Here is a 144179-nt window from a genome sequence, read left to right as displayed (position 1 = left end):
GGTCAGGAGCTGCTCCTGGTAGTGAAACTTCTCGGGACGTGGGCGGGAGAGGAGGGAACGAAAGGTGCAAAGGCAGCTGGTCGCTGTGGCGCTGCGCGCATGTGTGGGTTCGCGTCCTGTTGCTATAGAAGTAGCTCCGCCTCTCGCGTATTGAGGTAAGCTCGCCCCAGGTCCCCGCGGACCTGCAGTGCGGACAATGAAACACAGGGGGGCAGCAGTGAGCGCTGTGTGCGCATGCGTTGTGCAGCTGTGCGCGGCTATGCCGTAGCCGAGGCCGTAGGATTTCTGCAGTCATGGTCCTGCACTTTCTTGCTTGCCAAAGTGATTTTGGAGTGGTTTAGCTGTTTCTGGATAAAAACATGCCATATAAGGTTACGACAGGAGAAAATTTCTCATTCTGTGGTTGGTGGCTATTTTTAAAGAACATAACACTGTTCGAAAACTGTTAGAAAACCTCCTGCTTGCTATGAAGCTGTGATTGTAAAATGCCTGGGTTGGAGGGCAGAAGGGCTCTGCAGCGGGACCTTGGCCGCCTGCACAGATGGGCAGAGTCCAAGGGGATGGGGTTCAGTAGCTCCAAGTGCAGGGTGCTGCACTTTGGCTACAACAACCCCATGCAGAGATGCAGGCTGGGGTCAGAGTGGCTGGAGAGCAGCCAGACAGAGAGGGATCTGGGGGTGCTGATTGATACCCGCCTGAACATGAGCCAGCAGTGTGCCCAGGTGGCCAAGAGAGCCAGTGGCATCCTGGCCTGCATCAGGAATGGTGTGGTCAGCAGGAGCAGGGAGGTCATTCTGCCCCTGTACTCTGCACTGGTTAGACCACACCTTGAGTCCTGTGTTCAGTTCTGGGACCCCAGTTTAGGAGGGACATTGAGATGCTTGAGCGTGTCTAGAGAAGGGCGACGAGGCTGGTGAGAGGCCTTGAGCACAGCCCTACGAGGAGAGGCTGAGGGAGCTGGGATTGTTTAGCCTGGAGAAGAGGAGGCTCAGGGGTGACCTTATTGCTGTCTACAACTACCTGAAGGGTGGTTGTGGCCAGGGGGAGGTTGCTCTCTTCTCTCAGGTGGCCAGCACCAGAACGAGAGGACACAGCCTCAGGCTGCGCCAGGGGAAATTTAGGCTGGAGGTGAGGAGAAAGTTCTTCACTGAGAGAGTCATTGGACACTGGAATGGGCTGCCCGGGGAGGTGGTGGAGTCGCCGTCCCTGGGGCTGTTCAAGGCAAGATTGGACGTGGCACTTGGTGCCATGGTCTAGCCTTGAGCTCTGTGGTAAAGGGTTGGACTTGATGATCTGTGAGGTCTCTTCCAACCCTGATGATACTGTGATACTGTGATCTTCCTCTGATTGTGTGGATCTTCTAGTACAAATAACCTTCTGGACTTTATTTGCCTTACTAACAGTTAATACTAAATGTCACTTGAGAAACTTTTAAAAGTCATGGGGATCAACTTACTGACCTGTAAAAACACTGCAGTCTTTAAAACGATCCTGTGTATCTGAAATTCACATGCAGAGCTCCACTGACAACTTGATCACAGCCATTCATGCTTCTTTTCTGCAGTGTGCATATTAACTTCTTGAGACAAACCTTTGCTTGTTTTGAAGCTGCTTCTGTTCCCAAGTAAATATTTATACTGGCAGCCATCCCATTTGTTTACCAGCCATTAACAGATTGGCCTGCATCTGAAAAATGGATTGCCTTTGTTCTTTGACAGCATTGCCTCTCTAAATAGCATTTCTAAAACCACTTCCAGATGGAGAGATCAAAAATATTTCTTTATTCCCCCAACAGCTTTAAAAATAGCTACCTCCACATGTGCACCTCTGAGCTGACCTAAGCTATAAACACTTTATAAATAAAGTGTGCTGAAGCAGGAGTGTCCTCCTCAATTTCCATTCTGATGATTTTGGGTTTGCTTTTGGTTTTAGTTTTGCTTTTGTTTTGTTTTGCTTTTCTTTTTTGTTTTGTTTTGTTTTGCTTTTGCTTTTGGTTGGTTGGTTGGTTGGTTTTGGTTTTAAATTCGATGAGTTTCACTAGTGTGGGGCTTGGTTTTTAAGTTTACAATGACGTTGTAATCACTGACATTAATGAATCAATGCTCCATTGACACGCAGATGATGTACCTGGAGATTTGTCTTTGTGATTTAAGATAAAACAGAAGCTTTAAAAATAGCTACCTCCACATGTGCACCTCTGAGCTGACCTAAGCTATAAACACTTTATAAATATAAAGTGTGCTGAAACAGGAGTGTCCTCCTCAATGTCCATTCTGATGTTTTTGGGTTTGCTTTTGGTTTTTGTTTTGTTTTGCTTTTGTTTTTTGTTTTGCTTTTGGTTTTGGTTTTGGTTGGTTGGTTGGTTTTGGTTTTAAATTCGATGAGTTTCACTAGTGTGGGGCTTGGTTTTTAAGTTTACAATGACGTTGTAATCACTGACATTAATGAATCAATGCTCCATTGACATGCAGATGATGCACGTGGAGATTTGTCTTTGTGATTTAAGATAAAACATCCTCTAAGATACAGAAGCATGATTTATTCAAACCTGAAGGATATGGTACATATAAATGAAAATTTTCTCATGGCATGGAATAACAGAAATGCTCTAACCATTAGTGTAGCCCACAGGCAACAAGAGATAAGTTCTGTTTCTCTCCTATGCCCTCTGTACTACTAGATACAAACTAGAAGTCAGCCCTATATATCTTATCTTGTAGCTGGATTGGTTGAACTAATTTTGACACATTTTCTGTCTAGATTTTAAACACACTGGAAACTTTCTAGCTTTCTCAAGCAAAATGGCCATCTGTTATAACAGCATCCATTGATAATGATTTCCATAAACTCCCTGTTAAAAATAAGGTGATCGAAGAGTCAGTTTTGGCATCTATGCTCACAGCTTCTGTCTACAGGGAATTCTTTTTAATAGATATCCTATTCCTGTCAAGGTAACACTAGTAACCCTGGGCTTTTTGTTCTTGAAATGCTAGATAACCTTTAGTGATTTTCCTCCATATTTACTCAACAGAAATGACTGTTATGTTTCAAAGATTTGAATGCCTCTTAAATATCATAGTACTGTTCTAGAGAGCTTTCAATGGACAGTGTCATAAAATGTGGAATCTTTTCTCAGTGTAAGATAACTCTTCAAATTAAAGTATTGCCCAATAAGGCTGTAAGTTGTTGGCAGTGTTCAACTTCTCTGCTGGAATAAAGGTAATCTGAAAGGACATCTATTGTAACATGATTTCCCATTGGAATGGGCTGCCCAGGGAGGTGGTGGAGGCACTGTCCCTGGAGGTGTTCAAGAAAAGCCTGGCTGAGGCACTTAGTGCCATGGTCTAGTTGACTGGATAGGGCTGGGCGCTAGGTTGGACTGAATGATCTTGGAGGTCTCTTCCAACTTGGTTGATTCTATGATTCTATGATTCTATGAACCAAACTTCTCTGTAGCAGCCATCTAGTTAAGAGAGGTAGCATGGGAGCTACTTTATGTCAAGGGGATATGCCTTTCTGATTTAGGTTTTGAACTGGTAATATTCTGAAGTGTTGTCACGATCTGGTGGGATTAAATTACAGATATTATTTTGGTAAATTATTTTTTCTCATGTCAATAAGCAATAGTAAGCAATACAGGAAAAGTAAAGACAGAGGCAAAAGTATATATTTTTTTGTTTAAATACTAGATACACACTTCATATTTTCTCTGGCATGAGAGTTAAAACTGCTTAGGAAGTCCTGTCTGTGAACAGCCTGGTTATGTTTTCAATATTTCATTTATTAAGTGTTGATTGGTGAACCCACTTTATTGTTCATATTCAATATCAGGAAACTGTCTTAAATATTTCAGTACACAGTAGTATTTACATACAGTAATATACTTATTAGTTTTCAATAATAATTGTATACTTTTATGGCATATGTTCACTAAATTCAGATCTTTCACCCTTCTTTGTAATGAATATGAGGATAATACTGTGTGTTGTTGGGATTTAATTCTGTTAGGCTTCCAGCAAATGAAACATTTCACACAATGAAATAGTTCCCAAGGGAATAAACTTGTATGTTATGTTTTGCATTCAAACAAACAAGCAAACAAATCTAAGCACCAGCAAAAAGAAATAAAAATGTTCTGGATTTGAAAACTATTTCATTTTGTCAGCATTGGTAGGATTTTCACTGGGACAATGAAAAGCTTCCCATGAGACCATACAATAATCCTAGAAAACTCCTTTTCAGGAAAGAGACTCTGCCATTCCAGTACCAACTCTGTATCTTCCTTCAAGTCTTTACTGGCTACCCTCAGATAAAATGATATTAAAGACTGCAGGCTGTCCTCAAAAAAGACTTTTTAAAAGTGATATACCAGAATATAAAGACAGCTTGAAACCATCGTTCCTTCCCCTATTACTGTCATCACAGGCCAATCAGTCACTCAACTATCCCCACTATATGCCCTGTGTGCCAGGGAAAGCTTTGGAAACCTACAATCTAATTGCTCACTGTTTGTTTCTTCCATTGAAAATGAACCCGTGTCTGGATACCAATTACAACCCAGTCCAGTGGACAAAAGGCTTGTATTAGTAGTTCAAAGTCTTTGGGAAATATATGACAGAGTACATAGGAAGTTGCTATTTTCTAGACTAACTAAATAAATTTGCATTATGCTCTTGTTCTGTGAACTTTTCCAAGTAACAGAGCCAGTTTTGTAGGTAATAAAAACTCTTTAATCTGAAAGGTCTGAAAGTTACTCTTATATTTCTTCAAAGTAAAATTATTCAGATACATTGAGAAAATCTCTGAGGATGACCTGTATTGATTCAAACTAACTTCAAGTGGGTGAAGCTCAGAATTGTTCCCAGCCATGTTTTTATTCTCTCTGCTTCTCTCACTCTCTATATATGTACATATATACATTAGACAGTAGTAATTTTGTAAACTTTTGTATACCTGTAAAGCCAGATTTCTTTCTTTTATTGCTTTACTAAGCTAGATCGCTGATGCAAACCCTGGAGAAGGGAGGAGCTTTCCATGGTTACCTTTTTGTGAACCCTTAGGAGCCTGCAACTGTTAAGAGATTCCCATTGACAGGAATTCTTTATGAAGGATAAAGCTTGCCTTCATTTAGGGGTGAATAAGCTGAAATGACAGTATACGTCAGACCCTGTTGAGCTCTAATAGGTAACAGCTTGGCATGTTAGTCAGATGCTGTTAAAATTTGAGTTTGCAGAAAAAATGTACTTGCAAATGAGTAAAGTAAGAACAAAAGAAGAGTCCTAAACATCCTACATTTTTCATTTCACACTCTCTCCACTCCCAGACCCCCAGTTAATCTTTCTTTTTTTACCCAAAGAACCTAGTGCTAGAATCAGGAGAGTTTGACTGTTTACTAAAAAGCCCAGCACTACATGAGGTTTTCCAAGATCTCTAGCTGGAGCTTTAAACTTCAGTTATTTCATTGTCATGGGGTGGGGGGGGGGGAAATCTGATTAATCAGAACCTTTTCTGTTGCTCTGAACAGTTGCAAAGGAATTTTACTAGAAAGCTAGAATCAATGATAAGACCTGCTGCAGTGCAAAAGCCCAAACTTTACTAGCAAGCCTACAGTGGGAGAACCTCTAAAACTAACAGATGACAAACTGATAGTTCTGATCCTGTGTTCATTTTCAGGCAAAGTTAGACATTAAAATTAAGATTATTTTTCAGAGTAGAAGATCTTCAGGATGCTACCTGGCATTTTAACAATTGCAAGTCTACACTGTATGTACATTTCAGGTTTGTTTGGTTTTAAATGCTTATCAGGCAAAATGAACATGTTTATATGTAGCATTTGGATTGAAATTAAATTTGGAATACTTCAGAATATAGGATTTTACACTGGCTCATCATTAATTTTATGGTTACCAAAGTACATTTCAGATCTTCAGAGGCTGGTGAGGGAGAAAGAAGAAAATCAGTGCTAAGGATTATTAAAAGCAAAGGGTTGTAATATTAGAACAGTTCCTGCTCAGTATCTTTCTCAATGATCTGCATGTGGGGATTGTGTCCATCATCAGTAAGTCTGCAGATGACACCAAGCTTGGAACAGGTCAATCTGTTGGAGGGTAGGAGAGCCCTACAGAGGGACCTCGACAGGCTGGATGGGTAGACAAAGGCCAATGGGATGAGAGCTAACAAGGCCAAGTGCAGGGTTCTACACTTTAGCCACAACAACCGCAAGCAGCGCTGCAGGCTGGGGACTGAGTGGCTGGAGAGCAGCCAGGCAGAGAGGGACCTGGGGATACTGGTGGATAGTAGGCTGAAGATGAGCCAGCAGTGTGCCCAGGTGGTCAAGAGAGCCAATGGCATCCTGGCCTGTATCAGGATCAGTGTGGCCAGTAAGACAAAGGAGGTTATTCTGCCCCTGTCCTCAGTACTGGTCAGGCCACACCTTGAGTCCTGTGTCCAGTTCTGGGCTCCTCAGTTCAAGAGAGATGTTGAGATACTGGAATGTGTCCAAAGAAGGGTGACAAAGCTGGTGAGGGGCCTGGAACACATGACCTATGAGGAGAGGCTGAGGGAGCTGGGATTGTTTATCCTGGAGAAGAGGAGGCTGCAAAAGGGGAGGAGGACTCCTTTTTCCACTGAAAAAAGCAGAAAATCAATATAATTGGGAAGGTACTTTAGAAATAGCTTTCTTAGTTTACTTTTTTCCCCCTGTCCAATATCCGCACTCTGGCACTAGTTAATACTTTGGGTGTAAAAAAAGTGTAGTTCATTGCAATCTATTTCTGTAAGTTATCTAAGGTTGTTTAACTGTAGGAGAAAAGATGGACTTGCTATGGTGTTACTTCTCCTGATCAGTCCCTTGCCAAGCTTAAACAGTCCAGCTGAGTTTAAATTACAAGATTGCTGCCTGGGTTCTGGTCTGAAACACTTAATGCAAATAACCATTACCATAGAGACAAAGTGGTTCTGCAATGTACACTGGATGGAATCCAGCTGGATCAATCAAGGTTGTATTTTAAGTCATGTGGGTTGCAATGAGAAAGGCTTTTAGTAGAGTATGGCTGCTGAAAGGAGGGAGGAAGGAATGAAGTAATCCTTTAGAGTAAACAGCACTAGTTAAATAATAGCATGAAACTACCACTTCTCAACAATGGTCAGAGATTGAGCTGTGTTTGTATATACAGGGTTGAAGGTTAACCAGCAACTAAAGTCTCCTCTGATTGCCACAGGTTTACATTTTCTCTGTCATTGATGTTTGCCAAGTGAGATTTTGTGAGATTAGAAAGAATACAGCTGGGAAAATAGGTATATTTTAGGGCTTACCCAAACAGAGTGAGAGGGGAGGACCACTTTGATACCATACACATGGTGAGTTCAAACCATCTGACGGATTTTGCAACAAGTGAGGGCTGAATGCAGAGAATTTAAAGAGAGCTCTCTAGTTGAAAGACCACACTTCCTTTCAAAGAAGTGACAGGAATACCTAAGAGTACTGCAACTGAAAGAAGACACAATTTTTTTCCCTTTCTTCCCCTCTCCCCCATTTTCTGCAGTGCATTCTGTGTCATTTCACAGTTCTTTTCAGAAACTCTTTAGCTCTTTAGTAATCACATCATTTGCTGAAAAGATCCCAGCAGTCAAAGAGCAGCATAGGTAACTTCTCTTGGTAAACAGTAGTAATTGCAAGAGTAATAATCATCACATGACATGTATTTGCAGTGGTTTTGTCTAGTAATTTTCAAAGAACTAATAGCAGAGTGAGAGATTATTTCCCTTATGGAACTTAATTCCTTTGGCACTTTATTCTTTCCCTTTCTTTTACACAAGTTATCTCCATTCCTTATGCTTCTGTTATTCCTGCAAGCTGTGATGAGTGCTTAACAAATATTTATTGATAAGCTATGTGATCTTGTTGCCATCTCATCTTGCTGTTGAACTTCTTTGCTCATTGTTGTATACAAGAAGAATTACCTACATTAATCTAAATAGGTAGAAATTATTTTTGATACTAAGTGGTTTTGCAACAAGCACAAAAAGAGGCTTTTGAGATGTACGAGCTAGTTTCCTGTTCCAGTGTGTCTGTGTATTCGGCATCCACTACAGGGGAACTTCAGTCAACCATTGTGCTACAAGGATGCTCTTGTACTATGGTTAATAAGTAATAGAATCATAGAATCATAGAGTAAACCAGGTTGGAAGAGACCTCTGAGATCATCCAGTCCAAGCTAGCACCCAGCCCTAGCCAGTCAACCAGACCATGGCACTAAGTGCCTCATCCAGGCTTTTCTTCAACACCTCCAGGGACGGTGACTCCACCACCTCCCTGGGCAGCCCATTCCAATGGCAAATCACTCTCTCTGGCAAGAACTTCCTCCTAACATCCAGCCTATACTTCCCCAAGCACAACTTGAGACTGTGTCCCTTTGTTCTATTGCTGGTTGCCTGGCAGAAGAGACCAACCCCCACCTGGCTACAACCTCCCTTCAGGTATAATAGTAATGATTCATGTAAAGAGGTGAGCATTTGTAATCATTCCTTGCTCAGAAACTTTATGCTCAGCAGGCATCAAAAGTAAATGCTATTTCTCATGACTAGTAGCAGGAGTTACTGAAGGTTGCTTCAGTGTGCTTAGGATGTGGCAGAATAGGCTTAAAGACAGACTTCTGCTAAGAGGGTTTACTTTATACGGATAATACTCTTCTCAAGATTATTGTGTGTAAATACTGACCCTCCTAATATAGCAACAGAAGGTGTCCCTAGATCTATTATATACATCACTGGAATATATTATATTTACTTTTTAAAACATACAACTGAGTAAATGAAGTCTTCTAAGCATGTCTGCGTCGTAAATATATTAAAGGAAGGTAAATAAAGCAGAAGGCAACAACAGAACTTCAAAACCTAAACTGAATTCCAGAACAATGATTATTTCTTTCAGAAGTTGTATAACATTTCTAAGAATCAAACAGCTCCATCTATACGCTTGATGAACAGCATTTGGGACTTTCTAACACTAAGGCTTGATGGGAGTAGCAGGCACTACCTTTCAAAAGCACCTTTAACTTTATTAGAATTATTTTTGGAGATTGATTTGTGCAATCCCAAGAATCCACTAAGTTGACACCATTAGGAAGTTGATTTCTCAAATTTTGCACTTCTTAACTGCTGTGAAAAATAAAAGCTTGAATGAAGCTGTTTGGTCAGTACAGTAAAGGACCATAATTGAGCCTGGATCTGGTACAATGAGCTTCAGTTCTGTAGTGTTAACTGAACTGTATAACAATATCACATACTGATTTTCATGCACCCTGTGCATGACTAATTTCTATATTAAAGGCTCCATTTCTTCATCATGGCTCCAAATATGAGAGTTTTTACTTTTGCATTTCACCTGGGTCTGACTCTCAAGAGTTCTGATGGTTTTCCTTAAATTAAAAGTGCTTCATTTTACTCTCAAACATCTGTATTTCTATTCTCAGTGTCATGTTGAAGCGTGTCCATATGGGCATTTAAATCTCTCTTCCCCTTTATGCTTCTGGAGAAATGCAGTGCAGTCAGGACCTTGCAAGACTGAAATGGAAATTTTTGTTAGTTTTAGGTTTTGTATGCTACTTTGAAAAGGCAAAAGACTTCATATAGTAAAGTCTTTAAGAAGCTGGAACTATACTGTAAGTTTTCACTTAATTCTACTTGGTAATGAACCAGGGAAAAGTTCAAGAGCTCAGAACTATGAGTTCAAAGTCTACCTAATGTAACATTTTATTTACTGACCTTCTCACAATAAGAGGTAAGTAAATGTTTAAGACTTTCTTAATATATTTAAAACACTAATTACATCTTTTATACTAGCAGTCTAATATGTAGCCAGACTGATAAAGTATTCAGTAAGTAAATATTTGTGCATGAAGGACTGAAGAGAGTTAATATTCAGGCTTAGTTACCATTAGCTGTTGCTTACTGCTGAAATTTTATGGTCTGGATTAAAAAATAGCTTTCAGAACACTCTAAAAGTACTTTCAGCATTGTCAAGAAGCAAACAGTGTTTCTTTAGATACTCTTGCCTTAGTAGGAAAAGAGTATTAAGTTTTTGATGCTAACACACTTGGTACCTTCCTTGGGTAAAATTTTATATGAAACAATTACATGGTTGACACCTTGAAACCACTGAGAAGATGTCAGATTTTTCTGTAGTCCAGGTTCCTAAATACTTGAGCAAGTATAGATGCAATTCTTTTCACAGTATCACCAAGGTTGGAAGAGACCTCACAGATCATCAAGTCCAACCCTTTACCACAGAGCTCAAGGCTAGACCATGGCACCAAGTGCCACGTCCAATCCTGCCTTGAACAGCCCCAGGGACGGCGACTCCACCACCTCCCCGGGCAGCCCATTCCAGTGTCCAATGACTCTCTCAGTGAAGAACTTTCTCCTCACCTCCAGCCTAAATTTCCCCTGGCACAGCCTGAGGCTGTGTCCTCTCGTTCTGGTGCTGGCCACCTGAGAGAAGAGAGCAACCTCCTCCTGGCCACAACCACCCCTCAGGTAGTTGTAGACAGCAATAAGGTCACCCCTGAGCCTCCTCTTCTCCAGGCTAACCAATCCCAGCTCCCTCAGCCTCTCCTCGTATTATATATTAATATACATAAATATATAATAGACTAGAAAGAACTTAAAACTATAATACCCCATGAAATCCAGATGTCAAGGGATAGCTATCCATTGCAGTATTTACATTTCTTCCATGAATCATACAATCATAGAATCATAGAAACAAGCAAACACACTAGCAGCCGCGGGTCATCCTTTTTGGGAGCCTGACACTAAATTCCTTGACAAGAAGGTGGCGCTGACACCCTGAGACTGGAATTTCTTGCAGCGAGTGACTAGCATCCCCCGCGCCACCTCTTAACACATTCTATAGACTACACCAGTCAGGAAAAACAAGTTCTCTACAGCTGTCTTGTGTTATTTGGGGCTTTTTTTTCCCCCAATGCTTGTCACTTAGAAATAAATCCTGAGTAGGCTCAGGGGGGACCTCATTGTTGCCTGAAACAGAACAAGGGGACACAGTCTCAAGTTGTACCAGGGAAAGTATAGGCTGGATTTAGGAGGAAGTTGTTGGCAGAGAGAGTGATTGGCATTGGAATGGGCTGCCCAGGGAGGTGGTGGAGTCACCGTCCCTGGAGGTGTTCAAGAAAAGCCTGGATGAGGCACTTAGTGCCATGGTCTGGTTGACTGGCTAGGGCTGGGTGCTAGGTTGGACTGAATGATCTTGGAGATCTCTTCCAACCTGGTTGATTCTATGATTCTATGATTCTATGATTCTACTTCCCAGCAAGTGGGGTCCTCGTTTGTGAAACTGCAATCTCTGCTAGTTGACATCTTACACCACCTTCATTGTATCCCAGCACTAACCAGCTTTGGGAAGTTCCTGGTTACAGTGGGCTTCTTTGTAAGGAGGTTGTGTTGCTTTAGGGGTAACCTCTGTGAGCACTGGCTCACTTTTGTAGAGTGGAGAACACAGTGCTTGAACAGAGACTGTCATCATGATATCAGCAAAGGAGTTCTGAAGACTTAAAATGCTTAGAGTGTAACCTCAAACTCCACTCTCCCGCCAAAGACTTTTTTCTCTCTTCCTTTATCTTGTGCCTGCCTACTTCATGTTTGAGTCTAACTCCATCTGTTAGGTATAACTCCATCAAAGTTTCATTTTTTCACTAGGCTGACTGGGAATGATGGGTGTGAATGAAAATCAATTGTAGTCACTTTAATCTTGAACTTCACAGCATACAATTTCGTTGTCTTTTCCCAACACCTTAATTCTAATGTTTGACTGATCATTTTGGTGAGTACCAGCCACATACATTACAAGGCAAACGATAGATGCCTTTTTTAGGTGTTTCTGTGTACATAATATACATGCTCTCACTTTCAAAACACTCTTAGTGTGCCAGTTATTTCTCCTTCTAAGACTTGTTGCATACTTTGCTACATATAATGACTGCAGTTTTCATGCACCATAAAAAAAAAAGAAGTGTAGGATATGAAAGGATTAAAGTTTCTGTTGTCACTGGCTGTGTAAAGGGCCTGTGTGTACATAGCTGTTTGGGTTTTTTAGGCACATTTGAAGTACTTTAACAATGACACAAAATGTCAAGCTTTAGCATTTATTTTGTTTTGATTGCAGTTTATTGTGGTGGGTTGTTTTTTGTTTGTCTTTTATTTAAATTATTATTAATGGAGGAAGTAATTTAATAATAAAGTACTGTACTGGTCACAAAATTATCTATATTAATTCCTCTTTTTAGTCAGTGGGGGAAGAATGGGAGAGCTGGGGAGAAGGTAGTCCATGTTTACTCACAGATGCATTTGGCAATTCATCTCTACCAGCACAATGCTTACCCCAGTATGCAATTTGTGCAGAACTGGTAGACAATTTTCTTAATAGATGTTAAGTACAAAGAATACTCCACGATGGCATCTAATTGCTTAATCCCTAAGGAGTTCTTCAGGCATTTATTCAACACTAATTGCATGTGAAAGTTGCAATGAATGTGCACAACAGAGGATGTCAAAGTGACGTTTCGTGGAAAGATGCAGTTAAGGCAGTGTTAAGTTACTTCTAAATAGGATTAATCATTTATTAGCACAGGAACTGCTGTTACTGACCTGTTATTGCACAAAAGTAACTTGTGGAGGGGAGTTGTGTTTCTAAAATTTCTATGATATAACTCAGTACACTGCAGTAAATGATGAAATTAAAAAGCTAAGTGGGGTGAGCAATTCAGTGCAAGTCAAAGAACTTGCCTTGGCAGCCATTGCACAAAGCATGCCTGGGCTATTAATTAATGCCTGCTTTGTAATAGAGCTGTGGACGTTGTACATAGTGGTAGCTGAGTGTGTAGGGGGGTGTGAAGCAAGTCTCTGTCCTAGACCTCATATTGTTTGAGCATGAGATATAGGAACAAATCAGTTTTGCAGGGTTTTCAGACAGGCAAGTGGCATTTTTATGAAAGGAACTTGCAGCCCTGATGTCCTGTGCCCTGTCAGCTGTTTCCCACTAGTGGGGCTAAGGCTCTGATCCTCCCTGTGATCTTGAATATCACCACAGATACACTGAACAGTAATAACAGTTGGCACCTGACCTGTCAGGGAAAAAATTCTCAGGTCCTGGGTTCTGTCTGTTTGTACTGGATTTCACAGGGCAAAGTAGCTCAGAAACTCATACAATAAAGAAAATTGCACTTTTGTGACATAATTATCATCTGCTGTAGAAACATACTAGCCTGTGATGCCTACTTTATGATGCATACTACTCAAGCATATGGCAGTAGGTTTGAAGAAGGAAAAAAAAACTTTATGCTTTAACATAAGTAGAGTTCATGAAGCCCATGTTCAGTCACCCTGCTCACCCATCTCAAATGCAATCCTACAGTCATGTATTTTACTCTGTGTGATTTGTATCAGCTGCAGGACATTTTTGGTGCATCAGTGGACGCTGATACTTCCACATGCATCCTAGTTCTTTTGGAAAGGCAGTAATTCCCACAGAGAAGTAGAGTGTGATAATTCATGTGGGAAAGCAAGCCAAAAGGAGTGGGACAGATGAAGGTTTGGATATGAATTTTCTTGTCCACTCATGAGATGCCTTGAGCTTTTGTTAGCGTCAGAAGTAATACTGATTGAACGCTGCCTGTTTTGAGACTGATGACTTACATATTAATTCTCTTTATTCTGGAAATTGGATACATTCACGTGCTTTTTGAATGTGTCCAAATCTCACATAGTTTCATGCCTTCAAGTTCAGTTCTGATTATCCTTAATCCCATCTCTTCTCCATCTATGCAGGGCTCTGAAGGCTTTACTTTCAGGCACAGAAGAAAAAAAGTGTTATTTACCACAGACTTCCACCATAAAGACCAGAGCTGCAAAAAGGGCTAAGCATCCTGTCACATTGTCTCCAGGTGTTTCCTGCATAGTAGAATCCATAACATAAAACTCAGTGTCTTTAGTATAGACAGAGTAATATATGTTGGAATAAGATTGTCAGATATTGACATAAGGGGGAAAGAGTATGGTTACAAACAGGCTGTGCTGAAGAGAATCATGTGTTTCAACTTTAGCTCCACTTCTGTACTTGGAACCAAACTTTAAAGTGGTTTTTTTTTTTCTAGCAATGTTAGGTGAGAAGAGCATGTAAAAATGGGTAGAAGAAGAGTTAATATCTGAAGGCCCAAACCAGAAATTCATGTACATTTAAATCTGGGTCCAGGATTCAAGCCAGGTCTTTTATTAGGCTAAATGGCCTCATCATCTCTATGTGAAACTGATGAAGAGAGCTGAAGGAAGTTTATCCATGATGAGGAAAACCTAGATTCTTTTGCATCCATCCTGGGCTCTTTCTGATTAATGGATTAGATTAATTCAAGCATATGCATTTGGTCTCTAGGGGAAAAAGTGGTTATGATTAAAACCCACCTTCTACTCATACGGTTTAATTTCCTCTGTTTTCTTCAGATGAGACAAAAAAAAAATGAAAGGGGTATGGATGGCCTGAAGAGTTTAGTTTAAAACAAAACAGATGAGCTGCGCTGGGAAGCCTTGGCACTGTGAAGGTTTGGTTTGTCTCCTTCCCTGCTGCTTGCTTTTTGGCAGGGGTGACAGGTCTCCAGCTTCCTGAGTAAGGAGGCCACAGAGGGAGAAGCCCATGTCTTGCAGAGTGAGAGCTACAGTCTGTGAGGAAGCCCGATAGGTGTGAAAAGTCAGACAAGGACACAAGTGCACACTTCCATTTCAGGCAGGATCTGAAAGGGGGAGGATGACACAGCAAAGTTGTAGGACTGTCTCCCTGCGGGAGAACACAGTGGATCTCTGCAGGAGAAGTCTCCTGCTGCGGGAGAAAACTGAGGAACGAGGAGCAGACAGCTCTCAGAGTAGATGGGAAGACTTACTGGAGACTGGACACTGCTGCTACTCACTGGGCTATGTCTATTCTGAGGTCCCACCTGCGTGGACATGGATGTTGAAGGAAAAGCCATATGCAAAATCCTTCCTCTTCTGTCTTGTCTGATCTATTTAATCAGAAGGAGTTGTGCTTAGAATGTCAACTTCCTAGATTTTAAAAAAATAATTGCTATTATTATTATTTTTTTAGTTCCAAAGCTTTGTAGTCACTTTTGGTGAGCAAGCTAGAAGAGAAAGCCTAGATACAGCTAGCTTGGAACAGGCTGACCCTACGTCAGACCACAAAATACTCTAAGAGTGAATGCAATATGCCTCTTTATACGCTCTTTAAAAGCCCCTTATTCTCCCAGGTGTGTTTGTGCAAAAGCAGATCTTTTGAAACCAGAAACCTATAAAAATGAATCCTACAATTAAAATCAAAATTGCCAGTGTAAAAGTAAGACACCCTTAGTAAGGACAAACCCATACCTCCTCTGGAGTGTTTGTAACCTGAAGGTAATGGAGAACTGGAAAGAAATCTGCCGTTAGCAACATAAACAAACTGTCTCTCACATAATTTGAGTACCTTATTAAGGACGACTTATTCACTGGACTGGGGTTATGCCTGAGGTAAAAAAACATTGTTTAAGATAAGAAGGAATATCCAAATTCATGCCATTGATGGTTTCTAAGATTTCATCATTACCATGAGGATGCTTATAATTACTCCTTTGACATTCTTTAAATACATCTGGTAAAATGTGATGTAAGCTTTTAAGGTTTCCCAAATGAACATCTAAATGGATCTATAGTACAAATCTTTTAAATTAGTTGGTTTAAGAGAACTCTTCATTTAGCATTGATTTTTACTGTTGGCAGGCAATATTTGGAAGTGGACTTTTTGCTGAGACAATTGCTGTACATTCTCATAGAATTTTGGTAAGCTAACATTTAATCAACTGGTTCATTTGAAATAACTTGGTAACATATAGGTGCATAGCTTTAAACCCAGAGAGGAGGGACACAGAGAAGGGCAATTACAGGATTTCTTTTCTCCCCTTCTTTCTCCTTTCTCTTGCCAATCCTGCTTGCTCAGGATGAAAAAACATCACATTTCAGATCCTAGGAAGTCACACTTGCCCCGTTTGTTCTCTGATAGAGGCCTGTAAACAGGGACATGCAGTCTGTAAATAAGTCAAGCTTACAAAATGACTGAGAGATAACAGCTCCCCCATCTAACACTGGGAGAGGAGGGGGTGAGCAGGGAGAGGGATGGTAGGCTGCAATAAAAACAGGAAAGTCTCTGTTAGACCTCTTGAAGTTAATGGTTAAAAACATCAAAGCGTGACGTGTGGGTTTTTTTTAACCAGACTGCTGTGTCACTTTATAATTCTTCATAAAGCCACCACCCAGCCGCTAACATACCCCAACTGTTAGTGTGAGCTGTGCTCTCATTCAGAGGAACTGTAGCCAGCTCCAGGCATGTTAAGCTGCTTAAGAAATCTCTGCTTTTAGTTGGCAGGCTAAATGCCATCGAAGAAACCTTCACTTTTCAGAGCTGGTAGTTGCAAGCTGTTCAGGGCTTTTTTTCCCCTTTCATTATAAAAACAACTCCTAAACATGCCTCTTCCCTCTCGCTCCCAAAAGGTAAATAATTTTCCCAGACTCTGAAGTGTTCAGAATCTCCTACATAGAAATTTTAAGTGAAAAAAAAAAGGCAATAGAAAAGAAGGAAAAACACATAGTATATTGTGCTAGTTTGAAGCTAGCTAGAGTGTTTTGGTGAGAAGAACTAGATCATAGGCTGTGAAAGGAAAACAAGGCTGATGTCTACTCCCCTCAGAGTCTTGCTGAAGAAGAAACAAAAACATTAGATAACATTCTTGCCATTTTGTCTCACTTTCTGGCTGGGCTTCTGACTGAGCTGCATCTCCCTAACCTCACCTTTGCTTCTTAACCTCTTGGCTGAACCTCTATTCTTCTTTAAGACTGGGGTAAGGTTGAGAGAGGCAGGGGGAAGGTGCAGGGGTGGTTGAGAGCCCCTCCTGGGGACTCAGGTTTCTGGGAGGGGAGTTGTGCTTCTGTATCACCTTTTACCTTTTATATTTCTGTCTATAACTGTATATACTGTAAATATCTGCTTGTATATTGTGCTAGCTGTAAATAAATAGCTTCATTTATATTCCCAGAGCCGGCTGAGACTAGTCTGGGTATCTCTAAAGTGTGTGGGGGGGCAGGGAACACCCAAACCATCACAGAATCTCCTTCTTAAGCTGCTTAAGAAATCTCTGCATTTAGTTGGCAGGCTAAATGCCATCGAAGAAACCTTAACTTTTCAGAGCTGCTAGTTGCAAGCTGTTCAGGGCTTTTTTCCCCCCTTTCATTATAAAAACAACTCCTAAACATGCCTCTTCCCTCTCGCTCCCCAAATGTAAATAATTTTCCCAGACTCTGAAGTGTTCAGAATCTCCTACATTGAAATTTTAAGTGGAAAAAAAAAATAAAGGCAACAGAAAAGAAGGAAAAACCATAGTATATATATAAAAGCAAAATTGCACATACACTTGGCTCAGTTCTAAGGAATACAAATTATTCAACAACTGCTTCAGCAGAAAGATATTTTTAACATTTGAGTCCAGCAGAGTGTATTGCTTCTCTTAGATAGGATAAAATATTTTGTTCTCAGAGTCAGAGACTTGCATGGAGCTCTTGTCTACCCTTGGAAATACAGCCAAATAAAGTTAGGTGGGAAGAGAATCAAAGAAGGGCAGGAACTTTTAAAGTAGGACGAGGAACAGCATTGTTCTGTGAGGAGCACAGTGAACTCTCACGTAAACAGTGTCAAAAGTTTCTCTCCAGTGTGCTGCACAGGTAAACAACTCTATTGTCGCTCAAAAAGCTGACTTACACTGAACAGTATTTGGTTTTACCTTTAACATAGAAAGAAGAGAGCAGTAACAATTCTGTAGATGCAGAGAATCAGCCAGACCAGAGCTAGTCATTGGCCTGTGTTAGGGCAGCCTGGTTTGAGGTTGGAGACTAGATTTCTATCAATTTTCTTGCAAGAGTATAGCTGCTACAAGGTTTCCCACTCCTGTAGGGGTTACTTGTGCAGGGGTAGTTGCTGCAGTTGGGAGAAGTGCAGGCAGATGTTCCAGGTGGGGGAGATGATTGGTGGTGATGTGCTCTGTTACCATGTACAATAAGTGAAATTTCATGTCTGGGTGATGATTTAAATTTCCTCCAACTGTGAAGCAGGATTTTAGCCTTGATTCTTCACTAATGATCAAAGCTAGCAAGCATTGATCACAGTGCCGAAAGCATAGCAGAGATTTTAAATGGAAGTCAGCAGTGCAGAGCTCACTTAGGGGACATATCTTTTATGGGCTTCTGTGTACAGGCAGAATTTGAACAGGCCACTATCTGCATCCACAAACTGAAACACCTGCATGCTTCTTTCCTCAGGCATATCTTAATGATACACTACTCAAGTACCTAGATGGATAACTAGTGCAAGTTCTGAAAGCTATTTCTAAAGGCTTGTGTTTTTTCTTAATCATGAGCACATCTTTGCTTATACTTCCACTGAAGTGAAAGTTTCTTCCTCCTTGGAATTTCTAGAAACTGAAAGCAACTTAGAGATTGTTTCAGATGAACCTGTGTTTTTGTAGAGTGCTGATTCCAAAATGTATGTTCATTTTTTTTATTGTCAGTTGTTTGCATATGATGTAAAAATGTCTGCTCCATACAATAGCACCAATAGTAATTATCTCTAATAATGTGAATTCCAGATTGGAATAATATCTTAGCAAGGGCAAAATAGTAATGGCAGTGTTACTTCAGAAGGGTTTCTTAGTGGGCATGGAGGAGAACGGAGAGATCTCTGTGGTTTGATTTCAGCTCACTGGAAGCCTGAAGAACTGTGAATTTTATATGTCCAGAGCTTTGTCTTGATAAGTCAAAAAGACTAGATCATGCCTTGTAGCTGGTCCTGGAAACCTGACCCTTGTCATAAGATGACTACATCAATTTGCAGCAGATTGATGATGTATAGACTCTGAGTACCCCAGGGGAGGCCCAAGAAAGGCCTGAAAAACATTGTATTGTTAATCCATACCCCTCATTAGCTTCTGCTGTGCTGGATTTCAGCTAGCTGGCAGGGTTAGAGGAATTCAAAGGAAAGCGTGGTGTTGTTTGACATTGTTATCGTTAAGTTTCCTTTTGAATGAAAGGATGTCTTAAAATACCTTTTCTACAAAGTTTAACTCATCAAAACTGGCAGATTTCTTCATCTTCCTCTCTACCTCTCTTGTCAAGTGCCTGGTATTCCTGTTTTTCTTTGTTTATTGATTCAGTGCACTCCCCTCAACAGACTGAGCTTTATCTCTTCCTGGTAACGATCTCTCTATCCTTTTCGAAGTAGTGGCAGGTATATAATGTATGCTGTAATCAAGTTATGTTTCACTGTCATTCACCAGCTCTTGTGCTGCTGATGGAGGCTGTAGCCCTGCTTTCACTGTTTCTTTACGTACTTGGAGATGTTGCTTAACTGTCTCTTCTCAGTGCAATGCAAGGTTTTGATTTAAAGCAGGCTGTAGTTTTAAACATGGTTTCCAGCAAACAGTAACATCTTTGTCAAACTTCAACAGACTTAACCTTAACTGCCAAGGAAGTTTTGACTGCCATCATGAAATTGTTTGATTAGTGTTAATAATTTATTAAACTGGTTCATCCTGACACTGCCAGCATATTGGAAATCTTTCAACCATTAAAACATTAACAGACACTGTAATACAATGCTTCTTCTGTTCCATGTTTTATTTCAGGACCATATTTAAGACCATTTTGAGACCATTGGAACCAGTGTTCCAATATGCTCTTACTAGGACTGCATTATAAGATGAAATATGGCAAATAATAAGAAGTGTGGGAATATGGACTAGAGCATGGTGGGTGTAGTTTTGTGGGAAACCCTGCTGATATTAAATTTTGCAAAGTAAATCTGGTTTTGCAATATGGGGAAATAAAATTACTGGGCAGGTAGTTAACAGAAGCAGGCCCAATGTGTTTGATCATGTATTTTAGGAAATTGGGTAAAGCACAGATAGAATTTCTACTGAGATGTGAAAGATGGTATTGGGCCTGCTTATGCTGAAGCATGCCATTCAATTATATGAGAAAAAAATCCTATTTGGGAAAAGTATTAACACCTTGAGAATAGATTGATCAACTTCTTATTTGATCATTCACATCTGCTCCTGTGCTCTAACAGAAACATCTGGTTTGGCTCACACAGACTCAGGAACGGTGTGGGGCATATTCCTTATAAAAGGCCATTTCAACATTAAGAAAAGCTTGGTTTATTTATCAGCTACATGGAAGATAGTTGAAATGAAAGCTCAGTTTATCATTTGTGATGTGATGTTTAGCACTCATGTCGGAGCTCAAATGCTGTCTCAAATATGTAGACTGCAGCTGCAGGTTGCATCAGTGGAGCACAAGGCTGTTGACAGGAATACTTTAATTTTCCCACTCAGTAGTGAATATATATTGAGAATTATTTCAGTATCTCTCTTTTGAATTTAGTCCAAAGCCTTTGGTCTTTGAGAGTGAACTATTCCATGATTATTCAGACCAGATGAACCAGTCTACTCGCAACTCTTCTCTTTTTGATACCCATAAAAATGATGGGTACGTTAATGAAAGTTGCAATTTATTCTACCAGAGTTAGTAACCTAAGGTAGTTATACCTGTATGTGTGAAACTCCATGTGTTTTCAAATGATGAGCAAATTCTTTAGTCAAATTTTGTTTAGTTTCCATATTTTATCCTTCCCAGGTACTCACCTGTCTGAAATAGCTCACCTACAGTCAGACTGATTGACAGTGAGGTCAGTGAGAGTACAACTTGGCCCTTCTTCCACTTAGTCTCCACTAATTCCTTCTTTCTGTTATGTGCAAGACAATTTCATGGAAATTATTACCATAGACCAGCCTTTTTGCAGTTCTCTAAACTTGAAGCCATTCTTAAGTTAAGAGCATTGCATATGCTAATTTGCTTTAGTATATATTGTGTTTTGGAAGGTGTTGGCAAAACAATGTAACAAAAGTACATTAATAGATAGAATATATTTATTTCCACATCACAAAGTAATAATCCATCAGCTTGATAAATTCCTAGGAGATATGTCAAATGCATGAGTGTTCAGGGAGCAGACTGCTTGTAAACATTAAAATCAAGGCTCTGAACTGCCAAGAATAGTTATTCTTGCTTTTTTATGCTGTTTACCTTTGCAATTGTTTCCTAATTACTTAGTGTGTTAATTAGGAAAGTTGTTGAGTATTCTGAAGCCTCAAAATAGTTCTACATTTATTAATTACAGTGTCAAGATAAGCAGAGCAAGTGGCTGCTCTGTGCTCTGAGATATTGGAATATGAAGCTTCAAATGTTTTCATTTTTTTCCCCTCCTTTCAGATTGTGTTCTAGGTCAGGATCCTACTACATGCTGTTATTAGGAGCGTTAGATATTTTGTGTCTTCAGATGTTTACCTCAGTTCTTGGCTGGAGTGGGATAAACTAGGACAACTGCTCTTAGAAAGTACCAAGAAATTGCCATCTTAAGAGCATCCTCAGTTCTTTCTGACAGTGTAGTCTACATTGAGGATCTAAGTCTTTCCAAACTGTAAGTCATAGATTATATATTACCTGCATAGAAAAGGCAACATGAGGAATTGTATAGTAATGGTTAATGCATTCCTGTACATTTTGTTTTTTAACATTGAGGAAGGTTGGAATGTTTTGAATTAAGTCCATAAACTTTTTTTTTTTTTTTCAGTTCCAAAGTTGTTTCTTTTCCAATGAAACTCATGTGAGATGGGTGGAACCTGGTGGCTATCTTCATTCATCCCAACACCAATCCTAATTTTTAGCAAAAATGACTCCAGGGGGGTGAGACTTATCACTCCCATGGGAAAACTGAAAAACAAACCCATGTTATTAGTGCCCTGGCAGGAGTCAAATGGAGATTGATTTTTTTACTGCTACTAATGTTGGCAGTCTTGCATCTTGCATCCTTTCTGGAGCAGAGAGCACTTACAGAGTTGATTCCGTTACAAGTACTGGGGTGGGGGTATGATTTGCCTTGCTCTTCCTATTACAGTGTTGCATTATGTAAAGGAAAGGAAAACAATAGGAAAACAAAAGGGAAAGAAAAGGAAGGGAAGGGAAGGGAAGGGAAGGGAAGGGAAGGGAAGGGAAGGGAAGGGAAGGGAAGGGAAGGGAAGGGAAGGGAAGGGAAGGGAAGGGAAGGGAAGGGAAGGGAAGGGAAGGGAAGGGAAGGGAAGGGAAGGGAAGGGAAGGGAAGGGAAGGGAAGGGAAGGGAAGGGAAGGGGAAGGGGAAGGAGAGGGGAAAGGGAAAGGAAAAGGGAAAAGAGGGAAAGAACATAATATTGAGACTGCAGGTACATCATCTTTCTCAGTGGAGAGTGAACACAAGGGCAAAAGCGGGTCTGAGGGTTGAGCAGAGTGACCCATGACAGGAGGTTTCTGCAACTCCTGGTGTGCCTGTCTGCAGGACTCTGGTGGCTGCAATCAAGCTGTAAAGACTCTTCCATGATTGGAATGTGGAAACAATGTTCTCCTACAAAGACACTCCCACCGTTTAATGGAAAGGCCAGCATACTGCAGACTTTGGAAGACTATAGACACCTTAATCTATACCAATAATGTGTTTGAATTGATCCATCCTTGTGCTTCAGAGCACCTCATAAAGAATATGAAATGTATTTTGTCTTGGTTTGATGCCTTGAGTTGAAAAAGAGATGAGATGCAGAATTAATTATATGGCAAGTGGGAGAAACAGGAATGAAGCCTTAGTCTCCTGAACTTTGTGGTGCTTCCAGTAATATCCCAGCCCAATATAAAGTATGTAACTTAATATTTGCTTTACTTGACTTGCTTAAAATTAAGTGCAGAAAGTACTTAAAAATGCATTTTTGTATTTAGAGGTCCCTTCGGCCATGCCATTATAATTCAATTATTAATAGCAATTTCACCTAAGCCATTACAATGAATTCTATTATGTAACATGTAGCTTCAGATTTTCATTACACTGCCAAATGGCTCCTCAGAGAAATTTTCAAACTTGAAAAATACATCTTGACTGTTTCAGAAGGCCTGTTATCACACACTATCCTGTAACACAGGACTATAGTAGTGGGGTGAAATTTAGTCCTCAGTCAGGATTTTTAAGGAGCTATGTTGGGTGCCAATGTCCATCTGTAGACATGTCATTCAATCCTAGATTTTAGTTACTCATCTGTAGACATGTCATTCAATCCTAGATTTTAGTTACTTAGGATCCAAAGTTGATTGGTATACAAGATCTGAGTGAAAAAAAGTTTCCATCCTTATCATGACATTGTGAAAATGCTAGTGCTTGGAACGAGAGGAAAACTGGTACAAATTGATAGCTGACATTAATGCCGTTAGAAAATAGGTCTTGTGACAGCCTTTGCTGGCAGTTCTAAGCACATTTTCCCAATCCAGTAAGCATCTGATTTGTCTGGGCCAGAACTAAGGTACATTCAGCACCATGAGTCTTAATGGAATCTCCCAGAAGTGGCAAAGGTGCTGTTACATGAACAAGGATGAGAATTGTGATGGTTTGGGTGTTCCCTGCCTCCCACACTTTAGAAATCAACCAGACTAGGCTCAGTCGGCTCTGGGAATATAAATGAAGCTATTTATTTAGAGCTAGCACAATACACAAGCAGATATTTACAGTATATATACTTATATACAGAAATAGACAAGGTAAAAAGGAATACAGAAGCACAACAGCCCTCCCAGAAACCTGAGTGCCCAGGAGGGGCTCTCAACCACCCCTGCACCTTCCCCCTACCCCTCTCAACCTTACCCCAGTCCTAAAGAAGAATAGAGGTTCAGCCAAGAGGTTAAGAAGCAAAGGTGAGTGGCAGGTGAGGTTAGGGAGATGCAGCTCAGTCAGAAGCCCAGCCAGAAAGTGAGACAAAATGGTGACAGTGTTATCTAATGTTTTTGTTTCTTCTTCAGCAAGACTCTGAGGGGAGTAGACATCAGCCTTGTTTTCCTTTCACAGCCTATGATCTAGTTCTTCTCACCAAAACACTCTAGCTAGCTTCAAACTAGCACGAGAATTTAGTTGAAAGGTCTCCAGAAATAACCAATAATCAAATATTTTCAAAAGAACCATTCAACAAAACCTTGAATAAAGTGACAGATTACTTACAACGTTGGTTTAAAGTATTCATTCTGATAATTAAGAACAAAGTGTGTCAAATAAAGGAGAGCAAACATATAGCCAGTCATTACAAGAAAGGAATTTTCCTAATCCTCTTACAAAGATGCTGTTTTGAATCTAAGTCCTTTCCTACACAGAGTGGTGACACCACATTTTTTAAGTCGATGAAGAGCTGAGAGCTGTGACTCAGACCCTCAAAACTACTTTAAACAGACAGTTCCCACTGAGAGGCAGACATTTAACTTAATCTGGGAACTTGGGCCCATGATATGAATGAAGAGAGTTTAGTTCAAGCTGTATTGTGCAGTAAATAATTATGTAGCCAAATTAATTTGATGTACCAGAAGTTTACAAATGTTTTATTGTCTGGGGCTTTCCATATTCTGGAGCACACATGTTTTGTCTCAGAGTTAAGAAATTCTAAGCAGTGCTTTTTATTAAACTGACAGATTTTATTTAATACCAAGCCACATTTATAGACAACTTCTGGCCTTTACTCTCTTTTTTTTTTGTTCACCAGTGACTGTTTGTTCCCTGTTTGCTATCTGTATCACAAGTAACTTTGAATCTCTGAAATAAAGTAAAATTTATGGGTTTATTTCTTAGGTACCTTATGGTCTACTTGTGCTATTCTGATCATTAGTAAGTACTCTTAATTTCAGCTGTCTCCTTTTAAGTCCTTTTGACCCCTTGTAGGATCTGTAGGTCACTACGGTCTAGTAGAGGGTCCTTCAATACTAATAGCAAATCTTACTCAATTAAGCATCCCTGGGAGACATTGCTTAATGAGTTGGAAGGACCTAAAATTCTACTTCTAGGCTATGAAATGCAATAACAACATGCTAAGCTGCATAATTAACCTTTCTCTTGGCAAATTCTTCTACACTTGCCTTCACGTTGCCTTGTTTGAAGTCTCTGTCCGAAATGTCTTTATCACTCTGTTTATTGCTCAAGTCTAAAGAGAGTCTCTTCTCTAAGGCTTCTAAAGCTGGCTCTACCAGCCATTACAGTGCAGTTACTGAGTAGATGGCACTGTACTTTTTTCCCCATTATCTCCTGTTCTTCCTGTTGGCAGTGCAGCATGTATGAACAGCAAGATGCAAGGACTGTAAGTTGTGTACAGCACACACTGTGGTGGTGTGGTCTGCTGTCCTGAGAAATGCTCCTGATAAGAGTCCTAAGCTGTGTGAGAGTACACTGGCCAGTAGTGCTTTTCCTTCTTGTGTACAGACAGTGAGGCAAACATTTCAGAGACAGACCTCAGAAATCTGGACAGGGTAAGACTGCTGTCTTACTACAACAGTGTTTTGGTACAGCCTTAGCCCTTATTATTCAGAAGAAATGTGATGCTTGCTTTAAATAAACTACACTACAAGAACAACTAAAGTATCCTCAGCCAACTAAAGAAAAGATGGGGGCAGGTGTAAGTTATATTTCGTTTGTATAGGATTTTCCTCTTTCACTCCACTCAGTAACATAGAGTGCATATAAACAAGCCAGTGACAAGCCTTGCTGGATTGTCATCAAAGGAAATGCAATTGAGCCCATGAAAACTGAAAGCGGCTAAATTTACTGCAGTTAAGGCAATTAGAAGGTGAAAGTACCCTCACATCATGCAACATTTAGGTGGTAAAAGGCTGATGGGTATATTTTTTTCAGGGTTTTTACCTCCCTAAAATAAATACCTTGTGGTGAACTAAGGAGTAAACAGGAGGCTGACTCTTTTAGTGTGAGGAATAGGAGATAGAGGAGTGAATTGATGCTTTCTGATTTAATATACCAAAACTCTTCATGGATCTTATGAGCTAATCCTGTCCTGTGCCATATCACATCTCCAGGAAAGGAGAAGGGAGTTTCTGATCTGAATAGAGAGAGTTTGTTCCCCACAACAGCACTGTAGAAGGTTGTGGCTTTAAAAGCTAAATTGCTGTGACACAACAGACTATATATAGGTGCACAGTTTTGATTTGTATCTGGCTGTCTTTTGACTCTGAGTTCCACAATAATGTATTGAAACCCCTGCACTCTTTCTGTAATTCCTAGATATTTTTTGTATCAAAATAGGAGCTATTCCTAGTTATTTTGCTTACCTTCTCCTCTGCCTCCACTTTTATTCAGATACTAGTTCATGCAGTAATGACTCAGGTGGTAACTCAAAACTAAGCTAGTGGTGCTGTTTCCCACTCCACTTCTGTCTCTAGCCTCTGTAGACCAAGTTACAGTACATCAACAGTTTCACAGCATAGAGGGATAGCTGATTTCAGTCTGCAAGTAACAACATATTCCAAAGTCTCTTGAACCTTCTGTAATTACCTCTAGTAACAGATGACTTGGTGCTTAATGAGCAAGTCTTTTGGAATCACCACATACAGTAAATTATATTTCATACAAGATATTCTTCTGAGAGTCCCTTAGAAAATTGTTTTTCTTCCTTTTGGAAAAAAAAAAAAAAAGTGGCCATATTTAATTGAATATTTCTTGGGCTTTAGTTCTGAGGAAGCCTTGGACATCATTGTAGTAAGCAAAGTACCACAGATTTTGAAAAACCAACATGTATTTTTTCGTGAAGTCATAACTTTGATGTCATAATTATTATCAGCTAACTAGCCATGGGCAACACAGAGAAGCCAGGCTCCAGCTGTGCCTTCAAGATGGTACCAGGTGCACAGGAATGAAGTTTTACAAGCACTTTCTGTTACAGTTTCACAGATCTTGCTCCCGGGTCCTTCAGGTTCCTCAGTAAGATGCAAGTATTATTAACACAGTAAAGGTTCAAACTAATTGCCCAGAGCCTTTAAAACCATTGCTGAATCCAGCAGTGTTTAACAAATTCTCAGCATCTGTTGGCATCTTCAATTTCTTTTCTCATGAGTTTTACCCTTAGAGGTGTGAAGTTCAGTTCTATTTTTTTTTAATCCTTCGAGATGCTAATGAATTATAAATATAATTATTTTATATATAAAATATAAATCTGAGTGATTTATCTTAAAATGTCCCTAACTCCCACGTTCTGTTCGAGATGGGGGAAGAAAATCCACTCTCTGAACTGCATGCAGTAAGCCACTTAACACTTGGTAATGCTGCTCTGTGAAAGTGTCTGGAGTCTCAGGGGATTACTGAAGCAGTTTGAGATTCATCAGGAATGTCTCCCTGGCTCAAACATAGTTTATATTGCACTGGTCTTTAGACATGATGTTATTTAGTAATGCCAGTGGATGTTCTGGAAATCCTGGAATAGATCTGCTTCTATCACCTGGCCCTGGCAGACAATGGGCAAAACTCTTCAGTTCAGTAATTTGGACCTTTGAACTCAGTCAGTGATTAGAAAACTAAATTTTGCCAAATGCTGGGATTAAAATCACAAATTGGTAGAAGTTTCTCTGGAATAACAACTTGGAAAACTAGAAGCATGTTTAACTCTTTGGTTCCACTCTGGGTTTGCTTTTGTTTGTTTGTTTCATTAGATTGCTTTGGTTTTGTGGTTGTTGTTGGTTTGATGTTGTTTGGGGTTTTTTGGGGGGTGGGGGGGGTGTTCAGTTGGTTTTCCAGTGCAAACAATGCAGATTCTTTAGATCTTTCCTATATAATACACAGTAACTGTATAGTCTTGTATATGAAACATTACTGTGGTACTGCAGGAATATTTTTGCACACATTTTGTCATTGCCTGTGTACACCAAACCCCCACTAGTTTTGAAGTAGTAAGCCCAATGTGTACATGTCATACCAGTTGTCCATCTAAACTCAGTGTTTGGTTGCCACGTGTTAGAGGTGCTACTTTTTAACGAGAACCTCACGTAAGACAAGTCTGAGAAGTCTGTGCAGTGCAGTTCCTGAAGCGTTTCTTGTTTATTCAAATTCACCTTAGAACTGTGACATTACTTTAATGAGCTCCTGATGCTTTTAGATGCATTTGCAAATCAGAAGGCGCAGCGTAAGGTTAGAAAAGGCTCAAGGAATCTTACTCATTTTGTCAGTTTCTGTATTGTCTTGATTTGATCTCTGGTTTCAGATACACTTCTAGGCCAGCACTCAGAGTACTGACATTGTTTTAGCAGTTAAAGCTATGGGTTTAGATCTTGAAGGTCTAGATAAATATCCTAAAGAATAGCTTACCTAGACCTGCTATGATCCCAAGGCCAACAACTTAATTGCTGGATGTACAGGCACTTGGGGAGCAAATGAAGAAATTGTTTTGTGTTAGCTTTATACTGGGGTGCAAAAAAGTAATTGAAATTAAAAAAGTCTACATCTGTAGAAAATCCACTCCCTGGAAAACACACACATGTTGCTTAGTGAGTGTCAAGTGAATCTTTGCTCCAGCACAACAACTTTGTTCACTCATGGCTTATTTCTTTGCATATTTTAGTTTGTTTTACTTTATATTCATTCTTGCCAAAAAGCCTGTCCTGAATACTGGGGTTATGAAGAAGAAAAAAGTCACCCTGATGGAGAATAGATAGTGACAAAGACTTTATTCTCCTGTCCACACAAGTAGTTGAGAGGGACGCTCTATCAGCAGTAGCTGAGTCCTGAATTGCACATTTTCAGTGCTGCAGGCAGGAGATGGTCTTGCGTTACAAAGCTAAGTCTCGCATCAATTAAAGTCTGTGTGCATAGCAGCTGCATTCAGAAAGGTGGAAGAGATTTAATCTTCACCTTTCACCTTGGGTCGAAATACAAGGTTACCAAGACAGACTGTTACTAAAAAATGATTGTTTCTGCGGGCTTAATGTTAAAAGTTTACAGTTACTGTGAAAGCACTTTATTACTTGCTCCCTTTGTTAAAGAAACTTGCTGTGAAATAGCAAGGAAGTAATAAAACAGTTAAAAGGAACAAGTAAATATTTATGCCAGACTTTCAAACTCCTTAGCAGTTTTAGTCTTTCTTCTGGATAAAAACTAGAGAATTGTTCTCTACTGTGTCTTGTTAGTGAGTAGCTGAATTATTCTGAGTATAAAAAGGCTACCAGAATTGAACACTGAAGATGTACTTAGCTGCATATGCAGGGAGAGTGAGATTTTATTTTCATACAAGTGGTCATTTAAAAAATATATCCTATATGATTCACTAGCTTTTTAACTACATCTCAGAAATCATATGTCAAAATTCAGCTCACCACTGAAATCTCTGTCTTCCATTATTTTCAGCGAAAGCTGAGTGAAGTCTGAAGGGGAACATGTTGCTAATCTGTGTTCCCTGGATGCACTAGAGATAGACAAGAAATGATTGATTGCATCGGTACATCTCACTGCCTTTCAGATGTTGGCTGTGATTTGAATTTGTGGCCAGACATCTTCATATTCAAGTAAGAAAATTCCTATAGTCTATGTCTCTTTGTGTATCTAAATAAAGAAATTGCTCCAGACAGATAAATAGAGATATAGGATCTGTGGTCCTTTTGTTTGTTTGGTGGGGTTTTTTGTTGTTGTTGCTTGTTTGTTTGTTGTTCTTTTTTTAATGCATCCTATTCTCCACAGTCTTATGGAGAGAAATTTATGAATAAAAGATGCATTCTAAAGATGGGATTAAAACCTGCATTTCATGTGGGTAAAGATCTGCCACTGCTCAAGTCAACAAAATCTTCGTCACCAGCTTGAAAGTATATGAATGAATTACCTGTGAAAAAGGGAAACTTTCTGTCACTAATTTACTGGACTTTTGTTGTTCCAGTTTTATGTCATTAACCTCATCCAGAGTAAAGCTATCATAACAAAATAGAAAAAGCAAGTTATCACAGTATCACAGTATCACCAAGGTTGGAAGAGACTTCATAGATCATCAAGTCCAACCCTTTACCATACAGCTCAAGGCTAGACCATGCTACCAGTTGTGCTGGTAGCAACTCTTACTCTTTAAGCATAATATTTTGAATGACAGTTTGGTTTAAAAAGTTGAGTTCAGGGAAGGAATTTTCATCCTACGTAAGAGCTGAACATGAGATTTGGGGTATCTGTGCTGGGCTCAGCAACACTCACACCACAGTTGTGTCCCTTTGGAAAAGTGTATATTTGTGCCCTGTACAAAGACTCTATATTTCATGACACATGTTCCTTCTTTGAGTTATAACTGAATATAATTTTTTAATATATTCCAGATATGTCAAGCAACAACTGAAAAGAAGTATGTGGAGCATGTTCTAGTTTTTCTTCTACAACATATGTATTTTATTTATAATGTGGAAACTGCACAGTCATCACAATAGCTATGCACTGACATTTAGTTTCTTAATGAAAAAATAATATATTCAAATTGCAGCAGTATTGCTAAATAATTTTCTATTTAAAAGTTAATTTACTCTGATTAGTGTTTGAATGATGCAGTGATACTTTTCATCACTTATTTTTTTAAAAGGTTATGCTCAGTGATTCCAGGTTTGGACTAAGACATAGAGGATTAGATGCCTTCTGTCATGTGATGACTTTGATTCAAACAAAAGACAGAAATCTTCTTGTGTATGTGGTATCTCAACAAAGGTTAAAAGATTTGACCGAGTGTGACTGCCAAAGTGCCTAATGTGTAAAACCCTTAAAGGTTTCAAGCCCTGAATGTATCTTATGTTAATCAAAAGTCACTGTGTGGTCCTTGCTCTCAGTATAAGGCAGAGGAATTAGCTTTCCTAGTCCACTGTTGACACAGTGAGAGGGAAATTGCATGTACAGTTAGTTTGTAATAATCTCTTTACAGTATTCTGCAAAGAACAGCTTTGAAAATCTAGTGTGGAGATGAAAAAAAGAAAGGGAAAAGAGAGGAGAGGGAGACAAGAGAAGTAGGTAAGGAAGTAAAGAGAAGGGGGAAAGAGAAGGTAGAAGATAAGGAAGAAATTGCTTGTCAGGTCTTATGCAATACAGAAAAGCAGTCACATCTTTTTCCAAACTCCACTTTCTGTCTATGCAGTGCTGTTGCATTCAGCTTCTGCCTTCAAAGCAGAAGGGGAAACGCAGTCTTGAAGGCAACAGTCTCGTCTGTGCAGTGACCTCCACTCAGAAGACCTCCTGACCTTCTGGCTTTGATACAGTTCTGCCATACACCTCTCTCCATATGCTTCCTCTTGGTTTCACACTGGTACCAGGATCACTTGCATCCAAGCCTTGTATAGGACTGTTTCCCAAATCACCTGAAATAACATTGGCAATGAAGACTATAAACACATCATTACATACAACCTTATTAAACACAGATGTGGCTCTTGTAAGGGCCTTGTTATCTAGAAGTGCCTCTCATTCATTTTCTTGGGTACAAATATCCTACAAAGAGATCTCTGTTGCTCTCCATTAATGCAGTGGTGGTAAAATCAGCTGCAGACTCAGGTAGGAGATTTCTGTAGGGGCTGCATGACAGAAGGCAGAGGTGTTCAATCAATCTTGACCTCCTTAGGAGTTAAGGTCAGAATGCCAGATTTTGTTTGTGCATAAAGTGTGTTAAGTGTCAGAATTTGGAGGCTCTTAGCTAAGGTGATAATATGTTCAAAAAAGCTTTATAAATGTAATTTGAAAATCTAACCATTGATTCCTGCTAATTCATTAATCTAGGATACCAAGAGTATTGCATACTAGAATGTCAAACTAGTAGCAGAAATGAGTGTAGCTGATGCCTTTGTGGTTTTAAGTGGTATTTTCTTTGTGCTACTTTGTTTTTAAGTGTGTCATCATCTGTGATTAATGTCTGTTTTGCTTCTTGTGAGAGGCGTGATAAAATTGGATTAGCCTGATTGAATTTTTCTTTCATTACAATTTGCATGCAAATTTGCTGATTTTGATTAGACTTCTATTAGGACATTTTTGTTCCAGGGCAGAATTTCTACCAAACGTAGAGATATTGGCAGAGATTTCAATAGTGCTTTACTCAGCAGTGTTTGTTTCCTGGGCTGACAGAAATTTAGTCACAAGTCTTAGTCCATATCAGATAGATGAGAGCTCTAACCCACCAGATTTTTATCTGGGACTGCATGGGTCTTATCTGAGTTTTTTGGGTTTGCATAAAACTTTAGCAGGTCTTGTTTTTCATCCCAGCAAGGAATGGAAAAAGATTTTTACTTGAAAGCTGGAAAAGTTTCCTGGTACTGAAACACCATTTCATATCCATGTGTAATCAGAACGGAGTTTGTCAGTGCAGTCAGAATTTTGTCCTTGGTCTCTAAAAGAGAAAGGCAGCCCATGAAAATACTGCAGAACTACAAGAGCATGAACAGGCTTAAAACACCACATTCTAAGAGGGCCCAATGAATTTAGCAGGGAAACTTACAATGCAGTAAAGGAACAATTTCAAAACTCTGAAATTTCATTTCACTTTTAGTCTAAGCCTTATCTGAATTTCTTCACTAGATTTCTAGTCTCCTATCCTGTGCTGGATAATTTTTTTTTACCCAAAAGTGATATTTTTTTTTCACATAGCAAAACCTGTCCAACTGGGGATTGCTTGCCATTCAAAGGTGTAACAAATAGTGAAGTTTTGTGATTTTGCCTGTGTTGCAAGCTGGTTTTGACATTGGATCACACTAAATTAATTATCAAGGCTACTAGAACTGTAGATGTTTAAAAGGCATTTAATCACTAAATTTTGGTCTACTCATCCCATTTGCCATTTTGGAAGTAATTAGAGAGAGCTGCCTTAGCAGAGGGCAAGCTAGGACTGCAGCTTGTTCCTGCATGCCCATGCCCATGCTAAACCTGCAGAAACCAAACAGGTCAAGCAATTTAATGAATAATTTTCTCCCCTCTGATCCTCTGTGGATTTAATTTCACAGCAGAGGGCACTGTGCAGTTGGAGTCTGCACTCTTGAGAAACTGTAATCTGTTATCTTGTAGGCATAGATATTCCAGAGAAGTCTTCACACTTACAATTTTAGCTCTGCTCAATGCTCCTGTCTAATTAAGGTAGTTATATCTTATTTCAGCTCTGGCTTTCATTTCTAAGGGACATTCTATGATTCTATGATTTTGTTTTCTACTCTTTGTCTTCTCTTCTGCCATGTATTGTCAAATGGCTGCACTGCTACATCTCAGATAGGGCTGTATTTTAGTGGTTAGCTAGTGGATTGCCATACTATTTAGTTAAATGCTTTGTGGATCTTTCCATATAAAAAGAGCTCCATTGAGACTAAGGAGATTATTATTCATAATGTGGTGACTAGTTTCACACACGACTGAAGCAAAAGAAATCATCACTGTTTTTAACAAAACAGTAAGTAGACCTCTTGTTGACCACAGCATATTTGTGGTCAGGAGAGAAAGAGTCTTTTATAGCTATTACTATGCTGCCTAGATGCTTTAGCTGACATAGTTGCCCTAAGAGACATGGGCTTCCACTATCATGTATTCATGTGTCTCTACTAAGCCAGCTTCCAGAGCCCTACCGTTACAGAGTGATATGATACAAAAAGCCAGTACTGAAAAGAGAAACAGGTTGCTGAAAAGGTTGATACCAATGAATATTGCCCAGATGCTCAATCTGATAACAAAATAAGCAGCATGCTTTTGATTAAGCATCAGCTTTTAATTCTGAGCAATCATACAAAACTCCCTGATATGTCAGCATTTCTGTTATGCACACCATCATAAAGCCTGACATTTTGAAGAAAACCTGAGGGATAGTGTTGTAGAAGCAGGGAATTAACGTGGCTGAGTCAGGAAGTATAAAAAATAGAAATATTTTATTTTCCTGGAACCTTGCTCCCAAAACTATATACAAAATTATTTTAGTTTATTAGCAGATTCAGTTCAATTGAGAATATCTTACCAAAAAATGATATTATAGATAAATTTAGAGATTTAGGAAGTCAGGAAATGGAAAAGGCTAAGCTATAAGCACAGCTTTACCCCACTATCAATCAGGCTGAGCAGAAGATTAATGGAAAAGCTTACTCATGAATGTGAGATAGGCACTGGGCACTGAATTCCTCTGCAGGAGCAGCCTTCTGACGTTGCAGCCAATATCCAGTAAGAGAGATCCACATGACAGAAGTCCAAGACGAGTCACAGAACCGCGAAACTCAGAAGTGTCTCAAGCACTTCTTCCTGAGTGGGATGGTCATGGGGCGTTGCTGCCCTCAGCAGGGTAGAGCCAAACTGCAAAGGTCCCCCAGTCCGGGAGGCAGCCAGGAAGTTGGCTACTGATAGGGTCTGAGAGAGGGTGGTGCAGATGCTGCCATCTCTCTCTCTCTAAGGACCCAAAGCTTGCCAAGCCTGCCGGCTTGTACAAAAGAGTGCAAAAGTGGGGAGAGCCTTCCAAAGCAGGGATGAGATAAAAATCATGAGTTGTACAAAGGTAGGAGCTGTCCAAAAGCAAGGATGGCAGTCCAGCCACGGCAGGAGCATATCCAGCCAGGCACTCTGCTAAGGCAGAAGCTCTTCCAAGGTGGGAACTATCAAGGTGGGAATCCCCTGCTCTATTTATCCCTTTTTCTAGACAAAGTGTCCATTTACCATTTATACTGGGTGCAAAAACATATCCAATCACCAGCCCAATTTCAGCACAGGCTTCTGCACAGGTCACCCCACTTGCAGTAAGGACCCTTTCGCTGGCCCCCTTCAAGCCTGCAGGGCAGTGTGGGGGGAAACAGTTTTTTGCGCCTTTCTTTTCCCACACAGTGACAGGGAGAAGAGAGGAATTTGGAGTATCCAGGACAGATAGCAAGCATTATACTGATCCTCTGGTCATTGCACCTTCAGTTCTGTACAGTTAAATTTAAGTCCAAATGTTTATAATTGGTGTGTCAAGGGAATGCATTGTTTGGGGACATAGTCATCTGGTGATTTAGCAGCCATACAATGGTACCTGACTTCCCAGGAATCACCTGGGACAGAACATGGTGATTTCTTATGCTGAGAATCCTGATGAACAGATACTGATGGAGCCAGTGCTGGTTCTTCAATGCTTCCTGCCATAAGAGGGGGAAATCTCCACTAACTTTACAGAAGTTAATATGAGCTGTTAAATCTGCATACAGTCATTTGCCCAACTGAAAGTCCCACCAGACATTCATTCAAAAAGCAGGAAGTTTGAACATATTGATATGTTGTTTAAAGGACACAAAGGACACAGAAAGACTAGGAATGGCAAGAAGAAAAGATCCAAACTAACATGCAAAGAGAAGAGTCATGGGTGGCTGAGAAGTAGGGAAGGAATACAAAATAGGAAAGCTGTTCTCCATAGCTTATCATTATGTAAACCAAACGGAGAACCCTTTAAAGACTTTACAGGCCTATGTTTAAGGCTTTAATGGCCTACATTTGACTTAAAATGTGTTTCTTCAGATACCATTTACAAAGAGTGTTATACTTATGATAGTCTGGGAGTTACCCGCCCCTCCCTGCCAGCGTTGCACCCTGTAATGAAACAACTTTTGGGCCACCAATATGGTTAGATAGTCATTCTCTGTTTATTTCTGTGAATACAGTGACTTGTATGCTTACTTGGAAGAGGTGTGCATAGCTAACTTTGGTTAAGATTGGTACATGTGGAAGGCACAGATTGGCTTAAGGTTATGTGTGTGGTACAGATAGGTTAATTTTCCATAAACAATCTGCAGGGTCTTTCTTCTCACAGCTGAGGATTTCATTTCTCTCAGTAAGATATTCCAATTAGCCTCAAACCAGCACATATTCATCTCAACCAAGCACAGAAAAACTGAGCTTCAGTGAATGCAGTGAAAGCTCAGTGAGTTTATGGGAGGGAAAATGTATGTGAAATAAGAAACAAAATCATCTTTATAAACTTACCTAAACCATTTTGTAGCTCTCCAGATGAACTTCTAAAGTCGCATATCTGCAAAGATGAAAAGTGCAAATAATTTATTGAAGACATTCTCAGCTTCTGGTATATTTATAAATATATGTAGATTATATTTGTAAAGCATACAGTGCACTCTCTGTATTTATTTGGCTGCCCAACTCTATGTTTTCGTGTGAAACACATGGTTTCCACTACCTCTAAATCACATTGAGAGCATTGTCCATTGTCTGACATTTTTCAAGGTGTTAAATTCTTCATGACTGTTTGTTTGTATTCTGCCTGTGTTCTGAGTTGGCCATATGCAATCCAGTTCAGAAATAATGTGACTGAGCCATCACAGCCACAAAGATGTATCCAGGTTAGTGTACATGATCTTCTAGGATAGTATAGAGTACAAAAAAAAATTGGGAGACAAATTCCCATCTGGATGAATGCATGTGTAGAAATAAAGTAGGTGCTTAAAAAGCCTCTGCAGGCTGCATCTGTGTCCTCTTTACAAGTGTGTGTGTCCCTGTTGCACAGCTGTGGTATGCAAGGTGGTTAGTGATGCTGGTGGCAATTCTCTGGAGAACTAGAAACAGGAATTATTACTTAAGAAAATAAGATTCAGCTGAAGGAATCGGATGACAAATTGTAAAGGAAAGCCTAGGAATTATTTTCTTACATTCTCCTGGAGTTCTGTCTCTATCAGTATCTATTTATAATGCCCATTATCTGATACATCATCTCGGGGATTTTTCATTTTCACACTGGTCATAAATATGGTGTGTTAAAAAGGTTTTGATTTTGGTAATGTTGATGACATGGTTCTTACTGACGTAGTTCTGTGCATCAGAAATTATAAAGGGCAATAAGAAGAGAACAGAGAACTTTGATAATATTTTAACAAGTGGAGTATTTCTTCTCTCTTTTTTTGCTGTTTCAATACCAGTTTCATGTAAATGTGATTAGATCTGTGAATAAATATTTCTTTTAAAGTGGGAAAATTTAATGGATTCTAGTTTTTGCATATAAGTTGCTCAAGATGCCAGTTTGGGACCTTATCTTACGTGCCACTTTCTCCTTCCTTCTATATTACAATGAACATTTTCTGAGCTTTTGTAGAAGCTACCACACTTCTTTTGCTGGACAAGGATGGTGCTGTCTCAGGGAGAGCCCTGAAGTTGTCTCTGGGGATTTGGATACCATTTTTGCTGCAGGATCTATCTGCTGTGGGGCAGGCATTTCACAGAGTCATGTTCCTAGGTTGCTGTCTGTGAGCTGAAGGTACTGCTTTTCAAATTTACAAGTGTTCTCCAGATAAAACCTGTTTGTTTGGGGTTTGTTTGTTTGTTTCTCTGAGGGCTAAGGAAAGGGTTAAGATTCTATAATTCCATTTAATATTCAGGAGAATTTCATTTCTCTTGCCTGCAACTCAATGCTAAAATCTTAGAAATATGTGTTAGATCTTTCAGGTGAGAAGTAGTCTCTGAGTTGTTATGACATTTATGAAACTTGCTCACAGTAACTGAAATAGACTTTTGAAAACTCCTTAGTTGAGCTGGAAAATGTTAAAGTTTGTGAAATTCAGTCCCATGTTCTCAAGTTCATTTCTCCACAAAGTCAGAGCTTTCTGCAGTAGTGATGGTGAATATCATCTTTCTCCTTCTTCCCTGAAGTGCCATGTTACCAGTATCTTCCACTTCAAGATGTGAAAAGCAATGCTGAACACCAATGCAATTTCATTCTATCAATAAAAGCTGGGCAAGAGGACATGTGAGGCTGTAATAAACCTGACCTTTCTGTTCATAGGTACTGGGCTGCTCAAGCTAACCCAACATTTTAGCTGGAATTTTTATCTAGGCCAAATTGTTCTGGAGAAGTAAAGCTTGTTTATGAGATCTCCATGAAAAGCAGGTGTTGCAGGCATCCCATTAGTAACCTTGGACTTGCCTTCCTCTTTGAAACTTTTCATCCCAAAGGACTGACATTTCAAAGCCCCCTTTTTTTGTGTGTGTCTCTCCAAGTTTGGATATTGTAAACATTTTTCTTCTCTGCTCTGGTGGAACAGAGCCAAACATCTGCACAGTGGGGGAACTAGATGTTAATGAGAAAAGATTGTGGGAAAACGTGTACCAGGCTGCCCTGCCTGACCTGCATGATAATGCTACATTTAGCACATTCTTTTCCATTAGGGTAGCAGGCCTTGAAATGGTAGCAAACAACACGAATTTGGAGGATTATTTTAAAGAAACCTGCTTTCCTAGGAAGGGAGGGGGAAGTATGGCTAAGGTTTGCAGACAGCTGGCCCTGGAAATGTTTATACACAAACAGTGGTGTGAAATGTAGATAGATATATTCTTCTTCATATTTTCTGTAAAATGCTTTACATGGAGATTTTAATTATGTACAATGCAAATATTGCACATAGGCACATACCAAACTTAGGAAATTTACAGTTACTCTATATCATTTAGGGACTGTTGAGGAAAAGGAAGACTATTTGACCTAATAGGTTAAAAAATATTCTAGTGCTTTGACATCTTCTAAAGAGGTGTTTTTACTCTGGTCTTGCTCATAACCCCTTTTTAACAAGTTTATATTGGTGTATTTTTGTCTGTACAGAATGCTCCTGAAAAGTTAATATTGGCTCTGAGCCAAGTTTCATTTACTCATAGAACAAAATTTATGTCTCAACCATATGAAAATCATTAAGGGCAAAAGGATTCTGAGAACATAAACAATGTCATGTGGCTTAGACACTCAGTTGCACAGCTTGAACCTATCAAGTGGTGAACATATTTAAATACTAAAGAGAACACTTACAGTCAGCATTTGGTGTGCAACGAGTAGGGACAAATTTGTTTGCACAAAACTTCTGACTAGAGCAAAGAGGAGTACCAAAGGAATTAATAACAAAAGACTGACTGGATAATTTTGGAGCAGAGAAAGGAATTAATTAAATGAGCTATTTCTTGAAAACTTTTTACCCAGCTATTTTTTAAATCATGCTTTTCTATCGGTAGTTTTGCTCTTTCACTTAAGGAAAGAGGAATTCATGTAGTAAAAATTGCATGCAAATGTGAACTGTTTATGAGTGACAATCTGGATCCTCATCGAGAAACCTTATTTTTTCAGTCAAAGATTCTTAAAGAGCTTTTCCATGGGGAAAGAGACTTCCACTCATTACCTTAAAAACAGCACTCTTGTCTCCACTCTGGTGTGGATATGGACTTTGAGACATATTTTGCAAAGGACAAAGCAAAGCCTTTAGTGGAATATCTACCAGATAAGAGGAGCATTCCTTAGAATATATTTCCTGATAAAAGAGATGCTGAAGCCTTGATTCCAGAAATATGTGTATGCTAAAACAACTGTTGTCTATGCTAGTAGTTTTACATGCTTTCAGGAGCAATTTCAAACCCAGGCTAACACCAAAGATATGGAGGTGATTAACAATATGGTTTTGAGGCAGCTGAAATCAACTTACATTTTGCCTAAGAAAAGAATGCAGAAGCATCAAATCCATTTTCAGGAAGTTTCTAAATTCTATGATATACATATGTGACCAGCCAATAGACTGTCTCTCTGACAGTTATTAAATGCATTTAATTTCTCCACAAATACTGTCATATAAGCAGTCTTTGATTCTAGCTGCTGTACCCTTAGATCTGCTCCAAGCACCTATCTGGTGAGATCTGTCCTTCATGCCTTGGAGGCTTTGCATTAAGGGAGGAATGAATATATATTTATGCTCTTCCAGCAATGCATTATTTCTCTGTCATACAGTAACAGAACATGGCATGAGAAAGGGAACATGGCCTTGAGAAAGGAAACGTGGCAAAGAGGATTGAGGACAAATGTATCATGTGTTCAGAAAAGCCCTTTGCTAATGCTGGTCTAACCTCTGTTGCAGAGACCCTCCAGGAGGCTCTGGCTAAGACCAAACTCTGGGATCAGTAGAACATTTAGATGACCTTGTGTTTTTTTTCAAAGGAGAAATCTTAATGATCCACTAGGCATCTATTACCAAGCTGGGTATTTCCATTTCCCACTTTTCACTCTGTTTTCAACATCTCTTGCTGCAGTTACAGATTTCTGATGTCCCCTGCTGCCTAGTACAGTGACTACAGAACATCTCTGCATCATCAGATATTTCTGTGTAGTGTTTGAACCAAACCCTGTCACATGTTTATAGCAAGCACCAACTCAGTGACCTGGTCTAGAGAAGCACAGTGCTCCTTCTTGGTTAAGCTTTGCCCATCTGCATGTCTCCTGAGCTGTACTGTTATTGATGTGTTATTAATTACACATTATGAAATATTAATACAATAATAATATTTTAATTAATGTCAAACTTATTTTCTTGTTTACAAGGTCTTTATGCTCAGTTGTGCAAATAGATTACAGAATATGTACAGTGCATAGGGCAGTACCAATCAATTTCAAACCATTAAGCAAAACTAGCAAATACGAACAGTAAGCTTTTGGAATGAGATCCTTGCAGTGCAGTGTGCCACTTGCCCTCTAGGGGGACTCTAGAGGCTCTCCTTGCAGTGCAGTGTGCCACTTGCCCTCTAGGGGGACTCTAGAGGCTCTCCTTGCAGTGCAGTGTGCCACTTGCCTTCTAGGGGGACTCTAGAGGCTCTCCTTGCAGTGCAGTGTGCCACTTGCCCTCTAGGCAGACTCTAGAGGCTCTCCTTGCAGTGCAGTGTGCCACTTGCCCTCTAGGCAGACTCTGGGGCTCCTTTCTGCCACAGCAGAAGGCACAATAGTTACAGTTGCAGAACAAAGAGGACCAAAGCAAAGAACTTTGATTACAGAGAGGCTTTTAAGATTATTTACTCACAAAATTATCATCTCTGGATTTCCAAGGCTGCTCTATACTTCCAGACAGTACCCAAAACAGTTGAAGAAGTGGTGTCGGCAGCGTGATAACCGTTGGAGGCTTTAGAGTTTCTCAAGGACTCTGGCAGGGTGCTGGGGCTTGCATGGTCTCTGACCTTATCTTGATTCCTTCTTAGGGGGCTCTGGACTTGGCATGGAGGTTCACAGGTTGCAGGCAAGCATGGTGTCTTTGTGCCAAAGCTAACTGTATTAGTTGAAGCTAGGGGCTTGCTTTACCTGAATTTGTGAAAGCACAGGTGTGTGCATCAGGCAAGCATGTGTACCTTGTGTGCCACAGAATGTAATCAGGAGCAAAACGAGTCTGGGCAAATCAGGCCCTCAGACTCAGTATCTCCAGGTGTTTTGTCCTCATCCTGTGTTGCTTCCCACTCCAGCAGAGGGGAAGGGGAGTAAGGGATCATGTTTGGACAAGTCAGGACACATATTAGGCCTATTTTTGGCCTTCCACGACATGTAGCTTCATCATATGCCTTCTGTTTGTCTTCCTCTTCCTTGCACTCCAGGGATGTCGTGGTCTGTGTTTTGGGAACTGCCCCAAATGAGAGTCAGAGTTGGCCTCTAGCTGGAAACAAGACAGCAGGAAGAAGAGACATCATGAAACTTGCTTATTCTTTTCACCATCCTTCAGTATCTCCTGGGTGCTGACTACTGTGTGGCTTTAATTCTTACCTGAAATTCTGCAGTTCATAGACATCACAACTTATATACTATCATTATGCCCCCACAACTGATTACTGCACCTAGCCTTCTCCCTTGCTGGTCCTGGATTTATATTCTTTCAGTTTTTTTCAGCTTTGCTTCTACTTTGCAGAAAGTATTTTTATTTTTGCTCTTTCCTCAGAAACTGCCTCCATTAGCTTTACTGTCTGGAATTCACATATTTTCCATGTGATTGCCGTAAGAAATCTCCTCTAGCTCAGTCAATATCGACTAGATTTGGCTTCTTGCAGTCAGTGCTAACTTCCTCTTGAGAAACTACTATTAATCACAATAAATGTTTTAGAGAATGAGATGGGATCACATCCTAGAGATGGATTTTTCCTTGACTGATTGTATTGGACAATAAATGGTATATGTCCTACCTTGATTTCCTACAAGGATTTGAGTACTTACAAGCCATGAAAAGCTAAGTTTTCAGCAAGAGTACCTCGCCTACATTTCTTCTTTTCATGACTTTTAACTCTGGGTGACCCTCTGTTGAAAGTTGTTTCCAGTCTGTCTCATAACTGAGAAATGGATTATTTCCTTCAGTTAAACTCTCCACATTTCTGTGCAAAGTCTGCAAATGCACAGTGTTTCAGCAGGCTTATTAGTTGACCAAACTGGCTGTTTCATGTTTTTACATTTGGTAGTTTTAGGATTCTGGCATGATTTTGACCCAGCTTGGTAATGCATGGTCAATCATTGTTACTAGATATGGGAAACGATACTGAAAAATAAAGTCTTTCAAATTTTAATCTAACAGAACAGCTCTGTTGCTGATCTTGCCTGGCTGTCTAACAGATGGGCTAGTGTCCCATGGGAAGACAGCCACTTCCTTGCATAATAAAAATAGAAGAAGTTGTCTGCAAACTATTAGTGTATTGTAAAGCTAGATGCAGTGTCTTGATATTGTTAGAATGGGTTCCTTAGGCACGTTTCTTTGACATTCTGTTTTAAGTTAGATACAAGACAGCATTAAATCAAAATTAAAAATGTTAAAAGGCTGATGGCCAACAGCTGTTTAACTATTTACAGCAAAAGACCACCAACAAAAATATCCTCTGCTTTCTAAATCCTGATAACCAACTAATCACACACAGTATCACACACACAAAGAACTGAGATGGGTGTTTGATGGAAGCAAGATTACCCATCAACATTCCCAGCATGCACTAGAGATTCCTGTCTCCTGTTTCCCTCTTACAAATTATGTTGTAAGCTCTAATACTATTCTTACTTAAAGTACAAGCTGGTTATTGTAGAGTGGATGCTTTAGCTAAATTTAGCTAAATACATGCAAGTCTGTAACTCATAATTTTTCACAAGCATTGTCACTGAAGAAGTGTCAAGTGTTGGCATCTTCAGAGGAAATAACTTTTTGTTGTGAAACAAATTTTCTACCTTACACACATTTTCTGCATTACATACACTGTTCCAACATTAAAGTAGAAATTATTATTCTATCTAGTTCTGTCAGAAAAAAAACAGTACTCACAAAAAGGAGAAAAAAACAGATAATCAAATTCCAGATGTGTAATGTTATTTAAGCCTGTAGGATGTGGAACTGCTGAGCAATATGGTACTTACTTACTTGCCCTGACGTATCTTAAGACCTTCCCACTGAAATTCCATGTTTAAGTTAGAAGCAGGATGAAATACAGTGATCTGAGAAAAAACAAGCACCCAATCTGGATAGATCAAGGTGATGGTCTCATTTTTATCCATTTTAAAACCAAGAAGGGCTTAAAGCTAAAACTAAAGCTTTTCACATGTGCATTTCTAAAGACCTAAGGGACTACTGTAAATGGAATGAGTGACAAAGACCAAAGAAAATTGGAAATAACACTGCAGATTATTTTTGTTTGACTCTTAACATAGTTTTACAACTTATACTTGTATTTGTAGAATGCATCATCAGTGAACAAAGCTTCAGTGGAAGATACACTGAAGTTAGTGTGAGCCCCATGTCACAACTTCATGTCTTCTGTGCTTTAGAGTGACTGAAATGGATCTAATCTGTCAAAAACACAGTAAGCAAGAGAGGGTTTTCAGAACAGTTGGTCGTGCCTCTTTTTTTTGTACTCGTAAGATATCAATGAATATGCACAATTTTCCACATCTCCTGCTGTGGTTTGACTTTTTGGATTGGTGGTTGTGTGGCCTTTTTCCACCTGGCTTGCCTTTTGTAGTTGACTGTCTACAACTACCTGAAGGGACATTGTAGCCAGGTGGGGGTTGGTCTCTTCTGCCAGGCAACCAGCAACAGAACAAGGGGACACAGTCTCAAGTTGTGCCGGGGGAAGTCTAGGCTGGATGTTAAGAGGAAGTTGTTGGCAGAGAGAGTGATTGGCATTGGAATGGGCTGCCCAGGGAGGTGGTGGAGGCACCATCCCTTGAGGTCTTCAAGAAGAGACTGGCTGAGGCACTTAGTGCCATGTTCTAGTTGATTGGCTAGGGCTGGGTGCTAGGTTGGAGTGGCTGATCTTGGAGGTCTCTTCCAACCTGGTTGATTTTGTGATTCTATGAATTCTATGCATGTAATATTTTCCTAATTGGACAGGTGGCAGAAAATTCCATACCTTTTCTATGAGTATGAATCCTAAAAGTGCAGCTTGACTTGCTTGCTGCTTATAAGTGTTGTGGTTTTTAAAGAGAACTGGCAGAAATGAAGCTCTTGAATTGGAGAAAAAACACAGAATTCTATTTGCAGAGATACAGGAAAAAAATTACCGAAGCAGCTACCACAGCCATGGTGAACCCCCCTGAATTTTCCCCCAGCCCAAAACTAAATCTATAATCCCCAGTGTTCCAACCCCCCCCTTCCCCCCCACAATGCCTCTGGCATCCATAGGCCTAAACACAGGCTCCTGGGGGCCCCAAAACAGGCCTGCTGCTTACGTGTTTGCTCGCTAAGTGGCTCCCGCTCGACACAGGACAGGAGGAGGAGGAAAGGTGAATGAGCTGGCCTGGCCATGAATTCATAAAGAGATAGCAGAATGATGGGCTTGAATAACAGGCTTCTAGTCCCCAGGATCTTAAGACAGCTCTGTGGGCATAAACAGAGCAGGGGTACTGAGGCAGGGGTTTGATGCTTTGAAGCAGCTTTCCAGTGTATTAGATACAATACAAAGAACAGTAACTTTTCCTTAATCCTTTTTTGAATGAAACACTGACATTTCAAAGGCTGAGACAGTTCTAAAAACAAGCTAAGCCCCTTTAACTTTGCATCATATTAATTCTGTGGGATCATATGTCATTGGTTAAAGCAAATAAGTGGATCAAGATTTGCGCCTCTTGTTTAGCAGGACCTCTGATTCATCCTTTGAACCAAACCAAACCTGAATGTTCTTTCCCCTCATTCGTCCCTGCTAGGATGTTTTATGAAAAGCATAGGCAGCACAAGGCATCAGCTTCTTTCACCAGGGAACAAAACTACTTTCACCATTCTTTTCACCAGAGAACAAAAATACTCAGGCTGATCTGTTTGCAATGGAGGTCATGGCACTGCATTTTGTATTTGTTATGTAATAAAGGACAAAAGGATAAAGTTAGGCATTGAAATCAATATGTAGACCAAACCTGGAAGCAGTACAATTTGATAGCTCTTAATGCTGACTCAGACTATTGTCAAGCGTGGAGAGGGGGTGTGCTGCAAGATGCTCTGATACTAGACATTTTTCTTCACATTGATGCTTGAAAAATGTTGCAATTATGTTAGAAATACTCTTTGTACTAAATTGTTGTTTCATGGCCTAACTGGAACCAATCTATGAATTCTAACTCTACTTTTCACAGTCTATCCTAAAAGGCAATTGCTCATATCACTCTTTTCCCTTTCTGAAATACAGGGACTACCTTTATTATTCACTAGTCATTTAGAACCCATAGAATCATAGAATCATAGAATCAACCAGGTTGGAAGAGACCTCCAAGATCATCCAGTTCAACCTAGCACCCAGCCCTATCCAATCAACTAGACCATGGCACTAAGTGCCTCATCCAGTCTTTTCTTGAACACCTCCAGGGATGGTGCCTCCACCACCTCCCTGGGCAGCCCATTCCAATGGGAAATCACTCTCTCTGTGAAGAACTTCTTCCTAATATCCAGCCTATACCTACCCTGGCACAACTTGAGACTGTGTCCCCTTGTACTATTGCTGGTTGCCTGTACAGTGGTATGAGATGCTCAACATTTTTGTATAGAGATTTCTTGGTGTTTTGTGACTTTTGTGCATTTAACTCAGAGCTTTTCTTTAGTTCCCATACTAGCATTTATGTTAATTACCATTAATTACCCTTTTTGTGTGCTATTGTTTGACATCATTAGAAAATAAGCTACTGTGCTAGTTTGAAGCTAGCTAGAATGTTTTGGTGAGAAGAACTAGGTTACAGGCTGTGAAAAGGAAAACAGGATGATGTCTACTTTACTCATAGGCTTGCTGAGATGTATAAGAACAAGAATCCAAACATAGATAAGGGAGTCCAGTCACTTCTGCTAGGGAGCTGCGAGATGCATTTCTCTCTCTAGCCTCTCTGCCATTTCTCTGACTTTGCTTCCTAACCCCCTGGCCCAACCTCCATTCTTCCTTGGGACTGGGGTAAGGTTGAGAGGCAGAGTGGGAGAAGCTGAAAGGGCAGTTGAGAGCCTCTCCTGGGCACTCAGGTTTCTGGGAGGGCTGTTGTGTTTCTGTATTACCTTTTAGCTTGCATATTTCTGTATATAACTGTATGTACTGTAAATATCTGCTTGTATATTCTGCTAAGCTGTAAATACAAAGCTTCATTCAGTATCCAGAGCTGGCTGAGTCTAGTCTGGGTGATTTCCAAGTGTGGTGGGTGGGTAACACACAAACCATCACAGCTACTTTCAATAGCAATAACAAGAACTTGGTAATTTCCCAAATATCATAATTAAAATCTATGTTTTGTTAAGTTCTCAAGTCTTTTTTTAACTATAGAGATAAAGGAGCATTCTCAAAGTCACAGATAAGCTTACACATTTAAATGTCTTTTTTTTCTTCTGCCTTTCACCTTTGGAGGGTCTTCTCATGAAAGTGTATGTTTTCTGAACTGTTGTTTCTTTGGGTGTGAAGAATAATAAAAGGAGCAGATACCTGTGACTGTTTTTACACCTGTCATCTCCGTAGCACCTCTGGCTTTTTTCTTCAGGGCTTCAATAATTAATGCTGTGCAAAGTGTCATACATAGAATGGAACTGGATCATTCTAGCATCTGATCAGGTCAAAGCCTGGATTCCTCTGGTGAGCAACATGTTGCCTGAGGCTGAATTATAGCCCTGTACGTTGGAATGGTTAGGTCTTTCACTTTGGAATATCTGCTTCTTTATTTTATTTGCAACAGGCAGTGAACTACCCCATTTGGACAAATGTCAGTTTTATATCACTGACAACCTTTGCCCACACCTTGCAACCTGATTTGCAGGATGTGATTCTGCTCTGTGTTGCAATACCTTTTTGTTTTTCTAGTTCCAGAAGGACGTGTGGATAACACCAAGCCCTCTCACAACCTTAAACCATCAGTCTCATCCACTGCTGGCATAAAGCAGTGTAGCTGAGTAATTGTGTGTTCTGTGGATCTGGCCTCAAATGTGGCAATCTCATCACTCGTCTAAATAGGAATATTTAAGCTGGCACGGTTAATTTAAGTTGTATAAACTGGCCATAGTCTTCCCTCCGCCATGAGAACTGCAGGCTAGTGATTTTAAAAGAATGAAAAAGTAAAGAAGCTTTGCAGATAAGTAAGAACATGGCTAAAAGTTTTAAATGACCTCTGTGCAAAATCTCTCTTCGTGCCCAGTGTCCAAAGAACGAGATGCCTATTTGTTGCATGCTTTGTAAAGTTGGACTGGCAATACTATTTTGTTTAGGATGTATTTCAAGTACTGAAACCTTTCCTTTTGTGTCCTTCCAAAGGACACTCATTCAATAGGCTCAATGCTTGGCATGTTTTCATCCTGGCTGCTCAACTGGGCAAAGACTGTGGGTAACTGGGTTGGAAAATGCGTGTCTCCCCCTTTGACTCAGATGAGATTCTTAACTATACTTTAATTTATCAGTCATTCATTTCTATCAAAATACAGTTGCCTTTGCCCAAGCCTCTAGGTTCTCTGAAAAACTGTGCTCAGCCATAAATCATTTCTTCATTCAGTATGCAAAGTGACATCTTTGGTGTTATAAATCAGTTCAAGAGGGTGGACACCCTGTTCAACCTCTTCACCAAGGACTCAGTTCTCATGTTTTCTAAGTTAGTTATTTTTGCTTTAGGGGACAATGCAGTTCTACTCTCCTACTGTGCCATCGAGAGAACAAGTCCCTTTGAGCCAAACATCTGCTTTCATTTAGAAAGAATGGTGGAAAAATGCAGTTTTAGAAACGTCTATTTATCTACTAGCTTAGTTTACAAGAAGTCCCTGATTGCTCAGACCTAAAGATTTGATGAAAAGCTGTAACAGAACATGAACTAAAAATAAAAGAAAAAACAAAATTCTGCCTTTCTCTATTCATAACAGGAACAGATACCTTTGCTGCTTTGGCAGTTTAGTGGGCTGGAGAGGAGGGCACTGTTTCTAGAACATTCCACCTGACAACAGGTGAGATGGCTCCACTCTGAGCCCCCTGTGTCCCTAACACTGCCTTTCTGTGTGGAAATCCTTGTTTTGGCTAGAAAAGGGTTTGTTGAGCTCTCTTGCCCATGGCATGTGACCGTGCCAACTTATGGGCTTGCATCCCCACTAAGAAAAACAGCATAGTTTTAAAAACAAGTAAAGTAAAGGTTAATTAACCTCAGATCTGTTCTCAGCAAAGCAAGGCTTCCATGGACAAGTAATAAAAATAGCTTCTCAATGGTCCTTGTGTCTGTCAGAGTCTTGCTCTGTGATATCCAGGTGGGGGAGGAGAGGCTGATTTGCTACTGTCCTTTTCTTGTGCTTGTTTTCCCAAGGCTGTCTTGCTCTGTCCTTCATGTCATCTCCACCAATAAATCATTTAGCTTAACCTGTCTCTCTCTGCATTGTAAGCAGACAAAAGTTACCCATTTAACCCCAACCATGGCTGATTCACGCAGCAGGGAAGGCAGCTTCACAAAAGGATGCTAGCAGGGAAGGTGGCAGTTGGGCTGGACTTCACTTAGACTGGAGCTGGTTTCCCTCTTCCGTCTTCTCCTCTTCCCCACTCCCCCTCTGTTATTTTAAATTAACAGCACTTCTCACACTGGGATTGTTTTTTGAAGATCATTTTTGTCAACAGAGCTGTTCTGCTTGAGTAATTTGACCCCAGCCTCATTTCAAATGTTTGAAATGGCAAGAAATGCACATACTCATATCAGCATACGTCTATGACCCTTTTCACCTGGGCAGCTTTTTAAACAATTTTTATTGCCATGAAAAAAAAGTAGTAACAAAACATCCAATTAGCTACAGGGAAGCACAGCTATTGCAGTCAAGCAGCTACTTCAGGAAACCTGTATTGCAATTATCAGGTTCCTTTCACCTGAACCATAAGCTAAAACTCTGATTCCTTGAATCATACCATCTGCCAGAAGTCCAAACCTCAAATGGGCATCTCTCTGTTGTTCTTTCTACCCTGATACTGTAAAATTGAAAGTTAGCCCTTTGACATAGATATCATCTGTTAAGAATTCTTTTCCACAATTGCTGTGGCCAGTGCTTAATCTTCATGTAATGTCTCCTACCTCCAAGTAATCAAAACTCTAAAAAACTAAACCATGAGGCCATGAGGGACCAACAGATACACAGATAGTAAAACAAAATGCACAGAGAAACAATCAGCATTGCTGACAGCTTCGTAATTTATTCTTTTCCTCCACCATAGTGAGCACAGAATCTGCCATGATGGAAATTGCATTTTTTACATGAAATATATCTACAGATATCTACACCCTTGATTTCTAATAATATTGTCCTCAAACCACAGGGGAATTCCTCAGTAATTGCCAACCAACTGTAGTGCTACATTTTAAGAGCCAAATATTGAAGTTGGACAAGACTCACACACAAAAAATACAAATGTGTGCTTCTTCAAGGATGTTTCTGACTTTTTGTTATCATAGAATCATAGAATAAACCAGGTTGGAAGAGACCTCCAAGATCATCCAGTCCAACCTATCCCCCAGCCCTATCCAGTCATCTAGACCATGGCACCAAGTGCCTCATCCAGTCTTTTCTTGAACACGTCCAGGGACGGTGCCTCCACCACCTCCCTGAGCAGCCCATTCCAATGGGAAATCACTCTCTCTGTGAAGAACTTCCTCCTAACAAGCATGTGAGATCCATTAAATCTTTTTAATGCACCTTTTAACAACAAGCAGTTCAAGGTGTACTTATTGCTTAGTGTATTGGGTATCTTTACTGCCATTTTTCCCATTAAAATTGTTTAAATCCTCTTTTCACCATGAATTTTGTGTCAAAATGTTGGTTTAGATATCAAAATTTCCCCTGATCCTGTCATTAGGAAGAGTCTTTGTCTGCTCAAGTCACTCTTTTCATTCTTTTTTTTTTTTTAAATCCCCTGACAGGTCTATCCTACACCATTCTATAGCCAGCAGAGCAAAGTGGAGCTGGGCAAAAATGTTTTGCATTACTGAGTTTGCTGCCTCACTGTACGCTTTCTGACAGATTCATCTTCAATGAAGGGCGGAGGGCCAGGGAAAATAGCATGTTTTTCCCTGAGACTGCAGAGTATGTGAATTGCCTTCTCTTTCAACCTATGGGCAGCCTTCACAGATTTCAGCACAAATGGAATGGAAGAAATATCTGATTTCCCATTCCATCTGGATTCACTTTCTTTCTTCCTCTTTGTATAGTTTTTTAGAGACATTATGGAGCTCACTGGAGGGGCTGCTTGCACACGACTATGGCAGCACTGGGCATAATGCCAGATATTCACTCCAAGAGCCTGCAATAGAAATCTTACTTGAACCAAAACATGGCATAGCAAAGAACAAAAGAGTAGGGGTGGAGAAGGAGAGGAGGGAGGGAGCAGAAAATAATGTTTCCCATACTAGAATCTCCATTTTAGGGCATGGTATGACATGCTCATAGTGTTGCCCCTTATATGTATTTACTAGAGCACAGGTAATAATTTCTAACCTCTGTCCTATTTGGTAATATTTTCCTCTCTTTCTGCTCCTGAGATGAATATCTGTGATTGCCTCTTGCACAACATAGCGGTCATTATTCCTTTAACTCTTATATTAATATGTAGTTTGAGTCCATATGTATTCTACAGTTTACAAGATTCTAAATAGGTTATGACTGTGTTGCCAGCATCTTGAACATTGCAAAACTACACTGTAGTATTGCAACAGTGTATAGCGTTTCCAGACGCTGAATGAAATCCTACTCGTCGTGGTACCAGTACATCCCTGTTCTCTAAAGTTTACATTCTAAGCATAAGCAAGAAATAGATACAGACAGATTAATAGCAGAAATACTTAACTGAAAGCATTTTTCATTGTTGTGAATCGTTTTCACAAACAAATGGATAATATTTCACGCTCGTTTTGCAGAAATATATAAGATGCAAGCAGTAAAAAAATCAGGCCAGAAATACCTTTCTCAGTAGAGCTCAAGGAAATGAGTTGAGCTGTCCATTTCCTGGTTAAATAAGTGTGTAGAACACTTTGAATGTAAAACTCATGGTGATTTCATGCATTTTCATTTAAGTGAGTTTGTGATAGAAGCTCTGATACCGTTCTAACTAATGAGCCTCAGCTGCTTTAACACTTGTGAAAATAAAACCAGAAAGGACTCATACATGCTCAACATGAACTTATTTACACATTCAAAGGAATATTGAACTGTGAGTTGGTTTGTCACTTGGTGGTTTGGAGTGTATTAAATTTGTGTCTTTTGGCTTAATGATGTTGTGAAAGAATCCAGTTTGTGCTATTGCTGATGTAAACCAACACACGGTAGCTGGCAACAAGCAAAGATTCATTTTGTATCATAGTGTCTCTCCTTCAGCTGTATCATAGAATCAACCAGGTTGGAAGAGACCTCCAAGATCATCCAGTCCAACCTAGCACCCAGCCCTATCCAATCAACTAGACCATGGCACTAAGTGCCTCAGCAAGGCTTTTCTTGAAGACCCCCAGGGACGGTGCCTCCACCACCTCCCTGGGCAGCCCATTCCAATGCCAATCACTCTCTCTGTGAAGAACTTCTTCCTAACATCCAGCCTATACCTACCCTGGCACAACTTGAGACTGTGTCCCCTTGTTCTATTGCTGGTTGCCTGGCAGAAGAGACCAACCCCCACCTGGCTACAATGCCCCTTCAGGTAGTTGTAGACAGTAATAAGATTACCCCTCAGCCTCCTCTTCTCCAGGCTAAACAGGCCCAGCTCCCTCAACCTCTCCTCATAGGATTTGTGCTCCAGGCCCCTCACCAGCTTTGTTGCCCTTCTCTGGACATGTTCCAGCACCTCAACATCTTTCTTGAATTGAGGGGCCCAGAACTGGACAAACCCAACTTGCAAGGATTTATTTTGTCTTCATATCCTAAATTTCCAAAACAAATTAAATCAATAAAGTATTCTTAATTTCCTGTTTGAAGCTGATATTTGGTACTGCTGCCCAAACATTTATGGCAAAGAAATTACATTTCACTGCTCTGTAAGAAATTATCTACTTGCTAAGTACAGCACAAAAAACTGACATAGAGATAAACTCCAGAACCCCCTCAAAACTGAAAGGTTTTGACAGAGGTCCAAGGTTGCTTCTTCCTCAAGTCATGTTGGTAGTTGCTGCCAAAGAATTTAAGAATCTTTGAACTGAATGTAACATTTTTGATAAGACCCTTCTCACGTTTGCAGACGTTGGGAGGCTTAGGGTAAAAAAATTCCTGCATGTGCCTAAGAGAGATCTCTGGAATTCTTTTGAAGCTACCTTAATTGGAAGCCATAATACACATAAAGAGTAGATGTGGAGCAATATCTATAATATATATCCACATTTTCTTATATGTGTGTTTATAGTTTTATATATACATTTATACACAATCTTTTTATGAGTCATAGAATCATAGAATCAATCAGGTTGGACACCTCCAAGATCATCCAGTCCAACCTAGCACCCAGCCTTAGCCAGTCAACTAGACCATGGCACCGAGTGCCTCATCCAGTCTTTTCTTGAAGACCTCAAGGGACGGTGCCTCCACCACCTCCCCGGGCAGCCCATTCCAGTGTCCAATGACTCTCTCAGGGAAGAACTTTCTCCTCACCTTGAGCCTAAATCTCCCCTGGCACAGCCTGAGGCTGTGTCCTCTCGTTCTGGCGCTGGCCACCTGAGAGAAGAGAGCAACCTCCCCCTGGCCACAACCACCCTTCAGGTAGTTGTAGACAGCAATAAGGTCACCCCTGAGCCTCCTCTTCTCCAGGCTAAACAATCCCAGCTCCCTCAGCCTCTCCTCGTAGGGCTTGTGCTCGAGGCCTCTCCCCAGCCTCGTCGCCCTTCTCTGGACACGCTCAAGCATCTCAGTGTCCAAACCCGTCTACCACATGATACAGTCAAACTTGGACATTCCTCTGAAATCTTCTGTTGTTGCTAATTTCCTAAAACAAACAAACAAACCAACACAACAAAAACATTGAAAGGAGTAAGTGGTGTCATGGAGGGTAGCAGGGCCCTTTAGCAGGCCCCTGTTGTGCATGCTACAGTGTCTCACATTGAAGGCCAAAGCAATCGCAAAACCAAAACCAATATTCCTATCTGCCTGCATGAGCTACAGTACCCATGAGAAGATTCCTCCCTAGGAAGGGTAAAAGGTAAACATATCTGTATTGATGATCTGGACGAGGGGATTGAGTCCAGCATCAGTAAGTTTGCAGATGACACCAAGCTAGGAGCAGGTGTGGATCTGTTGGAAGGTAGGAGAGCCCTGCAGAGGGACCTTGACAGGCTGGATGGGTGGGCAGAGGCCAATGGGAGGAGATTTAACAAGGCCAAGTGCAGGGTTCTACACTTTGGCCACAACAACCCCAAGCAGCACTACAGGCTGGGGACAGAGTGGCTGGAGAGCAGCCAGGCAGAAAAGGACCTGGGGGTACTGATAGACAGTAAGCTGAAGATGAGCCAGCAGTGTGCCCAGGTGGCCAAGAGAGCCAATGGCATCCTGGCCTGCATCAGGAACAGTGTGGCCAGTAGGTCAAGGGAGGTTATTCTTCCCCTGTACTCAGCACTGGTCAGGCCACACCTTGAGTACTGTGTCCAGTTCTGGGCCCCTCAATTCAAGAAAGATGTTGAGGTGCTGGAACATGTCCAGAGAAGGCCAACAAAGCTGGTGAGGGGCCTGGAGCACAAATCCTATGAGGAGAGGTTGAGGGAGCTGGGCCTGTTTAGCCTGGAGAAGAGGAGGCTCAGGGGTGATCTTATTACTGTCTACAACTACCTGAAGGGGCATTGTAGCCAGGTGGGGGGTGGCCTCTTCTCCCAGGTAACCAGCATTAGAACAAGGGGACACAGTCTCAAGTTGTGCCAGGGTAGGTATAGGCTGGATATTAGGAAGAAGTTCTTCACAGAGAGAGTGATTGGCATTGGAATGGGCTGCCCAGGGAGGTGGTGGAGGCACTGTCCCTGGGGGTCTTCAAGAAAAGACTGGATGAGGCACTTAGTGCCATGGTCTGGTTGATTGGTTAGGGCTGGGTGATAGGTTGGACTGGCTGATCTTGGAGGTCTCTTCCAACCTGGTTGATTCTATGATTCTATGATTCTCGCTCCTGCGATCTCTCGACCCTACTCGGGCTGCTTGGCACAGGACCAGCGGATGCCCGATCCTCTGAAGCCAGGACTTGCCTGGGCCCGATCCTGCGGAGAGATCGGACAACGCCCTGGACTTCATAAACACTTCGAAACTCTGCTGAACTGCTTTGAACAGTGAGTAACCAACGAACTTTTACTTAAAGACTGAGCAACTTATCGAGACTCAAAGAACTCTCTTAAAATCACAGACTCTCCTTGTTTTGCCATTTTCTGCATTTTCACCTGCGACCGCGGATCAAAGGACTTACGTGGGAGAGTTTTAGATAAGTTTGGGGAAGGGGTTTTTCATATTTTAGCAATAAATCATTTAATCTCTACAAATCAGCCTCGCATGTTCTTCCCCATAAATTTCCCCTAAACGACATTCCACAACAAGTGGTTTCAAATTCCAAGTGACATCAGCAGAATAAACGACGCTCGTTCCTCATGTAATCCATCCCACTGAAAACAGCAGGGGAAAAGCCAAGGCAAAGACAGCTCACATTATTTTTCTGTAATAAACCTGAAGCTTTTGTACCAGCTGAAGCAAAAATATTGATGTGTATATAAGTGACCTCTCTCTACAAAGCTGAATCTGGGCTAAACCTGTTCTGTTTTCTTTCATGTCAGCTTGCTATTGGAATTCAGAAATTCTCTTTTCTATCAAAATAAGTCTATTATGAGCAGTGAATGACTGTTAGAAATTCTGAATACCTGTAGTCCTAACAAAAATATAGCTACCATCACTAGAAATGTAAAAGTCATAAAATCCCTTGAGTCAAAAGAGATTAATTTATAGGAAGGCTCACAGATTTTTTTTTCACAAGCTGACATCCCCATGCTCAGCAAACTTCCATTCCACAGGAGCCAGTGGCACAGGGGTGTGCCAGTACTGCTTTCCAGTTGGTTCCATGATTACGATTCCTGCCAGTTTACAGGCATTCCTAAATAAGGCCCAACACATCAAGATTCTACTTCATATTATACTTTAGCAATTTTCATTTTAATAAATAAATATGTACATGAGAAGGATGCCTGAGAATTCTCTTAGAGCAGAATTCAAATTAAAACTCCTTATTGATGGTGTATGGATTTCTTTCATTGTCTGGGAGGCCTGTGAGCATTTGAAAGAAATAAGGGCACTAACAGCACCATTGTGCTTGCATGGAAGCTCTTGGCCATTCAGTGTCATAGGGTCAAAAACAATCTAAGCCCCCCCACCAAAGCAGTCTGTAGAAGACTACACAGACCTCACAAAACTGATTCTTTAGGGTTTGGTTGGGCTTCTGTAAGTAATGTCTTAAGTTCAGCACTGGGCCTTGGGAATTTTTTATTAAAGTTTAAACTTCCCAAATATACTTTTGATTTTCTGAGTTAGGAAACAGGTTAAAGGGTGAATTAGAATTGTTACTAGACAGCCCTCTTTTCTCACCCTTTTTTTTTCTGGTTGTCAGGCACTTCTCTCTGTCAAGTACTGGGCATAGAATTACTGCCTTGCAAATAACAGCAACAGAAATCATAGCGATATGCAAAGCAGAGGGAGTGGGGAGAGAAACAGGGCTAGAAAAGGAATTCATTTAACTTCATGAGCCTTATGAACCAATTTAGTCAATTGCCAAAAAAAAAAATATTTTAGTCTCTTTTTTATCCATTTCTTCTCTTCTTTACCCAGCTTTTGCAATGTGTGACCTGTATGGATGCTTTAAGTTGCAGATGGAAATCAGAGAAGTCTCATGTGCTTCAGAGGGAAGTTAACTGCACCTTCTCTGCATAACTACTAAATAAACAGCAAATTCTCTACTTTTCCTTTGTGTTATCAGGCACAGATTACAGATGCATATTGGTTACATATAAATATATCTACAATATGTGCAAGTTCTAAAGCACTATTGTGCTGTTAAAAAGTACATCATTTATAGTGATTTGTTGTGGCAGTGAAAAGATGAACTGCTGGTCCCAAACAATGCCAAAACAACAGTATATTATAAAAACTTCTCAAAACCTACAGTCAATATTCCTATTCCAAATGCATGCACAGCATAGCAATAGTTTTTCCTGAAGTTTATCATCTCATTCTCAAAGAAGTGTTATTTGGCTTCACAGCTTTGGCAAGAGTTTTGCCAAATAGTTTACCATGCTGCAGTCTCTAACACAGGAGTTTGAGAGAGGAGAGTGTCTTTGTTTTCTGGGAATTCAGATGTACTACTTACCAAAAAAAAACCAAAAAAAACAACCCAAAATGGTTTTGATTTCATATCAAGACTGAGCAGTAGGCATTTGGAAGCATAGGGACCAAAGTTGGTAACTGAAAACTTCTGTTTCTGACTAATATTTTAAAGTAAAGAATATTTACCTTGTGTTTTGAGTGAAACTAACAGCAAACCATAGCAGATCTGTTAGTGGTTTGTACAGGGATGTTCCTGTATTGGAAGCAAATTTTCTTTGTGAGGAGGTTAGCAGTACTGCAGGGGGCCACCCTGCTTCACTGAACTGGAACATCCAGTCTTTCAGGAGTGCTCACACATTAGGTCATAAGACTACAAGCAATAGCAACCTCTCCCCTTTATTTTTTTTTTCCCAAATCTGTGCTTTCTCTTCCTAAACTTCCTCCACTATCACAGCCTGTTTCAGTTCAGTTTCATTCAGTGTTTGGCCTCTGTGCTGCAGTTCATCTATAAAGTTGATATTTTGCAGGACTGAGCATGGACACAAATGGGATGACGTTCTTGCCATTATATGGCCTATGCCTAGAATCTTCACCTCTCCACTCAGAGCTTCTACATCTAAATTTCTCTGGGTTTTTGTGTCTGAACTAGAAACCTGGCTCAAATGGCCACAGCTTATAAGATCTCCCCAGTACTTAGGCAAATCAGACAGGTAGCTGTTTTATAGGGAGAAGGTTTTCTGTGTTTACCTAACAGGGGAAATTTCTCCTGCACTTTTTCTTTCAGATTACAGAGGGTAGGAGGCATAATCATCAAGTGAAGGCATGGTCCTTTTTTATCTGAGTCCTCTCCTTTCTCTCTCTCCAAGTCTAGTCCTTTTGTCATAGAATCATAGAATCTGTCAGCGTCCACAAGGACCATCTAGTTCCACGCCACCTAGAGCATGCTGCCCAGAGCATCACCCAGCCATGGGGCCTCAAACACCTCCCTGGGCAACCCATTTCTGTCTCTCACCACTCTCATGGTGAACAACTTCCTCCTTATGTCCAGTCTGAATCTACCTATCTCCAGCTTTGCTCCATTCTCCCTAGTCCTGTCACTACCTTATAGCCTAAAAAGTCCCTCCCCAGCTTTTTTTAGGCCCCCTTCAGATACTGGAAGGCCACAAGAAGGTCACCTCAGAGCTTCCTCTTCTCCAGACTGAACAGCCCCAACTCTTTCAGTCTGTTCTCATAGCAGAGCTGCTCCAGCCCTCTGAGCATCCTCATGGTCCTATTCTAGACACGCTTCAGTATCTCCACATCTCTCTTGTAATAGGGGCTCCAGAACTGGATGCAGTACTCCAGGTGGGGTCTCACCAGATCAGAGTAGAGGGGTGGCAGAATCACCTCCCTCAACCTGCTGGCCACACTTCTCCTGATGCAGCCCAGGGTCTGGTTGGCTTTCTGGGCTGCAAGTGCACACTGCTGGCTCATGTCGAGCTTCTCATCCACCAGCACCCCCAAGTCCCTCTCCTCAGGGCTGCTCTCCAACCACTCACTGCCCAGCCTGGATTTGTGCTTGGCATTGCCTTGACCCAACTGCAGGACCTCGCACTTGGTCTTGTTGAACCTCATGAGGCAGGTGGTGGAAGCCCTGTCCCTGGAGATCTTTAAAGCCAGGGTAGATGGGGCTTTGAGCAACTTGAGCCAGTTTGAGGTGTCCCTGCCTGTGGCAGGACAGGGTGCAGCTAGATGATCCTTGAGGTCCCTTCCAGCCCCAACAATTCTGTGACTCTGTAACAAGGTCAGGCAGGCTCTGGAGAGGCAATGCCTGGTGTGGCACCAACATATTTGTGTTTTCTCATCCCAGCTGCCTCCTGGAAACACTCATGTATGAGATTTTAAACACATAGAAGAGGACCTACAGAAGACAGCACGAACTCCTTATAACTCTATTGCTTAGCCTTCTCCAAATGTATTTGGTGCTGTGGTCAAGTCACATGCTGAACACAGTTATGAGAAGGTAAATGAGAACCCACAAAAAGTGTTCCAGAGTAAACCCAGATGAAAACAGAGAGACTTCATGGGAAAAAAGTTACTTTGAGATAAGAGTTGACAGAGATCTCCCTTCTGCTAAACCTGTGGCCCCTTAGTGCATCCAGAACCACTCTCCAGCTCTGAGCATGAATGGCATTGACTTGACTCACACAAATAGCCTTCCTCTTTGCACTTAAACTCAGTTGCCATATCTATTCTACCTTTTGGGAAGAGCCTGTGGTCACCCAGGTGATATCTTCTCATTAACTGGAAGAAGCTGGTCAGGCCAGGCCAAAACTGGGCCAAAAGAAGTGCCAAGAAAGAAATAGACTGTGTGACAGTGCTGAAACCTGTCACTTTGCTGACAGAGTATTTGGAGCAGCACAAGGAGATATGTTTCAGCCAATCACATGTGTTATATCTAGGGACCATTTCAGAAAGAACACAATTCAAAATTGTTTGCAGTTTTTCCAGTGGTTTCAATGGACTTTGCAGCCTAGAATTCAACATTTGAAATTAATCAGCATTTTCCCTGCAACATACCATTTCTATGCACAGAAACCTAAATAAGTGTTCTCATCATTTTAAAATTGTAATCTGGCTCTGTTTCTGATTTAAGCAAAAAATCATATTCATTCTTGTTTTGCTCAAATGAATACATATATCTCTGGTTTAAATAATAGAAAGCAGAAAAAGACTCTTTTGAAGCTATATTTCCAGCGCTAAATTCCAAATCTTTTGGAGGGGGGAGCACAGAAGAGTTCCAAAATGACAGTTAATCCAATTTGAATGTTAATTGTGCTACCATATTTTTTTTCAGTCTGAGACTTTCCAATATTCGTACTTTCAGCTGGGTGCAGTATTTAAAGGTTTGCTATAAAACTCTTGTTTGAAGATTGCTGCACAGCCCTAGCCCCCAGCTGTGTAGCCTGAATTGTCAGTTGGGTTTTTGTTTTTTTTTTTTGCTTAACAATAAAAAGTAACTTCCCATTGAACTGTGACATACAGTATTTCTGTAATCTTAATAAATCTTTCTTTCAACCACACTGTTCCTGATCCAGGCCAGGATGCCATTGGCTCTCTTGGCCAACTGGGCACACTGCTGGCTCATCTTCAGCTACTATCTACTATCCCCAAGTCCCTTTCTGCCTGGCTGCTCTCCAGCCACTCTGTCCCCAGCCTGTATCACTGCTTGGGGTTGTTGTGGCCAAAGTGCAAAACCCTGCACTTGGCCTTGTTAAATCTCATCCCATTGGCCTCTGCCCACCCATCCAGCCTGTCAAGGTCCCTCTGCAGGGCTCTCCTACCCTCCAACAGATCCACACCTGCTCCTAGCTTGGTGTCATCTGCAAACTTACTGATGCTGGACTCAATCCCCTTGTGCAGATCATCAATAAAGATATTGAACAGGACTGGGCCCAGCACTGATCCCTGAGGCACACCACTAGTGACAGCTGCCAACTGGATGTGGCACCATTCACCACCACTCTCTGGGCCTGGCCCTCCAGCCAGTTCTTGACCCATGTCAGAGTGAATCTGTCCAAACCATGAGCTGCCAGCTTGGCCAGGAGCTTGTTGTGGCAGAAGGTGTCAAAGGCTTTGCTGAAGTCCAGGTAGACTCCATCCACAGCCTGCCCCACATTCACTGGGTGGGTAACCTGATCATAAAAGGAGATCAGGTTGGTGAGACAGGACCTGCCCTTCCTAAACCCCTGCTGGCTGATCCCTTGCCAGCATGGGTCTCTCTTGTACATGTCAATCGGCAAAGATAAAAATCACCCTTGCTCAAGTGGCTTGCCTGAACAGGCAAGGACGTGTATTGAAGTGAAGGGGCAGTGGCGAAAGCCATTGCCGGCGCCGGGCCCCTGCAGGTACCTGGATGTGCAACTGCATTGATATAGTCAGTAGAAACTTTTCAGGCCTACAAATGCATTTTCAAGGTGTAGTACAGATTTCTAGGATGTTTTAACCTGTTTTTAAAAGCCTATTTGCTCTTCATATTGATGGTAATTGATACATCTGAATTCCAAGAGAATTTCCCTAGTGCTGCAGATACTCAACTTTAATCCTTCTCTGGTGAGTGTGCAATGTGTGCATCTACTTCTCCTGTACCTTACAGAATCAGAGGCCAGAGCACTCAGTAATTTAAGCATTGTCTTTTGCTCTGATGAGCACAGCAACTTTATGTGAATTAATAACACAGCTGTTTTGTCAAGCTAGGAATTTCCTCCTTGCCACATAAGCTCACAAGATACATTGGTAGTCTTGTAGCATATTGAATGAATCATGGATGTGAGCAGAAAGATTTTAAACTAAATGATAGTATAAAACATTTGTAATTACAGATAACTTCCCACTCACCTCATGAAACTGTCTCTTTTCCCTATGGTTGCTGATGGAAGCTTTCTGCACACAACAGGCTACTAAATGCAGAATTCCTGTAACTCAGGACAGTGTTAAAAAGACTTCTGACTAAATAGCTGAGAGTGGCAGTCATCACTCCTTTTATTCTGAAACAGCCTCCCTCATCAAGTTTCTTTTCCTTTACATTCTAAAGTGCAACGGCCATGACTGGAAACTGAATGACTGTGCCTGAATTTCTTGATGCAGTGAAGTTACAACGATTGAAAATCCTTTCATAAAGGATTCTCCAAAGGATGTTTTAAAGTCTATGTAAGCAGAATTAAGACATAGAATTTTTAAGTTTTGCCTAAATCAAATATTTAGCAACCTGTTATAACACTTGGGTTAATTACACTATTTTTCTTCCTAGCTCCTAAGAGAACAGCTTTGGGAGGAGAAGGGGGAGGGAGGGTGTGTGTGAAGAAGGCAGAAAAATCTCCTACATAACAAAATCACCTATTTTCTGCAACTTACTATTTTTTAGTTAACCTTTGCCTATTGTGCCTGGGCTGTTTTATAACTAGTGCTTGCCTATGTTCACAGGGTTGTGTTACACTGGCAAATCTGTCAGAGAAAGCAGGATTTGGGAGAATTGAGAGGAGTGTCAAACATGGCTTTCTAGACCAAAGGCTTCTTTGCACCCACCATCCTGCACACCAGCACTGCACGCTGCATGTAGGCAGAGAGCAGCTAGACAGCACAGCTTTTCTTTCCAGGACTTTGTACCTGGTCATCAGCATAAAATATTAAACAGCCCTAAATTAATTTTCTTACAAACATCCTAAACCTAATGGAAATGTATTAAGACATTGTTTGCTGTTTCATTATTCACAGAGCTCTTCTTATGTGGGTGTGTTCCCATCAGCACTTGGAAAGTCAACTCAAGTCATGGAGCCTACCTATGAGCACAATGTGACCTATTTAGTATGAAGCTCTCACTGTTTTCAGTCTAGAAAAGGTACAACTACATATCCTTGACAGAATAATTCCAGTTTCTAAACAATTTAGGCTAACAATGCTAATCTTTTGATTTCTACTACCAAGTGACCCTAAGGACCAAGCACTGCTAGAGTACCTGCTGATGCTAAGAATTAATTTAGCCCATAACAAATGCAACAAACTATTTTGGACACTTTCAGTATGTCCTTACATCAGCCAACTTTTAATTTGACACTCTTCATGGTGTGCCTCTCAATGCTGGGCTGATTTGAAGGAACATAAAGCAAAACCCAGTAAGGAAACAATATGTCAATGCTGGAAGAACTAGAAATATTGTAGGAAAGCTGCACCTGACATAATTCCTTCTCAATTTCAGAGTCAAAAAAATGCAGGAAAACCCAACAAACCAAAACTAGCTGATACATTTATTTGAATAAATATCTCTTTATAAGTATTCTAGGTCAAATGCAAACAGATGAAATCCAGATGGCAGATGATTTAGCCTCTGCAACTATTCACACTGACCACAGAAAGTCAGGTACTTCATTAAAAATCCCAAAGCTAGCATTTATCTCCAGGACACAATATAGTCCACACAATCTACAAAATGAAAAATGTATTCTCCCTCCTTTACTTGTAAGTTATTTGATTCCTGAATGCCTCAGTGGATGGCTTATAATAAATAGTACAAAAAGGGCATTTGTTTGATGAGAGAAAATAAGATTTTATCTGTGCGCAACTTAGACATATAATGTTACAACCAATAAGCACGGATGGCAGTCAGCACTTGACTTATCCTTCTCAAGAATATTAGAATCCAGCTCCTTCCCTGATAGCATCAATGATCAAAAAAGCATAAACAATCAGGCTTTTTATGCTAATGATTATACTGAAATACTTCCTTGCCTAGTTTAACCAATTAGAAGGAGCACCAGCCATTAAAAAGGAATCTTAATAATGTTATTCAAAATCCTTTAAAGGAACTACACTTTTTTTGATCTCATGTATCACTCATTTTTTTTTCTTGAGACTTCAGCTGGTTTTCCAGGGATTTTAAACAAAAACATCCTTTCCAAACACTTAAAACATATGAAGCTGCCAGCCTCTCTGCCTTCATTTTTACTAGTTTAATTTGTGAATCACTGAAAGAGAACAATATTGTGGAGAAGAATGAAGACTTGAAAGTTTAAGTCTCTCTTCTATGTGAGCTCTAAGGCAAAGGATTTCTGATTGTTATGAACGGGCAAAGATAGAGAAAAAAAATAATTTAATTCAATCATGTTTCTGTAATTAGATTTCATTAAGAGGCAATGTCAAGGTTAAAGCCTGTCTTAAGTAACACAAAAATCTTTCAATAAAAAGTTTCTGTGTTTTGTTCTTACGGGAGCATAGAAAGAACAATAGTTCAGGAGTATGTTGCCTGCAAGACATTTACTGAAAAAAACATGCTTAACTAAATGTCAAAAATTGAAAAATGGGTCAAAATGTTGCCATTGTACACTATGCTAACAGAAAAATCACACTCACCTGTGAGCTCTGTTTAGTCCACATGTTGAGCACTCAGTGCTGCAGTGCAGGAGGATGTGTTGAGCAACTCCATGGTCAGTTCAAAGTTTGCAGGATCATCATATATGCTGTTGTTATTGAAAGCAATGCAGACTATTTAGAGGGTGTGCAGTTCCTCTGACAGCTTTTTTAGCTGCCAAGCAAAAAAAAGCTTCAACTTCACCTTTGTTTCTCATTTGTATGTTGTGATTTTGTTTTTCTTAATTTAAAAAATAAATAATAGAGAAACACACAATAGTTTTGGTCAGAGGTTTTGCCTGGAGGGTTTCCAGACCTGTTTCTGCTGTGTCCAGGGACTGGCATCATCTGTGGCACAGCAGGCAGGTCTGCCTCTCAGCTGGACTGGCAACTGACTGTCTGAGCACACCTCCTCTGCTGCACTGCAAAGCCCATCTTAAGCCACTTGTATGATCTCCATTGGACCAGGTGCAACATGTTAGTCAGGCCTAGCTTGGAAAGCTGGCAGTGAAGTCCTGCATGACAATTATAACATGGTGACTAGTGAATCACAAGCTTCGTGAAACAACATTGCTTTCCAAAGGAAATGTCATTCTTGCTCAGGTAGACTGCAAGTTATGTTTTGAAGGCAAGATGGCTAATTACTTGTGAGGGTCATCCCCTCTCTTGATTCTGGCTAGTTTCAGATTTCCAATGGCCTTCAGATTAACTTGCAGCGCATGAAGGAAAAAGGCAATGCCCTGCAGCAAGCCTGCTCAAGCTCTGAGTATAGAATAAAATCATGGAACATTTCAATTTTGGGGGGCAATATTTCCTTTTCTTTGGTCATGAAAAAAAAAAGTCACCAAAATAAAAAACCACAAACAATGTACTTTGAAGTTGAATTTTCTGGGGGATAATGTTACACTCTTATAATGCTAACACCCAGACATAAACAGAAGTTCACATTCTCCTGCCTTTTAAAGGGGTTGGGCTTGTCCTAGAGCAGAACAGGAGTGTTCAGGAAAACACAAAAGCTTTGCAGGTTAGAAAAGTACTTTCCACACAGTTCTAGCCTTAGTAGTGGGAGGCCTGCAATGGTATTTAATATTTCAAACTATTTTGGTTTCAATTAAATTAGTCAAAGGGAAAATAAAAAAAGAAAAGGCTAGGAGAGGGGTAATTTTTTCCTATCCTGAGGTAAAATTCAATTACTTAAATTGTTCTTTTGCAGAGAAATTAAACAATTGCTGCAGAGTGAACTCTGGAGAATGTCACCCAATCTGCTTCTGAAATGTAGTTTATGCAATGAAGAGCCATTTGTGTGGATTCCATTAGTTCACTCCAGTATAAACCACCAGCCAGACTCTAGTTTTTGTGTTACTTGAAAAAACTATGAGAATCATTAACAGTCAGGGCTTCACCCCTAAAATATGCTAAGGACATAAACTAGAGAAGTTTTAATTGTGTCTTCTCACAAGGTAACTTAAGCATTTAGATCCATTCCTCAGTGGCAGTTTCGGCATACAAGTTCTCTTGATGCCTCATCAGCATTCAGGAGTTGCCTTGCAAGGCTAAGGCTCAGTGAGGTAAAACACACAATTATTGACAGGTTTTAGGAATAAAGATATAAAGAAGGATACAATACATTTTAACCAAAGATGGATATTGAGTTTATGCCCATACAGCCAGCGATTGGGTATCATGGTACAGCAGCATTTAACACCAAAACACTGAACGAGGCTTCTCCAAGGCTTTTAAGCACTACCAATCCATAGTCAGTCAAGATCATTAGTTATAACTGAAGGATATGGTCTAAATATCATCCCTGACTTCCCACAGCCTCCAGCAGATCTTACCTTGGGATACTGCAGATGAGTAGCATTTGCAGAAATAAGATCCAGACCGTTGTTGGGAAAACTTAAACACAATGGAAGCAATTTTAGAGAGATTGTCAAACTTTCTTGCCATTTGCTTTTAGCAGCAATTCTATTTATAGCTGGCAGTAAAAGTGCTAGGTACTGATATGCAGCAGTTAGGATTGTTACTCCAGAACATGTTAGTGAATACTGATTCAAAAAGACAGCAAATGAAACCAAAGTCAAGAAAATAAATGCTACAGCAAACATGTTCCAAAACATCACCACTTTCAGCTGTTCCTTGTCCCACGAGTGCTTGTTCTGTTGCAGGTGCTGCTTTTTGGACATTATGGGTAATAAGATAAACTCCACAGAGAAAAAAATCAAATCACCTTAAAGAACTCTGAATAATTTAAATCACTGTAAGCATTCCTATTTCAGAAAAACACTCCAGTTTCAATAAAGCAGAAGTCACTCTTTTCATTCTATAGATAAACAAATGTGTCTAATCATTCTCTTCACAAGCTTCAACAATAAACACAGTCTAATTTCACAGTATCACACAGTATCACAGTATCATCAGGGTTGGAAGAGACCTCATAGATCATCAAGTCCAACCCTTTACCACAGAGCTCAAGGCTAGACCATGGCACCAAGTGCCACGTCCAATCCTGCCTTGAACAGCTCCAGGGACGGCGACTCCACCACCTCCCCGGGCAGCCCATTCCAGTGCCCAATGACTCTCTCAGTGAAGAACTTTCTCCTCACCTCCAGCCTAAATTTCCCCTGGCGCAGCCTGAGGCTGTGTCCTCTTGTTCTGGCGCTGGCCACCTGAGAGAAGAGAGCAACCTCCTCCTGGCCACAACCACCCCTCAGGTAGTTGCGGACAGCAATAAGGTCACCCCTGAGCCTCCTCTTCTCCAGGCTAACCAATCCCAGCTCCCTCAGCCTCTCCTCGTAGGGCTGTGCTCAAGGCCTCTCCCCAGCCTCGTCGCCCTTCTCTGGACACACTCAAGCATCTCAATGTCCCTCCTAAACTGGGGGGCCCAGAACTGAACACAGGACTCAAGGTGTGGTCTAACCAGTGCAGAGTACAGGGGCAGAATGACCTCCCTGCTCCTGCTGACCACACCATTCCTGATGCAGGCCAGGATGCCACTGGCTCTCTTGGCCACCTGGGCACACTGCTGGCTCATGTTCAGGCGGGTATCAATCAGTACCCCCAGATCCCTCTCTGTCTGGCTGCTCTCCAGCCACTCCGACCCCAGCCTGTATCTCTGCATGGGGTTGTTGTGGCCAAAGTGCAGCACCCTGCACTTGGAGCTATTGAACGCCATCCCATTGGACTCAGTCCTCCTCTCACCTGAAGCAGCAAGTTCTCAATGACAACTTTGTGCTACTAAGTGAATCTTACATCACACTGAGAATGCCAGGTTTTTAAAACCTCTGTTTTTCCAACTACTGTTACAAGTTTGCGTGGAAAATTAAAAAACAAAGCACACACACAAAAAACCAAACAGTAAAATGCAGCTGTTTGCTTTGAGGGGTGGTGGTGGAAGGGAAACTCTAACATCACTGAAGAACATGGGTTTCAGTCAGACTTCAGCAGCATACTACCTAATTCCTGTCTGTGGTGCCCAGTTAAAGCTGCCTTTGCTTAGGGGTGATTGGCACTGTGCTTCGGGTTCCTTCGCAGCGCTGCTAATCTCCACTAATACTCTCCCATGCTTCATTTGATTTCACTCTCATGGCTCTTTTTCAAATTCTTCCTCAAATCTTAAACCAATGCCTTCATTGTTTAGGATTCCTTTACCCTGACAAGGCTGACCTCAGATATCCTTTCCTCTTTCCTGCTCTGTAACTCAGGCCACTTACTCTTTCATATGGTAACCACACATAATGGCCTCCACATTAATTAAGTAACTTCGGGTTTTTTTCAGGTGCTACAGAGGGGTTTTCAATTGCCCAGTGCCTTTCAAGCCAATTGAATTCATTTTACTTTTTTTTTTTTTAACAGTCCAGAAAGTGCAAGGAAGAAGAGCCAAGGAGAACATGCTCACTCTCCCTGTGGGACATTCCTTTCATGCTGCTTCAGGGTTAGGCCAAAACACATCAGCAAGTCTAATTTGCCCCAGTAGCAGATGGGGAATGACTGAAAACTCTGAAGATTAATTTGTGTCAGATGTATGTTTCAAAGAGAGCAAGAACGAATGAGAGAGCCCTTACAAAAAAACATGTGCTTGCTGTGGGACTTAGAAGGGTCTTCTTCTTTCAGATCTCTTGGTGACTGAGTGACCCTGAGAAAAAGGAAGTCCTACCTTTGCTTCATGTTCTCCTTTCATTTCAACACTTTTCAGACAATTCATCTGATAAAAAGAAGCAAAACTGGATATTGCATGATGGAGGTTGTAACATCTGCTGGCCCTTCTAGCAAAGGTGATCTTGCACTATACAGATAAGAGGAGCATGAAAAGAAGAGGCTGGGGGATTTGCTGGGGGAGCCAGTGTCCCACATCATTCTGGAAAGCAGAAGGTGGCAAAAATTTCATGGCATTCTGAAATAAAATAACGTTACGTAACCAGTCCCTAATAGAACAGAAACTGCGGATCAGTACATGATACAGACTGGCTGATGTTGTCATTGTGACAGCCCTAGGCAAACTTGGGTCCAAATCAGTTTTCTGTCAAATATGTGGATCCAGAGTTGCTCCTCAATAGCCAGCTGTGACCAGCCTGTTGCGGCATTCTGATGAGAGGAGTCCTGGAGCGGTCTACAGAAATCCAGCAGCTGTAGTACTTAGCGAGGTACTACTTAGTTGAATTTAGTAGGGAACAGATTTTGCTTCAATTTCTTCTCCATAATGAAGCTGTAGGCTGAGAAACAGAATGACTAACAGAGGTTAGACATCTTACTGGTATTCTCAGCAAGGCCTGGAACGGTCACCGCTGTGTCCGGATGTAGTTAATGATGTTGAGATATTAGGGACAAGTCACATGAGGTGCTACCACTGTGCAGTAACCGTTCTGTTGCTAAATTAAAGTGACTTAATTTTGCACATTCTGAGAACTCATATCCAAGCTGATTTGCCCACCACATCTAAAAGCATTTGTTTACTTTTTATGTAGCCATGCTGTATAGTTCCCAGGTGACTGCCTCAGAAATTCTAAGGAACATCAAAATAAGTCCCATAAAAAGAAGTGTAACATTAGTATAAACTCATGTCTGATGAGAGCTGGTTCTGCCTGAAAAGCTTCAAGCCTTACTCTTCATTTACACTGTGCCTAATCCTTCTTGTGTCATTTTTATTATGAGACACAAATACTAACATAGAAAGTCCTACCCGAAGTCTGAATTCTGATCTGATTTTCCAGCATGAACTTAGCTGTAGAACCTTTAAAGAGAGGCAAAGAGCCCCTAGAAAGTGAGCAGACATGTTTTGTAATTAGACCTTGGGTTTGAAATATTCTGGCACTTAGGAGCCTATGCCACAGCTTCCAATAAAACACCTGATATAGTCAATGCATTAATATGGATGCAGTTATACTGACAGTCTTAGCAGTATCATCTATTTCAATCTAGAAAGGAAATAGCAGTACAAGGAAGGAATAACATAAGATGGCATATCTATAAATGTGGCTGTACTGGGGTGTTTTTCAATAAAAACACATACCAATAAAATAAATGTTTGTCCTAGTGCCAGATCTGTAAGAGACCAAGAGGCTCAGAAGTCTTAGATGTCTATGTTAAACTAGTTCCATTATAATTTTGGCAGATAAAAACATTTCCAAGCCCACATGTAAGCACTAGATCATACCTCAGAAAGGGAGAAGGTCTTAAATTACTTGAGTATATTGAAAATATTGTTTTTAAGGCTGATGAAATGTATAAGAATTGGCAAGTTGAAAAATAAAGCAATCCTCCTCAAAGGAACAGAATGGAACAAAACCACTTTGAAGATATAGTAATGGAAGGAAACAGAAATCTGTAATAATGTTGACAATATTGGCAAGTCTTCCCTCTCCATAACCTATACTTGTGGAAAACAGTAATAACAGCTGTAACAAGAAGTGTAATGCTAGCTGAGCATCTTTTTTCCAGGACAAAACTACGCTGTTATCTTCACGTATACAAGAATAAACTAAGTCTTAGAGAAGTTAAATTCAATAATATCTAAATTCTTAGTTCCCTGGTTTAGATGCTAGAAACTAGAAGATTAGAAAGTTTCAGTGGAGGGACAAGGAGGAACTTCTTTGGTTTATCTGATCATTTAATCAATAGGAAAAGCTCAGGTCCACTGATAGGGTCTGCCAGCATTAGGGTGCCTACTGTTGGAAAGAAAAGGAGCAGACTCATCCTGATTTGATTGATCTCTCCGCAGTTCCAAATTTATTCATCACACACTCCTATCAGCTCAGGAAGTAGTTTAAATGCAGCACCAGGGGGTTGGCTTGGACCAACTTTAAGAGTCAGTGAGCCACATCCTTGCTTCATGTCACAGCAAAAAAAATGTGTAACTCACAAAACCTATCTTCTGGTTACACTGTCAGAAAAGTACCCAGACTGGTGTGCACCCGGTTCAGCACTGATCTTTCTGGGACCAAAGCCTCAATCCTCTACCCCAGGTCAAACAGTGTACTATGGGAATATCCAGCACAGGTACTTCTCCTGGAGATTCATGCACTTCAGAAAATGCTATCAGCATTTCCATCTTATTATTTGAGCTGCTCTCCTGTCCAGCTAAGTATCATTTAGCTCATCTTAGGCTAGGGCAGCAGCACCAGTGAGGACTTTGTAGTACTTGATCCTCCAAGGCTAGTGGGTTTCCATGAGATTTGCACTTCATATCAGATGCCAGCTCAGTCAATCTTACTTCATTTGAGTCCTATCTAAGCCCAAAACTGCATTTCTGGATGGTACTAAGAGTAAAATTGCAACAGCCTTTTCTAAGAGAAGATCTCACAGCTCTGACATGAAGCACCATGAAGACAGCTAGGGTCTTTAAAAGTAAGGAGACTGTACATGAGGAAGATGATCCAGATGATGGTTGCAACTCTTACAGGATTCCTTCTGCTGTGAAGTCCTTCAGCCTCATTAAAAGTCTGCATATGTTGCCAATGCTTATCCATCACTATCAAAAAGTCATCTAGTATTTAATGACTTAAATATCTGAAACGTAATAGAATCTCAGCTAATAACTGATCATTATTATCATAGTATCTGTATTCTGTTTTGCAATAATAGAGAAATAACACTAAAATAATGAACTTTAACTTAAACTCTGACATCCTTGAACAGATGCTTGTACATATTTCAGTCTACATTTATTTATTATTTGAATTAACAAAGAACTTAAGCACTCCTGTGTGCATGCATACCAAGAAACATTTCTTCTATAAATAAATACTGTGCTAGATTGAAGCTATCTAGAATGGTGAGAATTAGATTACAGGCTGTGTGAAGAAAACAATGGTGATGTCTACTTCACTCATAGGCTTGCTGAGAGGTATAAGAACTAGAGTGTAAATACAGATAAGGGGGACACCCTCTGTCAGGGCTCCGGGCTTCATTTCTCTCTGTAACCTAACTTGCTGTCTCTCTGATTAATCCACTTGCTTCCTAACCCCCTTGGTCGATCCTCCATTCTTTCTTGGGCACAAGGCAACATCTGGGGCAAGGTAGAGAGGGGTGGGAGAAGGTAGAAGGGCTGCTGGGAGCCCCTCCTGGGGACCCAGGTTTCTGGGAGAGGTGTTGTGTTCTGTATTACCTTTTACCTTGTACATTTCCGTATATAACTGTATATATATTGTAAATGTCTGCTTGTATATTGTGCTAAGCTGTAAATATAAAGCTTCATTCAATTTCCAGAGCCACTGAGTCTAGTCTGAGTGATTTCTAAAGTGGGGGGGGGGGGCGGGTAACACCCAAACCATCACAAATACAAAGTGAGAGCTAACAAATTGCTTATCATCGAGGAATATTTGATCTGCATCTTGAATCACTTCTTTAGAAGTCTGAAAGGCAGAAATCAGACTCCTGGAAAACTGTTTGCATGGCTAACTCTTTGAAAAAGGGGGAAAGATACTTGTATTTAAGAATGTTAGGACACTGTTACCTTGTTTTTGTTTCAAATATCTAGTTTCAAGAGAATTCAGGTAAGGATTGTACATTCTCAACAACTCTGAATAATTAGGTCCTGTCTGAAATCAATGGTTAAAACAACTGGACCCTAAAATGTATCCACAAATTTTACATGAACACCTGATACAGCCCTCTCCTTGCTTTGAATTTTACACCCATTCCACTGTTCACATTTCTGGGCACTAGTAGACCTTTGATTGTACTTACAATCAATTTTTTAGCTCCTGAGTCAGCCTGTGGCATCAGCTGTGCTAATGTAAACCAAGCAACTGTCCTTACCTGAGTGAGTCTGCATTAAGGAAGGTATAAGCAACACGTGCCTTTCACACCAAATGTGCCTTAGCATTGTGATAATCTCATGCTGGGACCTCAGAAACAGAAATAGTTAAGTGTGTATATCACTGTGCTAAATATGTGTCTAAGTCTACTCCTGCTTAGGCTTTCAGGAAAACAAAACAAAACAAAACAAACTACACAACAAAAAAGCTATGATACTTTGACCCAAGTTCCTAAATCTACCATTTCACTATTTTTCTTTACATGTGTTGAGTTTCAGACATGCACTCACTTACAGTCTGTCTTCACAGTGAATAGCTATACACATCCTGTATGATCACTCCTGTTTTCTTTCTGTGCAAAACCACATTTGAATCAAACCTGAACTCGAAGCTAGAGTGATAAGTACCTTGAATGAAAACGATCAAGCAATCTCACCCTGAAATCAATAGAAACCAGTTGGTTTTCCTCAATGAACTCCTGTAAATGAGCCAAGTGGGAAAAGGAAGTAAAAATGGAGTTTTTAGTCTGACAAATTTAAACATGCAGAGAACTCTTACCAGGTAAGGCCACATCTCCCTTCCCAACACTAGGATGCTCCAGCTATGTCTGAGTTTCCTCTCTCAGCTCTTGGGAAGGAGGGAAGCTTGCTATAGAAGGAAAGAGCTTATAGCTTATCAGCTGTGTGAACAAACTCAGACTTACTTGGCTTCTGTGAACTGGGCTAAATCAAGGAAACATCAGAGCTCAAATCTGATGATTTATTTCCTTTGGTCTCAGGTTCTGCTCACTATAAATGTGATCTGAAACACCACGTGTGAGAGTGTGGTGCAAAAAAGAAACTAAAAGAGAATGTGATTGTACATGATATCAGTTCCATGCTGACGCGAAAATACGTTCAAAATTTTCATTTCTGTGGAAAGCTGACCACAGGCACTTCATCAATCAGCATTGCAATTTGTAATGTGTTCCATATGGTTCTCTCGTTACTTAATGGGGAACATCCCCTCTGAAAACATCTGATTCGGAGCTCTGCATCGAGAGAGCTGCTCATGTTTCAACCACATTTCCCAGAAACTGAACACTCAGCAATTTTGGTGACAACCACCACTAATAAGAAACAGCCGTGCATTCACTGGAACTTTTACAGCTCAAAGAGCTTTATATTAACAATGACAAAGAAATCTCAGATTCATTTACACGGCAACTGAATGTCTAGAATCTCAGTTTTAATATTCTAAAGCTCATACTGAATTGGTGCTTGTGCTTCTCCTTTCTTACATCTCACCGTTTCTCTCACTATTTTTCAGCACAAGTTAGGCCAGTTCTGACATATGTTCTGCCTATCAGAAACAGGAAGCTGGGGAATGAGTTGGAGGGTTTAGAAGAAGCTGAGGGGTAGTGAAAAAAAAGTCATGAAGTCCATCAGAAATAAAAAGGTGCACACAACATTGGACCATAAAGACCTAAAGAGAGCGATCAGAATATCTATGCCAGTGTGAAGATTATTTCAGTCCTCCTGCAAAGACAAGCAGCCAGGCAGAAGTGTTGGGCCATGCATTTGTATAGCACTTGTCTAGCTGAAATTAATCAGATATTAATATACAAAATGGTCACAAAAATGGGATGAATCATGAACTGGTTTAGTTACTTTTATACTTGTTTAGCTAGCTTGCTCAGATGTAATCCAGCTCCCATTTCTTTTGGAGAGAATAAAAAAGCTACATATACATATGCATATATTTCTAAATAATAATGGCAATAAGTGTACCAGAAAAAAATGCAAAATCTTACTTTGCTCTTCTTTGGATTATTGCATTGATGTTGTATATGGTAATCCTGACATCCACCTACATAATGATTAGGAGAGCCTGTAGCAGAAATTAATAATCGGTTATAAATTATGACTATTAATTTATGTATGGGTAATTTTATTATTAATATTCAAAACTTGCCTGAGGTTCTTTGGATTTTCCATCAACAGGAAGCAATTACACAGAATTAAACAGTTTAAACAATCAGAACATGGAAAACAATAACATGAGAACAGGAAAAATTCTAACTAATGGCTATGGAGTCTTGCATTCACTCCAGCATATACTCATGATGCCTTTGGTCCCTGAGTAAGTCTCCTGTATGAGAGATGCTTTCAAACTTGCAGGCAAAATACAAGTATTTCAGGCAGAGGGAAGAAGATGCTGCTAAGCTGGCTGGTGTGAGCTGCATACACGTGGCCGCCTGCTAATGAGACGCAAGCAAGGAGCAATAGGAAAGCTGATGCAGACAAAAGTTAGTGTAGAAAAGCTGCTACAGGAAGGCTAAACACAGAAAGGCATGGTTTCTAAATCAGCCCCCTCTAGATACTTGATTTTGAAATCAAACTGGCCAATAAGCACCAGCACCGTTGTTCTGGCTAATGAATTCAAAGCTTCGTGCCTCCTTTGACTATGCAGGCACATTGAGGGCAGCACAAGCCACAAAACACCTGACGTGAGGTGCTAAGCCCCTCGCCCTCAAGGCTTTGCTGAGGGGAAACCCTTACTGTTTGCTCATCTGTCTCACTCCCAGGCCCTGCAAGAGAAGAAGAGCAGCAAGGGTTAAACCTGCCTGGAAGGGTTTATGCCCTACCAGGACAGGGCCAAACTCCCAATTCCAGTAAACTAAGCTTTAGTTACTCTCCTTATTCAAAACTGTTCTCCTGGTATTAGTAGCAGTGCAGTCCAGGAACTGATTTCTTGCAGGGAAAGCTGAAAGTTGGTATAGGTAGGCAAGCTGATACAAACAATCTGAGTGGCAAGACCAACAGGCCTGGGTCTGGAAGAGCAGATTTCAGGGGTGTTTTTATTGTTTGCTGTTTTGTTGTTGTTGGGGGGGTGTTGCTTGGTCACTTTGGTTTACGGCTGTTTTGTGTGTTGTGTGTGTTTGGTTTAGTTGTTTTGGTGAACTATTTTGGTTGGTTGTTTGGTTTTGAGTGTTTGGGATTTTTTTGGTTGGGTGGCTGTTTGGTAGTGGCTTATTGTTCTGTTGTTGTTGGTTGGGTTTTTTTAAAGGGATTTAAGCCTTCTTATTACATGTGGAGAAAGGTGCTTGGAAACATTGCACAGGCTCCCACTGGGCTTCTTGTTACTGATTACTAATTATTAACAACTAACGAGTGCTGTCACTGTGTGTCCATTACTAATAACCACTATTAATATGATTGTTTTTACTACTATGCTAGCAGTAGGTCAAATCTCACCCCAATTTTTATTGACACAGAATTATTCTCAGTAGGAAAAACCTGACTTTGGCATGAGCATTTGGTCAGAGCTATTCTTCTGTTTCCAGAACTGCGTGGGTACACCACTTACAATTTAGCACCAGTAATAAACTCCCCATTATTTGGCAGATGAGCTGCCACTCTCTTTCTCTACTCCGAGGGCAGAGAAATTCATTTCTAAACTTATTATTGTTTTGAGTTGGTTTGGGGTTTTATTTTAGTGTCAGGAGACCTATGTTGAGACTTAGGAAACTTACGAATCATGTTTCTGTTTGCAGTTCAGCAGCTGTCCCCGACCGTCCCTGATCAGTTTGGATGAAGCATTGCTGTCACATTCTTCATCATTTGTGGAAAGGACATGATTAACCAGCTTCTCATTTCATAGCCTTATGAAACATCTGTACTCAATTGGGGTAGATGGCCTTTGTTAAGAAGGGATCCAGTGAAATCTGAGAACTGGATTGTGAGAGAAATTTGCAGCATCAAAAGCAGTTTAATCACTATTATTCTCTTCAATTCCTTGGCAGTCATTTAAGAACTTGCTTTGATATGGGGCTAGTACAGAAAGTAGAACAATCATTTTAAAGGGATCTTTCTGCAGCTATAGCTGAACATTTTAAGCAACTGCCATGTTTGACATGTCAGCCTCTTGAGTTTTCTTAACTTTTACTTGGTGTAAAATTTGTTCTGAAGTCTGGCAGATGAGTATATATCTGCTCTGCAGAATCACAGAATCTTAGAGGTTGGAAGGGACCTCCAGAGATCACCAAGTCTAACCCCCATGCCAAGCAGGATCACCCAGGGTAGTCTGCACAGAAATGCATCCAGACACGTTTTGAAAGTCTCCAGAGAAGGAGACTCCATAACTTCTCTGGGCAGCCTGTTCCAGGGCTCTATCACTCTCACTACCAAGAAGTTTCTCCTCGTGTTGAGAAGAATTGAGTGCATCCTCAGCAAGTTTGCAGATGACACCAATCTTTGTGGCACAGGCAACTTGCCAAAGTGACCTGGCCAGGCTGAAGAGGTGTGCCCAGGCCAACCTCATGGCATTCAACAAGACCAAGTGTAAGGTCCTGCACCTGGGTAGGTGCAATCCCAAGCACAAATCCAGACTGGGTGGCGAATGGCTCAGTGCAGTACTGACAAAAAGGACCTGGGGGTCTGAGTTGATGAAAAGTTCAACATGAGCCATCAGTGTGCACATGCAGCCCAGACAGCAAGCATGCACTGGGCTGCATCAGAAGCAGTGTGGCCAGCAGAGCAAGGGAGGTGGTTGTCCCCCTTTACTCTGCTCTCATCAGACCCCACCTGGAGTACTGTGTGCAGTTCTGGAACCTTCAACACAAGAAAGACATGGAACTGTTAGAGCAAGTGCAGAGGAGGGCAGTGAATGAAGATGATCAGAGGGCTGGAGCACCTTTGCTGTGAGGACAGACTACATGAGCTGGGGCTCTTCAGCCTGCAGAAGAGAAGGCTTCAAGAAGACCTTATAGTAGCCTTTCAGTATCTGAAAGGGGCCTACTGGAAGGCTGGGGAGGGACTATTTAGAAGGTCTTGTAATGACAGGACCAAGGGTAATGGGTTTAAACTGTCAGAGAAGGGATTCAAACTAGATGTTAAGAAAGGGTTCTGTACAGTGAAGGTGGTGAGACACTGGAACAGGATGCCGGGGGAGGTTGTGGCTGCTCCCTCTCTGGAGGAGTTCAAGGTCAGGTTGGATGAGGCCTTGAGTGACCTGTTCTAGCGGGAGGTGTCCCTGCCTGTGGCAGGGAGTTGGAACTAGATGATCTTTGAGATCCCTTCCAATCTAAACCATCCTATGATTCTATTGCATATGCAATATGTAGACATTCATTTTATGAAAATTAAGTGACTTGATATCAACAACTTTTTTTTGCTGTCAAAGAAGATACCACTATTGATGAGAACTTTTTGAATATAGTCCTCAAAATACATGAAGAAAATCTTTAATTGGTAAAACACAGATAAATGTCTTCTTGGACATCAGTGTTCTATTGGTTGGACACTAATTCCAGAGTATCTAAAAATAAATATAGCAGACTTATATAAGTATACTTATATAACTTATATATATAAGTACTTCTGATGTCTTTTAATCATTCTGTTCTCTGTTTTTAAAACAATTCAGTAATAAAGAAGATTACCTTAGATGCTTTAGTTAGGCTGGTGTCACCTAATAAGCATTATTAAATTTGGAAACACTGCTTTTTCATATGTTTTTAATAATTCCCTATGTGCAATGTATATATGAATAATTCATTACAGACAAAAGAAGTAAATAACTTCCTGAGATGTTGCATAGTTAATCAGTGTAGTTTGCTGAATTTGAGTTAGGGAAGTTAGTACACAAAACTGGGCATTTTCTGCAGCAGCACATGGTTGATGTTTAGCTGAAGGCACAGCTGTTTGAACAGCTCTTTGTGTGTCTTACCAGAGAATGCCCACAGAAAGCCTGTTTGTGTGCTTTACTGGGGAACTGGGAGCTGGGGGGCTTTATATGCACTGTATACTCACATTGTATAATCTCATTCCAAGCTTTGAATCTCCTGGCACATTTTTGTGCTCCCTATCGACAGCATCATATAAACATGACTTGAAGAAAGAGAAAACAGGTGGAGGATCAATTTTAGTGCTTCCCATTCTGTCCTCATTGCTTCTTCCCACCCAGCTGCCCTCCCTCTCATTCCTCTCCCACTTCAATTACCCAACAAAAAAATAAGCTAAAAAACTAACCAAGGAAATATTTCACACACAAAAAAAAAAACAACCCATGTCACCTTCTTGCCAACACATGCACTCAAAAGACAACTTCAGCAATAAACACAACCATCCAGCAAATCCAAAAAAGCCCACATAACAGAGATGCAAAAGTGTGAACTGCCAAACTGTGGTATTCGCTTCTTGGCAGAAGAGATTTAACATCACCAGGTTTGACACGTGATTAGAAATAGACTCTTCTTTCTATTTTTGCTTCTTTTTACAGTCATTCCTTTTTTTTATTTTTTTTTCTTTATCTCTGAGAAATGAATTATATTCAGAGCTTGCTGGAGCACAGACAAATGCAGGCTAACATATTTTTAACCTGATTACGTTCTGCAGTGACGTATAGTGGCGCATAGCTAAAGTGAGTGATTCCACGGAGACAAAGTGGGGAGGGAAGAGAAAACCTTCCTCAGATATGATAAGGAAAGCTGAGATGAATCGTGGGCTCTGTTCTCTGTTATCCAAGGATGGCTGGCCACTGCTGCACTAAAGGCCTTTATTCCCTGCCTGTGGGAAAGTGGTGGGCGAATGCTGCATTCTCAGTTACACTGCACATGCAGATTTTAATTAGCTGGATTAAAAACAAGACTGTATCGTGTCCTTTAGCAGTATTTTATCTAGAAACAAAAGGTTTTCTTTCCTGGCCTCTGCACACAGCACAGTACAGCAATAATAATAAAGAAAAAAAAAATTAAAACAAGGTCATGGCAGTTCAAGATGAAAGGTCACAGAAACTCTGTGTAAGGGGGACAGACAGCATGTTTATTTCTCTGATAAAGCAACTTTGTACATGTGGGTCAGCACACCGTACCTCTGCAAATATATGGGGCTGTTAGATGGTGGAGTGGTGAGTTTGGCAAACTGAGTGCAGTTGTGTAAGTAGAGAGGGGGAAAAAAAGAGAGAATGTAAGATGGAAGGATCCACCTTTAAGAAAGCTAAAGAGGGTCAAATAGAGCCTGAGAGGAAACCTGGGGTGGTGGCTGCATAGCACAGCCTCGAGCCTGTGCAGCAAAAATGGGCACCTAGCCTGTGGTGATACCCTCTGCCAGCAGGCAGGCAAGACCAGCTTGGGTCCTTGTGTTATGTCCTTACATGACACAGTCCACTCATGCACAGCCAGAGCCTGTGCCCTTCTGCCCACAGACTGTGATGATACTTGTTCCTGAGGCAAATTTCATGACTGTCTAATTCCAGAGGATCCCCAAACTGAGAGATTGGGCTGAGATTGAGAGGTTTTATGCTGTATTTGGACCAGTACAGCAATTGTGTTGAGGCTTTCTGTGTTGGTTTTTTTTGTTGTTTTCTTTTTTGTTGGGGCTTTTTAATGGAGAGAAAGGCTTTTTCTCAGCAAAGAGCAAAGGAATCTGCATCTACTCCCAAAGAACCAGTAGCAGCTCTCTAAGCCACAGCCTCCATGGTTTTACCCTGGAAAGTATAGAGCACTTTTAAGACTGCTGTTACCTGTAGAGGGAAGATATGAGCCTTCCTCAGCTTCTCACAAGATCAGACTGAAAAAATGAACATTATGGCCTTGCAAACCTTAGCTCATGCAATATCTCACTAGGCCTGAAGAGAGCCACCGGGAAATTGATTCAGATTTGAGAGGCAACATGGGAAAGAGGAAAGGGGAAGACAAATGTTCCTCCTCTGCTTTGAAATATTTCCTGCTTTTCAAAATTCACCTTTAAAAGCAGTTATCAGTTTCTAAATAAATAATTCTGGCTGACAATTCCATTATTTTCTTCAAAACATTTTCATTAAATAATATTCCCACAGCCCAGGCCAGGCATGACTATGTACATGTCAGGCTCCATAGCCTCTTTTATGAGACTGATCCATAAATAGGTCAATTAAAAAACAAAGACTCTTTTTATCCTAAAAGGAACATTGGGCAAAGCACATAATCAAGTTCTCACAGTTCAGCAAGGTGCTACACATCAAATGACCACATTGATTATCAGCACACTGTTCTTAGCCTGTAGCAAACCTGAGGCAAAATACGCATCAGCTTAAACGTCATTGAAATCAGAAGTTGTCAGCTTCAATAATGTAATCATCTGTCTGAGTCCTAAGTCAGGGATAGTGCCAGAAAATAGAAACTTTCTGAATGAAACATGATAGTTTTTCATTTTGAGGAGTGTAGTTGTTACCTACCAAACTTTTAGTGCAGTGATTAAAAAGTCCCACTTCTGTTTCTGCTGCTGAGATAACTGGAAAATTGCAGTTTAATTTAATACACGTAGGTCATTTTCTGTAATTTCAGTGATATGATAGGGCCTAATACAATAATTTTGTGTGATGAGCTTTTTTAAACTACTTGGCCTTCACTACAGTTATATTTAAATTATTTTTTTAAATGCCTAATTCTTATTTATAGTGCTTCAGGCAGAAGTATAACATGACACTGTAAAGCAGAGTGTTACAAGGGATAATTGGGTTACCAGCTGCATAGTTAGCCCTAGAAACACAGGGCACCAACTCCCCAAACTATCTCATGCTATTGGACACTTTAACCTCATCCAAACCCATCCACAGTGCTCTTAGTGTGAAAACCTCATGATGTAGAAGTGACTACACTGGCGCCCATTTCACAAGGTTTAAAATAAATTCCCTTCCCAGATGTGAAAAAAGTTGCCACAGAAATCAAAGGGAGTTTTATGTTCACATCAGCTTAGTGTGCTTACACGGCCTCAAGCACCTGGTGTGTTTTTATCTCAACACTTCCCTTTTTTACCCTTTATCCAAATGGAGTGTTGATTCAATAAAGATCTTAGTTACTTCTTCAAAGCTGTAGGAGAACCTCCACCAGGGAAGAGAGATGATCTGTCTTTTCCAGACACTTGGCTTGTGTTAAAATCTCTCTGTAGTTCAAAACTCACAACAAGCTCTGAGGTGACAATAGCCCATTTTTATTGCACTGTGATCTTCAAAACATATTCATTTCAGTACCAATCTGGTAAGAAATCAGAATTAGAGAAGAATCCGAATGTGAAGGAGGTGAACAAACTAATGATTATAGTTGATTGCATAGGGCTGGGTGCTAGGTTGGACTGGATGATCTTGGAGGTCTCTTCCAACCTGGTTGATCTATGATTCTAGTGGTTTCTGGTCACTAAGGCAAATAGGGAGTTTCTGTTGACTTCTTGCAGAATCACTGAGGTTACACTCTGGCACTAAATAAACTCAACATGACCAGCAAGAAATGAACCTAAAACTGTCCATAGTACTAAACTGCTCTCTGGTATAATTTAGTCCAAGTCTCTTTGTATTCTTCCAGACAGTGCCATAGAAAAACTTGGGTATTAACCTCAGCCAGTATCCATTTGCAGCAGGTAGTTTGAATGTGGCCACTGTGACTTGGAAGGGTAATAGAGTTTATCTGTGTGAATGCAAACTTTCATGCTCAGTTGTGCTCCAGGAAAAGCCTCTGACTAATTTTACTTAGAAGTTCAGATGTAGTCAGCCTTGCTTTCCTTTTCACTCTTGCTGAAGGCAAGAGTCCATGCTCAGTCCAAATGCTGGCAGTGTGACATAGCATTCAGCAGGGTGACAGGAGTAAGGTGATTTGATCATGGAGCTCTCATAAATGTAATGCACTTCATTACATTTTAAAGAAAAGTACTGTGATTGCAGGTGGAGTGGGGGAAGGGGGAAGATGTGGAATGAAGAAGGCATAGAAGTAACAAACAAACTGCAACACAAAAAGATACAAACAACTGGAGAATGAATAGGCCAATTTGTTTCACTTAATTAGGGGCACGTCCTGTTACTATAAAGGTATCTGCACAATGAATAAATATATATATAGCTAGTCCTTTCTATAAATATAAACGGTGGTGTTACGGAAATAACAGGTGCAATATTAAAAATCAAAACTCTTCCTCAAGTATTGCACAAAACTCAGTAGGTTCTAGATGGAAAAACACGTTCTGCAAAATAAAACCTCCCTGTTTGAAGCATTAATGATCGACCTGCGGCGTACATGGAGTAGGTAGCAGCTACAACAGCATTCATCTCAGTGTGCCTGGGCTTAGGCAGAGTGAGGGAAGTGCTGAAAACAGTAGCATTTCACACCGATCTGCTCCATATCCCACACAAGTCAGGGAGACTCTACCCTCCATGCTTGCTTTCACACTTGGGCAGCACAGCTACTGTTGAGCAAACAAACCACAGCTATGCAGCTCTCTTTTGGCAAGCCAGGCACATATAAAAATGTTTGTATCGCTTCCCTAAAGCCAGAAGTCCTGGGGGGAGCGAGGAAGAGAACTAGAGGTGTGGCACCACAGCCGTCTGGTTCTTTCAGCAGTCTGTCTTGCACTAACCCTGACATCTGTAAAGGTCACGAAGCTTTCAAGATCCATCAGTTAAGTAAGTTTTCTGGGGCCGACAAGGGACTAAAGTATTGTTTTTATTATCATACTTAATATGATGTTGCAAAACATCATCCCTGCTAGAAATACTCATCTTTGCACTAACAATGAATCGTGAGCTTAGCAGGCTTACATGTTCTGGAAAGATGATTAGCTTAGAGTTTCTGCTGCTGGAAAAAGAGAAATAATGATATCTCTCAGGAAACAAATCCTTCTTTTCACTGCTGCACTGCATTCCTGATGCTTCTGCCCCACTTAAGATTATTTTATGGAGAAAGAGAAGGGAGAAGGATGGCTGATTATTCTCCAAAGAATATAGGCATTGCACTTTATAAGAAGATAAGGGCTGGCTCACTGAGAAGAGAAGATCCTTCTGCAGCTTTGCAGTGACAGACCAGCTACTAAAAATTATGAAAGCCAAGCTCTGGCATTTTGAGAGATAACCCAGAGCAGTATCAAAAGCATGTGTTCTTCTCCACACCCTCAGTGCAGATAAGATACGGTTCCTAAAAGAGATCTCCAGCAGGCATAGTTGTATCTACCTCGTAGCAAACGGACTGCAAGCTTATCACATTCAGTTTGCTTAGATTTCCCACAGTACAATTATTTTGTATCAACACGAGTCAAGCTAGAAACACAAATCCTGTATCGACCCTGAAGTTTTCTCCTATCTGCTCCACACTAGGAAATCCTTGAGGTAAGCAGCAGCACAGGGCATCTCCTATGGCGGTGCCTGTCAGCCTCTGAATAAAAGGTAGTCTGTTGTGTTCAAACTTTAACATCATATTTGGGAGAGGCATACTAAATTCCAAATAGATTCTAAAATAACTGTTTGTATTTGCGTTGCTGATGGGCTTTTGTTTTTAAAATTGATAGCATTTTGAGATTTCAAGCTGACACTGTCTGTTCCAACCCAAAATACAGTATCACACAGTATCACCAAGGTTGGAAGAGACCTCACAGATCATCAAGTCCAACCCTTTACCACAGAGCTCAAGGCTAGACCATGGCACCAAGTGCCACGTCCAATCCTGCCTTGAACAGCTCCAGGGACGGCGACTCCAGCACCTCCCTGGGCAGCCCATTCCAGTGTCCAGACTCTCTCAGAGAAGAACTTTCTCCTCACCTCAAGCCTAAATTTCCCAAATATGGACTCTAAATCTCTAGTTGTCCCAGGTTAAGCTCACCTGGAGTGAGGGAGTGGTCTGGAAACCTGTCCCCAGGTGAGCAGGGAGATCTGGCCCCTCCTGGGGGTAGGACCTACCAGGTCAAAGTTTATCTCACTCCTCCTTCCTGTCCACAACCCCATGTAAGAGTGCTCAAGCATCTCAATGTCCCTCCTAAACTGAGGGTCCCAGAACTGAACACAGTACTCAAGGTGAGGGCTAACCAGTGCAGAGTACAGGGGCAGAATGACCTCCCTGCTCCTGCTGGCCACACCATTCCTGATGCAGGCCAGAATGCCACTGGCTCTCTTGGCCACCTGGGCACACTGCTGGCTCATGTTCAGGCGGGTATCAATCAGTACCCCCAGATCCCTCTCTGTCTGGCTGCTCTCCAGCCACTCCGACCCCAGCCTGTATCTCTGCATGGGGTTGTTGTAGCCAAAGTGCAGCACCCTGCACTTGGAGCTATTGAACGCCATCCCCTTGGACTCTGCCCATCTGTGCAGGCGGTCAAGGTCCCGCTGCAGAGCCCTTCTGCCCTCCAACCCAGTCACATCTGCCCCCAGCTTAGTGTCATCTGCAAACTTGCTGATGACTGACTCCATTCCCTCATCCAGATCATCTATGAAGATGTTAAAGAGGTTGGGGCCCAGCACTGATCCCTTATACAGGAAACAATTATTTATGATTTTTCATACCATACTAGAAAGCCTAAAATGCTACATTTGGAAGATTAAGGGATACACTGATTTGTTTTATACATGCATGCAATGTTGTAACTATTAAAACCCCAAATGGAATATAATTATCTTCAAATGAACAAACAAAATACCCAGAGAGATACTGAACGTGGAGACACAGAATCTTTCATTTCTTCCTTTGCACCTATTTTGAAGATCTGATCGTTTCCCTCCACTTAGAAGAGATTCTAAAAATCCTGTCATTTCATTAAGTTTGTAAAAACATGCCTTAGGATTCAGTATTGCACAAGGTTATATATTAACTTAGAAGTTTTACATGCATGTGAAAAGGAAAAAAAATGTTAACTACACATTAAGTAATTGTCACATCCAGATCCAGTTCTTCATGGTGCAGTGGCATCTGGAACACATTTAATTTAATGATTAGTGTTATTACTTGTATGTTGAGTGATAATTTAATACAAATTGAGGAGTGTGCAAAAATTGTTCAGAATACAGCTTCTGATTTCTGATTTCCAGATACATTGTAATTTTAAGGAATTTATTCCTGCTGTTTGATTTTGGCCTTGTGTGGCGGAAAACCATCAGAGAGCCATTTAAAAATGCAAGGAAATACACTGGGTTTGGTCAGGGTTTTGTTTTGTTTCATTTTTTTTTAATCAGAGGTCTCAAAGAGCAAAGGCAACTGCAGAATCTTTGGAGCTCCAGCCCATAAGCCTCTGTTGCTGCACGGAGGGAAGAAAGATCCTGAAGAAGAAAGAGAAGAAGTCCTGGCCTGGGTTGAAGGGTTACATTTAAAGGGTGTCACTGAGCTTACACTCTTGTCTGCAAAGCCAACCTAACACCAAGAACTCTCTCTATGCTGTTTCAGTTTCTCTTTTTTCTAGGTGGTGAGGAGCTCTCTGGTTTACCATTGGCAAAGCTGGGTTTGACAGACACAGCAAAAGCACATTTCACTTTCTCTGGGAAATGTAAACAACGCCACAACCAGCCAGCACTACCAGTTAGTGTGGCAGCAGAGAACACCCTACTTTTTATCTGGATTCCCCCTCCTGTGTGGCATAGACAGATGAAAAGTAAAATAATTAGTTTGAGAAAGTTCATCCATTTCTCCTGCTGGAACAAAAGCCTTCTTTGTTTTATTTTATGGGATCTTAAGGACCTTGTTAGATTATGTAAAAGAATAAAAAAGGCTGCTGTGTAAAAGCCCCAGCAAACTCTGACAGCATTCAGAGAGGGAGCAGTAGTTTCAGCCTTCTGTTTGTGTGATTCCAATATGTGTATTTAAATGTAAATGCTCCCCTTTCACCCATGAGCCACCTATTCTTGCAGCCAGCAGAAAGAGAGCATTCATGGTATAATGTCTTTATGAGGGCAGATCTTATACTTAATTTCTCGTGTGACTCAAACTCTTTTATAGCACATTTTGGTGAGATTAAAAGAACAATATTAGTCTAGTGCCTCAGCAGCCAGATCACTGCTCTGTCACATGGCAGACGTGGGTTCAAAGGGATGGTAGGCAACTTAGCAGGGAAGTGCATGGCTGAAATAGCCACAGAAAGATTCAGGCTTCCATTAACACAGAATTGTTTAACTGGCCCTCCCTAGGGCCAGCCAGAGCCACCCTCCCTCCAGTTCCTTGCTGGAAACTGTGTCCAGCTGCTGCCCCCTTGCAGGGAGCTATTAGGAGATGGGCCTGAGAAGACCTCAAATGTTTAGACTATCTGCATTAGTTTGCATCTGCACAGAAGGGAGGGTTTACAAGATGAAGAAGGAAGACTTTTATAACAGATACTTTCAGACAAAGTCTCTTTAACTGTCCTTTTTCACTCAGTGCCCATACATTGAAATGTAGTGTGCTCAGGTTATCTGTGTTTGTGGCATAGAATCATAGAATCAGCCAGGTTGGAAGAGACCTCCAAGATCATCCAGTCCAACCTAGCACCCAGCCCTAACCAATCAACTAGACCATGGCACTAAGTGCCTCATCCAGTCTTTTCTTGAAGACCCCCAGGGACGGTGCCTACACCACCTCCCTGGGCAGCCCATTCCAAAGCATGTAGATGCTTGAGCTGCACAACTTGTGATCAGGTGGAATCTGGGACTCTTAGCAGAGGTACAACATGATAATAATATTGACAGCTTGACCTTGGCTTTTTATCACTTCCAGACAGCAACAAATATAGTTTGGAGCATGGCTTTAAGATGGCTGCAAGATGGCTGTACCACTTACTTCCCTCACTTCCCCTTCCCTTGGTGAGGAGCATGTTTTTCGTTGTGGCACCAAGCATGTGCAAACTGAGGGGAAATAGCTTATTATTTCAGGAGGTGAGGCACCTGGACCAGTGAAATACTTGGAAAGCACTTCTGTAAATGTTTAAGGCAGTAATATATTAAACAAATACAAGGTGCTGGTATTTCTGAGCTCAAGGGCATTTAGAACAGGAAAGTCTGGAAGTCGCCTTTAAAGGCACCAGAGCAGAATGTGTACAGTCATGCTCTTTAAAAGAAAAACTACCTCTTTATGGGTTTTTTTCCTTCTTTCAGCACAAAGTCCAGTTTCAGATGATTTGCTCTTCCAGCAGAGGAAATGAAGCCAGATTATTCCAATGCTGTTTTAGACAGTTAACTCCTCCAAACACTATCACCCAGTCCAGTCTCTCCACCCCACCCCCCACCAAAACCAAACAAACAAGCAAAAGTAAAATTAAAAAAGGCCAAAGAACAGAATTAGTTACCTCAAAAGTCTACTCAGGTAATTTAGAAAACAGTCTGCTAGCAAGCATGATACATTGCTTGTATACTCAGGGCTGTCAGTACTACAGGTTAATCAGTAAATTGCTGCTACCAGCTACAACCAGCCTTTAAGAAATCCAGCACCTCTTATGTAATTTCTATTATTTTCCTAACAACAATAAATCTGTTGCTGTCCACATCAAAGTACCATGGAAAAAAATTAATTCTGACAATTCTTAGCTAAATACACACTCAAAACTAAACGTAGATAATGAAACTGCTCTTCTGAAGAGCAGTTTTAAGTATGTGAAAGAGTCCTTTTAGACAGGATGACATGCTCACACACACACACACACACATCTATACGCTTATAGGTACATTCCAAATAGACAAGCCCTAGAGAACGTTACAAGAGAAACAAGGAAAAGATTACCTGCTGGTCTCTATAACACCAACAGGTGCACAAATTCCTGGGAAAATGTTAGAATTTTCTATTCTAATATTTTTAAAAGCAAAAAATTTAAAAAAAAAATGCAATGATTTTCAAAATGTCTTTTTTTGACAAAAAAAAAATACTTAATATAACCTAAAAATTATTAACGGTAGGAAATGCCCGATTCAAGCTGATTGAAGGAAACCAAAGAGTTGGTAACTTCTCTGCAGTTTTAGCTCCAAAGTAATTATGGCAGGCTTTTGCTTTAATCACCTATCTCAGGACAGCCCATCAGATTAACAAGAAAAAGCAAAAAGTATTAAAAGTTAGTGAGTTACTGGAATCTTCTGGAACTGAAAACTACACAGATGGTCTACAACACATTTGTATAGAAGCTGCCCAGTTGTTGATGGTTTTCCAGCTATTATAGTAGCATAGTAAGAAGGCAGATATTGGGCAGTGAGCACTGAGCAACTGTTGTCGCTGAGCATTCCCCTCTTGGCTGCATCCCCACTTGCCCAACAAGCAATTTTGGTCTGCCAGAGCAGAAACAAAGGTTGCTTTGGAGAAGCTGGGAAGCCTAAGAACACCATGTAGATTCAGAACTGGATAGGAGGTATTGTGTGGAATCCATGCCTATTACTCATCTGCTGGCAACAGGCTCTCTTCCTTTTGTCTGGAAAGATGGTAAACTTTCAATGCCATCTGAAAACAGAAGGCCTTTCACAGAGTGCAAGAACTCTGCTATCTCGATCATGTGAAAATAGTGTAAACACTTTCCCAGCCCCCTTTCAGCTGCCCAAAAAGCAGAGCTAGAAAACACCAACAAAAAAAGGAAGGAAAGAAAATTACATGCATTATGCACTTCGTTTTCATTTATATTTTTTATTCTGAGCAGGAATTTTGCTTGGAATTTTCTTATTTTCCTCCTGAGTGTTAATGAACAGGGTTAACTAGTGATTATAGAGAAAAGGCAGCTAAAGGCCTATTATATGTTTTAGTTAAAGGGAAAAAAACAGTGCCTAGCAGTTTTGCTGCAGAAGAGCTTCTCTCATACTTCCTCTGCAAGAATAGATTTTTAATGTTCTACAGATTTTGGATTTCTGTTTAATTTCTCAGCTTGACCCACCTCTGTGAAGTTTTTCCAGCAGATTCTTCTCTCTCCAAGCAGCATGAGTGTTTTGTTATGTACACAATAATGTGTACAAAATGGGAAGGAGTTCACAAAGATGTTCAGAGAATACCCCTGTGTAAACTGTTGACACCTGCATGTGTGTGAGTATATATATATATATATATATGTCTACAGGTCTACCAAGCATACAACATATGCAAAATTATACATGACATTTGCACAAAACTCTTAAACTACTACTTTTGCTTGTACAGGTTGTGCTGGTGCAGTATACTTTGGACAACTCCAGACAGCTGTTTTTACATATATTTTTACATATGGTATTCATCATAGGGTTATGTAAAAGTGATGGCATTACCTCCTGAAAAGAGAATGTGCTTATTCTCCTGAAGAGCCTACAAAAACTACACAAAATCACATAGTAAATTAGAACCACAGTAGCACATTATTGCTCTGACTCTTCACTATTTGAAGATTTGCCTTTAGTTTGGCCAACACTAACCTTGTCGGGGGCAAAGAAAAATAACTGTACTGATAGGAAATACTCACTGTATAGAAACGCACAGAAATCCTCCTGTCTGGTCCAGTTCAATCCCCAATTCAATTCTGGACAGAGCAGAATGAGGTAAACCTGGAAGTATTCCTTCTCTGTCAGTGGAATACACCCTGCTCCCAATGTACAAAAAGGTCAGCTTCATCAGTGACTTCCAGAGGGATGTACCTCTACTATTTTGAAGGGTATTTATTCTAAGTATTTAATACAAGGTGTACACTAACAGAAGCAACCCCTGACAGGCCAAGGAAAACCAATTGCTACTTAGAGAGGGGGGAAGCACTTCTACCAATTTCCATTCACTCTGCTGTATGTGCAGACAGTTTGCTGACTGACAAGGAGATTTTTATTTAAACAGAGAGATATAAATTTATAGACCATTTTTCCTCCCCAAGAGAAAATGTCAAAATGCAAATCAAGATGTGCATTCAAGCATGTTCAGTGTTCTCTTGCACATCATAACTGCCTAGGTTGTTCCTTGACATCACTTTGACTGTGAAGAGTGTCCTTGAGCCTTTCTCGGAGGCAGGAACTAAAGCAATGAAACAATCTCCACGTCCAGCTGCAAAGGGACAGGATCTGCTGGCCGCAGGTGGCTGACCCTACAAATGTTTAAGCTGTGCCTTACCCATAGCCTTAAGCCTATCTATGCCTTCCAAATGTACCAATCTTAAGTAAGCTAGCTGAATACGCCTCTTCCAAGTTAGCATAAAGGACGCTGTATCACCGCAATAAAGGGAGCACAACTTTAACCACATAGGTGTCCATAGCGGGACTCTGGCCATGATTTTCACTGACACTAAAGGATAAAGGTCATAACCTGTTTTCTTTTATGCAGGCTGGAGGCATAGTGAAAAGTTGTGGTACTTCATCTGTAAATGTGCTAGGTATGTAGAATTTGTTATAAATGGTCTCAGGCACAAACCAATCAGTACCAAAGACAGTATAAAATTTGTTTGTTATAACGGAAGCAAGCAGCACTGGGCGTGAGGGGAGTCTGCCCTCTACCAACTCCTTGCAAAAGGCACACAACATCCTGTCCCATTTATACACTCAGATCGTGCATATGTATCCGGTATGCAACCAAGTCCCTGAAATTCTTCCTGTGCCAGAGATCTCTTGTGCACCTACATCATCCGATCACCTCTGGTGGTCTTGTCTGTGTGTCCTCCTGTTTCTGACTCCCTCTTCCTTACAAGCGCAGTAAGAAAAACTCTGTCAGTGCCACTCTAATCATCCACCCCAGGGAGGCAAATCCCTCCCTTTTGTCTCCTCCTAACACAAATTATGCACCTTCTTATCACAATCCCCCCTCTTCTTTTTCTATTTATTGATTTGTGTTTCCCTCTCAAATTTATTCAACATCAACCCAGCCCTCTGCTTCTTTATTGGATCCATGAACTGTGAAACTTCATTTAATGACAGTGGTGAAGAAAGGTAGTAAGCATGGTATAAATTACAAGAACCATAGAATCATAGAATCAACCAGGTTGGAAGAAACCTCCAAGATCATCCAGTCCAACCTAGCACCCAGCCCTAGCCACTCAACTAGACCATGGCACTAAGTGCCTCAGCCAGGCTTTTCTTGAACACCTCCAGGGATGATGACTCCACCACCTCCCTGGGCAGCCCATTCCAATGCCAATCACTCTCTCTGCCAACAACTTCCTCCTAACATCCAGCCTATACTTTCCCCAGCACAACTTGAGACTGTGTCCCCTTGTTCTGTTGCTGGTTGCCTGGGAGAAGAGGCCAACCCCCACCTGGCTACAACCTCCCTTCAGGTAGTTGTAGACAGCAATGAGGTCACCCCTGAGCCTCCTCTTCTCCAGGCTAAACACCTCCAGCTCCCTCAGCCTCTCCTCACAGGGTTTGTGTTCCAGGCCTCTCACCAGCTTTGTCACCCTTCTCTGGACACATTCCAGCACCTCAAAATCTCTCTTGAATTGAGGGGCCCAGAACTGGACACAGTACTCAAGGTGTGGCCTGACCAATCATCCAATAACAGTTATAAACGAGTTTATACAATAGTGGGAATTTCATATATTACTCTTGTGGCCATTTCTTGATACACATTCCCAAATTACAGCCCCACAATAATTCTAATCTTACGGTAAACCAGTGTTTGAGTTTGCCTTGGCAAACAGTTTGAATGCAGGCTGTACAATTATCTGCATTTTGGCTTAGAGTGACCCCAAACATCAGCATAAGCAGCAGAGGTCCTGTATGGGTCCCACTCCCATGCCCTGCCATCATGAGGTTGCTGCTCATAGTGGGTGGATCTTAGGTGAATCAGTGCACAATCTGGCATTGCCCTCTGCCTCTCCTGGGTTTATTTGCTGGGGTCACTTCTCCTGTTCCATACTTCATTCTTCTTCGAACACTGTTCATTAGGTAACAGCCATTCTTGACCATAGAAGGGAACCTCTGCCTCTGTTCCCTCCACCTTTAATATCTAAAGCAGTATGGCCATCAGAGGTAAGATATGGAATTCCACTTACAGCTTACACACCTTACAGTACCATCTACCCCAACTACAATACAGACCCTCAGGGTGCACAATGCAGTAGATTAGGACACCTGGCCGTTGTCCCCTTATTATCCCTGGTTTCCCGCTGTGAATTTTGCTAGTACAAATATGCTGACTTTAGAGGGTATATCTACACAGGGTAACCTATGGAGTCCCAACCCTTCATTCTGTTGGAGAAGGCACAGAACACCAAAAAAGTGAGGTAAATCAGCCAAATTCAGGTCCTACTCATCCAAACTCAAAAGTGCCCCAGGTCTGAAGTAACTTTCCAATTCTGAGGTGAATCAATTGGTCCTTTGATCTGGCTGGCATGATTCCATCCTTTTTCAGCTGTTCAAATGGCTGTCTCAGTGGTCAGGAATGGCCCTTCCCAACAAGGGGTTAGAGTCATCTCCTTCCACCTGACTGGAGTAGCAACCCTTAGACCCTCCTTTCCAGTACTCTTGTAGCAATTCCTCGAACATACATTCCTAGGGTGGTATCTATCATTTCTAGTGTGGCCCCTCCTTCCTGGAATAGATAGGGTAACCCATATAGCCTAATCAGATAACCCTGTGTCTGTGTGACATTGTGTTCTAATATTCAATAAGGCCAGGGGTAAGCATCATCTGAGTCACACTATTCCAGAGCCAGAATATTTTATATATGACCAACTTAACAAATGGAAAAATATGTAAATCCACTTCTTCTAAGCATTATAAAATGGCATTACATAGGAGATTGGTTTCTAGAGCCCCTGGGGCACACTCTTTTACCGATGCACATGTCTAAGCACCATTAACACGGTTACCAGGGGGACAATATATATGTCAGTACAAAATACATGATCAGAGCCTTCTGGTTTACAATTCCCTAATTAGCATCCCTGTGTCAATTATACCATTCAGGATGTCAAATATTTCATGAGGATTAAATTTCAAAATATACAGACACTGTTTGATACATAAAACCCCAAATGGCTGCTCACCATATATCACTGCTATTATATCACATATAACAGGGAAAAGATTTAAACAGTGTTTCACATACCTCTAGTATTTTAAAGCTGCCGTTCTTCTAATAGCAATTGATTTGGCACTGCTGTTGCATCCATATATTTTTACTTGTGAGGACCCTTACTATGCGAAATGGAAGAAGCAAAGTTTTCACTTCCACAGCCAGCATTTTTCTTTCCAGAACAGTGACATTATAATTCAGGACGTATATTGAAACTCTATCACCTGTGAATCTAAAACTGAATGTTAGACTAGAGAAAGAAAGGAAGAAGAAAGTGGATCTATGGTGCCAGCATCAGAGAAATCCTTTCTTTATCATGCATTCTTCACTGCCAGGAGGTAAAGAGTGAACGTATGTGCAGGGGGGATGAAAGCATATCCAGTTCTAAGTGTTTTATCTTTCATATGAAAGCTGTCTTTCTTCATAGACAGTAATGTTCAAGTTATAAAACAAACTTGGCATCCATCTGTTAGAGGAATTAGATCTCCAGGTGATCAAAATAACACTGGGCTGACTCGACAGAGCGGAGGTACACACCTAAATTCAAACCTCTGTGTAATTGCCAAACTGAAGTGTTTCCAGAATGAAGAGGAATAGCTGAATCAATACCCGAATTATTTTACACCTAGGACAACTTAACACTTCATGAACTGAGATATTTTTAAATTTACTGTTTGATTTAGCTTGTTAAGCTTTATCTTTGCTATCACTTTTTCACTGTCACTTTCACACAGATGTCTCAATTGAAAAGTGGTTACATAAAAATGCTCTAATGAGCAAATTTACTGACTGAAACCAGGGCAAAGAAATGTAATTGACTATTGAAGAAAATGCACAGAAAGTAACTTCTGAGTTAATAACCATAAATATTGTTTAAGAAACTCAGCCTTCACAGTGACATTTGCTATTTTAGGTAGAAGTAATCAGCTCCAATTTTGTTATTAGGCCACTCAATAGACAGCTCCTGAACAAGCAACAACTCAAAATTAGTCCCACAATCAGTTAAGGAAATAATTCAAAATACTAAAGGTAACAGAATCATGTGTGGCTACAAAGAGGAAAACTACAGCAAATAAGCTGTCTATTACAAAGAAACAGCCAGAGTCCGCACCAAGGGCTTATTGTACTTCATTCATGCTATAATAGTACACAGACTGGGCTAAGGGTATGAGATATTGTTCATATGCAAAAGTTTAAATGATAGTGGGTTTTTTTAAAGGTCACAGGCCAGGCTTGAGAAGAGGCAGGGAGGAAAAAAAAGGAAAAAAAAATAAAAAGAAGAAAAATCTGAGTTAAGCCAAATACCTAAAGCAGCTTTACACATTTTACCAAGTAATTTCAAGGACATTTTCAAAGTGTTGCAGTTAATCTCCCGCCTTCTACACACTCTGTAGGCAGGAACTCTTTTTAACCCATCCTTGTGGAAGCTGTGAACCATTGAAAACAGGGAATCTTTTGTAAGGCACATGCAGAGTGGAAAGAGCAGTACAGCTCTTCCTTGTGCTCTCAGCTCAAATCAGACCCTGAACGCAATTCAAACACAAATATTATCAACAACCATCAGCAACAGACTATCTATGATTCCCATAAAAATGGGGAAGACCTTTTCCAAGTTACTTTTTTCTTACTTCTGCTTTCCCACACCAGCCATTTTAATAAAATCTAGATACCATTTCCATACTACTCTTTTTAGTGGCGCCTAAATTTACTGATTCATCAGTGTCTGCTACTCTTTCATAAGCCAAGTTCAGTTTTCTTTCCTTCTCCTGGTGCCTCAGTTTTGCTTTGAAGTGACTTCCTTGCCTGGCATGCTAAAATCCAGAAACAGAGTGCCTATCATTATGACTGCAGTTCATGCCCTGACTAGTCAGAGAAGAAGGAGAATTAGACTAAAATCTCCTAAACAATGTATAATCTGTAAATCAAAATCAGACAGGCTCTTTTTGACATGTAGATCAATGAACTGGTTTAGTGGTATGAAAATCTCCTCTACCCTCCCTTTTAACCCCTTCAGAGTCTTCAGAACATACTTTTTAATGCGTCGTCTGGTCCTGTTCAACAGCTTCATCAATGACATTGATGAGGGGAGAGACAGACAGAAAGACAGATAGAGTCTGCTCAGCAAATTTGCTGGAGGCACCGAACTGGGAGGCTTGGCTGACACACTTGAAGGCTGTGCAGCTGTATAGGGTTAACCCTCCAGGGAGAGTAACCCTGAACCTGACCTAGGTGGTCTTGACCACTCCCCAGGGGTGGGTCTGAATACCACCAGGTGATGGTTAGCCCACTCCCCCTTCCTGTCCCATAAAAGCAGGGGGGACTTCTTATTTCACTTTCTCTGCATCACTCTGCTCCCTGCATACCATCATTACCATCAGTTCCTGGTTTCTCTTTGTTTCACCACGTGGCCATCACCCACGAGGCAGACAAAGCCAGCACAATCGGGTTGTATTTATACATTTTGTATTTGCTATTTTCTCTTCCCTAACCTTTTGTAACTTCCCTACCTCAGATACCTTTTTTTAAATTATTGTTAAACTTTTCTTTTTAACTTCCAAATCGAGTGAGATTTTGTTTGTTTGAGTGTGCTTACTTCTCTCTCTCTCTTTTGGGAAAAAAGGGGAAGAGGGAAGGGCACTTTATAAAATTGTTATTGGTTCTATCAAATTTATCTGAGTCTCTGGATTTTTAAACTAGAACTGAGACAGCAGCCATCCAGGGAGACTTGGACAGACTGGAGAGCTGGGCACAGAGGAACATAATGAGGTTCAACAAGGATAAGTGCAGAAGGAATGACAAGCTGCACCAGCACAGGCTGGGAGGTGATCTGCTGGGGAGCAGCCTCGTGGAGAAGGACCTGGGAGTGCTGGTGAACAACAAGCTCTCCATGGGACAGCAATGTGCCCTTGTGACCAGGAAGGCCAATGGGATCCTGAGGTGCATCAAGAAGAGTATGTTGAGCAGATCAAGGGAGGCTCTCTTCTTCCTCTACTCTGCCCTAGTGAGGCCCCACCTAGAATACTGCATCCAGTTCTGAGCTCCCCAGTTCAAGAGGGACAGGGATCTACTTGAGACAGTCCAATGGACAAGGATGATTAAGGGACTGGAGCTCTGCCTCATGAAGAAAGACTGAGAGACCTGAGGCTCTTTAATCTGGAGAGGAGAAGACTGAGAGGGAATCTAATAAATGTATATAAATATATGAAGGCTGAGTATCAAGAAGGAGGGGACAGCCTCTTCTCCTTTGTGCCCTGTGATAGGACAAGGGGCAATGAATGTGAGTTACAGTACAGGAAGTTCCACCTCAACATGAAGAAGATCTTCTTTACTGTAAGGGTCATGGAACACTGAAACTGGCTCTCCAGAGAGGTTATGAAGTCTCCTTCTCTGGAGACTTTCAAGAGCCCTCATGATTTCTGCATGACTTGTGGTAGATTACATGGTCCTGCTCTGGCACAAGGGTTGGGCTCAAAGATCTCCAGACATCCTTTGCAAGGCCTAACATTTGGTGACCCTGTGATTTGAAACCACACAGGTGTGAGGTCTCTTTTGGTAATGCAAGCTGGCTTGAATATAATCCTCTAGAGAAGTGTCCATAAGATCAAATTCTTTCTTTCATCTCCTCAAGAAAAATGTCAAAATAAAACCTCTTTGGTTTCTCAGCTTTAATGTTTGCAAGGTTCATCACAGTTCCTGGGGCTTGTTCTTTAGCTTCTGCAGTTCCTCCACAATGGGGAAATATGACAGAAGCCAATCTGCTGATCACATATACCCTATATGTATTTCCTATGACTTTCTCTTAGTGGCATATCTGAAGTGGAAAGTTAACTATATTTTTTTTAATAGACTGTAATCCTGACTCCTCCTTCCACTCAATTTTTCACGCCAGTGTGGACCAATGTGGAAAGAGAAGGCCTCCAGAGTACCGGCTTTAGTAGATGGGGACACACAAGATAGTGTATTACAGTTGGAAGGTTTAAACATGTAACCTGAAACACTGGAAACTAGAACTCAAAAGTGGGGCTTAGCAACAAAATCAACAATACACACTGTGCATGACATGTGATCACCAAAACAGAAACAAGGCTGCTTAAATATAGCCTCTGTAAGCATTGGGATATTTCTGAGAAGTACACATCAAGCATGAGACAGAGGCTACTAATAAGTAGAGATTTAGACATTTACTTTTGTGTTAATGTATCCATCTATATTTAGGTGCTAGTCAAGATAGGCAAAATTTGTTCCTGTCTTGATATAAAATTATAAGTAGTAGAGCTGGAAAGGACTATAAAAGGTTGTCTGGTTTGTCCCTAAGGACATTTCTGACAGATGCATGTTCTTAATGCTGATAACTTTACCATCTCCCCAGGCTTCACTATATTTATGTTTAGAAAGATTTCCTAAGAATTACTCTGACTCTCCCCTGGTGTAATTTAGCTTGGTATTTCTTATCATGCCTGCCATGAACAAAGGGGACGTACTATTCCCTCTCTACAGCAGTGCAGTTTTGCTTGCTCTTAGTTATTGCCTCCTGTCTTCTTTTGGAGTGCTTAGTGACTCAATTTTCTAGTATTTTATACCAGTGAGGACACAGCTTGGGCACTGTATCAAAAAAGGACTTGAAAAAATTTACTTCTTCAAGCTTTGTTCTGGTTTTCATATACATTATAATTGATACAGATATCATTTGTATATATTTATATGTTTTATAAATACATGCAGTGTTTATATTTATGTTTTTATTTATTTATCTTGTTTATATCTATTTATCATACATGTGATCATTTAGCTTTTTAATAATTCATCAATTCATAATGAATTTGAGTCACTTTCATTCCCAGATCTGTTCTGGAGAACTGCTGTCTATTGTGTTACTCTGTCCTGCACTTGTGCCATCGATTATATCTGCCTAACACTTAGCATTCACTGCTATTGAACTTAATCCTGTTTTTTTCAGATGATCTCCCCAATTTGGCAAGATCATTTGGGATTCTGATTCTGCTTTCCACATGTTGAGAATCACCCCATCTCCTGTCATATGCAAATTTACTGCATATATTATTCCTTCATGAGAATATTTAACAGTATTTAATCAAGAACAACTCTTTGTACAAGTTTCTTAGTATATTTCAGTTAAACAATAAAATGTGGTAATTATTCTCTGAGTTTCACTTTTCATTCTTCTTTGCATCTACTGTCAAGATTGTTTCCTTAGCTTTCCAATGAGAATATTCTTCAAGACAGTGCTAAAACTTAAGCTGTTTAATTTGTATTTTTTGGAGCAGGATATTTAGTCTCTCCTTTGCATCTGTGGACCTGCTACATCATCATAGCAGGAAGTTAGTTTGCTTTGTAGTAACTTGCTCTTGACAAATTATTAGCTATTCTCTCTCCCCATATTGTGTTCTAGTTGTTTATAAACGTGTATGACATTCATTGCATGACTGTTTTCTGAGAGATTGTGGTGATTTTGTTGAGTATGCAACTGACAATCAAGTAGTAGCACACAATACCATGCAAATGAATTCTGCAAAAATCTAAAGGACTCTTGAATTCTTTTTCACCAAAATTAATTCTTCAGATAGTCACTGTTAAAGAGAGCAGAGGTCTACAATCACATCTATAAGAGATTTTCAATAAATTCAGAACCATGCATCTCACACATATGATGTATTTCATTGATCAGCAGTAGTAAAAACATCCACTTATGCTGATTTATGTCTCAATGTAGCATTAATTGGAATAAAGGCCCCACAACGTATATAGGTATCATGTGGTAGTGAATCAATGATGCTCATTCGGATCACGCTCAAAGCGCTTATGTCATACTGCTGAATCTTCAACCACCTGCTCTTGTCAAGAAGGTCTGGCACACACTCTTTGAAGGATTCTTGATTTGCTTCAGTCATGCCCTGTTCTGATTATTAAAAAAAAAAAAATCTGTTGTTGTCATTTTTAGATTGATATCTTTTGAACAGCCAGCACTATCTGTAGATGTGCATAAACAGGATGAAAAGGCTGAAGAAGATACATGGCTTCTTTCATGCTTTATGCATCAGTCAGATGATACATGCTGTCTAAACACATATCTGTCAAATTAAAGGCCAGTTAAAAATGAAATGGTACCACAGCCCTTAGACTGACTACTACGATAGATTACCTTCTTATCTGATGTTAACTCATGTGGAAGACTGGGAGACACCAGTAGAATTAGCCTCCATGCTGAATTATTAGACTTTATGCAAAATCAAATACAAACTCACATTATACAAAAGCAATCAACTCTTGCTTCAACTCTGTGTGTAACTATTTAAACAAAGAAACCCACTAATCCTAGTAACAATCACTGTAGTCATCCTGTGTCTAGATGTGGGGTTTCCTCTGCATTAAAGGAGGTGGGAAAAACATTAAAATGAACTTTTTAGTAGTGAGTCACATGACAATAAAAATCAGTTTATGCCTCAGTTTTTCCAAGAATCAGTTCTATTTGATTACTGAAGTTTCCTGCTCGCAGAAGACCCAGCACAAAACTTGCTGGAATACTGCAATCCATTCTGAAATCATGCTTAAAAAAAAAGGGAAAGTAGAATTTCACAAATTGCTTAGGATATATTTTTTCTCAGGTAATCTCATTTTACATTGAATTATTCCAGTTTTATATTATATAGTTCAAGTGAAAAAAGAGGTCTTGACTTTTGTCCATAGCACACGAGGCCTTTCTGGACCTTTGCTATGGTGTTACTTTCTGATGTCTCTGGAAGGAATTAGACATTTATGTTTGGGGCTTGTTTAATGCAAATTTATCCAGAGTTTCAATTGCTAGATATCTTTCCCCTCTTAATGTCATTCACTGAGGACTGGGAGTACTTAATATAAAAAATATAACCTTTTCTTGCTGAGTTTGCAGAAGCTGGAAAAGATTGAAAAAAAAACCCAAAACAATAGAGTAAGAGAAAATATACTTGAGTCTGAGATCAAATACGTCCACCTGTGATACTGCTTTATCAGACATGTATGAATTTTGAAATTCAATAAACGTGAAACAGGAGACAATATAGCTCTCATAATATAAATCAAACCCACTGAGATCTTGGAGAAATGTCCAATTTACACATGGCCTTCAAGACTGTCAACTGTTTCCTTCCAGAGTAGGAAGATGTGTCCTGTCAGGAACAGTACTAGCACCAGAGAAAAAATATTGCAGGATAATTACCAGTCCTGAGGATAAGAAGCAATTATCTTTCCATTTAGCTAATATTCCATAATCTGGTCTAACAATATTTAGCAACTGATAAAACTAGAAAATTGTAACTAAGCAATTAATTATTATCTATTCACTCTTTTTATCCTATCAATGACTTCCCATAGAAGGATACAATGCAATGCCCTGCATGAACTTCCTAAAGATGCCATCCTGCTGAAAGAAGAATGGGCAGGTAAGAAAACTGCATGCCTGCTTCTTAGTAAGTGTCTATAGCTATAGTGGAGTAGGACAACTGCTTTCTTCCCTTGCCCCCACCCTACATCAACTCTTGAAAGCAATTTCCTGAAATAGCACTTTTAGCTAACAGGAAAGCATAATGGGACACAGATAAAAACTATAAATGGTAACAAGACTTAAATTTTCCAGCTTTGGATGCCCATAACCTGTTGTTAAGCCAGTCACTGAGGAAATGATGGTATGATGATAATTACTTCTCAGTTCCCTCAAAGGAAGTGCTATATGGTATACTTTGAAAAGGAAGCCAGAAGGAGGAGGATTAAGCTTGAGAGGGTCTTGAAACACTCTCATGGAGAAGAATAATACTGTATTCAAAGATGAGAACTTTGGAAACTCCAGCCAAGAATGTCACCCACAACTGATGTCAGGTGGACAAAAGGTAGAGAGGTCAGAGTGAGGAAGATGTTAGTCTTCCTCACGAAGACCCCAAAAGATGAGCACCAGGTGGCAATGAGCATGGGTGAAGAGGTGAGACATTATGGAAATGAGTTCCAGGAATGAATTGTAGTATCTCCTCCTATTCCAAGAACTAATTGTAATAACCCTACCCCTGTAGTCAATATGCATGATTTTGTAGCACAAATATTCTACCTGAACCAGGTGAAGTTGTGCAAGGGCTTTGGAGGAGGACCTCCCCTTGTCACCCAGTGCTAATTAAAAACATATCTCTCCTGATAACACTCTGTGTGTTGTGAGGTCTCATTTTCCGTATGTCAGGCCAAATCCCTTTACCCACTGTTCTGTGAAAACATCTGCAAACAGTGAGGTGAAAACAATCATGTCACAAAGTGCACACAGATACCTACCAGATACCTACACTTTGCCTTTACTCCAGTGAGGTGACCACTCCATGGTGAGTCTCTGAGTCATGTCTAGAGTCTTCTGTTCATTATGGATGTTTGTACCTTACCCTTAGCCAAGCTTCCTCAAACAGCTTTGGTCCAGAGAGTGAATTGCAAATCTTGGAAGGTCAATGTTGCTCTTCAGAGTTGTGATGCTTCTTATTTCTTCCTGTACTAAAAAAAAAAGGGAAAAAAAAAAAAAAGGAAAGTAGTTCATTCCTCCTTTTGCTTCTGTATTTTTTCTTTTCTCAGGAAGATAGATGAGATGACAGCAGATAGATTTAGAGTCAGATGTTTTGAATGTAGCTTGCTCAGCCAGCTCCACTCTCAGGAAACCAGAGCATCTAATCCCGAAAAGGAAAACGAACACATACTTCAAAACCAAGTACTTATCAACAGCTGTACAGTTTAAGCTATCAGCCATTAGTTCCAGGCTTAATAAGCTAATGAAGAAAACAGCTTGCTTTCCCATTCCCAGTGCTTCTTTCAGTTTTTTTCAGATGAGTAGTTTAAACAAGTAGAGAGGACATAATTGAGGACTCAAATTTGGCAGATGGGAATTTCAAAACCCTAAATTTTAATCTTGGTAATTGACACTGTGTATTTTTCTGCAAAGTACTTAGCCTCATTGTGTCTTACAGTTCTACAAACTCACATAGCTTATTAAGAGTAACAGAAAGACCTTGTGCTTAAGAGGTTGTCTGCAGGTGGCTATCATGTGAGCAACAGACATATTGTTAGTGATTCCTTTTTGCACAGCTATGCCAGAACAACTGTTAGAAGAATTAGATTATTTTGTTGGCCACAGGTATCCATCTCTACAGTTGCTAGCCTTTTGTGAAGATGAGTTGCTGTGTTTTAAACTTTCATGGGTTGCAAGCTGACTCTCAAGACAAGCAGTTCCTTTCTCAGGTCAGAATCAAAATGTGTTGCATTAAATCATACTTGTGTTGCCTTGCCAACATGCTTTCTTTGCTCGCACTTCATCTTGCACTCTGAAGGGTATGCCTAATAAAAAATCAGGACTTTCCATTTTAGCCATTTCAAATGTACATCTGGACTCTATCCCAAAAATGTATGTTCCTTTAGGAAATATTCTAACTAAAGCTAGAAATACAGTTCTCAACTATTTACAGGTGGCTAGACATAAACTTCCAGCAGGACTGAGTTTTAATAAAAAGTACTTTGATAAGAGAACCACTACTTGCATTTTCTGATGTTACAGAATTTGGTAGACCAGCAGGACATTAATTTGAGAGACCTGAATTCTAGCGCTCTGTCTTCTCCATGTGCACAGGCTTCCATCAGCCAGGCACAGGTAGAGTATAAAAATTACCCTTGACTTGTGTTCATTGGTCTCTGTGGCTAAGGATCAAAGGAGATGATAAGGTTATGGTAGACACTTCTGGTGTATGGAAACTAGAGTCAGTGTAATATAATCCTGTAATGAAAAAAATCAAAGAATTTCTGTCTGGAGTATGATTCTGTCAGTTATGATTTATACCTTGTTCCTTGTTGCTAACTGGCTTTCCTATTTTCCTATTTGGAAGAGAGGCTTGACTGCACAAAGGTCTTCTCACTCCCTGGTAAGGAAAAGTTTCAAGAGCAAAAGTCCTGTGAATATCTAAAGTCAAGGTGCTGCACTTGCACAAACTCTGAGTTTAAAAAACAAAACAAATCCAAACAAAAAAATCAACAACAAAATAAAACACACACACACACAAAAAACCCTCTTACCATTTTTTTCAGTCCATATAGCTACAGTTCTCTCTGTATTAAACATTACTCCTTCAGGTATACAGAAGAGCAGAAGAGGGGAGAGGAAAGAAGAGGGGAGGGAGAAGAAGTAGGTAGAGTGGGTAAAGCAGATTATCTTCAATGAGAGGATCTTCCTCGTAGCTCACTGTGACTCAGAATAAAAATCTTTGTCAATACTAGGAAAACAGGTTTACAGTTTTGCTGCATTAATGTACAGTCAGATGAATGGGTCAATTAGAATTAATTTATTACAGTTTATAATCTTTCTATTTTCCAGATGCAGAAAAGTAATATGAATGCAAAACTATAATACTCCCATGATATTCATAGATTTAATGATTTGTAAAGTATGAAATGTATAATAGATATCAAACACTTATGTGTGACAAAACTCTCTGGTGGAGACAGCTGCCTTCTCTGTGTGCTTTCAGCCAATTTCCTCTATTACACCTCCTGAAGTTACTTGAAAAGAATTAATATTCTCACTTCCTCTTAGGTAAATCACTGCTGTGTTTTTCCTTCTGACTTTTATTGTCTTTTTCTATATTGTTTTTAGGTTGAGGTCACTGGTTCTGGTCTCTGTTTCCTCCCCAGCTATTCCACCCTACCTCTCCTCTTCCAGGCAGGAAAATCTAAGTGCCTATCAGCAGTGAAGGAAAGGTCAAAGGTTTCCTTGGCTGGCCTTTGATACCTTTCCACAGCCACCTCAGTCAGCAGTACTCCTTGCAGACCAGAACTATCTGGGCTCTTGAGGACGTTTAAAGGAATATAAATACATGACCAATGTCTCACAGTATCACAGTATCATCAGGGTTGGAAGAGACCTCACAGATCATCAAGTCCAACCCTTTACCACAGAGCTCAAGGCTAGACCATGGCACCAAGTGCCACGTCCAATCCTGCCTTGAACAGCTCCAGGGATGGCGACTCCACCACCTCCCCGGGCAGCCCATTCCAGTGTCCAATGACTCTCTCAGTGAAGAACTTTCTCCTCACCTCCAGCCTAAATTTCCCCTGGCACAGCCTGAGCCTGTGTCCTCTCATTCTGGTGCTGGCCACCTGAGAGAAGAGAGCAACCTCCTCCTGGCCACAACCACCCTTCAGGTAGTTGTAGACAGCAATAAGGTCACCCCTGAGCCTCCTCTTCTCCAGGCTAAACAATCCCAGCTCCCTCAGCCTCTCCTCGTAGGGCTTGTGCTCGAAAGCCAATCACTTCTGATTCATATCTTAGCCCTCATGGAAAGCTCTTCTTCAGAAAGTTCTAAGCAGTTTTCTGTTAAATCTGATTGCCATCCTACCCGAGCTGTCTGCCAAATCAGGTCTGAACAGCAATTTACATCTGTTTAACTTTAGTTGAACGTTTATTGAGATACAATCAGAAGTCATAGAATCATAGAATCAGCCAGGTTGGAAGAGACCTCCAAGATCATCCAGTCCAACCTAGCACCCAGCCCCATCCAGTCAACTAGACCATGGCACTAAATGCCTCATCCAGTCTGTTCTTGAACACCTCCAGGGACAGCAACTCCACCACCTCCCTGGGCAGCCCATTCCAATGCCAATCACTCTCTCTGGCAAGAACTTCCTCCTAACATCCAGCCTATACTTTCCCTGGCACCACTTGAGACTGTGCAGTCCCAGCAGTGGACATGAAAGACAAAATTCCCTGAAAGTGTTTGGATGATGTCTGAACCTGTAGGTAGCCCCTCAAGTCAGGTAATAATACAACTAAATACTTAAAAGGAGCTCTTAATAATGTAAGTAAATACTTAAAAGGAGCTCCTTGAGTCCCTCTAGTGGGCAAGCAGTATATTGACAGCAAGCGGTGCATGGCCGCAAGAACCTTCTCTAACAGTTCAATTAATGTTTATATATTTTGCTGGTTATGACTAGACCTAGTTATTATCTGTAAAATGTTTTCATGACCGTGCAAGAGCCAATTGTTATTAAAAATCAGTGGTCAGGGTGGTGAGAGTTTTGAATACCAAAACTAATAAACAATATTAATTTTGGATAAATATCATCTCACAAATCATTAACTGCCCCTTCACAACAGCCATTCTTGTACACAGGTTTTAACTAACGCTCCCTCATTATTATGTGGGTAAAATACTGGGTTGGAACTGGAAGATTTATTTTAAAACTGTAAATCTAAACTTTCAAAAATTGCATTTCTGACTATCCAACACAATCCAGTTGACAACCTTAAAAAATGGGTATTTGCATATCTTCTGGAGTTACTGGTACCAGAAGTATATAATCTTTGAGCTCCCCTGAGCCTCCTCTTCTCTAGGCTAAACACCCCCAGCTCCCTCAGCCTCTCCTCATAGGGTTTGTGTTCCAGGCCCTCCACCAGCTTTGTTGCCCTTCTCTGGACACGTTCCAGCACCTCAACTTCTCTCTTGAATTGAGTGGCCCAGAACTGGACACAGCACTCAAGGTGTGTCCCCCTTGCTCCTATGTAACAGAGAGCTGCTTTAAACTCACTGCTGATCATAGAAATTACTCATTAACCTCTGTTTCCCTCAGGGGCCTCACACATACTTTTGCATGTGGTTGATTAGAACAAGATCACTCATTTGTTTTAATCAGCCAGTGTCAATGGTACCATTCATATTAAGATACAGCACAGATACTGCTTCTACAAGAAACAGGCAGTCAGAACCCTGCACCCACAGCATCCTTAGGATCCTAAATACACATATTCCTCAGTCATCAGAAAACCACAGAGTACTTCTATGTAACCCTCAGTTGTTCTTATCTGAGGTGAAGAATATGGTTTTGAATGCTTGGGTGAGTTTTGACTCATAGTTCATCCACGCACCAGCACTACCCATGGTTCCTCACTGAACACGGCAAAGGCTGCTCGCTCTCATGCCCAAACCACCTCTGTCCCCGGGAGCAGGCTTACCAAATTCAAATCAGAGAAGCCTGGTTTGTGACTTCTGGTGTGACTTTCACTGTGTTAGATACTCAGTCTTGCCAAAATGGTATTACTCCTAAATAAAGGCAGTGCTACCTAAGGATTTTATCGGTAACATTGTCTGTGGGCTTTCAGAAACCATGACTGCAGATAGCCTTGCAAACTCTCAAGTCTGAAATTTAATCATCTGAGTCTCACTTAAGGGGATTGCTCTTAAAGTCAGTCTGAGATTTTTGAGTGTTGAAGGGCTCAATAGATTGTACACAGGTCCCTCCAGCTGCAAGTACATTTGGCGCTAAACTTGCAAACACGACAATGAGGGCCAGACACAGAAATCCTTTCATGTCTCATCAATTATGTTTCACAGTCCAGGAGAAGAAAGCAAAGAGAACAAAGTATGTAAGGTTACACAAAGAAGGTTCATGTTATGTTGGGAACTTCCTGTTCTTGGAGACAAGACTAAAAAATAAAAGTTCTGCAACCATCAAGAGATAACATATCCTTATATTGTACAGTTGCACTTGTGGATTAGAAACAGAGGCTCACAGCTGATAAATATAACCAGAGAGAGTTTTCACCAGATTGGTTATAAATTTATGCTTAGATTGCTCAGGAACGCTGAGGACTGAAATCATGAGGTGACGTGGTTAAGTCTCTTCTCTTGCACTGGGTGCTCAGCTGGTATTCAAAGAGAGGAAGTGTATCAATTCCTGAGTGCTCCAGAGATGGGACAGTTATGAAAAACTTTCTGCCCAAATGAAGCAAATGTGGTTCCCCCAGGGTGGCTGAACAACAGCCTCTGTCACAGACTCAAAACTGACTGTACTTGGATGAATGAAGGCTAGAAGGTAGCTGGGTGCATGGATAGCAAGGTTTGTTGAAGCCTGTCACTCCCTCTTGAGGGTTACCTACATGGATTTAAAACCTTTTACAATTGTAACAGACACAGCTGACAGCATGAAAACAATTAATATATAAACATTTGAGGCTATAATACTATTAAAATGGACATGCAAGGAAACTAGCCATTTCTGCAGCTGTTTTGGATAGTCTTTCCTTGGCAGAACATGCTGGATTGTCATTCTAAATGCATGTGCTTCCCATACTGGTTTCCTAAGGAAAGGTTTGTGGGTGGACTTGTTTATTATTCATTTTTTTTTTACCCCTCTTAGCTGTAGCTGTGTACTCCCCAGTCTTGTGAAAGTAGTTATCAGCTGCCTTGTTTGGCTAGGAGAAATCTGTAAAAATCAGCAGCTTTTATCCAGAGAGTTCCTGGATTTTTCTCCCAGCCTCATGTAAGAGCTTAATAAAATCAAATTCAATTCTGTGTAAGATTTGTTACAAGACTATAGGCGTTTTCTGAGAACAAAAGAAATTAAAATATGTGTATTATTCTGAAGTCACATCAAGTTCAGAAGAGACTTGCTAAGGTGATCATCCCTCCAACTAGAGCAAGACCACAAGGATCAGATCTTGTAATCTTAAATGAGAACTGAAGGAAATCAGAATCACTTACATCCATATTTCCTGAGGCTGTTTTGAAGGTAACTACCTTGGCTGTGCCAGTCTAAAGCTGCAATAAACTTCCACAAAAACAATGGACAACCACAGTGTTTGTGACCTTCTGTCCCTCAGATGTTGACACTTTTTGCTCTGGGAAACCGAAAGAAACTTGGAACAGATGCTACAGCAAAAAGTGCATTATGCACCCCACATAACAGTACAAAACATAGGAAAATGCCACCTCTTTAGAAGGCATTTATGCACTTGGCACTGAATACGTGAAGCTTAATAAAATACTACCCTAAGTAGAGTGCAGGTGCTACTTATAGATGTCCCTGACAACAGTACCCATCATTTGCTGAGCTGAGGACTGCAGCTCTGCAGTGATTTTCAGCTAAACTCATGATGTTGGCAGTTGGTCATCCATACAGAGTGCTGCACGCAGCACATCCACCTGCTCATTGATTGTGGAGCTGTCCTGTATTATTAGATGCTTACTGGCTGAGAACAACCTAAAGTGCAATAACCATTTTAGACAACCATCCAGTCTGACTATATTGCAAGTCCTCCTCATGCTTCAGGATATCACTAGCTACAGAAAAGTTGTGAAGAAGCTTTCTGTTGGCTAGAAGCAACTCCTGCTTGTCCACCCTCTCAAGAAACCAGAACAACAAGCTGACATCAGCCTGACATAGCTTGCTGTGGTATGCTCACACACAGCCAGATGTGAGATTCAATTCAAGACTCTGTTCCTCAGCACAGATCAAGGACTGGTCCTTGCACATTTCATGTACTGCCTCACTTGACAGCTTACCATGACCTAGCATGACAGCTGTAGTCATCCGTAATCTCTGCCAGAAGGGAGGATCATAGGAGTGGGTGGAAAGGAAATCAGACATTCCTGGCAGCTCTGAAGCTTCCTTTCACCAAACATCAGACTGAAAACAGGTCTCCTCTTGCTGAACAGAAAAGTATAGGCTCCCACTTTTCAATCACCTTTCCTTAGTGAAGCATACAGATGGTTTCCTTTCCCCAAAGTGTAAAGGAGAAAAGGCAAAGGGGAAAAAAACCCACGTATTCACACAGCAGAGTAAAACCAAAGAGACAGAGAAGTCTGTTCCTCCCTGGTTTGTTACTGTCATTTTTGCTAGCAACAGCAAATTAGACAGGCAGAGAAGGATGTCCTTGGAAAGCAAAACAGAGAAGTGTATATGCTTTTGCCACATAAACAGAGAATTAGAGGGTTGCACAACACAGAAAAGTTTTTTACCTTTTTTTTTCCCTAGGGGAACACTACACAGAAGATTATACACTCACAGAATTCACAGTTAGAGGTTGGAAGGGACCTCCAGAGGTCATCGAGTCCAACAGCACCACACCACCCCTGCCACATAGGATCACCTGGGTAGTCCACACAGGAATGCATCCTGTAAAGAAGTTTTTCTCATGTTGAGGTGAAGTCTTCCATGTCCCAGTTTGTACCCATTGTTCCTTGTCTTATTGCTGCACACCACCAAAATTGATTTGCCCATAAGTGACAGCAAAATTCAGTATTTTCTTTTACTGTGAAATTTTTGTAAAATCAATAATTGCCTACCATGCACTTCCCTTAAGGGGCTCAGCAGAATTGTTTCTACCTTCGAGGGCATTTTTTTTTTCCTCATAAATAACACAACAAAATTATATAGTATTTACTGCTACAAACATTTCTCTTAGAAATGTGGGAAAGGTTCTACTTGTTCAGCTAAGATTATGTCTTTTTTAGGGCAGATGGAAGAGAAAGTAAAGAAGAGGAACAACCACCCACAGAGATTGTGAAATGACTTGGTCTACAAACCCACTGATTTGAAAATAAATAAATAAGGTTTGGCTCCTATGGTCAACCATGGTAAACCCCTAAAATTCAATCATTTCTCTGGCTCCTGAGGATGCTGATAGTTTCAGAGTGGTGTTGCGAAATCCTCCAGCTATTTGCTCCCGCTGAGCCTGCTTAACTAGAATTCCTCAGCATTTAGACACATATCCTTAACAGCAAATTATGCAAATAATCACTTAAGGAGACAGCCAAATACATAGCATGGACCTTTAAAAAATATGTTGTTATTATAAAATTGGAAGGCAAAAGCAATAGCAACAGATCCCCAACAGATCTTTGTCAAACCAAACACAATCGAAACCATCTCAGTGGTCGTTTAAAACCTTCTTTCTAACCCCATCACCACTACTCTTTCAAGGGAACAAACGTGAAGACATTTCAAGCACCACAGCAATGTGAACTCAGAACGCTGTTAACTCCTACCAAAAGGCTGTGGGAAGCACAGGAAAAAGACAGACGTTTTCATTTGTTAGTCTATGTTGAAAACCAGGCTTGTGTTGGTGGAAGAGGCAGGGGGAAAGGTAAAGATAGTCTTTTTTGTTTAGTGCTTGGCACAGATTTTGTTTGGTTGGTTGGTTTTTCTTTTTTCTTTTGTGTTTGCTTGTTTGTTGGGGTTTTTTGGGGGGGGTTTTTTGTTTGTTTGCTTTTTTAAATTAAGCAGCTGAGCATGTTATTTCTGGCTGTGCCTTTCTGTAGGTTGCCAGTACTCACAAGGCACAAGTTATGCATTCCTATCTGGAATCCAAGTTCAAAAACATTTCTTGAAGTGCCATACTGTTCTTGCCAGCGTAATTGTTTCTGGTAATAAAAAGTCTGTATCATTCTGATTCAGTTGTCTCAGCCCTCTCCAAAAGCACCATTTTGTCCTTTACCCTTGATCTCCTCCCTCCCTCCACATCATAATGATCTCTACTCATTTCTTAAGGAGACTATTGTGTTCCCTGACATACTTCACCAGCTTTTACCAGAGAAAAGAAAAAATAAAGGAGGATGCATGGAGTTTTGCCCCTCCTGTGCCTCTGAAAGAGGTTGTTCTGCCTTCAGCACCATCGTTAAAATTCATCAGGCACATAGATAAAAGCACATGATTATTTAAGGCATCTAAAACAGAATGCATAAAGAGGAAGTAATGCAAGACAGTTCTTTTTTGCTGTATATTCGTTTTTTCATAGAATCATAGAATCATCCAGTCCAACCTAGCACCCAGCCCTAGCCAGTCAACTAGACCACGGCAATGAGTGCCTCATCCAGTCTATTCTTGAAGACCTCCAGGGATGGTGCCTCCACCACCTCCCTGGGCAGCCCATTCCAATGCCAAATCACTCTTTCTGTGAAGAACTTCCTCCTAACATCCAGCCTAGACCTACCCCAGCACAACTTGAGACTGTGTCCTCTGCATAAATATTAGTCAATATATTTCAGCACGTAGATAAAGGCAATCTGCTTCTTTGAGAGACAGAATGTGAGCAGCAAGTAAAAATTACAAAAAGAGAATTGAAATTAGTCAGGATTAGTGCATAATGTTCTTATCAAATACCTCATCAAAATACAGACTTAAGCTCTAAGCACTATAAAACTGTGCTTTTTTATAACCCTGTTTCCAATGTAGCTCCTAATATACTTAACAGACAGCTCATTCTTTAAAGAGTGAAATCTTATTTGTACACGTGTATAAACCACGCCCTGGATATAGGTCTTCTATTAATGTTTTAAATAACAAACAAACAAAAAAACATCCCTTGTGTGTCAAAAACTAAATTTAGATCATTAGGGATAGGTGAAATGCAGTTTATCTTTACTGCTTGGCATCCACTTTGGATCAGGCTATCTCAGATTTACATCATGTACTGTCCTGGGCCATGGTCAGAAAATCCACACTCAATCTCCTCCCATTAGTATGAAACAACTTATGGGTGTCGGTGGTTTCTGCTATCAGTCTCCACAGATAGTGATTCATTACATGACCTTGTTTGTAGCTTTTCAAATAAAATAAAGAAAAATCTGTAGTCTCCAAAATAAACACTGGAGAAGTACAACATTATAAAATTGTATCAAATTCCCAGTAATTAACAACAGAACAAAGCCAACATGTCCATAGACTGGCAGAACAACTCCTGGTGAATCATGCACCTACTGTGAACAAATATTTTTGGAGGGGTTCACTGAAGTTTTTTGATGTGTCATGCTGCATTCATAGAATAACATCTGAGACAAGAAGATGAGCAATGAAAGAATAAATGGTTTTGGCTATAGTAATAGCCTTTTTTTATCCTTTGGCTGAATCTGCTCCAGGATCTTCCACTTGTACTCTTACCTAGTGGCTGCTCCATCACAGAGCCATCTGAAAAATATGAGAATGAACTAAGGAGTGGAATAATTATGCATCCTAGTGAGCTGGAAATTTAAGTTAATGATGTGGGAGTTGACAAATACATAGTAATCTCAAAACATATCAGAGAGTTTAATGGCTATATCAGCCTCACTTATTGTCTTCCTAGATAATCTAATGATCTTTTAATCAGTGCAGGAGAAGCACAAGCATCAGATGAAAGACCTTGGACAACTATCTGACTGTTGGACAAGATGTCCCCCACCCTATAGTATTCACAGTATTTTAACTCTCAGTAATGAGGGTGTGTGATCTCAAAAGACCTGGCCAAAAAAAATGAAACAGCTATTGCAGATAATGGACACACAAGAGGTCCCAAATACTACCCTCCATTCCATGCTACTATTGGCAGTAAAATGCTATAGAAGATATGTAAGGCCTTTAATTAAGCATATATATATATACATTAAAATATCACATTATTATCTAACATAGTATGTACTTAAAACACTTGTTGAAAATACTTGAATACAGACATTACTTTTAACATAACAATGCTGTCACAATTGGCTTTGAAAAGATAGGAAATACTGTAATAAAATCATTAGCAGCCAAAGGTCTTTTTCACTTAACACCTTGTCTGAAGCAAAAATGATAATAATGGGAATCTTGGGAAGACAATGCTATTGCAAACACAGCACATCCAACATTTTCTCTCAGAACTCTTGCTGGCCATTCCTCACAACGTTCTTCCAAATACAGGCACAGTATGTCAGGCAAACACAGAGAGCAGCAGAGATGTCAAGATGTATTTTGAGTAGGATTTATTTTATCTTCATGATGGAGAAAGAAAACTCTTGCTTCAGTGGCTGAGAAAATCTCAAATGCTGCAGGAAGCATCCAGTAAAGACAAAGAAAAGGCAATGAACTCCTAACAGTGTTGTGGACTCAAGGTACCTTCTAGGTTTTATCTACATTAAGACACCTACTCCTGGAAGCAGGATTTGATCTCTTTCCTACATGTGTTGGCTAAGCCCTCACCGAAAGCATGGGAAGACAAATTTATTCTGTGTTATGGTACCACAGTTCTTCCTAAAGGCTATGGAAGAAGTGGAAACTTTTGCCTTCCACAGATAATGAGCAAAAAAAGAATCATGGCCACCAGAGGACTACACAGACAGCTGAGTCCATCTGGAAGAAGACACCCTCACTTATGTCCACAATCACATGAAAGAAAACAAACAATGAACACCTAGGAGTGACTGCAGACAGCTAATTATGCAACAGCTTTTCACACAGCTGTAGAGATCAACACGAGGTGGTGGAGTCGCCGTCCCTGGGGCAGTTCAAGGCAAGGTTGGACGTGGCACTTGGTGCCATGGTCTAGCCTTGAGCTCTGTGGTAAAGGGTTGGAGTTGATGATCTGTGAGGTTTCTTCCAACCCTGATGATACTGTGATACTGACTTTGTGTTGCACACACATATGCACCTTCACATAGTGCAGACTGGGCATTTTAGTGGTCTAATCTTATACAGTTCCCATATGATCCTGTCTGGAATACTACAGTTAGGTAAAGCATCAGATTACCAGAACTGTATGATGAAAACTAGGGAAGTTTCTGAGTTGAGCAATGCTTTGTAATAGATTATTATTTAATTTTCAGTAGAAATACATTTGCAGCACATCTATGAACCCTTGGAGAAAGGATTGCACAACCTGGTCGTGTTTACCTTGTAAACATCAGGAATGGGGGGAACAAATTGTAACTGTAGACTCATAAAATTAGCACATCTTGTGAGAAAAACATTTCTTGAACAAAAAGTTATTTGAATAAGATCTTAAAAAACATGAGGGAACCTTCATTGTGAAAAAAGTCATTAGCACAACAGAAGACCAGAAGACTCTAAAAGGTCATTTTTAAAATGCATTTTTCAGACACTACCCTGTACTAGAGTTTTCCAACTGTTGATTGGCCTGAGGTGAAACCTAGAAAGATTAAGGGCACTCACAGGCACAAAAAAAGAAAAGAGTATTGAGAAATGTGTCTATATTTTCCAGTGTGGATTCCTTTGAGGCTCTGCTTGCCAGAAGAATGCAGAAACATCTGAACTCCTGGCATGAGGCTAGCCCAAGGAACCCACCACAGAGCTGCACTGACAAGGTATTGTTCATTCTCTTCAGGAAAATAAGGAAATTCCCAGCTTTTTTTTTTTTTTTTTTTTTAAATATGTTGAATTCCAGTTTTTAGTTGTACTACATCTTGCATGGATGAATTTGCCTAACATCTGTTCCTTACCCTGTCCTAGAAGGAGGCCAGCCTTAAACAAACACAGTCAGTGTCACAAAGACATCATAAGCAGCAGAAGAAAATCAGCCAGGCAGCCCTTGCTTCAATTAATCAGCTGAAGATCTGCCTTATCAATGCAGAGATTTATAGCTTCTATGCAGCAAAACACATTGCATTAGCCACTCCACCTCCTGCAAAGACATGTTTCTGTAAAGACAAATGTATTTACCTCTCGTCCATCTGCATGGCTCTACTGATTGCAGCAATTACTGCTTGCCTGCAGACTTCCCTAATCACTGAACAGAGAGAAAAGAGTTCTCTTAATTGGTGAACGGTTTTAGTTTCCCAAAATAGTCGACCTTCTTCCTTTTTGAAGAAAATACTTTCCTCTGCCTCTCCACCCACTTCCTGATAGCAGACATGGGAAGAGAGCTGTGTTTGTTTTCACGGGACGCTGGGGAAGTGAAAAGGCTAATCATAGTTTCCAGCCATAATATCTGATTTCTTTACAACTGCACATATTCAGAACTCAGCAACTAACATAGTCTACTAAGAGTGATTCATGCAAAAACTTCACAGCACGAAAAATTATCATATGTTATATACAGACTTTCAAACTGAGGTTCACCAAGTAGCACACACTCCTGGAAGATCTTGAAATCCTTTAGTTTGCTCTCAGGCCAGCAGCTGGGATCCTAACTATCTTGGTGCCATGGCACCTCAAAACACTGAGTCCAAGCCTGCAGACTCACTGACAGAGACCTGGAAGCTCAGAGCCCTCCTGGCTCCAAGTGAGGCTCCCAGGTTCTTAACTATGACAGCTTCCAAGGAAACTGGTGCAAGACAGGCTGTGTTGCAGATAGTTGAAAGGGTTTCCTTAAAAAGATGCGCATTTCCTCAGCAAGATTTTTTCACCTGCAGTGGCAGATGAAAGCCAACACTTTGCAGTACACTTCATTTCATCCTGATCAGTATTCTAACAGAAGAGGTTTTGTGGAGAAAGGCTCTGGACAGATCTAACTGTCTCTGTATTCTTACCTTAAAAACAGCTTCTGCTCTTGTTTCAAGTGATGTGAAGAAGATTGCCTGTGAACAGCATTTTAACTATTGCAGTGAGTCCTACTGCTACTCTGCAACTTATCGGTCAGACTTGGGTTTTATTCCTAGGGACTGCCTGGACTTCTCTACTGAAGTGAAGGTTCAGATGAAAACTAGTAGGAGATAGACCGCACTTATAGACCTGTTGGCCCAAGAATTTCCAGCCCTGGCATTAACTCCCTTAGAGCCTTTATCAGCCAAACACTTCAAGTTACTGGAGATGTTTCCACCATTTCCTGGCAGATGAGCTTGCAAATGAAATGACAACAGGAAGTACTTGGATTTCTTTCAGATCCCAAAAAACTTGTTTCAATTTGAGATTTGAAAAAGACTTGACAAGAATTAACTACTCCAGCTGGTTCAGTCCAGGACAAGCAGAGAGAGAAGAAAACAGGGCTTTTGCCTCCTGTTGCAAAAGAGCAAAGCAGAGCCAAAGCATAAGCAAAATGAAGCAAAGGTACATAATAAATTGGCTTTGGATGCGCCTTAGCAAGAGGTTACAGTGCATTTCTCATTTCCTTTCAACTAACCCCATTCTGACACCAAAAAGTAGTGTAGCTTGAGATGACTCTGAATGAGGTTGGTTGGACATAGCTTCTAGGACATAGCTTTTAGGAATTGATGTCACACATTCACCTTTGTTCTGATGCTGTGCCCTCTCTAGGGCAAACCATAGTAGTCTAAGTGCCAAAGGTGCCCATTGAAGGAATCTTCAACTCCCTGCCAGCAGTATTTTTTTTGGCTATATAGTTCTCATGAGTTCTTTACACTTCCAGAAGAGACAATCTAGGGTGAGTCACATGCCTCAGATGTTGACCAAGCACACTATTAACTTTCACAGTTAGCTCAGCCTTCTCAGACCTGGCATGCCTGCAGGAGCAGGACAATTGAAGGGCTTTTTCCCACAGGACTGTGCCAGCCTCTCATATCTTACCAGAGCCATTCCAGTTCTGTTCAGGTTGAATGCAAAGATCTTGCTGTTTCTGACTGTATAATGGAAAACTGGACAGACTGCAGCTAACAGACAATGTTTATGTTCATCACATAATGCTGAACATTAAAGAGTGACAAATATGTTTGCTCTGTAGAAAATGCTCTTCCTGCATAATATTTCCATAAATGGCTTCTACACTAAATTCCTACCTGTAGATTTTCTACTGTAATTCAGTAAATTATTTAGTCAGCTCCAAAATACACTATGCTCCTAAGTATGTGTTTAGCTACCTCTTTGGGCTATTACAGACTATGTTTTTTAATTACAATTAATTGAACTTCAGAGTTCAATCTGCTATGGTTATTTTACAGAGTGTTATTCCACTGATGGGATTTCAAGGTGATAGAGAAGAAAACAATCCATTTATTTTGCTCATATTCTATCTATCCCAGTGTGGCATTTTACTTTATAACTCTCTTGGCTCCAGTCTTCTACTCAAACCACAATCCCTCATCCTGACAGAAAGTGTGCTTATGAATACAAATGCCTGTGGACAACTTTTTACTTGGCAGCTGTATAACATTATGGACTCAGTATCCGCGAAAGAGCTCTACTTTCCTCAAGCTGCAATTAGAGTGCATTAGGAAACCAAGAAAAATATTGTTACTGCACATCACAGTGGGTGAGACAGCTTTAGAAAATCCTTAGAAGGAGAAAAACATTCACTTTTTCTCTGTACCATCAGTATCATCTGGCTGACTGCTAATTGTACTGCTGAGGTTTTGAAGACCTCTATTCAGGTAAGTGCTGGTCAGAAAACCCCACTCTCGTTGATCAAAGCACAAGTGCTTTCAAGAGTAACCTAGTAACACAGAAAAGACTTGAAAATGCTCAAAGTCCAGCCACCTATGGAGCAAGCATGTGAAAAAATGTCAAAGAATCACTTTTGTAAATGCTTAAGACAACTGCTACTGAGTGGTAAATACAAAATACTGTTTAATTGCAATTTTCACAAATTCTTCCTGCTTTCAGTCATTATAGGTCTGTCCATCTATCAGAAATGGGAATTCTTTCGGTTTTCAAGCCTGTGCTGTCCTTTCAGTGCAATGAGGACTTAATTCAGAGCTTTAAACTGTGTTCTGCAATGCATAATTAATCTGGCTTCATAGAGACCTGGACAAAAGACCCCATTCAATCTTCAACTCCTTCCCCCTGAGACATTGTTATTTCTAAAAACTCCTGCCAGCTGGGCTGGAGGGAAATCTCAGCACTGTGGGAGAATGGACAAACTACAGACCTCTGAGGAATTTGAAGCAACTGTCTGACTAAATTGGATTAGAAAGTAAGGAAGAGAGGCGAAGGAGAGCTTATTCTGAAGTCTACAAAAGCTAATAAAGAAATCATAGAAGATTTTCATATGGTAAAGGGGAGAGAAGGATGCAAGATTTTGTAACAAAACAGAAAGAATTTTAAAATGCTTGAGGATGTTTCAAGGGGTTACTGCTGATGCTACTTAAGAAAAACTGTTGTGTCTGCCTTAAAGCCCTGAAACACTATTTCACTGCAAAATCTTATCTGCCCTGTGAACCAAGATAGTGATACCTTCCTTTCAGGTATTTGATGTTGCCCATTTGAACCTGTAATGCAGCCAAACCATAAGTTGTTTTAAATTTTCTCCTAAATATGTATCATTTAAAAGTTTTGCCCAGAAGGATTCTAAAGGGCTACAGAAAAATTAGTGCAAAAGTCATGGCAAAATCCCAATAATGGGACCAGCTCCTTCTCCTTCCCCCTTGTTATGAGTTAATACCTCTAGCTGGCTGGGAAGTGGTCTGAAAACCCCATCTCAGGTGCCCCCGGCTCCTCCTGGTAGGTGTCATCTGAAACTTGAGCCTCCAGGTGCCCCTGGCCTCTCTTCGTGGGAAGTCCCTCCAGGTAAAAGGTTAGCCCTCTCTGCAACCCTGTGAAGAGGCAGGCAAAGGTCCTGTGCTGGCTCTGCCTCCTGCCTTCCATCACCAGCACCCTTCTTGCTGCTACAGCTGCTTCTGCTTAGCCATGTGGCCAGCTGACCAGCTGCAATCCATCTCCATCCAGGCAATCTATTGCCATCTATATGGTTTTGTATATATTTGTGTATCTGATTCCTTTCCCTTGTACCTCTGCAAGCTCCCTCACTTTAAATACCTTTTATTTATTGTCAAAGCTTTATTTTGTTTAACTTCCAAATTGGAGCAAGGCTATTCTTTAGGTGTTTTCTACCCCTTTTACCCTTCTGCCCAAAATCTTTCTTATGGAGAGAAGGCATCCTAAAATATTTGTTCTGTTGGGCTTCATGACTCCTGGAAGCTAAACTAGAATACCCCTGCCCATGTCTGCCCATCGTGGCAGTAAGGTTGCACGGGAGGCTTAGGCATCTGGGCTGCTGCTCATGGAACGCACTGCCAGGGGAAAGAGTTAGAAGCACCCACACAATACACTAACTTCCCCAGAGTCAAAAGGAATGGAAACCTACCCTAAAAGTTGTTCTACTTACGCCTTGCATGTTGGTATGGACTGAAAACTGGGGGAGATTACAGAAGTCTGGAGTGCATGATGAAAAATACACCCTACTGGACAGTACAACTGTATAAAGATAAGCACACAAAAATGGCAATCTACTGTTGGAAAACACATTCGGTGGAGCGCTATGGGAAGATGACTCTTTGTTCACCAATATGGTTAGATGGTCAAATCCACTTTATGTCCGTGATACAGTAACTTATATGCATTCTAGCAAGAGGCGTGCTCAGCTTAAGATTGGTTACAGTCAGAGGGTCCAGAGTTACTTGTAAGGCATCAATAGGTCAGCATACCATAACAATCTGAGGGTCAGCCTCTGGGGCTGGCTAAACTCTGCCCACCTGCAGCTGCACTCCACCCCCTGCAGCTGCATGTGGGGGGAAGCTACCCTGTGCCTGCTATCTAAACTCCCAAGATGGACTCAAGGACGTTCCCAGCACGGGTTGCTCATTGTTTATCAATTCTTGTGTGCTGTGCTAACAAGAATTTCTCCAACAATCTACCAGATTAATCCTAATCAAAGATCTCATTCATGTTCTTTCATTGTCATCAGCTGCCATTTCTAGACCTATTAACACAGAAAAAAGTTCTATAATCTCCCTTTGCCCTGGAGAAGAGTGCATGAATAAGTGGGTCAGCTGGGAAACAAAAAGGAGAAAACAAATTTCAGCAACATCTTCCAAATAATTGGAGGTTTTTAACAGACGTCACTCCACAAAGAAACACTTACATGTAACTTGACAACCACGAGAACAACAAATGTACCAGCAGCTCATATTCCAGACAAACGGAGAATTATTTGAAGTGTTAACTTGTTATACAAAATCCATGCAGCACATTTAGAGTTTCTGTAGTTCCTGTGGTGCAGAAAAGGCAAGCGAACACCACCACATGATGAGCCGTCTGGGACACCGTACACACAATCCAAAGTCATTGGATATTGCCAAATACATGTTAAGGAGTGACATCAAAAATCCTTACTTACATTAGCAATTTAACAACTCTGAGTAACTAATAACTGTGGCATTTCTCAAGAGGGACAACTAAAGGTTTCACACTAGTGAAAGAGAAAACCTGATGGAGATAAAAAGAAAAACAGTGCCATAATATTCAGGTAAACATATCCTGGCAAAGCTAACATATAAGTAAAATAATTACCAACTGGCTGCTGGGGAGGGGAAATTAATTAATGTGAGATGATGTTTTCAAAATTAATATTGTTTATTAATTTTGCTATTTGGAACTTTTGCCACCCCTGACCACTAATTTCAATAATATTTTGGTTCTTACACGGTCATGGAAACATTCTATGGATAATATCTACAGCTAATATAACCAGCAAAATATAGAAACATTAATGGAACTGGAAGAGAAGGTTCCTGCAGTCAAACACCGCTTGCAGTCAATACGCCGCTTGCCCAGTAGCTGGGCTCAAGCTCTTTCTGCTCTATGGCAGCAGGCAGTAGAGAATTACAAAGAGGCATTGAGCATTTACTCACAGATTATTATAACTACCCTCAAGGGGGCTAGCCACAGTCCAGACAGTGCCCAAATGCTTTCAGGGACTCTGTCTTGTTGGACGTTGAGGCTTGAATCTTCCCAGCTCCTGGGGACAGGACGCAGACAATCTCTGGCCTTGTCTGCTGGCTTCTTCTGGACGATCTGTGTATGTGTCCAGGGATTCTAGGCAGGACCTTCAGGTGCAGAGGCAGATGTGGTGCAGTCTCAGCACCATGTCACGCTGGCCACACAGGCCGATCGCATGCAGGCATCCAGGCTCTGCTCCTGGTAACTGGCGGCAGTGGAGTTTAGCAGGCAGCAATAAGGCAGTGTGCAAGAGCAGCAGGGCTGGGCACAGCAGAGAGAGCAGGCACAGAGCAGGGGAGCAAAGCAGGGAAGCAAAAGCAGGTTGTTCACCTGCCTATCTCCTTTTATCAATGTGGGCCAAGATTAATTGCCCCTTGGACACAGAATAGCCAATCAGGATGGCAGTTAGCCAAAACATACCATACTAGGCAAAGCCACAGGCTCACTTTTCCCTAATTTGGGCAAAGCACAGCCTTGCACTAGGCAGGCACAAGCCAAGTGTGTGTACCTTACAACACAGGACCCTGGGCAGGCCAGACTCTCTGGCTCCAAGTCCTTTTGTGTCCATTTCCACGCTTACCTCTCCGGTGGAGCAGAAAAACATGCCTAGGCAAGGCAGGACATGGATAAGCCTATCAGGCCTACCAAAACACTGGCTTTTCTCAATTGAAGATAAATCTCTACAATCACTCAGTTGATCTGACAGTGCAGTAAGAGCTTTAGACATGTCCTGTCTGTTGACATCACCTATTTCAAGGCATCTGACCCAAAAAATTGGCATGAAGTCTGAAAGGAGTGAAGGATATGCCATGGTCAAGACCTTTCCTAGTGGTGCACAAGCAGCCCTTCCCATTTCCACTGTGACCCATCTTTTACATCCCTCCCATGGCTCTGGCACCGCATGGGGAGCCTTATCCCAGCTGTTGTTGGAGTCTTGCAGCACAACTGGGAGTAGAGCCAGAGCAATCATTCTGTGTGGTGTGAATGAAAAACTCCAATCTGCTGCTTCCAGGAAGACAAATTAACTTCTTCTCCTTGCAAAGATGACAGGAGCTTAGCAGCAGCCAGGTGATGGAAGGAGGAAGAGACAAGCCTGGCAGTAGGCCAGGTTTCTGCAGAGAGCCCGAGGTTTTGAACACAGCTTCTCCATCCACATACATTTGTGTAAACTTCAGAGGCTAAATAGGCACCCTGCTTCTTTCCCTGCAACTGGTCCTACCAGCTGTTCAGCAGCCTGTACGCAGATCTGTAGCTCATCCTGCTCACAGTCTTGCTTGCTGCTCAGCAAAGCCCCACTGCTCTCCTTGCACCTGCAGTTTGCCAGCCATCCCACTCTGTAACTGCTCCCTAACTTGTTTCACTTACATGCACAGGCATTCATCTGTACATACATTCTCAGCCCAACAGCTGAAGGAGGTCAACCAAATGACCAGAAGACAGCAATATGACTCACTCTGAATGACATGAGTGAAACATTTTGACTCAACCATGTGTGGTGATGCAGGAATGGTGGCTGCCACCACTATCCCCAACCATAGTTGGTTATCCCAAGTGCCCTCATTCAGCTTCATCTTCCCCCACAGCCCTGACATTTTGAAAAATTCATCCTGTAAAAACACTATATATCTATAACTATATAATAATATTATAACTATATAACTCTGCCAGCTCAGAACTCACAAAAACCTCTTAGAAAGGGGTGGGTGGCTATCAAAAGGAGAAGCAAGGCTCTTCAGCAACAACTTTAACTGCTAAGGCACATACCACTTCTCAAAATTTAGTCTACCTCATCTTACAGATGAGGCTCATTTTAAATTTATTTTAATGCATGCTGAAGTAACCTTGAGACAACTTCATTCCCTGTCCCTCAAAATCTTGCATTTCAATTGAGAGTGATCCTCAAGACAAAATAGAAGTACCACTCAAATGGGATTGAGACCAGGGAAAACAGTAACAAAACAAAGGTCACATTATTCTGTCACCTGCTTTGATGTCACCTTGGATTTAAGTTGAAAAAGTTTTGAGAAATTGGACCATTACATTTTCAAAAGGAAGCAGCAATGTGCTTTTAACAGGTTTGCCACAGATCTAAACAGATGAAGAAATTTCCATAAAGGAGATTTTACAGCATGAAATGCAGGCACAGAGATATTCCAGAGCAGACCCTGTTACAGTCTCAAAATCCATCTTAACAAGCACACTACTGAGCATGCATTCTGTGCAAACCTTCTTGTTTTCAGCTGCCTCCCTAAGTTACAAACTTTACTGTTCCACCTATATCACTTTCTCCTAATCAAAACTGAGATGTGATCCTTAAAAAATGTTGAGTCTAGGAAATGCAGTTACTCTGTTTTCAAATGGTCTAAACCACACACCTAAACTACAAAATAGAATACAAAGATTAATATGAGGTTTCACATTCAGCTATAACATTTAATAGTGCAGAGGAAAAAACTCAGAATAGAAACTGTTGACTCTGAAGTTTAAGGAATCTTGCCAAAATCATCTATATAGTCACAGATGTTAAACATAAAGAAGGAAGCTCTGTAGAATGCAAACCAAGAAGATAGTGGTGCAAATGTAACATAGATTCAGATTTTGGCCACAGGCATCCTTCCAAATTTGTATTTTTTACAAGTGTGTTCTTGTCCCACATTATAGTAATAACAATTCTATTCAGAGGAAATATTTTGTTGTCAGCTTTAATAGAGATGGCATTGCAAAGACTCTTGAGAGAGCAGAGACCCAAGCACAGAGTCAGACATATCACACTGAAGTCAAGTTTTCATTTGTTTGGCTCCATTAGACTGGGCAGAACAATCTGGAGCTACATCGCTTTATGGCCAGACTAGAACATCCTGTGCAACCCATGCCACACAAAAACCAAAGCAAAACATAGCTAGCCCTTCAATTATCTGAAATGCAGCTCTTTGACAAATTTTATGGGAAGCATTTAGCATGCAACAATGAGAGAAGATGGAATCCAAGGACATGCTAATTTGTTTGACCAAACATTGAACAAAACATTATCATCATCCAAATTCCTTTCTATCCCAGGGCATACTCTTCAGATTGCAAAAAGACATCATATATATCTATATTTCAGTATGGGTTATTGACTGATCCCAGCCTTAAAATGCAGGATAGCTCTTATGCATATGCTGTAAGAACACTCGGTGGTCTTGTTTAATAGCAGTCAAGAAGAGCACAAAACTAGTTGGGGGAAAGAGCTGGGAGCAGTTTGTCTCCTGACGTAAAGCTCAGTACACACTCCAAAAACCTGCAGCTTGGAGAAAAAGTGAATGATGACACAGACACAAATATGCTCTCCCTCCTACCTAGGTGGCACTTTTATTTCTACTCCTCTTTTCTTTGGGTTGCATAAGAGTTTGACAGAGCCACTCAGCAGCACGTGGGATGCTTAAGAACTGGCAGGTTCTGGCATGAATTTTACCAAACTCTGACCACAAAGCACAAAGCAGTTTAAAGCTTTGGTTGAAACTTTTGTTAATGAGAGGTGGGGTACGCAAGATTGGAGGCATGTAATGCAGCCAAACCTCAGTTTCTCTGACACAACACATCTCAGGGAGACCTAACAACAAGCCCTTAGCACTCTGCAAGAGTCAACCCTACAGTTGGTTCAAGGGGCAGCTTGGTTAAAACAGTCTTGCATAGGCTGCTCAATGCACTCATGTAAAGCACTGTATTAACCCATGGTTTGATGACCACAGCTATACAAGCATCAGCCTTGCTCAAAGCAATTCAGAGAATCATAGAATCAAGCAGGTTGGAAGAGACCTCCAAGATCATCCAGTCCAAGCTAGCACTCAGCCCTATCCACTCAACTAGACCATGGCACTAAGTGCCTTATTCAGTCTTTTCTTGAAGACCTCCAGGGACGGTGCCTCCACCACCTCCCTGGGCAGCCCATTCCAATGCCAATCACTCTCTCTGTGAAGAACTTCCTCCTAACATCCAGCCTAGACTTCCCCCAGCACAACTTGAGATTTCAATTTAAGTTGTACCATTGTATGCTATTCCTGAGATGTAGAAACTAAGTAAACAGCCACTTCAAAAATGCCTTTTTCTAGCAGATACTTGTTTCATCTAGTTTTATTTCAAGTGCTGACTTGTAATCAGTGCTAAAAGCATACATCTTCCACATTTCTTCACAAAACACAAGCTGAGGCATTAGTATGCCCCAATAAACTAGCAAATTCTAGCTACATTGTCCTCTGGTACTATGAAGCCCCAGTGTGAGTCTCCTCCCATGTATACCAGAGCCAACATCATGAACACTACACTCATGTAACTCAGATGGAGAAAGAATTGGCTAACTACTAGAGAAAGGGAGGTGCCTGTGCTTGCTTTCTCTTCTCAGGCATCTTAAGAAAAACAACAGGAACAAAACAGTAAGAAAAAAACCCTACCCTTCATAAAGGTTATGAGTGCCTTGGTAGATTTAAATGCCCTTTCAAGCATCCTTAAAATGTGAATTAGGAAATGGAGATTAGAGTGCAGTTGGCATTGGAAGAAATGGAAAAACAAAGCCAAATAAATCACTCATCTGCTATTGAAACATCTAAGTCGTTTTATGGTTTAAAAATAGAAACTGCTTGTAAGACAACATGTGCTTTAATCTGCATGCAATTAACAAGCCAATAATTGAAAGTTCAAAATAAAGGTTTAAACTCAAATAGAGTTTGGCAAAATTCCTTTCACACAATGTCCATAGCATCCTTTTAGACTTAATGGCATTCTGCAGCTGGGGTAATACGAATCTGAGTTCTTTCTGTTCTATTTACTTCTGCAAGAAAATTCCCCATGGCAACTGGCCAAAGGGGCTTGTCTCCTTAGTGTGTGGAACGTGGGCAGATACAAACTTGACACCATACTTCATCCCCTTGTCTTCCTTCATATCTGCATTCCTAACTGTAAAATAAGGGGTGACACTGACCGTTCTGGGGTGGCAGGAAGCAGCTTAGTGAGAAAGATAAGAAGAGATGAAGGTAAAAAAAATACTGCAATGCTTCAAGGCAGTTTCTGAAACTACAGTGAAATTCTTCTCACCCAAAATTAAGACAAGCTGAAATTGTTCAGCATCTGATTCGTTTCTTTAAAAGTGGCACTTACTCCTTTTATTGACCTGCAGAGATACTTTTCCCATCTAAGCAGAAATCAGTAGAAATGTATCAATACTTGATAATGCACACCTACAATTGCAGAAGTACACTGCTCATTTGTGGCCTCTTTTCAGGAATGCAAGCTGGTTTATTTTTCTGTGTGGAGAGCCCACAAAAACACAGAATTCTTCTGAAGCACAGCCTGCCAAAGCTGATTATGAAAGAGGCAGTTGGGAACATGGAACCTCAAGCTGGACTTTAGAAAACAAGAGGCACCTGGGAAATTATATGCAACTCACAGAGACTCTAAATATGCTCTGGAAAAAAACAAAGTTCCCCTAAGGATGTCAGTCAGCCAAGGGTGAAGCAATGATCTTGGACACATTTACCCTTCTTGCAGCTGATCTGCACAATGCAATTTAGCTAAGGGATACTGCCAATGCCTTTTGTTTTCTGATTTTAGCTCCAGTTCCTGAATGCTCACTTAACACTCAGTAGTGACATCAGCAAAACATACTTAAAAGATGTCTAGTCAGCAAGGTGCATTTTTCTGAGAAAGGATGAAAGAGTCCTAAGCTTCTAAGCACACTCTACACTGTGCCATAGTTAGAGGTCTGTGTACAACTATTATGTCTCACATACTATTTAGAGAAGTTCACACTTCAGCCTGCCTTGGAGGGAATCTTCTGATTCCTTCTGTTGTATGGAGTAGAGAGAACACAGATCTCCTTGGGTCCCTTCCAACCCCTAATATCCTGTGAGTCTGTGATTTTCAATGGGAAGAATCAACAGGTCATTCCAAAGCAGTGAAGATTCAAATTTAAAGCAAACTTTTACAACTCTACAGTTGTCAGGTGTTTGCAACCTAGGAAAGCTAGGCCACAGGACAGGACTCTCGAGAGCATGTTCATTTGGAAAAGGATGAGGTACTGAACCCCTTTCCTGCCAACAGAAGCGAGTCCAACCCTTGGTGATGTCCTTTGTGGGCACATCCTTCAGTATGTCCTCTCAAGTTCACCACAATTTTGCATTCAGTCTCTACCACCTTCCCTTGAGTTAAGCTCACCTAGGCAAACAGGGACACTGAAATACAATCGACTCCTTTCTGTGACCTCCACAACTAAGATTCAGCAAAGAGCAATAGCTAAAGGTTCCCTGAGGAGCTGTTCACTAACCATTAAGATCTTACTAAATAAGGAATCTCAGCTTCATTCTAGTCCAGTTTTAATTTATAAGAACAAATCCCAAGTGTGGCATTTTCTTTACCAGACTTTTTCCTGTAGGGAACAGAAGGTGGAATCATTTGTATGTAATCTTCACTCTTGTTGATATTATCAGTTGCGATTTTTATCACTGTGATGCATATTATCATCTGTGAAATTGGCACCTCAGTGGCCCAGCCCAGCTGAGGATGTGGTCAAAACAGAACTGTGACTCTTGTAGCAGCTACATTTCATCAAAGAGCTCTCAGATGGGAGATTCAGGAGAGAGAAATCAGTAGTGCTCTCCCAGATCACCCTTGAGACATGCACTGCAGTTTAGGCATTTCTTCACACCTGCTGTTATTTATTGGACTTTTTTTAAACCAATATGTCAAATTTTACGCTGAGAAGGAGATCTCAAACAACATCAAAACGATAAGAAATCAGTAGAGATGTTTATCTGCAGTGTGATAGCTTCCTTTCTCACCTCTGTTGTAGTTGTCTAAAATGGCACTTGGTTCTAGAAGAATTTCAGAGTATTTAAATTCCCACTACCACGTGCAGCATAGGAGTATACAGCCAAAAGAATTTAGGCTTTAAATTGGGCACTAAGAATTTTCTTCTTTATTAATAAACACTTGACCACATACTGCTAGGCAAGACATATAATCACTATTACTTGTATCAGTTTACTGAAAAGGCCACAGCCTTACAAACTGTGAAGGTTCTTGCACAGAATTGGGAAGGAAAGGAACTTTTTGCTGATGTTGTACTGAGTAGGAAGTTGTTTCTTTTCCCAAAAATAAGGAAGCATTTTCATGACAGTAACATTGTTGCATGTATTTACAGCAAGTTCATCAGGGCACTTGCTTTTCACAGGACGTTAGGCGTTGGAAAGGACATCCACAGATCATCAAGCCCAACCCTCTGCCAGACCACGACTGTAGAATCTATCACAGGTTGCACAGGAACACATCCAGACAGGTCTTGAAAGGCTCCAGAGGAGGCTCCACAACCTCTCTGGACAGCCTGCTGCAGTATTGTGTGACCCTTACTGCAAAGAATTTCTTCCTCATGTTGAAGTGGAACTCCCTGTGCTGTAGTTTATATCCATTGCCCCTTGTCCTATGGCAGGGTTCATGTGGGAAGAGCCTGTCCCCTTTCTCTTGACACCCAGTCCTCATATATTTATAAACATTGATTAGATCCCCTCTAAGTCTTCTCTTCACCAGATCACAAAGCCCCAGGTCCCTCAGCCTCTCTTTATAGGGCAGTGCTCTAACCCCTTAATCGTTTTCGTAGCCCTCCATTGGACTCTTTTAAGTAGATCTCTGTCCCTCCTGGACTGGGGAGCTCATAAATGAACACAATATTCCAGGTGAGGTCTCACCAGGGCAGAGTAGAGAGGGAGGAAAACCTCCCTCAATTCCTTTTTTATATTAATTGTATATTTTATCAGAATCATGTAAGCAGTTAAGCAAACACCATTACTTTGAAGGAATAGGTTAAAAATATTGTCGCCTGCTCAGAAATTATTCTGCTCATTTGAAACAAGTTTATGGTATAGCATTTCATATCCACCAATCTCAAAGCATGTCTCAGAATGAGAAGTTCACAACTTCCCTTCTGAACAGATAACCAATTTAAGAGATGAGGATGTGCCTACCATTATTTTCAAAGGTGGAAAGTCTGGAGCCAGAATTCTAAGCTTATTGCTTGTTTTCCCAGTGATAGAAAACTTCCATCATCCATTTAAAACCAGTGGATATCCAACATTTCTGAGTACTTCCAAATACTTCACGCACTAAAATTTAGTTTGAAAATACCAATGCTCCTGTCTTACAAAATAATTGAACTAAAAGTTTTTCATTTAGTACAAATAAGTGTTTCTAGAAGCTAGGACTTAGTCCAGTGTATAGGAAGATTTAAGCAGGAAAGCAAACAGGCTAGAGAGACAGTTTGTGGAAATACAATTAGGTTTTTGTATAAGGCAATATCCACATCAATATTTTTTAATGTGACAAAGTTCAGAAACTGCTGCCTTCATAGAATTATTCAGTGACCCTTGGAAGATCATCAAGGAGAATCACAGAATCACAGAAAATATCTGGTTGGAAGAGACCTCTGAGATCATCCAGTCCAACCTTTGACTCAAGACTGAAGGGTCAACACTAAACCAGGTCCCTAAGCAACAGGTCCACAAAGCACATGAACACCTCTAGGAACTCAAGCACTGCCCTGGGCAGATCATTCCAATGTTTGAGAACCCTCTCTGTGAATAAATATTTCCTAGTATCCATCCTGAACCTCCCCTGGCACAACCTGGAAACATTTCCTCTAATCCTGTCACTTGCCACCAACAATAGGTTGTCCCCTTCTTGCTAAATCCTTCTTTCAAGTAGTCGTAGAGAGCAATAAGGTCTCCTCTCAGCCTCCTCTTCTGACCGAACACTCCCAGCTCCCTCAGATGCTACTCACAGCCCAGGTGCTCCAGCCTCGTTGCCCCTCTTTGGACGTGCTCCAGCCCCTCAATATCCCTCCTCAAGTGAGAGGCCCAGAACTGAACCCAACACTCGAGTTGTGGCATCACCAGTGCTGAGCACAAGGGCATGATTACCTTCTGTCCCTGCTGGCCACAGGGTTTCTAATCCAAGCCAGGATGCCATTGGCTTTGGTTGCCACCTGGGCACGCTGCTGGCTCATACTCAGTTGACTGTCAACCAGAACCCTCAGGTCCTTCTCAGCTTTCTATCATGATCTCATGATAACGCATCTCTATACTTGCTATCTGCAAGGAGTCCACGTCTAAATGCACCAATCCACAGTATTGTGAGCATGATGAACCATCTGCCTTTGTCTACCCACTGGATTACAAAAATAAAAGAAAAATTCAAAGCTTGCTGTTCTTTTATGCTTTCTAGTAGAAATGTGAATATTTTGCCATCTTAATTACACCACAGTAAAGTACAAATAAATAAAAGGTCAGCATAACAAAACCAGGATATGTGGAAAATAAAGACACCTTGATTCACTAAGCATGCAAGAGATTGAGGCCTGTTTGTCACCAGCTCTCCCTCAAACTTCCCCTTAGAGTGAAACTCAAGAAGCATCCATGGATGAAAGCATGTCAGGACTTGGTGTGGAAGCCAATACAAGAATAGCTGCAGTAGTAAGAGTGTTCCACATCCATGAAGATCTTGGGTTACCAAGATAAATTTGGTATGAGACTCTTGTGTATTCTTAACCCCTTCACTGCAGGATGTCTTCACACGGGGTGGTGCAGGGAGTATGGAAAAGGAATGCTAGGGAGCCTCAGGAAGTGCTATTTTTATTGGCTGACAGTGACAGATATGCTACTCCTCAGATTTAGTCTTCTCAGAAATTCAGAAAGTCTTATTTAAGTGCTTATAAACTCTTTTCCATCAAACCTCACTGATGTCATTAAGATGGCTATTTTTCTCCTATAATGAGGCATAGGACCTGCCCATCTCAGTCTCCCCAAATGCAAAATTAAAGTAATGAACCAGAAAATTGCCCAGTTGTACTTCCTTCAGCTAATAAATAGCATTGTTTGAAGTAATGGCTTTGTTTTGCACTTTCTGGATACTGAAGTAATTGCAGTGTTAACATACAGAGTGCTATGATCTTCTTGTCTTTCTGAATCATGATATTATAAAATTATTATTTCAGGGCTTCTAGTTTTACACTAAGTGGACTCTCACATCTTCCCTCCCAACACGTTAGTGAAAACAGTATTGAGGAAAGAACATTAACTCATCAAAGCATCTCAGTCAATTTCTTATTTTAAAAGGATATGACACAAGGTTGTTTAATAAATGTTTGACTCTGTTTTTCACTGTATTTAAAGAACCTTGTTTTGTACTTGTGTCAGAAGCAGACGTACTGCAATGTCTGAAAAAGCCTTGGAGGTTTTTTTCTCCTGGTATCAGCAAGATGCCAAAGAAATGTTGCAATAAAGCCAACTGATGTGACAGTCGGGTTAAAACTCTATTAAGCAGCAAGATTTCAGCTATGTTCCTATCAGAACTCAACAGAGTCTTGCACCATTCTTACTCTGCCAGAATTTTGGTTTGTGATTGCTCTGTCAGCGTCTCAGGTGTAACATGGGATGTATACATAGTTTCCCCCATGACAAGGGAACTATAGAAATAAAACCATGAATTTGAGGGTAAAAGGCAATTTGTAAGCACCAAGACAGTAAAACTCGTGGTAAATACAGAGGCTTGTGGTCCACCAAGTAGGAAAAAGAATTAAAAGTCTCTACAAGAACAGAGGGCACCAAAAGCTCCTTTTGTTTGAACTTGTGGCTTCTCAGCAAAAGGATGAGTGCTGTTGCGTCCTCCTTTTTCCAAATAGTTTCCAGATAGGAAGAATGTCTGCTAAATGACTGACAGATACATGAACTGGAAAGGTCAACTCAATCTTAGCAGCAGTCAGTCCTTCCTCACTCAGATCCAAGCATTCAGGTTGAATCTTGTCCTGAGGCTCCTCAGCAGATCACCTCCCAGCCTGTACTGGTGCACTTGGTTATTCCTCCCCAGATACAGGACTCTGCACTTGTCCTTGTCTTGCTGGTCTGTCCTTCCTGAAGAGTGAAGTAGACATCGCTGTTGTTTCCTTTTCACAGCCTATCATCTAATTCTTCTCACCAAAATATTCCAGTTTGCTTCAAACTGACACAGAAGCTTAAACTAGAACCCATACACCTCAACTTTCTGTGTTCTGTACATCACACAATGGGAGAATTTGACATAGAACTCTTGAGAATTATTGCTAGTGACAGAAGTTCATTTAACACTAGTCCAAACTGGCCAGGTGTCTGCGCCAAGGGCAGATTTCTGTGACCTAGAAAATGTGCTGCCAAACACTCCAAGTGCACTGCTAGGGGGTGGAAGAGCTCTGTGTCATTACACTTCTTGTCAATTCATCAAAACAGCAGCCACCCAACACTGCAGCCCAAATATAACGTCTGACAGAAGGTGACCAGACATTCACATTAATCAGCTGGGCTTCTGTTTCAAATGACACACACTTGTAAACAAACAAAAAAAATGCTACATTTGGGGTTTCAGACCATGCCAAGAAGAAAAATAATTTTTTTTAATGCATTGGCTAAGATCTTAATTCTAGTTGCCCAAATTGCTAACAATGACTTGCAAAATTATAGCAAACATTCTGCCTAATGGCTTGCGTGGAGATATTAAACTGAAAATTAACACCTCTTCTATGGCATTAACATATGAAAACAGAGAAAAATGAAAAATTAGATCATTCCAGAGTGCAGAAAAGAAAATACACAGTTTTCCTGCATTGCCTATGCTTGCAATGAAAACCACGTGCAATTTGCCTAAGTTCAGATTTCATTGCAATCATGAAACTTAGCTCAAGGGAAAATTTTATGTGTTTGCATAACTATTCAGTCAGTTGGGTCCCAGCCTCAAGCAGAACTTTGTTATCTAAAGACCCATGAGAAATATGCAGTTTCACATCAAAATTAGTTAAAATGGAGGGGGGGGAAAGGAGTTTAATTTTGAATTGTGAAGACATTTTAAAGGAAACGTCAGAGTCAAATACAGCAACAAAGCAAAATGCATGACAGCAAATTAAGACTGAGAATAATGTGTTGTGTAAAATGAAGATAATATTTTTTTTAAGGTTTACTCTTTTTTTGCCAGACTCTGCCAGAGTCTTCATCTGTCCTCACCCTCACTATACACGTGGAGGATAGGCAGCACACTTAGTTCGATGGTGTAGTTGGGAAACTAAGGTGCAGTGATTACACGTGAGCAATAAAGCTTGGCTGTGAACTCAACTTTCCACCTGAACATCCTTCCTCTCTCTCAGATGTACTTCTGCATGCAAGGTCAATCACATAGACATGCCTTCTTCAAGCAGGCCGTTAACTCTAAGGTGAAATGGAGTCCCACTAGTCTCATTTTACTTATGCTCTGAGCATATCATTCAGGCAGGATCCAAGTACAGTTACCCATTCAGTACCTTAATTTAGTACTTTCTAAAGCAGTTTGCATCCACATTCTGTTTCTGCTTTGCCTTATTCTAGGCTTTGACATCACTGCAGTTGAATTCAGCCTGCCAAGCATCTTCAGTGATGGAAATATTAATGGGCAAGCAGACTGGCCTACAAAATACTTGGAAATTCCATAGCTGCCCAAAAATTATATGTTATATCCTTTTACAAAGAGACACTTAAACACTCCTCCACACTTCACAAAATCAGAGGCTTTCTCTTAAGCAAAGAGGACAGTAACAGTAAAATATATCTTTTTTCTATGTCAAAATAGGATTTTACATTGAGATAAGTAACAGAAAAGCACAGCATATTTTTATGCATGACAGTCAGATGTATGAGCTGTCATCACATTGCTGATGAGGAGGGGGAAACAGAAGGTTTGAGGGGGTTGTTTTGTTTTCTTGGCAGAAGAAAATGAGTGATTTTCTGTTTAGTTTTGGTTTTACTGTGGGTTAGTTATCTCAAAATCAATATTCTTATGTGAGAAGAAAGAAAAAAATAAATTCACCATTTCATGGTTAAAACTTAGCTTCTCTCCTTCACCATATGAAGTTAAAGGTGGAAACATTTACTTTCATTGTAATTTGAGAGTAATGTATTCCTGGAATAGAACAGCCTCTGCCAGCAAGACTACATACAAAAGTGAAAATCCCAGCAACAAGAACTATTTAGCTAAATCCCAGCAACAAGAACTATTTAGCAAAATCCCAGCAACAAGAACTATTTAGCAAAATCCCAGCAACAAGAACTATTTAGCAAATTATGCAGCTAAGAATTTTCTTCTGACTCATTTTGGTCCCCAAGTTAAAAACATGTTAAAAGGTTGAGTTCCCCAAATGGAAAGATCACTTGACCTATATTGTAAAATTCATAACCACTGCTTCTGACGCTATTGGAAGGTCTAAATCACACAGGAGAAGACATACATTTTCAGAAGCATTTTGGAAAAACAGAGCAATAGCCAAGTCACAGCTCAAAAAAACTGAGGTAGCACCACCACAAAGCAAGAGCTCCACACAGCCCAGCTCCACAGAGTTACATCCAAAAACCAGTATAATTTCTTCCATACAGTGATTTAGCAGGTTCTACATGATCCACTATAGCACCACACTAATGCAGCTACATATTTTCAGTTTTCAGCACTGTCTCTGTTAACTGAGTCATCTTTCTGCCACCCCCTTTAGAACAGTGTAGACATGTGCTTTGCTCTCAGAAGTACAAACTGGCTCCAAAAGCAGACAAAGTCTGGAGTCACTTGGGCCTTGCAACTTTAAATGGTGCCTAAATTCCATTTCAGTCCTGAACCAGGGTCACCACCTGTCCTGATTCACTTCTCTACTCTATCCCCCCAATAACAGCTGGTGGATGTGCTCTGTGCAGCTCATCTCTTGGCATCTAGTACATAACTTTCTTTCCTTGTACAGGGAATAGCTTTAATTCTGTGCAGAATATCAGGTGAGCCTCATGGATACCACCAGAACTGACTTGAGATATTAATACCCATAGAACAGAGATCCCAACTCTGAAATTAAACCAAGCCTCCAAGTGCACTAATTCCATTCAGATCACACTCAGAATTAAAGATGCCATTTTGTCCATTGTACTATCAAGTAAAGGGATACTGTCAGCAGTTTATGCTCTTCTAAACTGTTACAATAAATCTACACAGTGTTTTTTAAACTTCTAATTGTCACAAAACCCTTGCTCGGTTTTATTTTTTCCTCCATTCACAGTATATCATAGAGACAATGGGAAAGAAATAATTCTTCCTTGAGATGACAGACACTTGGTAGTGTTACCTAGTGTTTCTCAACTAAGTTCAAGAGCAGATAGGCTGAGCACGCTGAGAATCATAAGACTAAAATGATTACATTTGTAAAGCATCCAAAGGGAACTAAAGCCCTGAAGGAGAGAGTGCATCCAAATTTTAATGAAGCAAATCCCAGAGATATGAAATTCACCCAATAAGCTCAGACTTTGGCATTTAAAATGGACACTTACTGACCAGATGTTTCAAAAGGCTTTAGTAAAGCCTTCCTGGGGGAGTCCAGGCATCATTTTTTCCTCTTCTTTTAATAAGGAAAAAGTAAATCATAAGCACTTTTGGCCAACCAGATTCACATAGGTTTTATGTGCATAAACAGAACACAGCAGGGTATTTTGCACTGTTGTAAATGCAGGTGATAAAATCCAGAAGTACAGGATGGATGACACAGCAAAAAAAAAAAAATCAAAATAAAACAAAACAAAACAACACAAAACCACAATCTAATATGCAAGCTTCAGCTATGCACTTACTGTGGTCTTGATAATATACTCTTAGTCTCCCTAAGAGCTATAGGACATCAGCCAAGGTCTATACAACTGCTTCAGCAGCAAACAGGTAAGAAAAATCTCTCTTCAAAATTCATCATCATCTTTCAAGGAATGTCTTCAGAGTACTTCAGAAACGGCTCTAAGTTTCCTATCTGACATATCTAAGTCACTTTGAAGCTTTGATCACTGTTTTCCATAACACAAAGGATCTAGAACACATGTCTCTTTTCTGCCATGTTGAGGAGACCCATCCCTGACTTCACCTCATGTAACATTCTTTGTTCACCCTCTCACTCATTCCTTACCACAGTACAAAGTAATTCTATTTTTAACACAGAAGATGTTTCAAGAGAGTCTGCCAAAGGTATTGTACCACAGAGCTGGCTGCTGACCTACCACAATTTTAAATACATTTAACAAAGCAGGCAGGCAGTCACTAGCAGTGTCCCCCAGGTCAGTGCTGGGCCCAGTCCTGTTCAATTATCTTCACTGATATTGAAGAGGGGATTGAGTCCATCATCAATAAGTTTGCAGATTACACCAAGCTACGAGCAGGTGCAAACTTGCAGGCTTGGCAAGCCCTAGGGCCCTTTGAGAGAGCCGCTGGCAGCATCCAAACTGGGCCCTCTCAGACCATATCAGCAGCCAACATCCTGACTGCCTCCTGACTTGGGAAGATGCTAGTAGTTTCAGCTCCCCCACCACTGAGAAAGCAGCATCGTTCCACAATCATCCCACTCATGGAAGAAGTGCTTGAGACATCTCTGAGTTTAGTGGCTCTGCCACTCTCCTCAGGCTTCTGCTGCATGGAGCTATACAACTGGATATTGCCTGCAGTATCAGAAGGCGGCTCCTGCAGAGAATCCAGTAAGGGATCACCGTCGAATGTCTATCTCACCTCTGTGAGTAAGACTCGATGTTCCCTTAATTCTCTGCTTCAGCCTGGTAGATAGTGGGGTAAAGCTGTGTTTATAGCCTAGCCTTTTCCATTTTCTGACTTCCTAAATCTCTAGATCTATCTATAACATCCCTTTTGGAAGAAATTCCTGGTCGAGTTGAATTTGTAAATAAACCTGAACTAATTTTTGTATCTAGTTTGAGGGTGGGGTTCCAGGAAAATAAAAATAATTCAACTTTTTGAGTCCTGACTCAGACACATTAATTCCCTGCCTCCATGACACCTGTTTAGAATAGGAAGAAAAGGATAAATGGAGCAAGATATTTTTAGTATTCCTGGAGGAGATTCGTCCAAATGTCATTCATTATAGAACTACATGAAATCATCCCTCTAGCCACCCACTCCAGAATCTAGAACAAAGTGAATGACTTCAGGCACAGCCCACCCTAGAGAAAAACTGCATTCTCTGCTCCAGCATAATGCACTCATTTCAAATTGTTTTGTACCTCAGCCAAGGAACACAGTGACACAATGTACTACTTCCCTTTTGAATATCGAGTGCAGAATAAATCTGATCTGGTGGGGAAGTGCTTTGAAAATCTAGCCTGAAAGCATATCATCTGTTTCCTGGAGCTTCCTTCCAAAGGTTCAGTAGCTAATTTTACACCGTTGCATCCATGAAGTCTTTAGAAAAGGCAGGTGGGAGAGAGGGAATTCAATGGTTTATGAAGTATGAACAAACAAACAAACAAACAGTTCTAAACCTTGGTTCAACAGTTTTTATCCATTACAAAACACCTGGCACCCCAAAAGAGAAGACTGCTGGCTGGAAAATGTCATTCTAATAGTTGTTGTCTTAACATCTCATCCTGATCTTTGTTGTCTTAACATCTCATCCTGATCTCTCACAGCACTTTTTGGGTTTCAAACCAAATGTCCAGCTGTTAGTGGGAGGAAATAACAAACTGAATAGTATTGGCTAGCAAAAACATGAGTCATGCTTCTCTGCTATCCTCTTTGTTTCCTTTAGAGGGACATTTTATTTTTGTCTACAGAATATTTTTATAGGCACCACTATATGGTGAACTGCACACAAGGAAAAGTAACACTTTGGTTTCTGTAGTCTGTCTGTAGCCTTCCTCAGCGCCTCCCAGGCAGCTGTATGCAAATTACACACACTGGCATTACATGAAAACACACAAATTTGTTTCTCCAAATACTGCACGTGCAGCATATTTGGAGTTCATCCAAGTGGATACTCTTTACCATTAATGATAATTTGTTAGTGACAGATACCTATAAGCATGGGAATGTCCCTCCAGAATTAATGACCAGGAATTCACTGTGAGACTTGTGGGAAATACAAGCAACGCAGGAAGTGATCTACCTCTGAAGCCCACGTCCTTCCTCTCTGGATCCCACTGAGACAGACACTGGTCCCCAGGACCCAGGAGTGTGTGGAGGGGCAGGAAAGAAGCAGGTCCCATTTCTCACTGCACTCAGTTTTTCAGGATTATTCAGATGTTAAAGAATGCCAGTTCACTGATGCTTCTTCTTCAGTTCATGGCAGGGCTCTGATCCCCAGTGAAATTTATACGCAGAACTTGGGACTTTTAGTACCTTTCAGGATATCCAACAAAACTTTTAGTCTGCTTGTAGTTTTCTGTACTATACACATTCAGATGGTTTAAAGAGAGGGGCAAGTTTCCAACAAAACTAAGCGTGCAGACCCAGCAGGAATAAACCTGCACAGAAGAAAATCTCTCATATGTGTAAAAACAAGCTGTGATGAGGGCACTCTAACAATGACAAGTTAACTGTACTTCCCCTGTTATTCAGTATGACTCAGATACCCATGGCTGACATTCACAGCAGAGAGGTCTCACATCACTAACATTTGGACAGGAAAAAAAGAACAAAAGCAGATATTTGACTCAGAGTCACACTAAAGATTTTGCCAGAAAGCTGTACTTCACTTTTTCTCTCCATGATTTGGTTGGGAATTAATTGATCAAGGCAGGAATTTTTAAGATAGTTATTTTTATTTTCCCAAAACCCCTGCCCCCAGACTATGTACAGAACTAGAGAAGGTATATTTACAGGTTCTAATTCAGTTGGGAGATCTTCACAAGGATGCTTATGGGCAAGTTTAGTGATTTAGGAAAGTCAGAAAGTGGAAAAGACTAAGCTACAACACAGCTTTACCTCACTTATAAATCAGGCTGAGTAGAGAATCTATGGGACCAGCAGACTTTACTCACAGAGATGAGGTGGGAATTTAGTGATGATCCCTGACAAATTTCTCTGTGACAGCCTTCTGAAACTGCAAGTTATATCCAATCATGGATCCACACAGCAAAGTCTGAGGCAAACCAAACCCGCCAAAGTCAAAGTGTCTCACACATAGCTTCCACGAGGCAAAAGAATGTGGAGTGGCACTGCCTCAGCAGCACAGGGGAAAGCCAAACTGCCAGTGTCTTCCCCAGCTTGGGGTAGCGAGCAGGAAGTCAGGCTGTGGTATGGTGTGAGAGAAGCCAGGTCCGGGTGCCACTGGCAGCTCTCTCTTCAATGGACCTAAGGACCTGCTGAACTTGCAGACTTGTCAGGTGAGTGACATGAACTGTGCAAGAGAGGAACTGCACAAGACAGTGTGAAAATGGGAACTGTGCAAAAATGGGAACTCTTCAAAGCAGAAACTCTGCAGAGCAGGAACTCTGTGCTGTTTTCCTCTGTTTATGATTTTCCTAGGCAATGTGTCCAGTAGCTGAGCCCAAGCTCTTTCTGCTCTATGGCAGAAGGCAGTAGAGAATTACAGAGGCATTAAAGCATTACTCACAAATTCTTATTAATTATCAATCACCCTCCTGGGCTACGTCACAGCCTATACAAGTGTCCAATCTTCAGGGAAGTTTTGCCCATAGATGGTGAGGCTGGAACCCTCCTGACTTCAGGGGGAAAGGAGAATCTTCCCAGCTTCTGGGGAAAGGGTGCAGATATGCAATCTCTGACCTTGATCTCCTGGCTTCTTCTGCATGCTCTGTGTGTATGTCCAGGGATTCTTAGGCAGGACCTTCAGGTGCAGAGGCAGGATGTTGTGCAGTCTCAGCACAGTATCACGCTGGCCATACAGACTGATCGCATGCAGACAATCCAGGGTCTGCTCCTGGTAACCTGCGGCAGTGGAGCTTACCAGGCAGTGATAAGGCAGCGGATGTGCAATAAGGTGCATGGCTGCATGGGAGACTGAGCTCCATAGAGGCAGGCAATACAGGATCTAGTCCTGGTAACTCACCACAGCGGCATGCAAGCATGCATGGCTGGCTGGGAGCCCATGGGAGACTCAGTCTCCGTAGAGAAAAGTAGATGCACTGCGGGTGAGCAGGCTGGCAGGCAAGGAGGCAGGCAAGCAAGACCAAGAGCGAAAAGTGAGTGAGTCTAAGCACTTTGTTTACCTGTGTACCCCTATTTATCAAATGTGGGCCGAGATTAACGGCCCTTTGGACACCAAAATGACCCATCAGCTTGGCAGTTAGCCAAAACATACCATAATAGGTGAGAGCCACGTGCCTGGACCTCTCAAATATGGGGATAGCATTTGCCTTGCACCCAGGCCATAAGCCAGGCACATGGGCTTATTCAACCACGTTACACAATCAGTTCCTTCAGCTCCTCTAAGCTATCTCTTACGCCATCTTTTATCTCTGTAGCCACAGTTTTTATGGCAGACACTATGGAAGCATGTAACAGACTGCCCTCTAACTGCCTCATTTGGTCAGTGAATTCACCCACAGTAGGAAGCTTTCTATCATTGTTCATTCCCACAAATCTGCTTGCCAAGATATTAGCATATGATGGAGGACAAGTTTAACAAGCTTCTTTGAAAGACCTGCTCCAACAGGAATTTCATCGGGATTCTCTATACAACGATCTCCATCAAGTATTTTCTTCACAGCAATCGCCTTGAGAACATGAATTTCCTGATGAGAGAATTTGGATTGAACAGGATAAACTGAGAAAGGTAGAAATAGTCACCAGAGAAAAAAGTAAACCCAACAGAGGAAGAGAAAGTCTTGAGGAGAAAGCACAGGTGATAGAAAGGCAAAGGGGGGAAATCACAAAGTAAAGCAGCTCAATGAGATTAAATTAGTATTTAACCAGATTCAGAGAAGAACCTGCAGCAGTTTATTTGGCCTGGGGTACTGTTTAAATAAATCAATAAATGTATTTGGCCTGACTCCACAGGACCTGGCAAGGTAGCTGTCTTCAGAGCTACCAGATTTCACTTATTCAACCACTGAGGGTGTGACTCAGTCCACCTTCCCTGCTCCACACAGCTAAGCATTGTGGTCTGACTGAGCACGTAATAAGGAGTAGTAATTACAGGTGTAGTTCTTCTTTCTACTGCAAGACAGCATATACAGGGCATCAGGTACCCACTGGGTGCAGCACAGGCTTAGCTCTAGAAAATATTGCAGCAGAAAGACAGAAGAAATGTGCAGTTTGAAGCCAGCTTCCTCCAGCCTGTATCAGAGAGTAATCTGCACAAGATGATGTGCAGCATCTACAGCATGTGAACTCTCACACTGACCAGCATTATGCTCTCTCCATGCACTGGTGATCCTCATAGCCACACTGGGACTTGGCTTTGAGGGTACAGAAATTTGGGTCTGAGGACAGGGTTGCAGGGCACCACTGCAGCTGGCAGTATACAAGAGACATGAGAAAGAACACAGGATAACAAAGAGGGAAAGGTGACATGGCAGATTTAAAGATAGCCAGGAAGAGGTGGTCAGAGGCAGATGCTACATGGCTTCTAAGATCCTTTCTATCCAAAGGCTATGAAGATTATATAGTTGGTATTTCCCTTGGTATGAGAGATTGACATGGTTGCATTTGCAAGAAACCAGTCTACAAAATTTGTTCTCCAGCTATATTTAGCCTAAGTTTAGTTATCTTCAAGTATATTGCAAGAGATACCCCTAAGATAAATCATATGAGAAACTCAGGAGCTCATGAGGGGACTCTGATAAGGGCTTTCTGAGTAGCTTCAGCGCATGTACAAACTAGCAGTCATACATTAGAATGCCTAGATAAGAAACATAAGCTCTCAAATATGCTTCTTAATGTTAAAATTATTAAGGATACAGAAAATATGTATTTTATAGGAAATATAAAAAAGAAGGAAGGCTACATGAGAACAGCCAGACCTCCATTAGAACAAATCCAAGCCTAAAATGCACTGCTGCAAACTTATGTCTCCTATTTTTATTGGGAGCAAAGGCTTTTACAGCAGTGTTAGGAGCAACACGACAAATTGAAGGAGAGGGAAAAAAAAAAACATGTACTGAGTAAAAGGAAAAGATTTTTACTTGTCAGATCTGCGACTCCACCAGATGGTCTAAAATAAGTGTACTGAGACAATTTAAACTGTCCTTGATGAACAAATGGGGGGGGAATCTGCAGAAATTCATGCCAAAGGGGACAACTTTTGCAAGTATTCCACTGCTGGATGTGAGTGAAAAAGAAAGGATTTTCACAAAAGGAAGAAAAAGCTGGCTTTCCCCCCCAGCTGCTTCTGCTCAACAATCAGGATAAGAGGTCAGGAAATTCAGATGCCCATGCATATGTTTTGCCGTGAGCACACGTACCAGACCTATCACCATAACTAAAACATTTTCTATTAAAGCCTTTTTTCCCCCTCTTTGCAGTTCCTGCAAGTTTCATAAGGCTGTCTTTAAAAACAAAACAAACACTCAAGTGAGCTGTGCATGTTTTATAGTCAATACATCCATAAAGCAAGCAGGCAAAATGCTACAGCAGCTTGCTGAAGCTCATTCAGCTGAGCCCTAATTAAAAATAAAATAAGCTTTTGCAAACAGCATGTCTCCAAGAGGTGAAAGGTCCCCATGCTGCTCAGTGAGGAAACACCAGGGCCACCTTTAAACTTTAGAGTTTTATTAGTGCTTTTGTCAGCAGCATGATCCGTGTGTTGTGTTTTAATCGAGGCTCTGAATTTGTGTGCGACAGACTCAAAACAGGAAATTAACACCCTGTGGTGTGGCGACAAAGCCTCAGAGGAAGCAGCAGTGGGGTACATGAGGCCAAGGATGAACAAAGACCCATAAACATAACATCACCCGTAAAAATCACACTTTAAGGCACAGGAAGGATACTAAACAACACTTGGCTGCACTACATGCTCATAGTGAAAAGGAAAAGCCTCAGGTTGAGAGTCAGAACATTTACAAGGCAGTTATTTTTCTGAATGCTTGCTACGGTTTGATATTTTGAGCAACAGAGTTCGAAGTTAGGCATAGGAAGTACCCAATGAGCTCTCAAATGTTATGTTTCCACTTGATGAGTGGCTCAGGAATAAGATACTGATCTTTATCAATATCCCTGATTATTTGGGTTGTTTCCTATTTCATAAAGAGTTCAACTTCTCTGCAGGTAGATGGATTGATTTGTGCTGTTATCATGCTATTGCTGACCTTTAATATGGGGTTGTTAATGTGACCTTTGCTTCTTTCTATTTCTATGAGGATGTCTCACAGTATCACAGTATCATCAGGGTTGGAAGAGACCTCACAGAACATCAAGTGCAACCCTTTACCACAGAGCTCAAGGCTAGACCATGGCACCAAGTGCCACGTCCAACCTTGCCTTGAAGTGCCCCAGGGACGGCGACTCCACCACCTCCCCGGGCAGCCCATTCCAGTGTCCAATGACTCTCTCAGTGAAGAACTTTCTCCTCACCTCCAGCCTAAATCTCCCCTGGCGCAGCCTGAGGCTGTGTCCTCTTGTTCTGGCACTGGCCCCCTGAGAGAAGAGAGCAACCTCCTCCTGGCCACAACCACCCTTCAGGTAATTGTAGGCAGCAATGAGGTCACCCCTGAGCCTCCTCTTCTCCAGGCTAAACAATCCCAGCTCCCTCAGCCTCTCCTCATAGGGCTTGTGCTCAAGGCCTCTCACCAGCCTCGTCACCCTTCTCTGGACATGCTCAAGCAAAAAACACCAGGAAATTCCTTCTCTCCAAGATGGTAATGAAGCTAGCTTAGCAAGGAGAGCAACAGCAGAAGAGGTGCAAGTTGATAGCCAGCAGCTAATAGCAATATAAAAATGGAGAAGTATCTGGAACAGAGCTCTTTTCTGCAGCTGAGAGATACCTGGTGAACTGCCCTATCTTGAAAGGAAACAATACAGGAGACTAAATGCAGTTGCAGAGACCTACAGGGGGACTCTGTAGGGCAGAACTTGTAAGAGTTGTTTGAGTGAAGGAACAGAGCCCTAGGATAAAGACATTTTGGCAATATTGCTTAAGATAGCTCTTGCAGCTCCTAATCTTTTGAAAGTCTGAATTGTTGTCAGAAATGTACACTTTTTAAGGAAAGTATACATATTCCAGCATGTCAATTCAAACACCAGAAACCACCTAATTTACTGTTTAAAATGAACGAGGAACCCCCACTGTTGCAGCCCTTACCTAACACATTCTTCACCTCGAGCAACTGTTAATATTACTAAGTTAAATGAAAAGAGTTTCATGGGGCAATAGGAACTTCTGCTATAAATTACACCAGTGTGCAGGCTCCTGAACTGAGGGAAACTTTAAAGATTTCTGCCAGATTTGCAGGACATGAAGTGATATTTTGAACATTGTGACAGAAGCTAGAAGCTTCAGGAAAAGGTGTCCTTTATTAGGAAAAAAAAAAAGATTCTGTTCACAGTGAGAGTTTCCTGTAATCCTGCACAGACTTAGACTTAATTTTTCAAGAGAGACCAAATAATACCTTAAATTCCATTAAAATCAAAGAGATTTATGTGCCTAACATCCTAAATCCTTCTGAAAATCTAAGCTTTTATGTTGGGCTTATGCCACAGAGCATGAGCGTGAGAGATTTCTTATGTAACTCATACAGTTCAGATTTTACACAAGTAATCCAAACCACCTGTGGATCACTACAGGCAAAAATCTCCCACTCCCCCGCTCCTCACCCCCCACCCTCCCCATCCCCTTCTAGTCCTTAAGTAGGGTTTCTAATATATTTAGGCTTTGGACAGACTACAAAAAGCCCAAGTCTCGGGCAAGTGTCAGAGCAGCCACATAGCTAGTGTTCTCACCTGGTGGCTGGTCCCAACAGGCCCCCATGATAAGCAAATGCAACTTGGAGTTGATGGAGAAAGTCAGCTATGCAGAGAGAGCACCAGCTGCAGACTGCCTTTTTCTGGGGAATCCCCAGCTAGATCAATTTGTTGACTTCACACTCTTTGAGCTATTAAAGCAGCACAGAGGTGCTAGATCAGCTTTGAATATGACTCTGATGCTGAGGTGTCCCAGAATTTCCATTGGCCATTACTAGCAAAAAGTGTGTTACAGAATTAGAGTAACTGTGCTGACTTTGTATGGATCATCCAGAAGTGACTTAAGATGTTAGAAAAGGAGACAATCCAATTAATAATCTAAATAAATCAAATTTGAGGAGTGTGCTGCTTGTGGATTCTCACTTACGTACAACTGCACAGAGGACTGAAACACTAGAGATGGGTTCAGTGAAAATGTTACCTGTAGTCTTGTCAGCTTGAACCTGTGGCTCCCCACATGCAGACTTCAGATAATGCTTTGCTCCAACTGGTGATAATACAAAAATCCAGTAAGAGGAAAGTACCAAAATAAATACAAAAGCCTTCCACTGCCAAACAGGAAGCAAAGCATCACCAAGAAGCTGCATTATTGATGGGGGAGTTGTTCAAATCAGACATTATTTAAGAGATGCAAATATTTTGTTGAGCAGAAAACATGAGATGTGAGTTGGCTGCTATAGGCTTTTGAGTGGCCTCAACAATTAATAAAAATTCATTTGGAACAGACTCAAAGGGCTCGTTTGTCTTTCATTTTAACAAGTGACAATCCAAATGAACATCCAAAGGATAAATAATCAATTCTAGAGTGAAATCTAGTATGGTGGGAAGCCATTGATGTCACCTTTAGAAGCTAATTTAAGCAGGAGTAGGAATTTCAGGAAAAAAAAAACAACCACCCCTTGTGTGTAAATATGTTCACAGAACTAAAACAGAGCAGGGCAAAAGCAACCCAGACAAACAACTTT

At 40.9% G+C, this 144179-nt stretch overlaps 1 long non-coding RNA gene across 1 annotated transcript; it reads right to left on the bottom strand.

The window, feature by feature from the left end:
* Nucleotides 1–30961: 30961 nt before the first annotated feature.
* LOC135183431 (uncharacterized) lies at nt 30962–65522 on the bottom strand. The gene is made up of 6 exons (XR_010305555.1): nt 65205–65522; nt 63370–63476; nt 44439–44586; nt 40780–41400; nt 35939–35984; nt 30962–31335 (listed from the first exon to the last, which is right to left on the bottom strand). It is a non-coding gene; the product is annotated as an uncharacterized LOC135183431 (long non-coding RNA).
* Between the last annotated feature and the right edge of the window lie 78657 nt (nt 65523–144179).

The sequence above is a fragment of the Pogoniulus pusillus genome, chromosome 18 (assembly GCF_015220805.1).
Source record: "Pogoniulus pusillus isolate bPogPus1 chromosome 18, bPogPus1.pri, whole genome shotgun sequence".
NCBI classification, from domain to species: Eukaryota; Metazoa; Chordata; class Aves; order Piciformes; family Lybiidae; genus Pogoniulus; species Pogoniulus pusillus.
Note: the sequence above shows the minus strand (reverse complement) of the source record. Positions and strands in the feature narration are given on the sequence as shown.